Source organism: Notolabrus celidotus, chromosome 14, assembly GCF_009762535.1.
Source record: "Notolabrus celidotus isolate fNotCel1 chromosome 14, fNotCel1.pri, whole genome shotgun sequence".
NCBI lineage: Eukaryota > Metazoa > Chordata > Actinopteri > Labriformes > Labridae > Notolabrus > Notolabrus celidotus.
Genome location: NC_048285.1, coordinates 10324125 through 10433568, shown reverse-complemented (window position 1 = coordinate 10433568; position 109444 = coordinate 10324125). Strand labels below are relative to the sequence as shown.

At 39.1% G+C, this 109444-nt stretch overlaps 3 protein-coding genes and 1 long non-coding RNA gene across 4 annotated transcripts; 1 reads left to right on the top strand and 3 right to left on the bottom strand.

The window, feature by feature from the left end:
• Positions 1–5913: 5913 nt before the first annotated feature.
• On the bottom strand, positions 5914–19050 carry slc6a4a (solute carrier family 6 member 4a). Its single transcript, XM_034701142.1, has 14 exons — positions 18864–19050; positions 16130–16983; positions 14921–15055; positions 14187–14409; positions 12761–12899; positions 12218–12352; positions 11998–12101; positions 11746–11873; positions 11546–11658; positions 10700–10831; positions 10157–10256; positions 9241–9341; positions 8897–9064; positions 5914–7532 (listed from the first exon to the last, which is right to left on the bottom strand). The coding sequence occupies exons 2-14, from the start codon at positions 16599–16601 to the stop codon at positions 7458–7460; spliced, it is 2025 nt and encodes a 674-aa protein (XP_034557033.1). The 5' UTR covers positions 16602–16983; positions 18864–19050; the 3' UTR covers positions 5914–7457.
• An 8627-nt stretch (positions 19051–27677) lies between these two features.
• blmh (bleomycin hydrolase) lies at positions 27678–48362 on the bottom strand. Its single transcript, XM_034701318.1, has 12 exons — positions 48218–48362; positions 45332–45529; positions 45128–45237; positions 43560–43701; positions 43353–43441; positions 43162–43254; positions 35646–35801; positions 35398–35556; positions 35221–35288; positions 33481–33598; positions 33122–33188; positions 27678–27984 (listed from the first exon to the last, which is right to left on the bottom strand). Exons 1-12 carry the CDS (start codon positions 48225–48227, stop codon positions 27836–27838), a joined length of 1359 nt encoding a protein of 452 aa, XP_034557209.1. The 5' UTR covers positions 48228–48362; the 3' UTR covers positions 27678–27835.
• A 3403-nt stretch (positions 48363–51765) lies between these two features.
• rap1gap2a (RAP1 GTPase activating protein 2a) lies at positions 51766–92060 on the bottom strand. Its single transcript, XM_034701029.1, has 22 exons — positions 91325–92060; positions 74855–74939; positions 68209–68244; positions 64050–64082; positions 63613–63834; positions 63408–63511; positions 62159–62237; positions 60920–60973; positions 59471–59554; positions 59163–59263; positions 58640–58769; positions 58142–58297; positions 57803–57874; positions 56775–56861; positions 56511–56651; positions 55312–55461; positions 54889–55001; positions 54631–54720; positions 54332–54452; positions 53365–53431; positions 53069–53145; positions 51766–52293 (listed from the first exon to the last, which is right to left on the bottom strand). The coding sequence occupies exons 1-22, from the start codon at positions 91450–91452 to the stop codon at positions 52285–52287; spliced, it is 2139 nt and encodes a 712-aa protein (XP_034556920.1). The 5' UTR covers positions 91453–92060; the 3' UTR covers positions 51766–52284.
• On the top strand, positions 60542–76994 carry LOC117825278. Its single transcript, XR_004633825.1, has 3 exons — positions 60542–60639; positions 76467–76511; positions 76840–76994. It is a non-coding gene; the product is annotated as an uncharacterized LOC117825278 (long non-coding RNA).
• Positions 92061–109444: the final 17384 nt, after the last annotated feature.

Genomic DNA, 109444 nt, shown 5'->3' with positions numbered 1-109444 from the left:
GATTATTGCACTTAAAACATTACAGCTAGCTGTTCCCAACTATACTGAGGCAAAATAGTGGGCTGTATTAACTGATGAGTCATAATCTAAAGTCTGTGAGGTAAAGAGTTAAGCAGCGTGCTGGAAACAAATCCTGTCAAAATGATTGCTGGGGGCTTCCTCGTTGTAGCTCATTCCCATCTTTTCCCCCCTATACCCTCCTCAGTTGTGCCTCCTCCAGTGCTCTGCTCATCATAAAAAAAGAGCACTCACATTGCTGCTTACCATAAGCATGGCTCACATGACAAGCAGCAGTACAGTACAGTAACAGTAGAAAACTTAGAGTTGTTGTTTGGACATGACTGAGAAATTTGTTACAGACTTGTGCATCCAGGAGCTAATTAGTGTTCAGTATCTGATTCAACCTCTAAGCCTTCTTTTTGTGGAACTCTGATCCCTACAGTGGTTAGAAATGTCAAACTAAGCTACTTCAGATCATGATACACCCATCACCAACAGGGGGGATATTGTGCCTTTAAAAATCACCTTTTGCTGGAGACCAGGATCTTGGTTGATATTGTTTTAATCACAGATGGATGGTCTTATAAAAAGATGGAAGAATAAGAATACGATGTTATGTATTAGATTTGGTTTGATCCAATTATTTATTAATTTTTCCTGACTGTGTAGAGGTTGAGTTTTTTTTATGTATAACTGATACAGGTTTCAAATATGACAGTGAAGGTGGAGTGTTTGGGTTGTAATAAGTGGGATGATAAAGTAAGATGCAGCTAACACAAGCTTTACATGTACAATACAGGTATTTATTAAAAAGTCAATTTACAGCAAAAGACATTGCATGCATTTCCGCCAAATGATGCTATTTCTATCGCATCAAATATGATCAAGTTAAATTAATTCACATGCACCACATTGCTGCGTCAGAAAGTTTTCCACCTTCCTCTTAATTTTGTCATAATTCATTTAGATCCGCCTGCTCATTTGTATGTGTCTTTGCATTGTTACTTCAGCAGAACTGGTCTTCTATACATGGGACACAATGTGGATTCATATTTGGAGCCAGCCACATGAAACCTCAGGAGAAACTACAATATTAGCCAAATACTTAAAAGCTTTATTAGGCTGCTTCATTCAGTTCATTCTATACATATTGTTGACCTAGCCTAAGTTTTTACACAACATACAAACATACGTATTTATTTATTTTTTTTCTCAAGTGGTTGACATTTAAATAAACAAAAAATTAGTATTTTGTTGTATTTTCTCTTATTTTTTAAGTGGAATGCCATTCTAAAGCCTTTATGGCCATCTGTCATGAAAATCCAACAGATCAAGTAACTCTTAGTGTATTTAAGCAACATCTATATGAACCACTAACACGTAAGAAGCGAGCAATGGAGAAAAGAGTGTGTGTTTCAGAGAGAAAAAAAGGGCCTCCTCTGCAAAGATAAGAATGTATTCTCCCTTCGTGCAAAATGAGTTCATAAGGGGAGTGAGAGACAGTCATTGCTTGAAGACAAGGTTTCTGTGTGATAACGGGCAGGAGCGACATATTGGGCGGAAAAAAGGGTTTCATTTCCTGTTCTTCAGAGGCAGTGGCAGTATCAAGAGATCAGCAGAAAGGCTGAGGAGAGAGAAAAAAAAATGCAGGGATGGAGAGGAAAGACGGAGCAAGTTAGGGAGGTAAATGCCAGGATTTTCTGTCAGAAAAACAAAGTGACCATCTGGATTGCTTCCAAAAAGTAATCAAATACAGACCTGCAGGAAGACTGACAAAAAGAGTTCAAATATGTAGATATGAAAGTCAGGTTCTTTCTGGGAAGTGGAGTCAAAGTGAGCAGTGAAGCACCAGGGTAATGGTAAATGAACCTTTACTTATACTGCGTTTGTCTTCCTGACCACTCAAAGCGCTTTTAAACTACTACTCACACTCACCCATTCACACCACATTCACCACACTGATGACAGAGGATGATAGTAAGGGACCATCAGTATTAACTAACATTAGTCATATGCACTCACAGACCGCTGACAATGCCAATAGGAGCAGTTTTAGAGTTCAGCATCTTTCCAAAGACAGCATATGACAGCAGGAGCTGGAGTTAAACCACCAACCCTTTGATTGAAAGACATCTGACTGTACCACTGAGACACCACCACCCAGATACTGAGACCCACAGACACAAAGAAACAGATGTGCATACAAAAACACAGAGCTCAGGGTGCCAAAATAAATATAAGAGAGAAAAATAAAAGAGGATATGAGAGCTGGAGAAAAAGGGATGAAATGAGATGGAGGTCTTGATAGTGAGACTAGCTGGCTGGCAACTAGGCAGATGCTGAGATGGCAGGTGCACCAAAGGTGCAAGGATACTCTGGCTGTGCTATGCTGTTTAATATAGATCTGCCATGATAAGGCAAGACAGAGAACACAGGGTGTGTCCATCAGTCAGGGTAAGGGAGCTCAAAGGAAATTGACACAATAAAGCACACAAACCTATATAAGATGCACGTCTCACAAAACAACTTTCTACACAACTGAATTTAAATATGCACACACAGCTGTGCACTTCCATAGAGCAGAGTAAATTAAGATGAAGCAGCTGGGAGGCCAACTTTCATGTGCTGTAATCGTTTCACCCAGACATCAGCATGGCTGACCTGCATACAGCATTTCTCTTGCAATCAGATGTTGTCTAAATTCAACCAGGAAGATGGAAAAGTTTGAGTAAATGCTTTGTTTCATGCAGAAATAGACGTGTCTTTTAATCTGTTAATTGTCAACTATTGGGGTTAATTTTTTTAATGAACTTTAAATGAAGTTTTGTTTTAAAATGATCATCAAGATTTTAACTTATCTTATAAATGTAGCTTTCTCTAACATTATCACGTTTGCATTACCTGATTTCCCTGCAGGAATGCAGCACGGTGGAAGTAGACAAATACGCTCAGGTGGGGAGTAGCCTATGTATTTGTTGCAAATTACTTTTCTCCAAAGGTGGCTCTCGTTAGCCAAAATGGTCCTCTGGAGAGACATTTGGGAGCAAAAAGATCTGGTTCTTGCTTAGCAAAATGATCTAGAGCATTAGAAATAATTCCTATCACCAGAAACATCAACAATGTAGTTAGTTTACCGAAGAAAGAGCAAGAATCCAAACCCTGCTCTTACATGGTGAGATGGATTGCAGACGACTTGAGCAAAAGCATACAGCCTTGGTAGATTTGCAGTAATCTGTCGCTCTTTATGGATATAATGTTTGGATGTTTTACTGGACTTGGATTGTGGGATCCTTTTTGTAGCAATGGTGGGGGATCTCAGCTGTGATGGCTAACACAGTCACTCACACTAGCCACATTTTGTTCGTTGAATTTTCTTTATATATACATATATTTTTATTGTAATTTTCTCAAAAGGCATCTGAAATGAACTAAATTCAATGTAACAATGGCGACTTGGCAGAGTCAATGGCAGGGTTGTTTGCTCATTGGTCCATTTGTGAAACCATTTTCCTTTGGGGGCTGGTGATTGAAGACACTGCTAACCCAACAGAGCTAAGCACAGTGGAGTTGTGATCAGAATTAGCAATGTGGCTGCGCATAAAAAATGTTTTTCCTGCATATAAAAATGAAAGGTGGCTGCCTCAGCCCTATTTCCTACCGTCCCCAACCCTTGCTAGCATTGATGGTTGTTTTCATGAGGAACACTGTTTTTGAAGGTGTCCGTCAAGATGCTGTCAAATGAGCCTCCGAGTAAGAAAATTTGAACGTTTCTTGCAGGGTAAATCTGTGTGTTTTCACTACAGGCAAATACATCCATACCTATAAATGTGTCCAAAAATTTTAATGTAATACGCATGTCTGCACTCATGATCATATTCAATTATATTAGTTTGTGCGTTTCATTCTCCCTGCTCATCTCTCTATCTATCCCCAACAAAGGCAGAGTGTAAAGTGAACCTCATATTAGTTGTGTGTGTACATTGTGTAATTCATAATTCTGTAAGGTGAGAGAGGACAGTTTGGTTGAGGAGGTGAGACTCTGTCTTTTAGCAGCATCAGCAGACCAGCATGTGAACGACGACACTTAAAATCTTGTAGAATGTGAAATTTGACATTCAACCATATATTTATATGGAGCTCCTCTGGTTACATTTTAGAAGAAAAAAAAAATTATTGTCAATCATGGCCATGCAGAGACTGTTCATTGCTGCTTTAATTGCCTTTAAAACATATACACTTAGGTTTAAACTATCCGTGTTATGGGCTATGTAGATGTAGAACAGAATACGATATAAGATAGTTTTTTTGTCTTTGTACTAAATAGTTTGGTGACTTGTTAATCATACATACTGTAGTGAAGCATCCAGCTTTTACCAACATTGCACATGCGCACATGGTAACTCATTTGTGGCAATGGATTACTATTTTGCAGTTTTACTTTGAAATATATGGGTAATTTCAGGACAAACTGATACATAAAAATACACAAAATTAGAATAAATTAAGTGTCTGATACTCAAAGTTTCAGCATGAAAATGTCACGAGTCGAATTTTAGTTTAGTTTTTTCCCTGTGTTTCATGCCTTGGTTTGTCCCGTGTTTATTCTGTATTAGTTTGTCTCCCGTGTGTTTAGTGATCCATGTCTCTTGTTGTACTTTCTTGTGTTTCTTAGTCTTGCCTTGTGTTCTTTGTTTTATTCTGTAGATCTGATCCCTGTGTTTCCAGTTTGGTTACTTCCTGTCCTTGTGTGTTTCCCTTCTTTTTGATTACCCTCATTAGTTTCACCTGTGTCCTGCGTTCCCCACCTGTGTTGATCACTCTGTATTGAGTTCCTCTGTTTCCCATGTCCTGTGTTGGCTCATTGTACGTCTCTCTTGTGTTCTGTGTGTAAGTCTTAATGCGTTTCTAGTGTTTTCTTTTAAATTCAGTTTATTGGACATTTAAGTACGTTTTTTTGAACATTATTATGTCTTATTATTATATAATCATAATATATAATATAATTGGCATCAGTTCTAAAGCTGATTAAACTCGTGTTTGGATGTTCAACAGGTTGTACTTCCATATGTAATATCTATGTCAAATGGCTAACAAACACTTCTCTGCCCAAAACAACAGTCTTATTCAACTTTCTTACCAAAACCTACATTTTTCTTTTTCTTAGCGTAACATTTGAAAGCATCATAATGACATTTTAACCCTCCTGTGATGTTCTGGGTCAAATTGACCCATTTTAAAGTTAAGAAATGTATTAAAAAATTGTTAAAAGTATTATTTCGCATTTCTAATGTCACAGTGGTTGAAAGGCTAGTGGTATTCAGGGGTTCCTTCCATCTTAGGTAATATATGCTTTCCAAACCAATTAAATACAGCATCAAAATCTGGGCAGCATGTGACAGGAGAGGTGTCTCGTGTTAATTTATCAACATCACTTCATAAAAAAAAAAGAATTCTAAATGTAAAATAAAATAAACAAAAATCTAAGTCGTGTAAAACTATTGTATTTATATTTAGGGTTTTCCAATGTACATTAAAACAAGTTTTAACATGAATTTCATTAAAAAGAACGAGTGAGTTATCCTCATTGAACCATGATCTGTGAGAATTAAAGAACACCATTGCACTAAATATTATTTTAAATGGTTAGTAATGGAGCTAATAATGAGATTTAAAAAAAATTACTGTGATTTTTGGAGTTCTGACACTTTTGGATCATTAAATATGCCCCGGGTCAAGTTGACCCAGGAACATTATTGCTGTCTCTAAGAAACAAACATAACAGGAGGGTTAAATAACTTCCCCTAATTGTCAGCTACTGACCCAGCCTTGAAAACATCATAAATGAAATCTTATGTCACCTTGATAATGAAACTTACCTGAAGAATGACTAAAATAAACAAATAGATAAAGGCATTTGTTTCCTCATATTTCTTTATTATCTGTCATTTTCAATATATTTGTTTATCTGTATTCTATACAGGTGTATTTCTCAATACATTCTTTTACAGAGGTACATAGATCTTACATAAGCTGAGAGGTGCAAGAGAGAGAAAGAGGCAAGAAGAAGTTTACATCCTTCATGATATATTTTGGCAGTTAACAAGACAACAGAAGATCACATTTAACACCCATACACACACACATACACACACCCATACACACAGACAGACACACATTTGAGGTACAGTTTACACCTGCCACAGCATGCACACATAAAAGGGGCTGAACACCTCTAATCCTTTTTTGGACCATCACTCGTGTGTGCACACTTATCAAGGTTCACCCTCAAGCCTGCACAAGAGCTAAACGCAAACACATTCACACATCGATGGAGAGAAGAGACAGGTATTCACAAGATATATTACACCAATACCAGACTGACTAGTCAATACACATGTAGATGTACAGTACTTGCCATGTTTAACCCCTGCTCCTACAAACACACAGACACACACATTCTTGCACAGGCACATTTGCATACACATACAAACACACCACCTTTTGGTAGACAGCAAAGAGCAGTTCTGCTGATTTCATACATCCCATCAATGTTGTTGATCCTCACTTGGTCTCTATTACTGTCTGTTATCTTCTGACAACAGATGCAGCATTTCATTGTGATAGGACAGGGAATATCAGCACAATTTCATGGTTTGTCAAATGATCATGAGGGGCAGTGATACAAATGAACACACCTCATATTGCAGTTATGGAATGAATACACTAAATACTTGGTCAAATCTGTCTGTGACCAATTTCACACTAGACATTATAACAGTCTTTCTGTCATGCACACATACAGGAACACACATGTCGTTTTCATACAGTTCTTCACAGTGTAAGAAACTCATTGCAAATCCACCATTCGTTCAAGATGCCATCAAATAAACACAGGCTGACAGTGAACACAATATATCAACAACTGTAATATTAACGCATCTAATGAAATATAAACAGAACAGATATCTTATATTTGGTTTTGGTAAGAGATGTAAAAGGATACCTGAATTTTGCTACATTTAAGAATGCATAAATTACCAGCATAATATGAATATACAGCCATTAAGTGTGAGAGGGATTACAGTGTAACTATATGGCCTTCTCAAAATGATTTCATGTGAAGAATCCCCAGTTTGTCTTTATGGGCATACATTGTTTATGAGAAAGACTTGAAGAGGATGATAACGATACTGAAATAATGTGACATCAGTGAACTGAGAGGAGCCAAAAGAACAAAACTGAACAAATCCTACAATAATGCTGTAGCCTGGCCCCAGCTAACTTCTCCTTTATTTCTACATCCCTGTATGAGACAGCAAAAAACAAGTGGAAAAGATTTAAAGAGGCATTAAAAAGAGACAGTGAAAGGGAGCCCCCTTGTTAGGTAGTGTTGCAGTTTTTCCAGAGGAGGGCACTGTATGTAGCTTGAACGGCACTTTCTGTTGGTCTGCGTTTGGTCAAACTGCATTGGTGACAATGAAGTTTCTGTGTTGTTCAGTGCTGGGCTCTGGAGTGATACCCTTTAACAGGCGCTGTGAAGGAGAGGAATTAGAAAGAGGTTAACTTACAGGAAAGTGAGTAAATTAAACTGGTATATTAAAAAGGATGAAACCATAAAGAAGTAAACATATTAATACAAGTGCAAACAGTGACAAATAGTAGTCACATAGTCATAATTAACAAATAAAACCATAAAATAATCATAAAGAGAAGCTCAAGCCAGTAATCAATGTTTTGTATTTTTGGGCTTGAATGGTCTATGTCGTTATTTATCCAATGTTGGTTGCAATTTTTTTTGTTGATCAATCTTTTCCATAAGTTCTGTCTAGATCTTAACACACCTAACTTAATCAAAACACCATTGGCAAATTATGCCAATGGTGAAAAATAATTGTGGCTACCCCTTACAGCAAGTTTATAGCAATTGTACAGATGGCAACACATAATCCAGCCTTTGTAAAGCCAATCTTTGATGTCATTTAACCTTCTGTCAACCCCTGACAAGGGTATTATGAAATAATAATGATGATTATAATGATGGACACATTTTGGATTTGTAAATATTATCCAGCAGATACATCTTCTACTATCCTTCTCACCACTATAATTTCTCTCTCTCTCTCTCTCTCTCTCTCTCTCTCTCTCTCTCTCTCTCTCTCTCTCTCCCCCCCCATCCCTCTTTCCAACCTCAACTCGGTCTCAGCAGATGTGTGTCTAACATGAGTCTGGTTCTGCTCGAGGTTTCTGCCTGTTAGCAGGAAGTTTGTCCTTGCCACTTGTACGTGCTCTGCTCAAAGTGCATTAGGATGAGATCAGAGTCCTGTCTGTAAGATGTGACTGGATCTTATCCTGTATGGTGTTGGGTCTTTGTTAATAATATAACATAGAGTATGGTCTAGACCTGCTATGTTTGTAAAGCGTCTTGAGATAACGTTTGTTGTGATTTGGTGCTACATGAATAAAGATTGATTGATTGGTTTGTTATAAGGAGCACACAGGAGACACACCTAAATAAATGAAGAGGAAGACATGGGTATATGTGACTCAAAAAGCACCAAATATGATACAGAGACATCTGAATTGGTCACTTGAAGTATATTTATATTAATGCTGACTTGAAAACTGTAGATTTTGATGCAGGGTCATCGTATGATGCGGATACACTTGTCTTTGGCTTGTGCCAGTTCCTTAAGTCATGTACTCATTGAAGAGAGTGGATCTTGACAGCATAAATAGGTAACCGCATGTTCTTGGAGAGGTGTCAGTGGGGTAGTAAGGAATAAGGATATGGTAAGAAGGAACAAGACCAAGGAACAGACCTTGTGGGTTATCATGTAAGAAATACATTTGCCATTGAATGTGAAGACGAAAAAGGAAGAAGAAGAAAATACTGTACCTGTTTGAATGTACCCTTGGCATTTAGCAAGTGGAAAACCATATAAGCAGGCACACAGATGAATGAAGAAACACCAATGCAGTAGCCCAGGACGGTGGTCCATGGTGGGTAGTGGTAGTGGAACAACCTGACCTCTGGAGGGAAGGCCAGGAAACTGATGATGATGAACTGGAAACGGGTTTAGAAAAAAAAAAAAACAGAAGTCAGATATAAGAAGGATGAAACAAAAGTAGCTACTGTATCTTCTTGTGTTTGCTCTCCAATTGCTCCTTCCATTGTTTGATATAAAACTGAGCCTTCTTCTAAGTATATCCACACATGTGAATACTGTAGATGAGCCTCACCAGGAGAAAGCAGGGGCAGATGGCCACCCAGCAGATTCTCCAGAAATAACCCGGGGAGAAACCGATCATGGCGTGGACGTCATTACAGAAGCGATTGGTACCTGGGAAACACACACAGGCACTCAGAATCATTGTATAATTTTCTTCTCATGTTTAAAGTCTGTGCATCAAAGTATTGACAAGCAAGGACCACACCATCAACAGGATGTAATCTGACAATGATTTATTGATTTGATTGGAACAGTGATTCTGAATTTGACGTTGAACTTTCTTGCTGTTACTGGTTTAGGAAAGCTTATTAGGGAATCCGCCGTAGCTCCTGGGCACCATGAAGCCCCCCTCAAGAGACCTTTGTATATTAGGACAGATTCAAATTGGAAGAAACAGGGAGGGAGGGCGGGGTGCTGAATCTGAGAATGAAGGGGAGCAAAGAGGTAGGTTTGAATTTATAAGAGAGCTCCCTCTGTCTCTATCCCTCTTTTAAAGACCCAACTTGGTCTAACATGAGTCTGGTTCTGCTCAAGGTTTCTGCCTGTTTAAAGGAAGTTTTCTTCACCACTGTAACTAGCTAAATACTGCAATGGTGCAATGCTTATGGTGGATTAAGGTGGGGTAAGACTGAGTCTTACCCTGCCTTGGTGTTGGGTCTCTGTTCATAATTTGACATAGAGTGGTCTAGACCTCCTATGTTTGTAAAAGCATCTTGAGATAAAGTTTGTTGTGATTTGGCGCTATACAAATTAAGATTGATTGATTGATTGATTGATTGATTGATTGATTGATTGATTGAAGAAGCGTGGTTTAGGTGTGGTCCTACTTCTGGAACTTTGCTATATATCATCACTTGTGTCAACAATTCCAAATAGGTTTTGGTTGTTGTATTTATTGAAATTTCCAACAACAAATACAAACTTACCATAAAACCAAGAGACGGCAATGACTTCTAGCAAAACCACGGTTATGACAGCAGGGCCTGTAGCATACTCCTCAAAGAGCTTTACAACAAACGCTCCTCCCTGACACAGGAGACGGGTACAAAGGAGACATTTCTGTGAAGCTTTACACTAATACTTGTACATAAAATCTGATATCTATATCTTTTAAAAATAAATATTTGGGAAATGTGTTGTGATGGCTTAATGAATGGAGCTGCATCTTGGTCATAATTGTAATGTGGGTTGGAGGTGTACAGATTACAACTCAAAGATTCCAGATAATTGTAAACTGTGCACCATCACATTACCTGAAAATACAATAGGACATTTGAAATACTTTCAAACAATGTGAACTACTCATTCTTTTCTGTACTTATGATATTAAGAAATATCATGGACAAACAGTTGAGGCTAAAATAAATATTTCTTATGACAGCTATTTGGATATCGGATTCAGGTGGGGTAAATTATTGGTTTATCCTTGTGTTTGATGTTACATTCATGACTGATTTTGTTCCACTTACATATGTGAGTGTGGAGAGAGCCCCCAGATAGCAGACACACACCAGGCCAAAGACAAACCACTCTCGCCTCTTAACCAGGACGTGAGGGAACTCATCCAGCATAGCCGTGATCACACCCTCCAACCCTGCAAACTGAATAGAGGAAGACACCTTGGGAGTCACCGAGAAAGAAAGAACTTCTAAAGAGAGCAGAAAAAAAGAGGTAGGGGGTGAAGAAACGGCTCTGTAACAACACATAGGGTAAATAAATCTTAAAGTTATTGAGATGTGTTGAATCAGCACTTTGATCTAAAGGGTCCAGCAGCAGAGGGACTTCTGATAATCAGAGCACAATGATGAATAGCAAGTGTAAGGGCCTCGCGTATTACAACCTTTGCACAATGAAATAAAAATGAAGAGACTAAATGTTAAGCGGATCTATAATGAATCAGAGCACACAGACATGTTTTTCAGTAATAACCTCAGTGCTTAAATGAAGGAGCATAGCTGCCTCAATGCTGATTCTACAATGATTATCGGTGTTTGATAAGAGCCTTACGAGTCTCTCCAGCTGGCTTCCTCAGAGCAGATAAATACTGGCTTAGGGAGACAAGATCACCACACAGTAGTGATATGAAAGCCCCATCATATTGTTTTCTTTGTCTTTAATCAAAAATAACAGCGAGGAAAAATAAAACCCCTCATGTCGCAACATGGGCATTAGCCTATACAGCAAGGCAAAAATGAAACCTCTGTTTCTGGGTTTCAAATAGCACATGAGGGCTAAGCTGGGCAACAAGAAGGAGAGACACTCAGTCAACACAACATTCTCATGGGTGACACTGAAAGAGTAATCAGCAAACTTACCGTGCTATCCAGACCCAACATTATGATCATGAGGAAGAAGATGATGGAGAAGAAAGTTGCAGCTGGCATGTTTGCTATGGCTTCTGCATAAATGATAAACAGCAGACTTGGACCTAGGGAGAAAAAAGAGTTGATATTAAAGAATGTTTCAGGTCAATCCTGTGTAATTAAAAACACTAAGATGTTGCTGGCTGTCTCACCGGCATCTTTGGCAACAGCATCCACATCCTGCTGCCTCATCTCAGCCATGTAGCCCAGCACAGTAAATATAACAAAGCCAGACAGGAAGCTAGTCAGACAGTTCACAGAGCTCGTGACCAAAGCGTCTCTGAGATGGAGAAAGCAGAGGTCAAAGGACAGACAAGAGGACAGAGTTAAGCAGGATGTCTGGAGCAAACATCACTTGGCTGTAGTGTAGTTTTTAGACTTGTATGTGGAAGAAAGATTCTTACTTGTAGCAGTTGTTATGAAAGGGGTTGTAGCTGGCGAAGGCAAGGAGTACACCGAAACCCGGACCCAGAGAGAAGAAGATCTGAGCTGCTGCATCTATCCATACCTTAGAAAGTGGCAAAGATAGATGATGGGAAATGGTGTATAAGAAGACAAGTTGTGTGATAGCAGCATAAACAGGAAAACCAAAGAAGCCTTGTCAGATCACATCAACTGGCTTACCGTGGTGCTGAGCAGTTTCTCCCAATCAGGCTTGAGATAGAAGACAACGCCCCTCCAGGCTCCTGGCAAAGTGGCTCCACGGATGAGCAACACCACTAGGACCAGGTAGGGAAAGGTTGCAGTCACCCAAACCACCTATTAATGGAAAAGAATCCACTTTTCTGTCAGTCAACTCTTACAGTGTGTGCAGTGAGTCAAATCAACTGTTACTCAGTCATATCATTTCTGCATATCTTCCTGGTGCTGAAAACTTACTATGTCACATCAATTTGTATAAACTACGTAGATTTTTCTGCAGCCAAACTCAAACACTAAAAGCATTCCTGGCCTTTTAGGGTCTAGTTGTCAAGGTTTCACGCAGCAATCATTCTAACTTTAAGCCCATCTAACCCACTGCTCCACCCATCATGATGAATGATACTGAGAGGGAAGAAATAGATAACAACATTTTCACCCTTTCTCTGTCTCTCTGGCTCAAAAAATCATCTCTCAATCTAACCTAACTGAGCAGCTATAATAAACCTGCAGGCCCCTTTCATTTACCTTTCCAGACGTCTTGACTCCTTTCCAGATGCTGAAGTAGACAATGGTGAAGATGAAGAGCAAGCAGAGGGCCAGCTGCCAGCTTACAGAGCCCAGTTGGTGCAGACCTGGGGAGCGATGGACCTGTAACACCTGACGACTGGAGGTAGAAAAAGAGGTGGGGTGGATGTTGGTATTGGTTTTGTAAATTTGAGGAGGGAGACAAATAAGAATAATGTGATCAGGAAAAGAGGAGATATTGCATATACGTTGAAGACATAAAGGGTGAAAGGAGAAAGGGAGTGGAAATACAGGAAGCTGAAGGAAATTGGAGAGGGAACTAGAGGGAGGCCAAACGGAAAGAGAAGAATGTGGAGAAAATAGGAAGTGATAGAGAGGATAAGAAGTGAAAATACAAAAATAGGGTGGATCGGGATGTTTTTTAAACTTGGAAAGCCAACATGGAAGTGCAGGCAGCTGATAAAGAAAGGGACACCAAGAACTTAAGGATGTGTGAGGGGAAATATGGAATCTGAACTCTTTGACTTCACACACACAGATGTACATAAATCGTACATACAGTTCATTAAAATGGACAGAGTGTGGTTAAAAACATACACAGAGGCCTCGACTGACATAACAGCAATTTTACTTAATCAGAGTTTACGCAAACCCAAGTAAAACAGCACTACAGGGCAAGAAAAGAATGAGGCTTAATTAACAGGGAGGATAACATCTGGTCACAGGTTAAGCACACAGAGCTTGCATTAGAAAACAGAGATGTGATTTATGTTGAAAACAGGAAATTCAGGCGCCAGACTAAGTTGAGGAATTTGTGTCTTTTAAACCTGTATTAGGAAAAGTCAGCTCGGGATAAAGTGAATTTGTCTCAGCGGACAGGCACAGAACAGTCCAGGGAGAGAACGATAAGACAGGAACAGAATAATAAAAACATGTCCACAGAGATTGTTATTTTAAGATTACATAGAAAAGTTGGCTGACTTGAGTGGATTACAATGGATAGAGCCTACAAAAGATTACAAAAAGAGTCAAAAAAAAAAGTAAGTTGAAATGTTATGTCAGTACTGATGTGTTTTGGTAATGACATTTCAATTTTAAGGCAACTTTTAGTCAGTTATTGCAATTCTCTCTTAGGACATGCCACATGTCATTCTTAAATTGATTTTGATTTGAAGCTTGATCAAAAAAGGCAACTGGACTTGGAAAAACTGAATTTCATTTTGCATTGAAACCTTTATACCTTTATGAAACTCTCCTGCCATGATACTACCTGTTGTGCATGTGAATCTTTAGGTAAGAGGTTGATAAATCTGTCAAGGGGTCTACAAAACCACAATCAACCCTATAACAGGGAGTCACCCTCCCTTTCTTCACTTGAAGCCTCCTTCCTGTAGCTTTCTCCACATATGACTTACATGCAACTTACGTATAGAACTCCTCCGCGGGGGAGGTGGAGGAGTTGGACCAAGACACATTGTGGTCGGTGGACATGTAGCGGTTACAGTTTTCCGTGTTCCAGCTGTTGGTACAAGTGGTCCAGGGTAGGGTGGGCCGGAAGGATGATAGTAAGTAGTACAAGGCCCAGGCCATGATGGTGTTGTAGTAGAAGGCTATGTAGAGGGCTATGATGCAGATGGCAAAGCCAATACCTAAATAATACAAATTATGATTAGCACTTTATGAGAAGTCACAAAACAGCTTGAATTATTTTTTATAAACTCTCCATCTACTTTTCATTCAGAAAAGATGTAAGTAGTCATCCCTCCTTAGATCTTCAGTGGTTATTCTAGTCAATTTGAGTTGCAGTCGGTTGAGTGGCTGGCATTTCTGAACAACAACAATTTACATACTATCATGTTTCTCAGCATTTGGCATTTGGCATGGAAATGTGACAATTTCCATAACAGAGAGCCAGAGCATCCTGCTAGATGTACAAGAACCTGGGGATACTCTTCAAGGGAACCGTACTGAGGGGACAAGAGGGTCAAATAAGCTGTCTGTCAGACTCTGACAACTTGACCATATCTGTCTTTTCTTTTTGTTCTCTTACTGACAATTTTCCTGATAGTAAATGCGAGTCTCATTTTCTTTTCTTACATGTTTTTTAACCTAAGCTGTTTCCACATTCCACATTATTTTCCTTTTCACTCGTTCTGTTACCTTTGAAGATAGGACAGATGTGTTTCCAAATGGAGATGCAGCCACTGCGGTGGAACTGGCCTAGAGCAAGCTCCATGTAGAAGAGAGGGACACCTCCAAACACTGCCATCAACAGGTAGGGCAGCAAAAAGGCACCTGGGTCGGGGTACGATAATGAAAAGAAATGACAAGGATAAGAGAGCAGGATTAAGAATTGGGAACAGGAATGGAGAAAGAAGAAAAGTAAGAAGAGCAGGGTAGGAAAACAGGAGGGAATTAAGTGGTGGTGCAGAAATCATTAGAATAAACATAGCATTATAGAGGAACTATGATGGTTATGACACTCATGCTGGCTTTGGGTTTGCTAAATAGTATAAAAATGATTGGAGGATAATAAGAAGAACAAATATTGAGGTACAGAGAAACAGAAGATACCCAGCCTGATCATTTGACTACAACCTGATGTGCAGAGTACGATATCTCTCCATTTCTTTCTTTCTAATTATCAACGTATCTTACGCGCATATGTGTATTTCTGTATGTGGCTGGGTAGGTGTGTGTCTTATGCCTTTGTGACATGAACGCAGAGATAAGGGTTGATTGAGCAGCTGCCTGAGAGACAGGTTATTAAGCAAGAAGAAAGAGTCTGAAGGCCTTCTCATAAAAAGCACAATTAATACTGTTGCCTCTATCAAATGTCTCTCGGTCCCCATCTCAACCTCGCTCTGTGAGACACACACAGAACACAGGAAATTGCAAAGATTTTATTATTGCAAATCCAATAAAACTGGAAAGAGTGGCCTTGTTTGCTGTTAGGTGAGGATACTGTAGCAACAGAGTGCAGGCCACGCAGACTTTGAGAAAACATAATCTTGCTTATATAAGCCGCCTTTTGTGACTAAGATTGCCCAAGGAAAAAGAATTGGAAACGTGAGTAAACCAAGTATTTCTAAGACAAGAAGGTTAACTGTAGGTCAATAGTTTTATATGAATACGTTTGTTTTGCATAAATGATTATTTAGAAGAGATTTTAGCCGACCACATCCATTTTGATTGGAAAAGGTTTGGTTACTAAGATGTTAATTATAATGTTTATTTTAAGCACATAACAGTAAAAATCACATCAAGCAAGGCCTGTTCACCAAAACATGGGATCTCCAGCGTGCTGATCCCCAATCACCCCCTAAGAATCTCACAACTCCCACTCTCAAACAAGCATTTCCTCCTCACCTCCTCCATTTTGGTAGCAGATGTAAGGAAAGCGCCAGACATTTCCCAGATCCACCGCATAGCCAATCACAGAGAGCAAGAAGTCCATCTTTTTGCTCCAGGTTTCTCTGGGTCTCTCCAAACTTGTTTGTTGGACAACCAGAGTCCGAAAGCCTCCCTGCGGCACAGAGGACCCGGTGGCCTCTCCGGGCCCAGAGGCTGTACCTCCAGAGCATGCTGCAGTCCCTGGTCCATCTTTGGGACTTTGAGGAGTGCCGAAGCCATTGGACACATGCTGTCCAGAGCTGGAAGTCAGGTCCTTGGGTTTTCCGTCTACGAGACCATCAGCCAGAGTCAGTTTACCATTTTCCTGCTGCGTCCCTTCCTCCTCCCCCTCCACCTCCTCTCTCTCCTTTTCCCTTTCTCCCCCATTCTCCCCATTCTCCCTCGTCAGCATGCTTGTCATCATCATGTCTTTTGTCTTCTTGTGCATGTGTTAATGTTAGTGTTGGCTAGGCAGTTAGGGATTGAGAGAGGTTCTCAGTGACAGTGAAGGGAATGTGGCACTGTTGTCTGGTAAGGTGCCCATCAGTGGAACAGCAAAGAAACAGTACAGTGTTCATGCAAGACAAATTTGGCTAAATGAGGTTGCCCGGGGGCTACAATGAGCGGAGGTGTGTGTATATATTAGTGGACTAAAATGCAAATAAATGCATGTTGAGCAAGAAGGAATCGGAGCAGGCAACTTGGAAAGACAGAGCCGGGTAGAGGAAGGAGAGATATGTTTGAACAGGATGTAGCCAGCAGGACAGTTAGAGGAATCTTGAATCTTCTCCACAAACTGCTTCTCCTCTGAAACACAGAGACCGTGCAAACTGCAACACACAAAAGAAAAAAATCTGTTATTCAGTTCCAGATTACTGAACACATGATACATAATATGTACAGCTACACACTTTCTTTCTCAATGCCAATAGAGAGGTTCTTAACAACAGAAAATAATGACAGTTTTGAAAGACAGTGTCAAGAGTACAAATTGAGAGGGTTTTGCGGCGACACGCCATTTACTTTGCTTTTCCTTGTGTTTCTCGTTTCACGCTATCTCTCAGTTGCGTAACCTGTTTTGCTTATCTCTTCAAAGCTGTGTAACGGGAGGGCTTGGATGATGTGTTCGAGCACCAGCAACATTTTTTTAAGGCAGGAATTACGAGAGAAAACATAAAAAAAAAAAAAAATCAGACAGAAGTAAAGCATGGAAAGATTGTGCAACAGGTTTTACCTTTTATTTTTCCCTTTTTTCCTTTTTTTGTGTGTTTGTATGTCACTCAGAATCAGAAGACAAATATACATTATTCAATCCAAACAAATAGTAAAAACAAAGCACACTACAATTTAATTTAGATATTAGAAAATATTAAAAATGCACAATTTTCATCATATTTTAATGTTTTTAATACTTTTTTTTCCAGACATTAAGATGCATCGTAAAATCTTTGAATAGTAGAAGTAACTTTATGTGTGTCGTCTTTATTTCTTAACTAAACGCTATTCAGTATTTATGGACTTTACTTTGAAAAATTGTAAATCTACATCAGTATCACCATGAGTTCAATATGTGATGCAGTTTATGTGAAGACTAATGACTATGTAGCTTCTGCCTGTTTTATCCACAGCTGCTTAACCACACTTAACTTCATTTTAAGTTGGAAGGCAACAATGACGACCGATGAATGATTACAATATGGTGTATATTTATATTTTCTAACTCTAATATTGTCATCCTTCAATTTTGCACCCATTTCACGTATTATTTGATTAAGATACTACAACAGTATTACGTCAAACTGGTAGAGCGAGATAATTGTTCATTAGGGTTTTTTTTTTGCAGTGTACATAAAATAAACAATTTAGGCTGCAGTATAGGATTATTTATTGTTCACCAAATGCCACTTATCTTCATTTTAACACCACACAACAATCACTCCACAGTAACATCTGGTGGCTATGCAAATATATGGTCCTGTCAGGTACCTAGGGGGAAATGCAAAAATGGCTAAACTTTCTCAACAAACAGTTTTTATTAAATATAACATTTTTACTTTCAACTGACAGAAATCACAAGTTCTTCGTCACATCCATGACTTACAAGTATAATAAGTTATTTTAGATCACTAAAGAACTTTTTTAAGTTCTTTTGGAAACTTAAACTTCATTGGACCTGACTAGTATCAATTTAAAGGTAACGACAACTACAAAAAAATCTCTCAAAAATTAAATAAAACTTACTGAAAATGTTAATTTCTTAACTTTGCTTTCATATGTAAAAAAATGAATCTACTTTGCATGTGAAAACATACTTAATCACTGTCTGAAAGCATTTAGGAGGAAGCAGCAAAACAAATTCATATTAAGTTTGATTTCTGTAATTTCCATCTTCTGTTGTCAAAAAAAAAAGCTTGGATTGATTGAGAAATAATTATTTCTTTGTGGGTTCCACTGAAAAGTACAACTGAGAAAAAGAAAGTAAAATATGAACATCACAATTTAAGTGAAGATATTCCTCATGAGAACACGCAAGATATATTCAAATGATAATGACAAAAATGTAGACCGTCTTCTTTGCCTTCTCTTCTTTTAGTGCTTTCTGCTTTAAATTAGGACAAATCATAAATCACCACTTTTAGGTGTAATATGCTAAAACTAAAAAGGAAAGGAATCAATGATACACCAGCCAAACTCAAGCTCCATACATTACCTTTGGAGATGGTAAAAGAGAAAAAGTAGAACTTGTTCTGGATAAAAGATCAACAAAAAGCAGCAGCAGCATCAACCTCTATCATAAACTTAAAGAATCCTGTGGAGATGAAAAAACTTGCCAGAGAAACAGCCTTCACTGGCACATGAGGACCCTGTGTTTGTCCATTGAGCTCTCGAACCTCTCTCATTTCTCTCTCCCTCACTCTCTTTCCCCCCCTAGTTGTCCCTCTCTCTCTGACTTACAACCACACACACTTCCACACATGCCTTGTTAGGAGACACGCAGCTGCGCAGGCATATGCAGAGATGGGCGCACGGTTGCATGCACTCAGGCGAAGAGTGAAGAAGAAACATAATGCAAGCACAAACAAGTGGACTTAGTTCTTGGTTTAATGCATACAATGAAAACACAAACAGGGATGATGAATTGTAACAAAGTACGGTCATGGAAGAACTCTCATCAAAGCACATAATAATACTCACACACTGCAGACAGCAGAAGTCCTACTTAGGGCTCTGTGTCAGGGTGCCACTGGCTACTGTCTTGTCTTGTATATGGATGGAAACATGCACTGTCACAAATGTCGACACACATATAACACTACCTGGTAAAGCTTGCTTCATCCAACACTCATCTTAAAAATTCATACTCTTATTAGCCCAACTGTTTCTCTTATAGTTTTTTTTATATGTCTCCGTAAGTACTTTTTGGAAGTAATAAATGTTATTTCAAAGAAACAAGCTTCATCAGAAACTGAACTTGCTGCTGGTGTTTCTGCAAAACGAAGTGTCAGTCTCTTGACTCATCTGCCTACTGCAGTCAGTGCAAGGTTGAGGGATTACTGGGCACCTCCCTGGTTGGATTGCATGTAGGCAGTGTAACTTTTAACTGTACTCCCACGGTTATTGCTGCAGATCGAGCATTTTTCCTGATTAAGTAAAGGTTTAACCTGTAAGAGTTAAACATGCTGCACATGATCAAACCACTTCAATGTGCAATAGTTCTTCAGAGAAGGTTTGGTATAACCCATACTCAGCTATGAAGAAACAATGACATGCAAAAACTCATTGTTGTTTGACTTCAGTTCATATTTCACGGGAAAAGGCAGACACATAAGTCCAGGAGGTCACAAGCACAAATACGTGTACACTTTTTAAACACATACTCTTATTATAATAACAACATTTGTAATAACACAGTTGAGTTAAAGCAGTCCTCATGACCATTTATGACATTAGGAAAATCAACTGTATTTTATGCTTTGATTATGACTTCCTACCTTACTGAATCAAATGTGCCTTTGTGTCTGGGGATTCATAAGTGATCTAAAAGGGAGCCTGCTCAGTCTGCTTTTACAACTTATTTTTTCTTGACCCAACCCAAACATTTTGAAGGCAGTTTTTGTGGCTAAGTGCCTTTCATGTGGACAGTGGGACCTGGGGTCGAACCGGGACTTCCAATAGAGAGACAACGGACCCTACCACTGAGCCTCAGCCGACCCACACAAGCCAAAGTGTATGTCAATAAATCAATCAATCTTTATTTATATAGCACCAAATCACAACAAGTGTTATCCCAAGAAGCTTTGCAAACAGAGCAGGTCTAGACCGTACTCTATGTTACATTATTAACAAGGACCCAACATCAAGACTGGATAAGATCCAGTCCCATCTTACAGACAGGACTCTGTCTTATCTCTGTGTGTGTATGTGTGTGTGGTTGGATTGGCAGAAAGGCCTGATAGTGTCAGACTTTTATACTCAGGTTTCTCCAACAGTTTTTGTTTTCAGTGTTGTTCATTCTGTGCGCCTCCTTCCAAAGTGTCTGTCTATTCAATAATGCTACTAAATTGCTTATCGTTAATATCGGCTAATTAATTGTACTCGCTCCACAAACCCTCTGTCCGTTTGTCTGTTCAGTGTATCTGTCTGTTGGTTGCCATTACAAAAATATCCAGTAACAAACCATGAAATCAAAACCATGAGCAGCTTTCCTAACTACCTAACTGGACGAGGCAAGACAATGAAATAGCTCTTGCTAGATCATGAAGCATGTTTTGTTTTACACATTAATAGAAGGCCGTCTAAACTACAGTATATAACTGCTCGCTTCCCTGTTTTCTATCATGCTACACAAGTGTTAGGTATAGTTTCAAGCTCACCTTACATCATGACAAGTTGGACCCTGGCGACTTAAAATAAATAGTGCAGATAGACATTACAGGGAAACCTGTTAAAAGCATTACATATTGAAATCCTCTACCCTGCTGCCACATCTGCACAAACAACAATAAAGTACTCCGTGGAACTTGTTATTTTTGAACACGAAACTACTCCAGGGGAGAAAACTTTTGCTGTTCAGCAGTTGCACAAGACTTTGGAAATGTGGAAAATGTCAATGCGGGTATTATTAAATTATGGCACTTGAGAAAATATGCCTCTTGACCCATTCATGGACCCTAGACAACTATGAAACGCTCAAACATTAGTCACTTTCAGACAGTGGTCGTCTTTACCACAACTCAGAAACATGTGGTCTACTGAATACGGGACTTTCTACTATTCTGCTCCTTTGTGTGTTTTCACTGCTATTCAACCCCAAGATATGCAATATGTTTTGTCATCTATACACCAAAATTTGACCAAAACAATATTACAGAGCTTACGCAACTTCATCAACTCATGCCTCAAGGATCTGGAGTATGACTGTCTTATTGAAGACCTGAAATATGGGCATCTAACAGCTCGCTGTCATTGCCCTTGATGGCCCATTATGAGCTTTTGATATCAGCATGGGGCAATATTTATCAGGTTTTATACATAAAATTGATGTTAGGTGACTATCTAGTGGAAAAGTGGTTAAGATGCTGAGCATACTAAGATCACAACATAAAATTTGCTTTGATTAAGGAAAATAGATTCCATGGAAAATCATAGACACCACTCTTAAGACTGTTGTACCATTACAGTGCCAGCATGCCGAAAGCCTGGTTTATACTTCTACACCATAGGTATGTGTAGCCATTCTCAGAAGCCTACGCATGTAGCCTGATGTGCACCTCCACCACGCGGGTCGCAAGCCCTGTGATTGTTTGCTGGTCGGCATTGTATTTCCTGCATTGACAGCACTTCCAGAATCGCCCACATCGGTTGTACATCGACCATACATTTAATCTCCTTTGGCGTCTCCTCTCTATTCTACCATGTTATAATTACTGTATGACAAACAGCAACATGTATCAGCTCTGAATAAACATGATACGTTCGAAATCGCTGTGAAAAAGTAAACAGAAAACGTAGTGGAACACGAAACAGGTGACCACACTGCCCTCAAGCATTAGCATTGTTGTGCGACATGGAAAAATCATCGCACAAGTATGTAGTGCTCATATGTGTGCCGGCTACTGCTGCGTAGAGTCAACGCAGAAGTATAAACCAGGCTTTAGGGGTCTGATGTATCACCTGAAGTCAATATGTCATACAAACAAACAGCAGAAAACATCTTATTGGTATTTGGTGTGAGATAATATTGAAATGAACTATTCTATTATCTTTGGCATAAAGTCAGGTGCATCAGAGTAAGGCTAACCTTATGGCTTTATAGTCATGAAATGCACATTTCCTCAACTAAGTTATTATTATTTCTTTATCAGAAAGATATTTCCACTTTTATCTTTAAACATTAATACCTAATTTTATTGTTTGAGTAATTATAACAGGTACAGGCTATTTCCTGTCAGTTTTTCTTCTCTCCACTAGTTTACTAGGGTGCTAAAAAAAATACATCTTTTACATGCAATTCTGCTATCTCCTATTTCAAAAGTGGCAGAGGCATGACTTGTGGCTGGGATATGGTTACAGATTTTTGTGTTAATTATTTGAAGATTTCTTGGTAGTTATGTCCACATTTACAGCAGTAAGGCTGTACAGTGGAAGTAAGCAATGGGTGCCCAACCATTACATAGTTCAACGTGGTATGTAATCAGCATCTGAAAGAAATAGCCACATATATACAGAGACAAAAAAAGTCTGGTTATAACTGTTAAATCATGACAACACATCACTTATCATAGTGCCAGCCTTGATCCGTTCCTCAGTCATTGCTGATGCATTGTAGTGGTTGTGATCATGAAGATGAGTCATGATGAGTCTGCGTAGGGATTATGTTTTAAATGACAGCCATTCTAAGTTAATTATAACACAAAATATCACAAATGGAATTACTAATCCCTGAACTGTACATTTTTACTCCGTCAAAAAGTCATGCATTATATCTGCTCTAATATCAAAAGCCAGTAGGTTATGGAAATAACTCTTATGATGAAAATGGTTGAGATGAAAAGCCACAAACAGAAATCCAACTCAAGCTAAGCTAAGTCAGAAAAAAACAAAACCTTGTACTTGTTAATCACACCTGGTGTCATTAGACCCATGTCTACACACATGCATGAAATATGTCTATCTCAGACACATGGCATCGCAGCTACACATTCATATCTGGGTCTTATTGGAGTGAACTGTAATCGCAAATTATGAACCTGCTAAATTTAAAGAAGGTTAAAAGAGAGGCAATGTGGTCTTACCTTGATGTTCACACAACAGTCTGTATTGTCCAAGAAGTATCTGGTCATCTGGTGTCCAAGACGCTGCCTGTCAACGCAGTCTAAACCCAATCACACAAATCACACATGCCTGGGCTTACAGCAGGCCATATTCTTGCTTTGCCTGGCTTAAGACACAAACACACATACTCAAGCATGCAGGCTCCCACTCACACACATGCCCTCACTCAAACAAACGCACACTCACATGAAAAGCTTTAGCAAAGGATCCTTGCTCCTAATCCAGGACTCATTGATGCATATTTATAAGAGGGCCAGAGAGGAAAAACAGAGCAATGCAGATGAATAGATCAAATCATAAAACGTAGAGGAAGAAAAAGGCATGGGGAAATGTATGAGTTTTGGAGTATGTGTGTATGTGTGAGCACGAGGGAGAGATTATTTCTATATCAGTCTGTCTGTGTCCTGGACTAACTAACCCATTTACAGCCACCTGTAACCTACTGGGCTGGAAGGCATAGTGCCAGATACAGTAGTTTCGTCAGTCTACTAAGCCTTCATTATGCATGTGTGTGTGCGTGAGTGTTTGTGTGTGTGTGAGTGAGTGTGTGGTTGAGGAGAGACATGTAAGAGACAAAAAAGGAGGCTGTCAGGGCTGGATGGCTGTAGGGAGTAGAGACAGACCAAACTGCCCTGCTGACGATACATTTTGTGTCTTTTTTTCTTTCCGTCTCACCCAAACACACACACACACATACATACACACACGAACACACACACACACACACACACACACACACACACACACACACACACACACACACACACACACACACACACAGCGTGAAGTCCCTCCTTCTTGTTAAAAGCCACCCTGTGTTCATGTGCAGCGTCATTCCAATCAGTATCAACTGAAGTACTAGGTTAATCCTCATTGCAACACACAAATCCTCACACACAAGCAGGAACACACAAACACAACAGAAAAGCGGAGGGGGGAAAACAATGAAGGGCATAGTGTGTAATGAACACTTGTGGTTTGAAGTGGTCTAATTACTCCTGTCAAACAAACAGATGGACACGGAAACAATGATGAGTACTGTCAACAGTACTGGGCAGCAAGACATATAAGACAGGTTCATATCAATCTTTCTTTATTCTTCATCCTGTAACTTTAAACACCCACCTGAAGCCCTGATAGGATGCTGCTATGTAGACTTTAAAAACTGGAAGCCACACTGTTGAAATATGCAATGTGCAGGTTTACTATGCTACCAGAAGTTGAATGAATCTGAGTCAAGCATTCATTATTCAATCTGGAAGCGATTACCTGTAGTCACAGACTTTTGGAAGTTCCTCTGAGCACATACATCAAACAACAAATATTTCAACATTTAATTGTATGTCTTTTTTTAAATCCCTCACCAAAACCGCCCAGAACTTCTGCCTCACAATTGAGAATACTACTCTGTCTCTATCACCCCACCTTGTTGTAACTTTAAATACCAACCTCACATTTCAACAGCATGTCACTCACATCACCAGAGCTGCCTTCTTTCACCTAAGGCGTTTTTCAACCACAGGAACTTTACCCTGGAACTAGGAACTTCACCCCTGTCGTCCACAATAACATCACACACATCTGTGATTCACTTGATTTCTCTTTCTTAAATCTGTTTTTATTTGTTCTATCTTTTTTGTGGGTTTGTGTACTTTAAAAAATAGAAGCTTGATTTAGCAGCTTGTAACAGTAGTCCTCTCTCGGTTTTAAAAGCAATCCTGTAAACCGGAGACCTTCAGCTGAACGTAACGGTGTTTGTGGAGTTTACACAGCTGTTGAAACATAGAGGGAGTTCCTGGGAATGCAAACTAGTTTTGATTTTTATTAAGATTTCGAAATATCCTCATCAGAAAACAAAGCTTGACTCCACCCACTACTCTCCTTTTCTGCTGCAGAAACCCTGATCCATGCATTTATTACATCCAGAATCAACTACTGTAACAGCATTCTATATGGTTCATCATCAAAAGTCCTCGATAAACTCCTCAATAAAGTATATTATTCAGAATTCAGCTGCCCGTCTACTCACTCACTCCTGCTCGCATGATCACATCACCCCTGTCCTCCAAAACCTCCACTGGCTACAAGTTCTCCATCCCATTCAGTTCAAAGTCCGTCCTCTAACTTTCCAAGTCCTCCATAACCTGGCCCCTTTCTATCTCACTGACGTGCTTCCCCCTCACACATTTGTGCACTGAACTGCACACATTCAAACCCCAGCTCAAAACTTACCATAGTATTTTGAAAAGCACTATATAAATAAAATGTATTATTATTCTTACTATCTTAGTATTCATGAAGGCTATTTACCATACATACATTCCAGTGTCAAGCACAGAGACATCCTTCTGAACAACATCCTCTTGAAAGGACCAAACTTAAATAATGCATTAGTTCTCATCTCTGCAGGTAGTCTGTCGCGGTATTGACAGATGTGCAACAGATGTTCTACTGTTTAACATTCTGTGAGGGTCATTTTGACTTCTGTACTTTGAAGATAACTCCACAAAATCAGCGACTGAGTACCAAAGGACAGCACAGATATTTTTTAACAGCCCCTCATCAGCCGGGGTCAGTCATGGCTTGAGATGAGAAGCCCAAGAGAGAGAAATAGATCAAGGTACAAGTGCTGTTACGAAGGATACTTATGTGGTTAATGGACTTCCCTCTTTCCCCAATGAAGATGAGCAATTGTTCTCTTGAAACTAACAAGGAAGTTGTTAGCTGAGTCAAGATCATGTCATATGTTACTCTGCCGTCACGAGGCAGGCAGCCTAGGCCTCAAAGGAGACCTACAGATGGACATCTCCTTCTGCATGTCTGGTAAAGAAAAGCTGATCACTTTAAGAGACATTCTTTCAATGGTTCTACAATTTTGGCCAAGGCACTTGTGAGAGACATCTCCAAAGAAGAGTGGGACTCCTCCATTCGTATTTCTATCTGCCACAGTACACAGAGAAACATGTGTTTTTGGGTGCATTGACTGAATCATCTGTAGCTTACATGAGGGTGGTTGATACGGAAGGACAGTCATGTTGGGTTAATTCATGGGGGAGTCCTTCATTTCGAGCTGTCTGTTTACAATATTTGTGGGTATGTGTATGCATTTGTGGATCAATTCACACATATTTGCGGATCTATGTACACAGTTGTTAATCTTCGTGTGCATTTGTGGATCATTTTACAATTACAAATAGTTTTGCAACAATCATTTTTAGAGGGTTGCAAACATGTTCAGAATGTTTTAATTAGACATTTATAGAAGGTCTTAATGACACATTTTTAGAAGGGTCAAGGGAAATATTTCTAGAGGGTTATAAGGAAACATTTTTAGAATATATTAATAAGGAAACATTTTTAGAAGGTTCCAAGGAAATTTTTAAAGATGTTTTACACCCTAAATCAGGCTAAATCAGGGGTGAGGGTGCCTTCTCGGCAGGGGCCCTACAGTGTGGAACGAGCCGCCCCCTTGTGTTTGATTGTCCTGAACCCTACCAACTATTAAATACCACCTTAAAATGTAGTTTCACTTCTTGGCTTTTCACCCAACATGAGAGTTAGGTGGTCTCTGTTATTTTATTTCATTTTTTAAACAGCGTTTCTTTTTCTTTAATTATTTTTTAAAGTGTCTTATGTGTTTTATTGATTATTTTATTATTATTTGTAATAGTGATCTATCTTCTGTGTGTTTTAACTTATTTTACCTCACGGTGCAGCACATTGTTAAACCTAATTTTTAAATGTGCTTTATAAATATAGTGGATTGGATTGGATTATCTTGGCAACAGAGATTGCAGACCTGACAAGGCATACAATTTATGAGGAGTTTCTATTTTCTAAAAATAATACAATTGTTCAGTTTCAACATTTGATATGTTGTCTTTGCACTATTTTCAATTAAATACATATAAATTTAGATTTATTGCTCATATATCCAAAGTCTCCCACCCTCACTCAGACATTAATGCTGAATGGACCCTTCTTGTTCTGACAACTAAACTGAAGATGTTAAGCGGTTGTGACTCAGCTGTCCCACTGACTGCAGTTACACTCCTTAATCCTGTCTGATTTTGATGCAATGAACCCAGATCAACTGTGATGCCAAATGCAGCGCCTTACATTTACTTCACCTTCCTGGAAAGTATGGATTTAAATGAGGCTGTGTACATAGACAGAGAAACACATGAAGTCCAGTAAAAAAGAAAACAAAATCTTTATTATTTTATCTAGAAGAACAGGCTTGTTTGGAAGGATGTGGGGAGTAATAATTAGAGAAGTAAAAGCAGCCAAGGAACAGGGCGGAGTTGAATAGACCCGGGGTTGGGGCTTAAATCTTCATTTCTGTAGTTATGCAAGGGCTCCCATTGGATCCCAAGCAGGAAGTACAACTGGCTCCTGTTGCATCACTTCAAGGACATCGGGGGTTAGGTACTTTTTGTCTACGACCACCTCATACACGTACTCGGAGAACCAGTCGTCCGTCATAATCAGGTAACCTGTAAAGACAGAGCAGATAATCAAATTAAGATAGATTGTGATTAATAGGAAACTGAAACCAAACTTTGTTTATGTTTTTGACCCTGGGTGTGAGCTGGACTGTAGGTTTTTGGTTGAATATCTGGGTACCCTGGGTCATGACTTAGTAGACAGGCAAAATGAGTAATGATCAAGGAGCACTTGAACCTCTCTATTTAGAACTGGGTCCAGATGACAACCAGTTCTAACAAGTTTGAGCCACTGACACAATTTGTCTTAATACTTAACGGTTCCCTTATCAACTTAGACACAAGCTCAGCCTTGAGAATTGAAATGTGTATGTGATTTCCTGTACTTCCGGAGCCAGCCTCAAGCAGACACTCGATGAACTGCGGTTTTTAAAACTTCTGCATTGGCTTCAAATCTTGCAGCCGGAGGTTGCCACTTGGCGGGAACACTGCAGCTGTTGGCTAGGAGGCTCAAAGTCCACCTCTTTACCTCACACTAGCTAGACAGCAGTTAGGTTGACTTCAGCATATCCAACATGGCACCCGTCGCATTAGGCTTCAAAGTAGGGCTTCAGAAACAGATAGGTGAAGTCACGGGTACTACATTAATTATTTATACAGTCTATGCTTAGACCTTGTGCCTTGCAAAACAGATGACGTCATGTATCGCAAAGGCAGTCAGAGCAAATGAAAAACAAGGAGAAATCAAGGCGGACAGGAGACAAAACCGAACAGCAGTTTGGTGAAACGATGAAGAGTCCTCTGGAATGTCCTAGTTTATTTTTTAAATACAATGGCAAAATATACTCAGAAAATATCTCTTTAATGAAAACATGAAGGCATTTGCAAGAGTGTTTTCAAGCAGGACTACCATTAAGAAGGAAAAATGGTTTATTCAAAATTTCTCTCTTGAATATAGTCCTCTCAGGAATTGAGGAAAGACATGTCAACCTATTAGTGTACATAAAACCTTAAAATCGCCAACAATCCTCTCAGAGCAGAATAGTAGAATAACATTTGTGCTTATTTACACCATTTATTTCTTCTCTTTACTGCTTGGAATAAATACATTGAAAAATCAAATAAATTGTCAGTGTAAACATATGTTAATAGCCTCAAAGTGCTCTGGATCACTAAAAGTTGCGTAGGGACAGAAGGGTGGATGGAGAGAAAGGGACCCCACCCCTCATGGCTTCTATTTGCTCACCCTGCTGCGCTGAATGTGTTTAACGCATCTGCCATCACCTCCCGACGCCCACCCTGATAAAAGCAAACAATGTCTGCCGCTCTCTGCATCTTTGTGTATGTAGTCATACAAGGTCAATGTAGCTGAATCCTGGGTGATTATAAAAGTGTACCCTCATTTCTCATTGTGGGATTAAACTAACACTGTTAAAGATGAAATGGTACTATAGCTCAAGCTACAAAATAAACACATATTTGAAATGAACGCCTGTGTGAAAGCCTGGGAGTGAGATTTCCTCTCAAATATCAACAAAACCGACACATGTAGGAAGCTGGATAAGAACTTGCATCCCTGACAGACACAAGTTACATTTGACTCTTATTTCATAATGTCCCTTCACTCTTCTCCTTCTCTGCATCTCTTCGTTCCCCTTCTCATGTTTTCAGAGTTAGGTAAATGAAAGCATTGCTCCTGCTGCCAAGCCGACTTATCAAAGACGTCAGGGGAACCACAAGAACGTGCCACAATTCAAAACAATGTGCCAGGGATGGCGTGCCTATTGTGTATATGTGTTCTTCCAAGTACGCAAATCTTAAATGGCACAATGCCTGGTTCTCACTGTGGTATCCGTCTGTGTGTTGATGTAAGCCTTCCTGGAACTCGCGTGTTGGGTGGCATGTTTTGTGTGTATGTGTGTGAATGAATGTTGGGTGTCATTATTTGTTTTTAGGGATAGGCTTACTGTCCTGTCCTCAGAACAGATGGATGTACTGTAGGCTAGAAGAATGAATAGCAGCCCTCTTGCTTTCCCCCTTAAGGAGGAATCCCGAACGTGGGTCTATCACAGGACAACATGAATCCTGATGTTTGTAGAAAGTACATTTTTAAAGGAAAGTACAAAGAAAGAAAAACTACACCTCTGTGTCTAGGTCCATATTAACTTTGTAAAGCAATTCATACCAGCATCTTGATTTGGGAATCAAATGAATGCAATGAAACATACTTTATGACGTTGACTTTGAGATTTACTGTTCAGATAAATGCTGCTCTGCTACAGCAGTGTGGTCTGACACCATGACTAAAACCTGGTTTTTACTTCTGCATGCATGCAATGGCAACTCCAAGTGTAGTGTGATAAATCAGAGCTGATGAAGATGTCTGATTACAGTGTAGTAGGGATGTCATCAATTAATCCAGTATCGATTAACTGATTGTTAAGAACTTGCTCAAACACATTTTTCGTTTTGATTTTCTATCACGTGGAACAAACATCATGTGGTCTTATATTTCGTTCAGCTTTTAGTGAGGCGTTTTACGTTTAAAGTATGTTTTGATGTGAATCAGCTGGTTAGAGGTATTGCATTCGGCATTGTTTTTTTAAATGGAAAACGTCCATGTTTTTTTTCCAAATGATTAATCGATAATTGATCGGTAACATTTCCAAAGATTGATCACGGAAAATACTTGAAATTTATATTCCTACAGTGTCGCATTCTCCAAAATATTACTTTGCCAGCTTTTGTGATGCGATTGCCTACTGACATTCGTCTTATTAGCTGCACTCGTATGCTTAGCTTGTAGGTAGCAGCTCACATATTCTTACTGTTTATATCTTCTGACTTGTCAACAGAGCTGTCAGGGAGAGTAGTAGCAAAAGCTGTGGTGTAACTTTAGGCTGCCAGAAGGGACAAAAAAGGCTGACCTCCTCCAGTCGATTGGTTGATTAGTTGGTTCCTGAGCTCTCGTCGGGCCAAATCTCGTTAGTCGGAAAATCGCACGTATTGCTTACATAGGACAGAAGAGCTTAATCCATTATTCGCAGGAATGGGAGGGAGACATTTTATTTTAAATAATAAGAAGGTTGAGTGTAAACATTGCTCAGGGTAAAGGATAAACATGAGCGATGTTTGTTTCTCAGTTTGTCTGCAGTAGGATGGTTTGTCTGTTTCGTGCTTAAAGCTTGATTGGCTTAAAGTATGAACCTGTATGAAGTGGAATATTTCAACATGCTTGGTCTTCTAACATTATAACATTAGCATCATTGTCGACAGCTGGTTGCGAAGGTCAGTGCTCAGATTTCAACCTTATTTTTCATTTCAAAGTAAAATATTGATTTATTTTAACTTTGACTTTTAAACTGTGAAATATGAAATCTGCATTTTCTACTTTGGTTATTAATCACTGATTCCAGAGTGATACCCCGTAGTTATTAACACTGATTCATTAATTTCATTATAAACATCAGTAATCATTATAATTATTATTCACCAGTTCAATTAATAACAACCGAATAACAACAAAACTAAGTATGGCCTTTGTTGTGGGGCTCTTCAAGAATAATGATGAATATAACATCATGAAGGAGATATCAAACCTTTCTAAACCCTTAAAACACATCTTACTTCCTCCCTCAGCTTCACAACTATTACCACTTTCTTTTTCTTTTCTTTCCAAATCATCTCTTCACCTCCTTTCTCATTGCCTTCATTCCTGTGTCTGCTCTTCCATTTCTCCTGCATGCTCTCGTGTCCTTTCCTCAGCTTTTGTAAAACAAACAAAGCCCCCAGATTCCCAAGTGCACACCACTTCCTGAACTTTTGTTCTCATACACATTATTAATGTGGCTGCAGACAAAGCTGGGAGGCCTTGGCCTTTCCTATCTGCTGGTGTTTGTGGAATAAGAGAAGCTTGGAATACATTTAAGTAAGGGCTTTTCAAATGTTTTCCCAACAGTCACTTTGGTTAGCGGGCTAATGCAAATATTGTGAGTATGTCTGTGTCACTCACAGTGCACAGGCTGACCTGTGTGTGTGTGTGTGTGTGTGTGTGTGTGTGTGTGTGTGTGTGTGTGTGTGTGTGTGTGTGTGTGTGTGTGTGTGTGTGTGTGTGTGTGTGTGTGTGTGTGTGTTTTGCCGGGCAATGAATGGCTGACCTGAAATAAGCCTCTTACACATTGCAATAACGTAACAGCGCTGGAACGGAGTCCCGCCATCACTACGCCTTTGTACTTACAACACTCAAACCTGAAACGGTGTAATGATGACGTCCTAGTGTGGTTTATTAACACACGGTGGGAGCGTCACACAGCCCTGTCGTGCTCTGCCAGCTCCAAGGCTATACGTTGCCACCTTTTTCCCTCCATACCGCCTCAGTCACTACCTCTAAGGGAGGATCAGAGGTGGAACGACTTTGCTCCACCATGACGCCTCTTACTTTACAAACTGCAGACAGGGTGCAAATATTCCAGGTGCAGGCAACCGTTTCACACTAATCTCAGCTAGCTATGCCTTAGAGGCAACAATCAAGTTAAAGGAGGGACTGGGTGTTCAAAATTCATTTTCGGTTATTTTCACAATATAGATAAAACTATAAATGTGTTGTGCAAAGAAGTTAAAGTTTATCACACATGCAGTGCACTTGTTTCTTTGCAGCAGTGCCTTTATCCCCTCTACTGACATGTATTCAGGCAGTGAGTAAAAGAAAGGCTTACAACACCTTAACCGTACGGAAGACCAACCACATGTTCTGACAGAATGGAAAGGGAACAAAGTTAGATCCTTGTCTGACTCTTATTGTCCACACTGCGCATGTTGTTCTCTTTCTGTGAGGATGCAAAGTCACATCTGATTGTAATCTGCAACACGGAGCACAGCAAAGCTCCCTTCTGTTGCTGGTATTCTCCACTGGGCCCACCTTCTTTCACCGTCTTCCTTTAGTCCACTACAATAATGAGTGATTTGCAATCTGAATGAATCCACCTGAATGCAGCTGTAGGCTACACTGTGGTGTGTTTGGTTTAGCTAAAGCAAAGAGGACAGAATCACCATCTTAAATAGTTGTAATCATAATTTCAAAACTGACACGTCTATAGTATTAACATATAAATGCACATATGCAATTAAATGTGCTTTATATTTAAACCACAGAGTAATAGACTAAAACAAAAGTTTCATAATGTGTTACCTTTGTTCCCACGATCATCTCCCCAGGAGTTTTCCACCCTCCACTTCTCGTAGCCGTCTTTCCCGTCCTGAAGGAGAGAAACACACAACATGATTGGGAGATAAGAGTGAGAAGCCGAGAATGGAGGAAGGAGAGTGTCCCGACAGCTGGGGTTACTTATGAGGGGGGAAATTGACATCACTACGAAAAACTGAAGCTGATTAAAGCAGCATAAACACGTAGCGAGGCTTTGATACATAACACCCTGGAAAGCTCTGAGTGTGTGTGTTCCTGTTGGTTTGCTTGTATATGAGCTGTAGATTTGAAATTAGATAAGTGAGCTGTCCCACACCTGAACTGTGTGTTTTGTTTGACGGTACCTTGTCTGTGACAGCAGTGAGAATCATGGCGTGGGTCATGAGGGAGTCTCCATAGATCAGTCGCTCTGCCTTGGAGAGGTTCTTCACAGAGATTCCAAACACAAGCTCATGGTTGAACCTGCAAATGCAAACAAATCACACTGAATACAGAGTTGGAACTTTGATATATGTGTCGTAAAATTCAGTGTATAAAACACCCCGCTATATAAGTATAAGTCCATTTACAATTTACCATTTATTAACACTTTCCTAGTCTGTCTGACAACTCAAAGCGCTTTTACACACTACTTGTCACATTTACCCATTCATACCCATTCACTCACTGATCGTAGAGGCTGCTATTTAGTGAGGAACCATCAGTATTAGCTAATCTCATTCGTACACATTCACTAACCGCTGAACAACAGCGAGCGCAATTTGGGGTTCAATGTCTTCGGCACTTCGGCATGTGACCGCAAGAGCTGGGATCGAACCGCCAACCTTCCGATTGATAGACGACTGACTCTACCCACTGAGCCACAGCAGTCCCAATTGCAAGGCAGACCAGTCTAGTGGCCTCACTTTTTACTCACTGCTTTTCTCCCTCATTAGGTTATCAAACATTTACAGAAAACGGTGGTAGAATATCGAGTGAATGAATCTTGGTCCTGGTTTGATTAAAAAGACTTTTCAATTTAAGACAAGAGACCAGCAGAGGGGGTCGATTTGAGTCTCATCAAGTTGGTCGAGGGCAGTGGGTCAGTTCCTATTAATGCAGCTGTAGCTGTGTTCAACTACTGTACAGGTAGCTGGCAGGGTGGTGATAACAGATGGAACTAGAAAGAGCTTTACGTCTACATAGAAACTGTGTTCCTGCTTGAAGACTTTCTTTGCATTTAGCGACATGCAGTTTAAACCCTTTTTCTCTGCGTCTCATATTCCGGATTACATGGTAACATTTCTCTGCGAAGATAGCAGGAGGATTGTGACATCTACAAAAAGCCACAGTCAAAATCTCAGATGTCTGGTATTCTGCATGTGCTAACAGCTTCTCTCTTTTTCACATGTTGTTGAGCAGGACTGTAGAAAGAAGGCTGCATTATGCACATCAGCCTCCTTCCAATTATGATCTGTCGGCACCAGCAAGGATCTGTCTGGAAGCATCTCTGTTACGGCCGATCTTCCAGACTTATGGCACCAAGCTGGTTTGGTTCAGTGTGCAAATTAATGCCTGGCGCCAGCAACGCAGACAGAGATGCTTCCGAACCTGCAGGGCAGAGATAAGCATCTTTCCCCTACGGAGAGACTGACACCTTATAAAGGGAGATAACGGCTGCTGTTGCGATGTGAACCTTGCATTACTGGCACAGATAAGACTTGTGTGCCAGATATTAGCCGGCTGTGTGGTAATAACATTTGAAATAATGAATTCATTACTTATTTTATTTATTTTTTCTTTAAGTTCCATTTCACTTCTCAGAGATAAAAACTGAAATCATGGTTGCTGTTTTTCAGCTGCACACCAGCGTCTTTACAGGCGTCAGCAGAGAGAGAGAGGATATTATTTACAAGTTAATCAATACAGGGTGGCATTATTTTTGAGTGACATAAAAAAGTCAATAATATATTTTGTCCCTGACTAGATGTGACGTATGGAAAATCCTGAATCAATATGATGCCTTACCTTCACAGTTACGATACACAATACACTCATTTCAAAGAGGGCACAACAAACCCCAGATGTTTCTAAATAATACTCACACATTCAAGTCATTAATGCCCAGCTTGCCATGGAAATGTTTTCCGACATCACAACCAAACCACACTGCCTAAGAAAAAAAGAAAACACAGCAGGCATGTAAGATTTATTAGGTCCAAACGTGCAGACGCAGTCAAATGTTATTGTCTCTACACTTGTGTCTGTTTTCCAAAACCTACCTCCCCCTCCTTGATGGAATCAGCCGCGGCCTTTTTAAGCAGCTGGATGGGCTGATTGTTATACAGAGTGCTGCGGCCACCAACCATGTTACCTAGAAACTCAACACTGTACAGCTTCCCGTAGGGGTTTTGGGGTCTAGGGTCGTTCACAAGGCAGATCTTAAAAAAGGAAGAAAGAAACTGAGGTTTCAAACAGTGTTCAATGGCAAGCTATACAGCATATGTGATGTGTTAAATGGTTCTCATACTTTGTCCTGAATGTTGTATAAGGGCTTGACGTGCTCTCTGTAAAACTCCTGAGGGGTGAGGGGTCCCATGCGATGGAAGTTCTTGTCCTTGTCTCTGTACTCCCAACAGATAGTTTCAGGAGGGCTGCCAAGACACACGCTGGCTACCCGGAACACCTGCACAACAAAATGAAAACATCAACATTTGTAACAAAGTGATGGCATGTGAGCTGTCCATGTTTGAGTTGAACTCATATTTCACATTTTAAGTTGGTAATTCATTCTAATCAGGTGTGCAGAAAATAAATGTAGCAAAAAGGTGAATTGGAAAAAGCAATTGAAAACATCAGAGGTGTAGTGGTCACATAGGTTGGCGATTCAATCCCAGCCCCTTCACATGAAACTTGCTGTTACCTATGTTGCGACAGGCCGAGGCTTATACGTTCATACCTGATCAAAGAACTCACTGCTGTGCCTCGTGTTCTCATCTAACTAACAATGTTTGTCCTTGTATCAACTCATCAGTCAGTGTGTGCATCTCTATCAACACCCCCACCCCCGATTTCCCTCCCTTTCGCCTCTCCGCAACACAACTCAACCGTCCACCTTTTTAACATCCTTCCATTTCCCCATTTACACACCACACCCTCCCCCGCCCCCCTCTCCACATGTGGCTTCCTGTGGCGCTGAAGTTCAGACTGGGTTTGTGTGTGCAGAATCGGGTTGTTTAGGCTGTCTGTCTATCTGGCTGTTATATTGGAATTGGAATTTCCCACTTTTGCTTTTCACCCCTCCCTACTGCCGGACCTGGCTGATGAGTTTCCTCTCAAAAGGCAGCTGAGAAGGTGTTGAGATATTGAGATGAAGCACAGCGTCATGTTGGTGGCTGAAATACATTAAGCCACACAGAGAGCACTTCAGTGAGTAATGATCAGACTATAAAGATTAATGGTGAGACGTCACACTTTTACTGCCTTGGATGTCACTAAGGCTACATTTACAACAGACTACATTAAACTTCTTTTATTGATTGCAGCTTCTGGTGTATAGAAAAATAAAACTTTGTCAAGCTTTATATTGAGCTGACAGAAGCATTCTTTTTCACTCTGCCTGGAGAAATAGAGCAGCCATGGCAGCAGTTTTTCATGCTAAGTCAACACATTGAATGCCACTTCATAAAGATTACATTCTTGGTTCCCGGTTTGTAAAAACTGAGCCTCATGAGTCCAGTATTCTTGGCCCACACATTTCTAGCACATAGAAAAATAAGAGATTTAAGTTAGGGTTACAAAAACACAGTGGCCCCTGCTTCATCACAAAAAAAGTTTACATTCACAAAAGTACAGACACATAAAAATACACATGTCAAGTAGTCAAAGGCATTAGTTGAACTCTTAACCCACCTAAAACATTTTCTTACAGGATCATAATAAAAATTCTTCCACCATTCTGTTTATTTTTAAGACTGTTAATTACCAGTATGACTAAAATGATGTCCCCATTTAAAACAATGTAGTCCTAAAAGAAAAAAAGAAGCAGACAAGAAACTAACTAACAGAAAATGTCATTGCTGGTTGCTGTATTTGATAAGCTAATCACATTTAGATTTCAATTTATTAAAATTTTGGGTAATTTAATTGTTTTTTAATTGTATTTTACACCCATAATATAATAAAATAAATAAATACAAATGATAAAATGAATAATAAATAATATATTAAAAAATACAAAAAATAAAATTATTATTATTTGCAAGTTATTATTGTTTTTATTATTAATTCCATACAAGTCACTTTGTCTTCATGTCATCAGTATCTAACGGAAGATCCACCTTAGGTCTCAATGCTGTGACAAAGCACAGAGTGTGTTATGCTCCTTATGTTTCATAGCATCTGTGCTCCATTGTTGACGTGATGACATCACTTTGAATTGTTAAAAATGACAAAAATGACAAAAATGAACCTATCCCCTGGAGTTAGGATTGATAGTAACACACCTAAGTGTTTGCCAAAGGCAGTGAACAAGAGTGCATTAGGATAGCACCTCGGTTTCCTAGAAAGTGGTGGTGCTGGGTTAGCAGGAGGCCTTAGTTAATCCATGTACTACCTGTGTGGTCCACATTATTCTATTTGTAAGAAATATAAATGTAATAATTATTGAAAAAAATAATGTCTTATCAATGTACATAAGGGTTATGATTTAAGAATTAATTGTATAATAATCATTGGTATTGTGATTTTGATGTGTCCAATGACTATAATCAAAACCACAATGTGTAAACGGGTTATTAAGGCCCAAATACTGCAGAGATGTTAGGGTCTGCAGGTGGCTGGAATCCCGCTCAAGGCAAACTTAGGCAGAACATATGCCTTGTTTGTACTCTGTGGTCAATTTATAACTCTTGTCCAAAAACTGGACTTGTGAGTGTAAGCAAATGACACCATACAAACAGTTTGGATAAAAATGAGCGAGGTTTTGATTAAACTTCCATGTTTTGTAAACACGCAACACATGTGGTCATTGTTAAATTCTAACAATAGTGAAAAGAAATTCAGAATGTGAGTGGACATCTCGGATTTGGCAAAGCTGTCGCTGCGACCCTCAATGGTGACATGTACTGAGGGAAGCCCCCCTCACACTGATCAACAAATCCACTGCGCCCATGGCCAGCAGCACTGACCCTCAGAGACTGTTCCTTCCTGATTCTGATGGCTGTCTCATAAATTAATGTCCAAAAAGCCGCTCTCCTTGCATTCAGAGCCAAGACCAGAACCGCACATGGTGTTTCTGATTCCATGACGCAATGGAGCATGGAAGGTCTACAGTTGTGGTGTGAGGGATACCATCTGTGTGCACTCATGTGTTTGAAGAACTGTATGGCCATGTACAGTGTGTGTGTGTGTGTGTGTGTGTGCGTGTGCGTGTGCGTGTGTGTGTGTTGCCTCTACTCAAGTGAAAGTAGAGAAACAAGGACACACATTAGATACAGAATGAAACAAAAGACTGACTTTGAAACTGAAACTTTTGCAGTGTATGGATTCGGTCATCCTGAAAGCTTCTATATGAGAAACTTAAGTGCTGTATGAAATAACTGCAGGTCCAAGTTAAAAGGAGGTAGTTTTCTGATGCAGAGGTATGACATTCATTTGATTTGCCAGGTTTTAACCGATGTGGCTAACCAGAGTTAACGAAAAGAATTAAATGAGAACATGCACAGGGATCCATTTAAACCAGGTACACCATAGGTACAGTGAGTGGAAGCAGAGATGTTGGCCCCGTTGCCTGTCATGGGAGAGTGAGGGGGTCTGATGTGATGAAGTGCAGGGTATAATAACATCTGCCAGGTAAGGAGGATGGATAGCATCACTTCCACACATGCAAACTAGGACTGACACTTTGATCTTGAGAAACACATGTGCACAGAAAGATGAAATGATTGTGAACATGCAAAGGAAGCTAGTTCTGCTCATTGTGAGGATCCAAGGAAAAAAATATGGATGGTGTAAAGTGAGTGGGTTGTTATAGCAGAGGAACCCCTTTAAAGTTCAGACAGATCCCTTCCACTTCCCTTCAGGGTTATGCTCAGCCTCTCGGTACATCATCTCTTACGTAGAGTTATGAAACAACAGCAGACAATTTCGAGTCTTGTGGATCAGGACTCCATGTGGGTCAGTTGCTCAGTAGATGGGATTAAAGGACATTTCTTAGACTGACTTTGGTAATTCTGTTTACCAGACCATTTTTAATCATCTTTTTTTGTTTGTTTCCTGATAATAAACAAATTATTCAATCACAAAAAGGGAAAGAAATCATCCTCAACTGAATATAACAAATTCATTATTCACTTTATAATAAAATCACACAAATTCTCAAGTTGAAGAGCATGGCTGGCACTAATTCACTTATACAGTTTCAATTTTAATAATACAGATGTTAATATTTGTACCAAGTGGCAACCTCCAGTCTCAAAATATGAAGCCTGTGCGGAAGTGTTATAAACTGAAGTTCAACAAGCGTCCACTTGAGGCTGGCTGCAGAAACACCGCAAACCACTTCACACCAATTCAAAAAAGACGATCTTTGCAGAAGAAATAAATAAGTTTACAGCCTGGTTAAAAAAAACGGCTTCGGTCTGAAGAGCTTATTTATCTATCGGCACACACTGGGGGTTAGTTATTTTTATAACGTAACACTTCAGAAGATATTAAGAGTACAAGTTTTGCCCATTCAAGGACATGACTTGACTGACAGGAGGGAACACTGTAGCTGTTTGCCAGGAGGCTCAAAACCTGCCTCTGTACCTCACACTAGTTCGCCCGCAGTTAGGTTGAGTTCAGTATTTCAATATGGTTCCCACCGATGATTGGTTTTAAAGCAGCGCTCAGGGGGACGTCACGATCCGTAGCTATTCAATACTGTCAGTTATATACATTTTGTCCTGAAGGAAAATTTAATTCAGGTGAAAAAACGCATTTGGCATTGTTTTTGACATGGTAAACGTTTATGTTTTTTTAAATGATTAATTGATAATTGATCGTTAACATTTCCAATGATCCACCACGGAATATACTTGAAATTTACATCCCTAATACAAATACAAAAAAATATTGTTGTCATCCTGTTAGACATTAATATTTTTATTTTAGTTTTCAATATACAGCTGCTCTCTGTTTAGTCTTATTTAATTTCAGTTGATGAATTAGAATATGCATGTTGGTCATTTTAAGATCAAAAGCAAACTGAAAATAATACTCTTGCAGCTCGACTGTCCATGTGTTGGGTGTTCTTTTGACCAAGTCCTCAATTACTACTTGGCTTTGACAGAGTGGCGTTTCACAAAACAAACCAATTCCAGGTGGACAAACAGAGACAATGACAACCCTCCACCCTCCGCTCTGTCGTGCTGTGCGGTGGGAACAGTCTTTACTGTTGCACAACATGTGTTTGTGTGTGGGTGGTGATGGCTGGGCATCCATGAAGGCACATTGAGATGCAAGCGACTGTTTAAACAAGCAGCTATCCAGCAGCAACCAAGCAATCAGCTCACAACAAAGGCTGTTGAACCGGAGCCCTTCTCTGTGTGAAGCATATCAATGGGAGGCTGATTGACTGACTGTATGTGCAAACACACAGGAAACAGAAATAAGGCTTCTCATGTGGCCGACAGAGCGCTACCTTTCCAAGCCACTAAGAACACATTGTCTGCATGTGACTGGATGTCACTGCATGCATGTTCCAAACGTAATACATTTGCCTACAATGAAGGAGCTTGTTCACCTTTTCATTCATGTTTTGGAGTTTAATTTATTTTCAATAAGTTCTGTCTAAAACTAAAAGCCTATCTATGCACTATAGTGTCACCTGTTTGACTAATAAACTTGTATATCAAATAAAGTTATTCTGATATTAAATCATAAACTGTATTTTTTTAATCAAAAATAACTTTTTAGAGAGTGATAATTAAAGCATCATGACAGAGATTTTCATAGAGCTAATCCCTTGTATGAAGATGGTACGTAGATTCATACCAATATGTGCCTCTCAGAAGAATATCAACAACCTTAACTCAAGACTTGAGCCAGGCAGCTGGACCCTGAACCTTGTACCTTGACCTGAGCAGTTCATTTGACAACTCGAAAACAAACACTCTGACTTTGGCATCACTACAAAAAGATTTCATGTTGCCATTCCCAGTGATTTATTATTCAATAGCCCCCTCTTCTGGTCAAAGGAGAACTGTGCTACAACACTGAAAAAAGGACATGTACAGTCTTTGCAGTCAGATACGACTGCTCTGCCATATCTTAAAATACTTGCCAAGTGTACAATGATTTTTGTGTCATTGTTGTAAATCAATGATGTTTGTTGTCGAGCTGGAAATTAAAATAGTGATTTTTCAGTCTTTCCTATTTACAAGCAATAAAAGGGAAAAAATAAAAGAAACGCCTCTCGATACAAAACATGTCATTCTTACTCTATCAGGGACTATATACATCTTAATGATCCTAAAAGATTTCATTACCTTAACACCTCTTTGACAGAGATACAAGGAGTGCCAGTTGGCCTAACAGTTTACACAAACATCCGATATAGAGGATGTAGTCCTGGTTGCAGCAGTGGCTGGTTCAACTCCCCGGCCACAACCCTTTGCTGCATGTCTTCCCCCACCCTCTGCTCCACACATTTCCTGTCTCTCTATAGTTGTTCTATCAATAAAAGGCAAGAGTGTCCAAAAATAACCCCAAAAAAGCCAAACAAACAAAAAAAAACGAGAATGACATTGTTGTTTTGGATTGTATAAGACTTTAGTGGTGTAACTTTGAAAGTTGCCTCAAGTTGTTGAAGTCTGTACTGGTCTGTACTGATACAGGGTAACTGGACTCTGTTAATACCGCACTCCTCTGTCATGTGATCACTCAAAGCACTTGTACATTACATATCACATTCACCCCTCTACACCTCATGATGGCAGATGCTGCTATGTGAGGAGCACATTAGTGTTAACTAATCCCATTCACACATCAATAGCACAGCACCGGGGGCAGTTTTTGGAGTCAATTGTCTTGCAAAAGGACACTTTGCCACGTGGATAAGAGACCTGGGATCAAACCCTGAGAGACAACAGACTCGAGCCACAGCCGCCCCCTAGTGTGCCTTTTCATTTTTTATATTTGAACCATAAATAATATCTTATTGTTTTACAAATGATGGCAAACCCTGCGGCAGTTGACCATTTAGGGATAAATCTGACTTCCTAACTTCCTCTGAAATCCATCAAGACTGATTTAATGAAACTAATGTAAAGATTGAAAAAGGGTAGCAGCTTTTAAAAATGAAACATCTAAGATGCATGTTGTCTCTCTTTGTATTCACAGCTGAAGGCTCTGATGATTACATGAATGGTCAACATGACTGAAAACTACCCCCAGTAGCTGGGACATGTCTCACCTGTAATAATTCAAGGAAGTAAGAGGTTCCCAAAGTGTGGGTCGGGACCCTCTTGGGGGATGTGAGACACAAATGGGGGGTCACGAGATTTCTTCCAGAATGCTTTTTTTAAATCTAAAAATAGTACTTTTATCCCATTAAAGTAAAAAAATATTAACAAAAATAGTAGCTAAACTTGCAATAAAAACCTTGAAAATAGAAAATGTATTGAGTCTTCTGCATTTCTTTTTGCCAGATGACTCCTAAGTTTAGGGTAAGTAAACAGTTAATGATCAAAAGCATCAGTAGCAGAAGGTTAATTCATAAAGGAACAGGAAACACAGCCTCATGCTCATATAGGTAGGCTCATTTCCTGCAGACCAGCTAAATGAAGCCACATTAAATCACTTTGAGGGACAGTGGGGGTCCCGAGTCTTTGGCACCTATGTTTTGGGGGTTGTGGGCTGAAAGGTTTGGGAACCCCAGCTCTAGTGAACAGAGGTCCCACTTCTGTGTGCTTTAAAAGGCTCTTGATCATCTCTGACACACGGCGTGGTGAACAGGTCACTGACTCTATGCCAAACAATTGAATGTGAGGTTTCAGTCTCACCTCCTCTATCATGGTGTCTATGGCATCAAACAGCTCGGCTTTAGTTGCATCACTGGCCACCATGTTCCTCAGTCTTAGGCAGTATTCCCTCAGCTGCAACATAAATCAACAATAGTGTTACCTCATTACATACATTTTCCTTTTATGTGTGAGCTTGGTGAGTTTGAATAGAAGGAAATGCGTTAACGTACCTTATGGTTAAGAATGTCATTCATTCTTCGAGAGGCCTCCGAACTGTGTGACTCTGGAAAGCACTTCTTTGGAATGACTCCATACTTTTCTGAACAAAGATTGACATATTTAGAGTGAGTAACCGCTCCACTATTTGGTGACCAAATATCTGTATCTGCACGAACTAATGGGTTTACGGGCAGTCATTCAGCATGAGGACAACTAACCGATGAGGTTGGCCAGCATGTCCCACTGTCCTCCGTCATTGGTTGGATTCGAGAGTAGGAACTGGACCAGGCGTCCATCTACTGGCTCCTTCCTTTGTGCCGTCTCCACACAGGCATGGAGGTAGTAGTAGCACCGCTCGATCTGTAGAAAACAAACTTAAACTAAATACAGAAATATGGACAGTGCAAAGAAACTGAAAGTGACTTCATACAGAATAATTTCTGTATGTTGGAGTATACAGAAGTGTAAACTTGATTTGGGCTTATATTTCCCTTGAAATCAAAATAGTATGTCTAAGTGTTTCAGCAGGGCCCATTCATTTGAAGAGTTATTCATGTTCCGGGTTGGAAACTGGTGCCCGGGAACTACCCTGGAACTAGAATTTAAACATACGGCGGCCTCTCTGCACACTCAGCTGACACACATGATGCATAGACACAGCTGAGCAGCCATCGCCGGCAGAGTGGCATGTGTGTGGTGGCTGTCAGCCTCGTAGTGCTACGTCCAGTACGGGTCTCCAGGCAGGTGTGGAAATGTTTCCACCCCTGATAGGCGGTGCGATGTACGTGTTTTAGGGATGGACCGAAAATGCAATGGTAGGGGAGACCGGGGAAAGTTGTAACATTTGTGTCTATAACTTTGAGCTCTTTTAACCCAGTGTGTTCAAACTGCTATACAAACAAGCTTCAAGTGTCTGCTAATAAATGGCCTTGAAAATGCCTGTGCAACACAAACAGAAAATGCATGGCTTAATCTCAAATCCAAGGAGTGAAATGTTACAACTGTCCCCGGTCTCCCTACTAATTTGGCATAATAATTTATTTCAGTGTCACAAGTTTTGTAATTAACTATGAAAATGTTGTTGTGTGTTGAATTTGTAAACTTTTTTGCTTTAACATATCAATTGAAAATGTTTTTCTTGACTTGCCTTTTAATTTCATAGTGTGTGATGAAGAATAAAGCGATTGCAGCAGTCAGAACTCTACATTGCTTTTATTTGATGCCCAGGGCTGTAAAAGGGTGTATATCTTTTTATCACGTCTTTATCTATAACCAGCTGTATGTCTGTGGCTGCCCTGACTTGTCAATGAGGGGATCAGTATCACATTCTTGCAATACTTTTGATTTTTCTGCCACTTTCCTTGCATTTCTTCTCAATTTAAAATTCCCCTTCATTAAAAAAAGAAAGGAAAAGAAACCTCTCTCTACTTATACATCTGTGGGAAAAAACAGAAGGCCTGTGAGAGACTGAGATCAAACATTTAGCTTTGTGTCACTGTGACGTCAACAGTAGAAGAGCTCTGACAACACCACACAAAGAGGGTTTTAGGTGGACAATAATGGTATAGTAGTACACTATAGTACAATAACACAGTAGCAGTGCACATACTGCTACGGCACAAGCACACACACACACACACTGTGTATTGACTGCAAAAGAACAACAACAGCATGCAACACTATACAACCTCAAAAAAGAAGATTCAGATGAAATCAATCTACACTGGAAGGAGATCAAACATAAAGTAGACCATGAAGAGTGAATAACCATGAGGAAGAGTCTTACCTTGTCCCAGAAAAACAGATACGACTGACTAAACTCAAACTCCTCTATGTTAAACCTTTTCATGAAGGGAAGTCGCATGACGTTGAGGCATGAGAAGATCCAACATCTCCCTGGTGAAAACAAAGATGATAAGAACAATCCTGAGTGGTTTGCAGGTAACATTTGTTTATAAAGACAGAACAAGTTGCATTGTTTGTTTCTTACCTGAGTTTTTCTGGTTGGTAATGGGCTTGCCCTCAGTGGGAATGGAGTGCTGAAAAATATGCACTGTATCCTGGACAGTCTGCCGGTGCAGACAGACCTCCAACGGGTCGATGCAGGTCGATACATTCTGGGCCAACAGGTAGCGTGGCTCAGCCCGCAGCCGCTTGAGGAAGGTGGCTACCTTCTCCGTACTCAGACCTTGAGAAAAAGAAAGCATGAGACAAAAGAAAACAGGAAAAAGAGATGGATGAAATACAGAAAGAAGGAAGTGCATGATTCATAGTAGAACAATGTTGACTGAAGACTTAATATAGCAAGACTTTCCCAGCTAGACAGTGAGGTTGCTGACTAAACATTAAATACGAGAAATTTCCTCCCATCTAAATGACCATGACTCATGTGTAGACTTTAGAGTTACAGACTTCCTCCTTCCCTTGTATGAGCACTTGGCTGGAAAACACCAGTTTAAGAAATAACATGACAGCACATCCTTTACATTTCCCCATTTTCACAATAGGAAGAATATAATAAGGTCATTAAACACTGGTGGAGAATGAAAGAGACCATCTAGAGTGCTTTCTAGTTGTGCTGTAAGTGATCCTGGAGAGCTGAGGGCCAACCCGACCTCACTGGTGTCCATTCATTTAGCTCCCTGTGTGATAAGAACACTCTTGAAAGCTTTACTAGTCTCCCTGGACATGCTTTTAGTGTATAAACCAGGAAGGCCTCTCAGATCCTCCAGCTCCTCTCTTTAAGCTGTTCCTCAGAGCAGAACAAAAACATTTGGTGACGCTGCTTTCAGCCACTACGCTCCTAAACTATGGAACAGCCTGCTGGAGGATCTGAGAGGAGCTGACGGAGATATTGAGACTTTTAAACGTAAACTAAAAACGGAGTTATTCAGTCTGGCTTTTATGTAGGGCTTAACAATTGTATTACTTACCTTTTAATGTAACATGGATTTAAATGTTTCTTTATTATTCTATTTTTCAAAATGTATTTATTCATTCATTTATTTTATTTATCTACTCAGTTTTATTGATATTTTTAGCCTTAGTTTTATTTTAAACTCTTATGCTTACCCCTTTTTAAATCTATTTATTTTAACTATTTGTATTCTTTATTTTGATGCTTTTACTTATTTTAATTACACATTTTATTGCTGGTGTGCATTAGTCTCTAATTTATTTGATGTTATTTTTATTATTATTTTCCCCTTATATGTCTTGCCATTGTTTTATTTCTGCTTCTTTCTTGTTTTTCAATCGCTGTAAAGCACTTTGGGTTGCATTTGATTTGTATGAAAGGTGCTATATAAATAAAGCTTGATTAATTGATTGATTGACTGACTGATTGATTGATTTGTTGATTGGTTGATTGGACAGGCAGACGAGGGATGAAAACAAACCTTGACTGAATCAAACTTGCACTGATGTGTGTTTGTAATTATGTTGAATAGGTTTACAGAGCTGTTAAACTCTGACAGGAACATTTCCTAGTCATGCATGCTACCTGGACTTTAACCTCCTCTTAGCTGTGCTCTCTTTTCCATCCACACAAAGTTGGGATGCAAATTAGGACAGAGCCACCGACTACAAACTCACATTCCAAGCATATTGTCATACAGAAACAGAACAGAGACCAAGTTACAGAACATTTCAAGAGAGTACCGGTGGGCACTCCTTTGCCAATGTAACTTTTTTTTTGGCTTGGGCACCAACTATTTAGATTCCTATTCAGTCAGGAATGTAGTTTGTCAAGTCATTCAACAAGTGGAGCCCTGAATGATGGGCCCAGGCATCCCAGTGGTTTTGTATGGCGAGGGGCCAAGCACGGGCAGCCAGGGTACATTTACACACCAGGGATTATTCAGTGGCTTTATATTAGATAAGCACTCCACTATGCCCTTCATGACAGTTACAGGACAGGGGAGCTGATGATAAATATAAAGTTCAAAGGTCAGAATATTGTGGTACTATTACGGTTCGTATTTTCAATGTACCTCACAAAAATAAACAGAAATACACGTCTCAGAAAAAAAATTGACTTACAAAACGAAACAATATTGATCAGCCCTAACACAATTTCAAGATTCAAGAAAGCTTTATTGCCAAAGTGAGCTCGCACACACAAGGAAGTTGACGTGGTGAATGGAACACTGGAAGGTTAGGACAATATAAATATAGAAACCTAAACACAATCCAAAAATTCAAAATAAAGATACTATCTGTACAAAGAAAGGTTTAGAAGTACTTTTACAGACATGAAATAAGTTAAATTAGCCTAAGCCAGAGTGCACATGTAGAAGATGAATATAATAATAAAGTATGTTATGGAATAAATTACAATATTGCACATGGTTATGAGGTATTGCACCGGAAATCAAAGTATTACACATGTATGTGATATACCACAGGATTCTTTAGTGTTTTATAGTATGATTGTTCATGAGGATTTAGACTGTTGAAACTAAACGTTAATCATTAAAGAGGTGAAAGCGTTAAAGTGATAAAACTGCTCTGATGAACCGAAACTATCACTGAGACTTTGACAGCTTCATTCATTACAAGCTAACGGTAGCACAAGCTAACATTTCCGGGCTCTTGTTGTTCCAATTACTGGTCGTCTTTATCTGTATTTGACTCAAGGGTGGGTTTCAGGACCTCTTTCACAGTCTGTCAGTAATATCTGTCACCGTTACCGGCAGAGATAAAACGAAAGTAAAGTCTTGCTATCAAGCTGCCATTAAACGCAACTAATGCTAACTTAGCAAGTGGACGTTAGCTGTTAGCTGTCCAGCTGTTAAACAGGCTGATCAAAGCTAGCGGAGACACAAACACTCACAGCAGACACAGATGAAGAAGATGACCTGAGTAATAAACTTACCGTTCTCCATGGTTTAAAAATGTCGAGGAACGTTGTCTGTGTTCCCGAAAAGTCTCTGTCTCTTTGTTTCTTTTATTCACCCACAGTCATTCAGTGGGTGCGCACAAGGTGCGCTGGTTTATCTCCTGACGGACTGGTTCTGACGTAGCGGCGGGGCGGAGTTCCAAGCTCACTGGATCAGGGGTTCCCAAAGTGTGGGTCGGGACCCTCTGGGGGGTCGCGAGATGTCTTCTAGAATGTTTTTTTTTTTGAGTTATCTAAAAACATTTATTATGTAAGGGATAATGTATGGTTAGCAGGTTTTTATGGGAAAAATAAACTGGACAGGGTGAGACAAGACACTGACGCGAAGCGGAGGGGCCTTGACCACCCTGAAGGACTGGACATGTGGACAGGCTCTGTAGAACCATGAAGCGGCCTGTGGTCCAGGATGCCACACAGGCCGGTCATTTTCAGTTTCTTTATAAGTCCACCTTTGTATTTCTGGTTCAAAGGGAAGGCGCAGAACAAATACTCATCAGTTTGGTAAAGTAGGCTTACTAAGCTGATTAGATATACATTTAAAACAAACACTGGTCCTAAATAGGCTATAAGGAAAGCTTTTAAATAATTAATGAGGTACCTCTAATGTGTTATGCAGCTAAAATAGCAAGTTTGAAAGCAAGTTTTTATTGTATGTAAAAAATGTTTGGTCCTTAGCTTGAACATATATTAATTAGCATGCCACGGTTTGGAAATACGTTTTTTTTCTTATTTCAAGTGCAGAAGTACCTGTTGGTTAAGTGCATAATAAGACTTTAATTCACAAGTGAGCAATTTATTAATGTTTTCAAAGTCTTTCTAAAAAAATTGTTTAAAAGTGTAGCCAGGCTGAGGATAAGAGAGTTAAACCAACACTATGTTACCTGACTGCCCTGCTTACAGTAATCACATTTTTGAAGAAAAAAAAATGTCACAAGATGAGAAGGCTCAATTTATACATCTTCTTAGAATTTAAATTCTATGATAGTTTATTATGTTAGTCTTTTGGTTGACAGCACAACGAGGGATAGTGGAGGATAGAGAAGGAGATACGGAGAAAGAACAGGATGGCGTTAGGAGAGAGAGCAAAAACCAGGTGAGAAAGTGGACAGGTATTTAAGGCTATTGAATTATTTTGCAAAGACAGTTTCTGTTTGGCACGCATTCATTGCAGTGAGACGAGTTTTGTCACCTGAGAATGAGTCACAAGTTCTTTGTATACTAATATGAACAATGCTAAGCAGTCTCCTTTCATAGTTGACTTCTGTCAGTGTCAACTCAACCTCTAGCTGTTGTCTGCCAAAGCACGTTTTTGTGTTTTGGAGGTGTGGCTATGGAAGGAGGAGAGGCTTTTTTTTCGGTTGGATCATTTCAAAATCTAGCTCACTCATGCTGCTTTCTCCAAATATCTTACACCAGCTTTTAAGTACAACATACAGTAAGTGTAGCAGCAGAATCATCTGAAGTTAGTAAGAGTATTGGAATGTTTTGGGAATTTGACTGTAGAGGTACAACAATAACAGGCAGGCAAACTAATGTGAAGGTATTGGGGTAAAAAGAATTAAAAAAAACTCTTTTCTGAAATCTTTGAGTCTTCTCTGAAATTTAAAAAGAAATGACAAATGAATGACACAAAATACAACATTTTATTTTAGAATAAATTCCTAATGGCACAGCACATAGCCAAATATACATATACATGTTTTAACATCTTTAAATTAATATATCTTCTTTCATCAAATTACCATTTTAATTACTTTACTTTGCAAATACATTTTTACATGATATCAATGAAAAAGAAACAAAAATAAGTTGAATAAATAAATAAAAACAGAGAGAAAGCTACAGGAATTTTACCTGCAACAAAAACTAAATATCTTCATATCTTAACATCCTGTCTTTGTATGATATCTGTCAGTGCTTGCCTTGCTTGAGGTAAGCACTGGTATTGGATAACTCAGCACACATTTGATTTCAGTCAATGAATGGGCAACACTTTTTTTTTAATCCGCCACTTATAATGCATCATGAGGACATTAAAAAGCCTTAAAAAACATTTATAAGTCTTTATAACAGCCAGTATAAGTGATTATAAGCATTCATAACACTGATGGCAATGATCATGAAGTGTTATAAGATGTGTACATATTGTCTTTTGAAAGTATGATTTATGATGCATTGTACCTTCATGCAAAACAAACAAGTGTCTTTTAAATCTTTATATTCTTATAGCACTTCATAAACATTTCTATAAGTTGTTATGAATGCTTATAATCACTGATACGGGTTGTTCTAAAGCTTATAAATGAATTTATAAGGCTTTATTAATGTGCTTATGATGTATTATAAGTAGTGGGCTCATACAAAGTGTTACCAAAGAATGTTCTTTGCAAGAAACTCAACAGATTCTGGAAGAGTTCAAAGTTACCTAGATTACAAAGCACAGTTTCTTGGATAAACTTAAATCCTCAGACTTGATCCTCTATTAAGTCATCCTCTGTACATCAGGAATGGTTCTCATCACACTATGAGCACATGAATATTCATACAAAGACTTACAGGTTTGTGTGTTTGGTCACATAGGACAATCACTTGTGTCTCCTGTAGCTTTTTCTTGAGTAGCTCTCTCTGGCTTTGTGCTGCTTACTCCAGTATGGAATAGTGGACTACTAGAGCTGACTTTTTGTCTCATGGTGCTTTTAAGTAACTAGTTTTGCGATATCCTACCACAGACTTGTTTGATTATAACCAATAGAGTGTACAGTCAAAGCTACAAAAGGCAAGAGTTTCACATTCAACTTTTCTTTTTACTTAAGATGATTCAGAGTTTAATTCAGCCTGAAGCACTGTGTGTATTTAAGTCAGCGTTATCAGCTCCCATGCTGAGAAACTTTAAACCATGGAGGCATTCCTGTTCAAAAGTTTCACTAGACACAAAAGCAGACACACCAAATTGGCAAGCTTCAGTGGGAGGTATCGGACGGTGAAATGTTTGCACATGCATGCATGCATGTGCATCTGTATTTTTAGCATGTGGTGGTTGATCGGCTACGAACAACTGTGCTGTAACCAGATCCAGAGGATACTTACCCCACATAATAAGGGGGGCAGACAGACTAAGAGAGATTGACAGGAAAGCCATAAAGTGTTGAAAAGGGCTTTGATAGATTGTAAGGCGCAACTTTGGCTAAAATAAGCGTATGGCAAATTGTTTTGGCAGTGTTTCCTATAAACTAAGTCTCTCTACCAAAGCACAGGAATTTTAAGTAACCCTCAAAGAAACAGAAATGCTGTTATAGGTATCAAGTGAATTGCAGCAATGTTGTGTTTAAAGTGCAGCAGCAGCTAGCAAAATTACAAAAACATCTAAAAAAAAAAGTTCCTTAAAAAGGCCTTTTTATGCAAAGAACAAGCTCAGATCCGTGAGAACTGGGACTCCCACTGGTGTCGCCTCTGTAGGTCACATTTCTGCAAATCTGAAAACCATTTTTTTTTCTTGAAAAAAGGAACCATTGCCAGACAAAACATTCAAATGCAAAGGCAACAGGGATTATCCTGGCATTTAATGATTCCTTAAGATGTCATTTCCACTGAACAATCAGCAGTCAGATTAAGATTAACAGTTCAAAGTCTCATGATAGCATTCTTTGACATTGTTGTGTCTTTCTGTTTTACAACAAGCTTGAGAAAGAACTGAGGCAGAGTCTAGCTTGGCCCACACTCACAGTATCACACCATGGTAGTACTTCCATGTGTAAAAGTTGAAGCAGCTACTTAATGATGGCAAAGTATGGGCTATTTGTTTGCAGCTAAAGGTCTGTCAAAAATAAAGCCAACATTTCTGCTTCTTTTCTTACTAAACAGCCACTGTAAGGCTTTGTCAGTTGGTTTCTAGTGTGTGGGGGCTCTTGCACTTTGTAATCATGTCAGGTATCCTTGGTTTAATGAAGTGGGTCTACAGTCTTAATGGAGTTGCTGTTGTGATACCGTTTTTGCAGTTCCATCTGTCAGGGCTGTCCTTTTGTTGAGCGAGTCTCTCCACAAAATTACTCAGACTGAAAGAGATGGAAAGTCACACCATTGGAGACCATTACAAGGAGAGTATTCAACATTTCAAAAACATTATAATGATCCAGACATAATGTGTCGAGACAAACTGGGGACCTGCTCTTATTTCTGCTCTTGCTGTGTTAATTCTATTAAGTCATGTGTCAGGAATTTCCACAGGGGTTTAGCTGCAGACCTCCACTGTGAGGCCATTTCCACAGAAGACCACCACTGTGAGTAAGAATACCCAGCTGCAGCCACCTCACTGCCCTCAGCACAAATAGGAAGGAAGTTGAACTACCACCTATAGGGGCTGGTTTGTTGTCAGAAAAGACACTGCCACAAATGTGAAGTCATGTCTGCTTTGCAGTGTTTAAACAATAAAAGACGGCACATGGAGCAACACTTAGACTTCCACCAATAACTTTTGATGAACTTTAGTTGTATGTATTTATTTTTTAACAAGCCTTTCTAATGATATATCTAACAAATCTATGGAAAGGAGTTCTTGAATATTTCACCTCTACCGTGTAATTAGAAGTGTCTTTCTGTTTTTGTCCTTGTTCTTTGTTATTCGAGTGCACTTTTGACCTCACAGTGGAGTTGGCCTGACAGTGGAGGTCTGAAACCAAACTGACTTCAATAGTTTGCTTTTTTCAAAGTTAAGACCTTGTGTTTCTATGACTAATGTCAGTGTAACTCTAATAATAACTTTATGACAAGAAACACGTTTTGTAAGAGTAATAATAGAAATGCCAACCAGATGGGGTTTATAATACTTACAGCTGTAGACGAGTGACTCATTTTGTCAAATCTGAACTTCAGGTTTGACCTTGGTGAAGTCTTACTCCTACCATCTGCTGAATACAGAAAGAACATGCTAACTTTGAAAGCCCTTAGACAGACAGACAGACAGACAGACAGACAGACAGACAGACAGACAGACAGACAGACAGACAGACAAGTGTGTACATAGATTCTTTATAGATGTTAAACAGATAACATTGATCATCTCTGTGTGTCTGAGTATAAAACTACATGTCTACCTGTTGGACTGTGAGACAAGATTACAAGCGTACCTGATCCGTGGCTTTCCACACTGAGGGATGGACTAAAGGCAGAAGACGCTATACACTGATGACTGGCCTGGGGAACAGAGGGAGTTGAAGGAATTTTAAATGAAGGGATAGTTACTGAGGAAGCTTGGAGTAACAAGGCTGTGATAATGGATGTACAACATTCAGTTGACCCAAATATAAAAGCTAAACTTGGTAGTTTCAAGTCAATACGAAAAGTATTTGCTAGTGTGAATGTAAACATATTGATTTTTGTATAGCTAAGGCCAGCAGCTGGTAAGCTTAGCCTACCATAGAGACTAGAAATGTCCAGCCCAGCTCTGTCCAAAGGTAACAACCCCACCCCCCACCCCCACCCGGCACCTTTAGAGCTTACTTATTAATTAACGTGTTTGTTTTAGATTTTGGTCGTACAGTGCAACTTGCAGGTTAAACTTTTTATAACATTAATACACAACTTTGTCTAGAAATAGCTGCTGAGAAAGTTAAAATTTCTTTTAAAGACAAGTGTACAAATTTAGTGAAAAAAAGTGGTTGTTTCCAGTTCTGCTAGTTAAAACTACTTTATTTTTCAACATTACGACATGTTATGTCACATTGGGAACCCAAGCTCTATTTAAAAGCTTAAGGCCTGTTGTATGCAGATGAATAAACTTTTTTCTTCCTTAATGGTGAACATTATCTAAACCAGTGGGACTCCTATATGCTATGTAGTTGACTTTTTTGACTATAGAAGCTACTGTGATGTATTAATTCATGAATTTCATTGAATTAAAACAAAAAGATGAATTAACATTGATTGATTGGGGTCTCCAACCTGCAAGTTGAACTGAAACTGGTGTTGGCTACTACCAGATCAAGTATCCAAGCATTACTTTAACTGGTCCCGATGGCAATAGATGACTTGGCAAATAACTTTGCAATTCTTTGTTCATTTTGATCAAATTAACTTTCAGTGAGTTTTACTCACTGTCTCCAGCTCTTCTAGAGCTTCCATTTCTCCCGTGGTGCTGCTGAAGCTACTGGTGCTGGATGAAGAACGGGAGATGTTCGGTCTCCCACTGCTGTACTCTTTCAGCTTGATGAATGGCCTGTTGAAAAAGCAGAGGGAACTGAATTGTTGAGTAACTGGAAATCAAGATGCTCCATAACGACTCTGAAAAAAGAACCTGGATAAAATGTATGGTTTTACAATCACAAACTTCATGCATGATTGTCATCTTTTCGTAACACATGGGTTTTGCTTTGGTAGACTTTGTAGAGTATTACCCCTCTTTGATCTCAGGTGAACTGGGATTCGATGATGTCTCCGACCTCACTTCTTGGGTTAGTAGGCAGATATCGGATGGCTTTTGGTCACTGCAGATAGAAGAAACACATGAATGATAACAGCAACATAATGAATTCCACATTTAATTAAGATATAAATAAAACATATTTGTAATGTTGGTATCCATGGCGCAACATCTTTATAATACTGACAAGGAGATAGAGGGACATTCAAAAAATGTAGAACCAAACAAACACCTGCGTGAGTGTTTGTCTGATGGGGTGTCTGTGCTGGAGTGGAGACGAGGGAAGAGTCCAGAGCGCCGTTTCACCGGGCTCTTCAGAGGAGACTTTGCTGACAACACAGGAGGCTGGAGAATACAGGTGATTAGATAAGGTTTTAAAAGAATGTGACGAAACCTACATAAACTAATTCAATTATTATCAAGTCATTCATTCTTTAAAAATTTACATGGCTCTGTTGATGACAGAAGCTTTTCTCTGTTTACTGTACAGGAAATGTTCAGTGACTTGAATGACAACAAATGTGTCCTTTTCCTTTCTTTTTAATACTATTAACATTAAAACACATTAAGGTAAAAGTGCAAGATAAAAAGGTAAAACACCCTTTTATTCTGTCTGAGCCACAATGCTTCCCTTCAACAACACCCTTTTACTCACAATGAAGGTGCTCTTTGTGCACTCACTGGTGCTCTGTGGCAGTCCTCCTCCACTCACACTAGCTGGAACCCCACCCCCCACCCCCGAGCTCCGGTGGCGGTGAGACCCAACCATGGTCTCCATGGAGTGACTCCTGACACGCATAGCTCTCTGGAGTAGGAGGAAAGGAGAAAATGAGTGGATGAGGACGGGGATTGTATAGGTAAAGGGAAGGAAGAGGATGGAAATACCAGAAGACAAAATATATTTAAAAGTTAAAGTGAGGGCAGCATTGCAGTTTAAATACTGCATACATCTGGCTGTATGAGATACATTTTTATAGATGCTTTTCATGAAGACAACCACCAGAGGGTGCTTTTTTTTTGTCAAGAGATGAGGCCAAGTAAGCTGAAGTGGATGAATGAACATACTATTGTAATAGGCCTTATGAATGTAATGCATCTGTGTGTATTGATGACATTAACAACAAGATCTGTAACATTTTACAAATTAATTTTACCCTGCAACTTGAAATGCAACACATTAATATGCCATTTAAATGTTTGTCATTGTAATTCTTGTAAATCTGGTGCAGATATAATACTAAGACTTAAGCTTGAAAATAGAAACACAAACAAAATCATATGAAAGAATGTTTATTAGTTCTGTAGAGTGATGATTCTCTGTTGAATTCACAGTAATGCATTCATGCAATACATTGTGACAGCTAGGACAGCAATGAAAACAGCGCCTCCCGGGACCGACAGCATAAAGTGCAAATCAACTGTCCATAATGCCTGTAAAAAGTAAGAATGCCAATTGGTTATGAGTTACACAAACATCAATCACATGGGCACTCACAGATGAAAAAGATGGTCCTGTTAACATAACCCTTCTTCTTTGGAGAAAAGAGTGTGAGATGTAATGAGTGAAAAAGAAAGCTGAGTAGTAAAAGTAAGGAAGAAGTAAGGTCCATATGAAAAGGCCCCATTCTACAAAAGTACATTCATCTTCAAACACACACATATACACACACACACAAACACACACACAGAGGTGTATGCAGCGTACACAAAACTATGTATTGAGTGAAGCAGCAGTGAAAATGGTAAACCTGTGACATGCAAGTGTAAAACACCTTTTTGAGCCTGGATATTGGTGATTAAAGAAATATCAAAATGCAATGGTAAAGATGACATCGTGTCCCAGTTCATGTTCACCTTGAAGGACTCCAGCAGACCCCCATGTCCTCCATTCTCCAGCTTGTCCTCCTCCCCTGCCAGGCCCAGACCCAATGCTGCCTGGCTCTGTCTGTGAAGCTCATCATGAAGGTTGTCGAGCAGCGCAGCTCGTGTTCGCCCCTTTAACCATTTTACAAACACAGAGCTCATGTCAGCAAACATCTAGCTTGTGTTCAAAGTGATCACGAAGGAAGCTAAACAGTGAGATAACACATTTATGCTCTGGGTGTGGTGGTGTTTCACCTCTAGTTTGGCAAATTTATCGGACTTGTAGCAGGCATTTTCAGCATTGATCAGCTTTGTCAGGAGAAAGTCTCGAAACTCAGGACCCTAGAGAGAAAGGAGAGAAAAGAGGTAGGTTTCAATGATGGTTCAGAAGGGTGGGGAATTTTGACAGCTTGACTATGTTTTATTTTGTGTTTTTGGCATAATGTTTGTTAAATAGATGGCCATTTTGTTTCTCCTCTGTATGCATGTTTTTTTATTCATTGAGAGGATCTGTTTTAACTTTTTAGTTTGGCTTTGTTTTGTTATGATGTATATGTAAGTGTGTACGACCATGTTTTGGCCCGGTGCTTATTCTTGTGCTAATGGGGATCCTAATAAAGAAAGACAGAGATAATAATTTCTTGTTCCTCATCTTGTGTACACAAGATAATTATAATAATAATTACTTGTTCACATGTTTTTGTCTTTAGCACACACATTTATAAGCAATGTTGTGCGAGAACGCATTCACTGAACATGCTCATATTTTGGTGAATGCTGAACTTACTCTCAATTTGCAACCCAAGAACAAGAACATGAGTTTAGTTCACTCAGGATAATTACCTTGAAAGCTGATGACTTGTGCCCATGAGATAAAAGTTGTCTTCAGGGGCTTTGTGTTAAATCAACTACTTTTTTCAAGTATATACTAAATGATTGGCTGGTACATCCTGCATCAGTTTTAAATGTCAAATTCAAATACACAAACCCAGAAAACAAATGAAAAGAAAAACACTGCAAATCCAAACATCACAATGGAAGAGTCTTGGAGTATTTGTTTCGGACTTTTGCATTGATTGATTTGTATTCCTTCTGAACTTACTGCCTGTATATACTGCACATTTTAGAGAACTATTTTTATTAGTCCTTAAGTCCAAGCTATGTCTTGTGTCTTTTGTATTAACATCTAAAAGTCAAGATGAGAGTTGTTCAGAATTTGCAAAGTCAGGGTCATCAGGCACGAGACCAAACTACAGCCAATAAATCATTCCTCAGTCTCTCACCTTCCTAAAGACAGCTGGGTTGGGGAGAGGGGGTCCAAATGGAGGCACATCCTCTCTTGCTGCAACAGACACCTGTTGAGATAAAACAAATTAAAGTCACAGCAGGGATGACGAAACAAAGTCCAGGAAAAACTTGAAAAAAAGTTGTGATGACTGAGTAATCATATTTTTATTGTGATAATATTGATGTGTGTATGAGCACAATTTCTAGTCGATACCCAACCAAAAGGCAGTTTGGCCGTGTTTAAGGCTCTTAAGTTTTTCCATGTTATTTACTCAAATGCAATTGCATCTTAAAGTAGGATTCGTGTCATTTCACCACACAGGCCTTCTTTGTACCTTGTATGTTGTGTGATCTGTGCAGGGATTCTCGACCAGTATCAGCACGTAAGCATGAAGGAAGTTTGAGGCAATCATGTCTGGAACAAAAGGTGTGGATTCTTCCTGGAAGACTGCAGCCACTATGTCGTTTCCTATGTGCCTTTTTCTCTGGAGCTTAAAAAGCAGAGGGGAAGAGATTTGTTAGTTGGTTAATAGATTTCGTTTCAGGGTTGTGGTTTTGCAGTTTAGAGGGTCCATTAAAACAAGAGCAGTGTGACACATTGAGTACGCAAAGCACATTTTAATTACTGAGGGGATTTTTAGTTGGTTCAGGACTAATACTTAAATGTGAATGACTTTTTTGCTAAAGCTAACATTACAGTAATGCAGCTGATACCACCAAACACATTGTTGATGACCATGTCTGGCTAGTTTAATATTGAAACCAAAGGATGCTTACTTTGCTTTTCAATCCATTATGCCCACAGTGTAAGAATAGTAAAGCTTGTATTGTACCTGCTGGACATCTCCCTCAGTGAAGGGAAGCTTGGTTGACACGTGGAACATAATCTCTCTCCGTCTGAACACAGTGTAGACAGACTCAGACCCGGTCTGTCCGTGGGACACATCCAGCCCACCTCGAAACCTGCCACATAATCAAAGTGCAAGTGTCATGTTGTTAGAGTGTCCTCTATGGCTTACAGAAATAAGATATGTTTGGATGTCATTCATGTACCAGCTCAATGAAATGTTTTGTCAAACTTTTAGCACATTGATGCACAGCTCTGAAACATGCAAAGCAGTTAATCCCATCACATGCTGAGACTGATAGAGCAAGACAAACACCCCAGAGGTTCATCAATCCCATAACTGTTTTTTTTATTGCACTTTAATGGCATCCTTCATTTATTTCATGTGGATCTTTTTATCATGTTCCCTTTTCACTGTGAATTTGAGTCTGCCTCTTCTCTTTCCAATTGATATAGCAGTTAACTCTGTTTCTACTCAGTTATTCAATCACATTTACTGCCACTCTTACCCTTTAAAGTCTTGCAGCTCGATATTGTCACCCAGCAAACTGAGAAACTCTTTGAAAGCCGGCGTCTCCTCATTGTTCCCGAACAACTCTTCCTCTGATGTCTGAAAGGAAGAGACCCATAATTCGCAGAGGTCAGAAAACAGAGCAAAACAAACAAGAAGTACGACTGCGTTTCTATTCCTGTGAAGCACTTTGTATAAGAGGAGTACAAAAATACTCAAAAATATTATTATTAATAATATTATCACAGTATACATACTATTATGGTGTATGCAAGGTAAACTGACAAGATGAACTAAATCACTCGCCTGTCCAAACTTCTGGTAGACGACTCCAAACTTGAATGTGTTGTTCACCTCATGTTCATCATAGGCAACTACCAACTGGGATCCCTGCACAGGTACAAAAAAGATGATTTATTACCGTTATATCTTACCCTAACTTTTAAAAAACCTCTTCTTCTTGCAGTGTTAAAAATGTGTTTCGTTTCCTTGACATGTTCGGAGAAGATTATCTTTAGAAATATGTTGCATAATGTGACATGTAACAAACAGAAAGCCTCTCAGTGATGGCAGTGATCTTGCAGACTGAGACACAGATGGTTTTACTTTCCTTTCCTGAGGCACAGGCTTGAAGCATGCTCTACAACACTGCTGCACAGAGCACATAGGGACAGGAACGGGTCCCTTGTAGCCATTTTAGGAAGCTGTTAACTTCTTGTGTAATCAATCTTTTTTTATGAATTCACTAACTAAAAAGGGCAGATTGTAAAGAGGTAAAGGGTTTATAACTCATGTTGTACACTTTTTGTTTGTGTGTGTGAAATGAGGATACATATGTCTGTCGAGGAGAAAAGCATTTGCAAAGTTACAGGTTAACGTTTTGTTGCAAGGTTCTTTTCTCAACACTCACTTCAAGTGGAAAACACAGGTGCAGTGGAAAAATGCAGTGATCATGGAATTTATGTTTGCCGGCCTCCCAAAGTGCAATGCAAAAATATTTACAAAAAGTGTGAAAGAAAGTAAAATTACTTTTTACAAAATTCACCAAAATAACCAACAAGGCAAGAGTTCCACAGTAACTCTTAAGTCCACATGAAAAAGAAATGGCAGTACTGACAAACACACACTGTTACCTTCAATGCAACCAAAACAAGACTATAACTAAAGAGCCCAAAGAAGCCCTTTTTTTGAACCCTCTAGCCCCTCCCAATAATTAAGGCATTTTCAACTTTAAACTGTAATATATTTCACAATGATCTTTTAAACATTTTAGCTGGCATTTCATTCAAACCCAAACCACATATTTTAGAACAAAAATTACAACACAACCAAAAGTTAAAATTTGAGAAACCATGTGACCACTTTTGCCCGCCATATCCGCCTATTTACTCTGCGGAAATGATGCGCTCTGTTGGTTCTTGTTGTAAAACACGCGTGGGAATTTGACGGAGAGCGTATGCAAAGCACCGTAGCGGGTAAGTGAACCAGACGCTGTGTAAATATGTTACTCATGTTTCAGATAAAAATAAGAGCTGTACAAGTGTGCACTCTATGAAACGAAGAGGGACAACAGGATACTGTTGTTGTTTACTGGATGAATTGAGACACTGGCGGAGAGGGGGGAGTTTGATTTGCATGTGCGTCGGTGTGTGTGCGTTTGTGTCAGAGGGTGCCGCTCCGTCACAGTTCAACATTTGTGGGAGACCTGTGTCATCTTGGATGAATATATAAAATGTGAGTTTTGACCAAACTTACTCTTGGGTAAAGCGCTGGGTTGAACTTCAGCCCTGTGGCATCGTCACACAGAAGCTGAAATAAACAAAATCAGACCATTACTATCATTTGAGAAACATGTACACTGCCAGTCAAAAGTTTGGACACACCTTCTCATTCAATGGTTTTTATTTATTTTAATTATTTTGAAAATTGTAGATTAATACTGAAGACATCAAAACTATGAAATAATATGGTTTTGCCATAATATGGATTATAACACTATAGTCAAAATAGGGCTGTCCATTGTGTGCTAACCCTACCTCTGAGCAACACAACCAATGGTCTCAAACACATTATGAAGGCATTTAATTCTACAAATTAACTTGTGGCAAGGCTCATATTCATTAGAAACCTTTCAGGAGACCACTTCATGAAGCAGACTGAGAGAATACCAAGAGTGTGCAAAGCTGTCATGAGGGTAAAAGGGGGCTACTTTAATGAATCTAAAATATAAAACACATTCTGGTTTGTTTCACATTTTTTGATTAATTAAATAATTCCATATATGTTCTTTCATAGTTTTGGTGTCTTTTGTATTAATCTACAGTGTTTAAAATAAATAAAAACCCTTTAATAAGAAAGTGTTTCCAAACTCTTGACTGGTAGTGTATATACACTGGAAAATGTACACACTAAGGTACGAAGTTATGTCATATGGTACATAGGCTTACTTATAAATGTAATATGAGTTACAACTGTATTTGCAATTATAATAATTTGGCTTTGTAAACACTTTAGTGACCCATCATTCTTGGTAACATCTTTATCTAAGTCTGCCTGCAATGAGTGATTACCACTGCTCTAGGAGTAAAGATAAAAGGGAGGTGGTTATGACTATTTCATTTTTAATGTTCTTCTGTTTCTACTTTGGAAGGAAGTCAAAGGTATCCTGTTTCAGTGGCTGCAAGGATCAGCCTATTTAAGACTCCAATCATTAAAATTACCCCAACACAGCTCCCAGAAAAAATCCCAATGTCTGTCTTTATTAACTAAGAGACCAAGAGTTTTGACGTAACAATTTTTTAATATTTATAATAAATTAAACTATTACTTCTTGCTTCTTCTTATACGCTTGTTATCTAAGATAAGAGCTGGCTTCCTTATATCAAATCATGCACTCTCAGCTGCCATGCTTGATGTTGTTCTCTTACTTGGGGAATGTAGTGATTCTTATCAATTCCTATTTTTACACCTTGTGTACTTGCATCTGTGGCTTACCTTGGCAATCTGGGGAACACTGGGCAGTTGGCTGATGCCTGCTAAAGAGATCCTTTCATGGACTGTTTTCACCCTTGACCTACATTTGAAGAGAAAAGAGGGTTATGCTTTGATTGTTCACAAATTAAACTCTGATTTGTTCATATGCATTAAGGTGAAGTAGGGACCATCTCAACACACACACACACACACACACACACACACACACACACACACACACACACACACACACACACACACACACACACACACAAAATAAAAAAAGAGGGCAGTAATAAGCAATGTGATGTGTGATATTTGCAGGTTTTTTTTGGCATTATCAGTGTCGACTGTCAAAGATTGTGATTAGCCATCACCTGGCTGCCGTCCCTGATGCAGCACCCATGATGGCATATCAAAAACAACATTACTCCATTGTTTTTCTTGCCTGTTGGTGAGAATGTCACCAACTGTGATAATTGCAAGAAAGCTGTGCATGACAGCAGCACCATTCTGTTCAGAGTAAGAAATAACAAAGATAACACCTACATACAATAAATGAGAAATACATAAGAGAGGGAGGGGGGCTGGCCTTAACTTAAACTGAACTGTCTATGAATAAGCGTGTCCACCACTTTCAACAAGACTGAACCTTCCCACATCTCTGAAAGAAGAAGCAATGGATTACCATTCAATTTGTTTTTAGTTTATATCCCCCATATGATACTCCTGCTGACATCCTTTAATATATGTATGGTTAATGACCAATTATAGTAAAAACGAATATTGTTATATCAGCAGATGTTGTATTTTGTGTTACTATCCAGTGTTAAAACATTTACACCCTTTACTAAGATGAACATTAAACCTGTAAAAATAGGAATTCAATCTAAAGCTTAGCATTGTTATTGTACATGTAAGCATTATGATGTTAGCATTTGGTTCACAGTACCTCTGTATAAACTAAAGCCTCAGAGATCGCTAGCCGACTCTATAGTCTTGATATAATTAGTGGTTTGACAAATCTTGTTCCAGGCCAAACAAGACCCATATATGTTTTTTTTGATGCCTGCTAATACCTGGAACAAGAAGAAAAACTAATTGAAAAACTTGAGAACAGAAAAACAATAGATCTCTCAGACATTCACTGCCTGGAAAAAAGATAAACAATCATTCAAGAAGGGTAAACCACAGATGTTAATGATCATTTCAGACATACTTCCATTAAAATAAGATACGGTTGCAAAGAGTGCAATGTTTGCTCATTTACCTAAGCATAATACGTAGAAACTCCTGTGCCTCAGCCTCTTCGTGTTTCAGTGACATGATGAGGTTCCCTATGCTGCTACCAGTGCAGAAGAAGTTCATGTGTTCCTGGAGTGTAGAAAAGAGGACGTATAAGACAGTGAATGTAGGTCACACACAATTTAAGACTTAATACATGGCTCAACGGACATTAATATAGGCCCACAAACCTTGCCTAGAAAATGTTTGCGATAAGCTAGAGCTGTGCTGTTACTCTCCAGGCGGTAACCGTGGCCCCCACCAGGACTCATGCCTTCTCCTTCATCCTCCTCTCCAGAGAAACTAGACTCTGAGGAGGAGGGGGTCCCTGCTGGTGCCTCCACATCCTCAATCCAGTAACCCCCAAACTGTGGAAGGATTACCTGGGGGTATGGGCCACCTTTCTCCAGAACCTTTAACATGAGGGCCCAAGGGAGGCAGGAAAAATAATAATGAAGGACGACAACTCTGGAAAACACATCTTCATGAATGATCCTTACCAAAGAAAACTTTGAGTGTATAATGATCAAAAGTTAAAAAATATGTCAACTTTAGTGTACTATCTTTTGTTGTCATAGCAAATGGTTACTCTTAAGATTGTAAATATATGTTAGTAAAAATGACTCACATCCTCTATTCGTGGGTAGGGGATATAATCATCCTGTAAAACAGAAGATGTACTCAAAGTTAAAAAGACAAAATGTAAATGGACTCAAAGACTTTCACCACAATGGTAGTTGTAAGCACAGCCACACAAACACATACAGAAAATTAACACAACTTATTATGTGCCATATGGAGAGTTGGGCAATGACGCAACAGCCAAAAATGCAGAGTCATCAACAAAAATCAATAAGGACACGTCACTCTTGATGACGCCATAGCAGTTTTGATTCAGTAGCCTCTCTGGGACAGAGCTGTTATGATCCTATAATTTATCAGTTTGCAAACGTAGCACAGTTCCAGTGTCTGACCTCTAAATAATGCTGAGGGCTGTCTGCAGTGCCAAGAGAACGGTGCTACTGAAAAAACGGCCATCATTTGTATTCTGTAACAGCAGGGGTCAGGACTCTGGCAGCCCAGACAGGATCAATTAACAGTTGGAGTTTGTTCTACTGAAAATCAATCAGATCAGAAGGATATTGATTTGTACTTTAAAAGCCCTGAAAATGTGAAAAGTATTCACAGAAGTGTTGAGAATGGCTAACAGATGAGACGAGACCAACCACAGAGCAAATCAGGAATGCAGTATGTGGTAGTGTTGAAAGGTATCATGCAGAGAGATGGACTCGATAACAGAAACTGATGAGATGTGTATCAGTGTGTCTTGTGTCTTGTCACACCTTCCATCTTTTGGTCTCCTCAGCTTTGGGAACCTTATAAGTGTCCGTATGCAGCATGAGGATGGAAAAGCACAAGGGTCAAAAAAGAAAATTCTACTTTTATTTGTGAATTTAAAAAAAAAACTGTGCTGGAACATGGTATTCTCATTTCAGACCATGTTGTCTCTAGGTAACAAACCAGTGAGTCATACTAAATCACTTTCTTCAGCATGTACACACAGACACAGTCATAAACGGACAGACACGCTTTCCCATAAGTAAGATATATGCTTAATCATCCTTGCTCTTTGAATCAAGCTCCCAGATATGCAAATTCCTTCCTCCTTCTTTTAGCCTTTTCTTGGACATGTCACCCTGACAATGACTGAGTTTCCTCTGTTTGCAGCGTTTTGGATAAATATGCCAGTATAAAAAGCCAACCAGGTAGAAAAAGTGTAAATGCCAATTAGAGTTCAGAACCAGTGAAAAGGTGTGTTGATATGACTCAGCATATGAGGAAAATAAGGCATCAGAAGATATCATGAGTCAGCCTTGTTTAATTTTGTATTTATTTCATTTTGAGATATACCTGTTATATTTTGTCATCTACTATTCCCTTTCTTTTTCGCTCACCTCCTGCCTTTGTGTATTTTCCTGCCTCTAAAGATTAGTCCCATTTTATATTTTTTCACCTATATCTTCTACGGAAGCCGACAAGGGCTGACGATCTGCAACAGTCTGAATAACCTTCATTGTGAGAAACGCGCTGTAAAAGCACAAACGAAGCAACTTAAAAAACACATGCATAAGTCCAACACCAATTGCAACACTGCTCTTAAAAAAATGTGCTGCAAAATGCCAATACTGCTCTATTAAGAGCACACATATACACAAACAATGCAAAGTCAAAAACACTACAAAGCAGGAAAACAGCTGCAAGGGCACTAAGTGAAACAGCTTTATTGTTGCTGAGAAGAGCAGACACTGAACTTGTTGTTTGGATGGGAAAACTTTAATATGACATCAGGGACTAATGTAAAATTCACTGTGGCTAGAAGAGTCTGACTTAAAGACTCTGACTCAGGTCTCTGAGGTGAAGACTTGGTGTGGATGACAGGTTTAATATTCTCTTCACCTCAGAGACCTGAGTTGAGGTTCTGTGAGGCTGCTCCAGGATGCTCGGAGCTTGCGCTAACAGCTTTCTGTCCATCAGAAACTATTCCCCATAAAGTTGAATGGGTTTCATTTACATGCTTATACTAAGGTGGTATTATATGATCGTCTTTTAGCACAGTGGACATGAAGACACGGTTGTCACACACGCTGCGCTCTAATGGCGTTAATCATTCATAACCTTAATTCTGTCTTTAATAACTGTTAATTCAGTGTCTGCTTCTGTGCCCCATGGATTAAAAAGCTGTTGATTTAGTAAGTGCCCCTGCAGGCCTGGAGCACCTTTGTTAAAAAAAGTTGGATTTAATGTTTGTTCATCTCAATTGTTTTCTGCTTTTGAGTATTTTTGACTTTGCATTGTTTGTGCATTTCCAACGTGATGTTTGTTTTGGACTTTTGCATGTCTTTTTAAGTTTGCGTCATTTCTGTATTTGCAACACTTCTGAAAATGGCGATTGTTTGGGCTGTTGCCGATATTCTGCCTTTTTCGGCCACCACAGACTCCATAAGTCGAGGTCCGACCATAAACAGGATTATAGCTTGATCCAGCAGACGTAGGCTGTCGTGACCCATCAGCCTGGAAAATCTATCATTTTATTGAGTGTAGTGTGTCTTAGTGAATGACAATCAAGGCATCTGGGACGCTTCATGTCTTGACCTGCAGGCAGAAGGTCTAACATGTTTGATTTTTCGCCTTGCCTTCTATGATTTGTTCTGTGTCGTCGGTGCAGTTGATCTATAAGAGCAAAGTGTGGTGTGGCACAGCAACCGGAGAATGATGAAGCTGGTGCCATGATATTTCATGTGTCGTTGAGGGGCTACAACGACAGACTGAAGAAAGCATAATATTTGTAATAAATAGCAGATGCACTTCAGCAACCCAGTGAGTAACTGCTAGTTTTATTTCTGGGTCTCGTCTGGCCGAGCCCAGTCAGCCCGCCCTCCCACAGTGTCATCAAATTGGTCGTTGATGATTGGTCGGATACCACTGTGCAGTCGGTCATGTCTGTTGGTTCAGATGTGACACAAATGTATGGCTCTGTGATCGCCTGATCTAACACAGAGAGCATTGTAACATATGCAAAGATTGTGGTCTAACCTCTGAGTAATGAGACACAGGTGAGACTAATGCAGTGTGTATTGGGTCTTTGTATTTTTCCACTCTGTGACAATTTGTTTCATCTAAACAACCCATGCTTCCTGTGGATTATTCTTGTGGGTCTTCTTGCTTTTTTCCGCTATATGTTGGACTTGCGGTTTCCTTTATGTAGTATTTTTTACCTTATGGACTCTGTTCCATTGTAAATCTTTTTTTTTAACATGTTTTGGGAATGAATATTTACTGCATTTGGGTCCTCGCCTTTGTGCACTTGTCGAATGTGACAGCAGATTTCTGAATATAAATAAAACTAATGTAATTTCGTAATCACAAATAGAACAGCACACACGGATACGGATTCCAACAAATGAAACCTGATAAGTGTACACATGAAAACACACACACACGCACACACACACTTCTCAGTTAAGTCTGCAGGTGTGCATCAGCCTAAGTGCATATCGACTGAGCAGCATGAGGAAGTCATTATAAACAATATCGAAGTTATCAAGATGCTCCTGTGAAGCTTTTCTTTTCAATCATAGACAGAGACAAAGATGAAGAGAGGAGGTGTGTAAGGGTTAATTTAGAAGAGGGAGAAGAAAGGAGAGGAAATAAGAGATTGATACCAAAAATGTCACAATCATCAGCATCATCCACAATACAATACTGAAGCACACTTTATCAGCTGAGTTTTGAAATTGAAGATTGTGATGACGGGGCTCTAGAGAGCAAGTTGATGTAAGCTGATATTTTTGAATACACAGGTGCACAGATTTATTGTATATGTGCGACTCTTCATTGCATCAGTCTGCACTGACTGACTTGTCAAACTCTCCCACATTCCCAATAACTCCTTCACATTAATCATTTCTTGATTTAAAAAAAAGGTTATTTTGGGAGAAGAAGGGTATTTAGAATTATATAAAACAGCAGATAAACATTTAGATCCCAGCAGCAGGAGACTGTATGTGTGATTAATTCCAGTGAAATTGCAGTACCCATGTATATGAATTCATTGTTAACAGACTTGTTCTTATAGAACAATTATGATTCAAACTAGAAGCTTTACATGAACTAAATTGAAGGAAATTGGAGAGACAGAACAGAGGAAATAGAATAGAACTGGTCAAATCAGGATGGGAAATAAGAACAACAAAGAAGAAACAGATTCACATCATTCAAATTCTTACCTGCATCCTCTCCAGCATATCAAAGAACTCTGCAGACTGAAACAGACAAAAAAAGTTAATCAAAAAAATGTTTAAAAAGTCTAAAAAACTACTGAAATTACATTTTTATGGCCCCATTATCAACAAATGCATTTTTTACAGTCATCAACCTTGAGCTGGCTTTACTTCTTCCAGTTTCTGAATTTGAAGGTCTCACATAGGCAGACTGCTGTTGACTGCAGCAGATCTTGCTGACCAAAATAATCTCCCCCACAGTATAAAATTAGCTGTGTCAAGAGGGCAGAGCAAGGGAGAGACTTTCCTAACAGCCTCTCATACCCACATGAACATGAACATGAACCGGTTTCTTGGAAAGTAGGAAAAGCAGAACCAGACATAAGGTACATCCTTGAATGCATTCATACATCCTGGTCCCCAGGGCTTCCAGCTTTACAAAATTAACAAGCTATTAGAGCAATTATGATCTACATGGTTTGTGGTCTTTGTGCTCATTTCTACACACGCTTACATCCAGTATCTGAGCAAATGAACAATAAGTAGCATCAAACTAAAAACAATGGAAACAAGCACAAAATTGTCACAAACACGTGGCACCTAAAATGAATACAACAAAAAGTTTCAAAACAGTGATTACATGACGTCTAAGATAAATTTCAATTCTATTCAATTCTATGTTTGTTGTATGCCAGGCTCTGCAAAGTGTAACTACTGTATGTACCAGCAGTCAAAAACTGTAAGTCAGCATTGTGACTTGTATTGCTGTCATTCCCTTTTATGTGCTGCAACCCAAAAAAGTGCTGTAACTAAACCTCAACATACGCAGAGCAACAACAATCACATCTGTTAAGAAGACACTGTTGGAAGCCATCATGCATACTCAGCCTTCAGCCAACTGCATGGTTACAGGGATAATACAGAGAGATACTGAGCTGTGACGTCACTCAAGAGTGACGTCAAAGTTTAGACCATCAGTGTGTGAGGTGAGATTGTTGTCAGCACCTTGCTAGTTGCAGCCTTTTGGATATTTCGGTTCAGTTTTTTTCCAGTATCACACCTAAGGTTTTTGCTAGCTGTCTAACTTCCTGTGGTTGGGAGGAGGTGTTGGATTTGTAAAAGTGATGTTCAGCTGATGAGTCATTGATCCAAGAAGGCTGAATCTGTTAATACATTTCCAACTTTCTTCTTGTGATCTTCTTCTTCACTTCATGCATGTTCACTTGACATTAACCAATACGCTAGTAGTCATGTAGTTGATTGGAGGCTTGTATCTTTGTGCTTTTTATTTTATTTTTTACTCAGTAACACATGCTATGCAACATCTAATTAAGCTAAAATACCTCCTGCAGGAAACACTAAAGTACAAGTACTTATTTTAAAAACTACTCAAAGTACAAAAAACTACTAACTTAAATAAATGTATTCAGATACTTTCTAACCTGGCACCTATTCCTTTAGGTTCATGAGCATTACCATCTACATATTGTACAAAAATTACACACACAAGGACAATGGCTTCCCAATCTTATCTTGCTCTCTTTTTTTTTTATTAAAGGCATATCAGAGCACTTGACTTTATCTATAATACCAATTTAAGCTTGGATAACAAAATTGAATGGGAATACCTTACATATGCTACCTGACTTTCTTTCATTTCACATCCTTTTGTTTCTTATTAGTCCTACTAAGTCGAACATATCTTGCAAAGGTCAGGCTCTTCTTAATATATCCAAAGGTCACTTGTTGTTTCAAGTTGGTTATATGCAACAAAAACCCTGACACAGTAACACACAGTCATTTTCCCACCTTAAACAGACAGTTTGTTCAGAAACTCATCTCTCTTCCAACAACACGACTCCTTTTCTGGGTCATAAGGTGACGTGAGCCATATGGATGGGCAAACACGCTTGCATCTTTATAGTAGCAAACTGACATAACTTGAACACTGACTGATATTTCTGTACTTACTTTTCTACATCGGTCGATACTGTTTGGCTTGGTTCCTAGGTTATGAAATATTGTTGTGAAATACTGTACTTGTAGGAGTGACTCTGCTGTTTACAAGCATGCCAATTCAGTCACACACTATTTCCGGAGATACATAACCTGCATCAACTAGTCAAGTATTCCATTACATTTTAAGCACATGGAAAAATAAGCTGTAAAACAGGACCATCAAGGAATAGAGGGAGTCTTAATGCAGAGAAAATGTTGCTCCTCTTCTAGCTTTTTCAAACTGAGCACATTGCTGCAGAGTTCAGTAGACAGAACTGCATGATAAGAGAAACAAATACAACACAGGGGTTGTATTTGCACAAAAATCAGCAAGCTAATACCTAGAAGTAACTGGTAATCACAACAAAAGTGAACAAAAACACTAACATATACTGTTGTTTTGTGTGTCAAAATGCAGACTTACCCTCCCACAGCTGCTAAGACATCTGTGCCCTCTGTCTCTGTCTCTGTCTGTGTCTCTGTCTCCCTCTTACCTTCTTTCTACATGTCGCATTTTCCTTTTAATGGCTAATGCTTGAACAGGAAAGTCTAGTCAGGCTGCAAACTGAATCATACGTGAAGACAGAACAGGTCATTCCAGTGTGCTTGTGTCTACAGACACACAAACGAACACAAACAATCACACACACGCACAAATGCACACAATACATTGGCCACATGGACCAAGCACTTTTACATTTTGATTTGCTGTGTCAGCACTAAGTAATTTAACGATTTACCCTTAACCCATCAAACCTGGACCCATTTCTCTTAAAAAGAAAATTATAGGACTGTGTTTTGACTGTTTATTTATACAGCGCTTATAGTCTTCTGACCATGGGCTTTGTTAGACCCTTTTTAGGGGTGCTAAAGCATCCAACATTTTATCCAAGCACCCCTGAAATAAATGAGTACAGGGGCATAAGCACAACCAGATTATTTTCATTAAGCATATTTTTTAAAATATGTTAATTTTATATTCTAGATATCAATTGTATTAAATTGTAGTAAATCAATGATTTTTAAGGTTAAACAGCTTTGGGACTAAGTGATTTCCTCAAGGACACCTTGGCATGTGGACAGCAGGACCTGGTATAATACCCTTGACCTTCCAAATGAGAGACAACCGACTGGTACTGAGTCACAGCCACCCCTGAGGTCTCTGTCTGAGAGCATCAGACCGATTTAAAAGACCACATGAAACACATTTTTTTACTTTGTCCAAAATGACAAAAGTGATCTGTAATGTGGAGCAGCTCTGCCCAGGAGGTCAGGTTGCTGTAGGTAAGGACATTGCCAAGCTTCAGCAGCCTGTGAGTATGATAGGTGAGTGTGCCATGTTTCCTCTGACAGCAAAGTCCTCCCTAAGGCTCTATGATGGGATGACCTTACGTGGCTTTATTTGGCCCATTTCTCTAGTTTGGGGTTAATATAGGTTACATTGGGCAGTTATGGTAAATTCATTCCTCACTTGTAAATAAATCCGCTCTTTTTGTCAAAATATTTTTTCTGGTTTGTTATACAACACAAAAATGTGCAAACTGGATAAAAATAAAAAGACTGCCTCATATCATGGAGGTCCTGAGCAACAGACTGTTGTAGAAAATTTGATAAAATGCATAGTGAAAAAAAAGTGAAAAACCTCTATCATCAGCATAATGTTTGAACGATTATCAGTATTTGAGGCTTTTAGGCTTAATGATATTTGGAACATATTAGAAACTATTTATTTCATATTATGAAAGAAGTGAAGCAAAGATGCACATCACATTTCTCAGAGAATGGCGGTTGCATTGATTTTGCAGATTGTGGCAACAGCCATATTGGTCACATTTCACAGGCCAGTGTGTAACCTGATCTACGTGAACGTGATGTTGCATAAGGGGCATGGTGACCCCTCTGTGAATAGAATAAGGCTAGTTGCAGCCTCTGCATCCTTTGTTTCAGTAGATTGTTGACACCCCATAGTTAAGAGTTACTGTGGCAGATCAGCCATGCATCAACAAGGCCTAGCATTATGATTTGCCATAACAGGTAAAAGCACCACCTCTACAACATTACAGGGTACTTGTACCTTGCAACAAATGCATCAAGGAGGTCTAACCTCCCATTACTGTGTTGTGCTCCTTCACAAATTGTGGCCTGTTGACTTCCACAAATGCTTTGTCTGATTTGTTCCAGCGCCAAGCTTTGTATTGAGGTTCAATTGTACAGCAGGATTCAATCAGGGATTAGTCTTCATTCCACTTGACGATGGCCACGCTTTTCTCTTTCTCCACCCTGGCATTAACAGATCCCTCTGCCCCTCTTGGCAAGACTTTTCTTGTCTTCAATGTGACAACCAGGCAAGTAGTTTCTATGAAGTGTTCCTAAAGTAGATCTGTCGTTAAAGAAGCTTGAGCACCAGGAATACTGAAAAAAACCGAGTTGTCTGCAAATACTTTGTAGTTTTGGCTTGACAGAAGACAGAGTATCGTGGAGGATACCAGAGGAAGAACAGGGTCTTCAAATTTTAGATGCCCTGGGATAAGCTTAGCTTTGCAGTGACATGATGAGTTATGGGCTGTGTGTTCCTCTGCAGGACAGCATTTGCTCATCAATAGAATTGTGCTCCTCTGAGGTGATATCCAGGCATTGTTTGCAAAACATCTCAGGGCATGCGCATAAAATCTGCCACAGATGGAAAAGATAACTGATATCTTCAGGCTTTCTGTTGTATTTCTTTCATTAATTTTTATTTCCACAGGATAAAATGTTTTTCCTTTTGTCATGGCATGACCACTCTTTTAGTCAATAACCTCTTTCATTATCCCTATGATCCTCTACTCATCTATTTGCTATTCCCCCATGTGCTTCTTTAGCAGATTTAATGATGATGGCTTCGTTGAAGGTGACTGCAGAAAGTGGCTTTCCTGCAAAAGCTTTCATCTATTTCTTGTACATCAAGCTGCTAATCTGCCTCCCTGCAAAATGAATTCTCTCTTTTATTATGCTGCAGGAAGAAAGCAAGTACTTCAGCTGTTAAACAAGTGAATTACAGTGTGAAGAAGAATCTAATTTATCAATCCCCAAGGGGACATTTAGTTTTTACACTCTGGTGTTGAATCTATACCCACATAGGCTGAGCTACACACATATGCAGAAACAGGATCTTATGGGCACGCACTAATGGAGAGATGTCAAAGTGAGGGGGTGGATGAACGCCTAAAGCTGTTAAGGGTTCAGTGCATGGTTTAAAGGCACTTTGGCAGTGCCTGGGAAAGTAAACTGGCACCTTTCCAGCTACCAGCCCAATTTCTAAACTTTGTCTGTCCAGCTCCCTTTAGACTCAGATACTTCCACACCAAAGAATTACTCTCCCACCTGGGAAACGTCTCCCACATGACAGGCGGAGAGACTCTTCTCTAAACTAATGAGGACATCCGTCTTGAAAAATGAATGTTGGAACATACAGCCTCATAAGTTATAAAGAGCTTCCCCAAAAGGTGCTGCAAAATGTTCCATTATATATCATATCACTACAGATTTCAGACAGACAAAAGAGAGGAGGATGTGATAATTTGTCTTCATATTGAGTTTGTTTTGGCTCTGATGTTTCGTGAAATATTTTAAATTGTCTGAGCTTCAGCTTTGGCCAAAGTCTCCTGTGATTACAATTTCTTCTAGGATACTGTTACGTCAGACTTCCATTAGATCTGTCTCCAATCCACTGCGGTCTGGAGCGGTGCTCTCTCGCGCTCAACACCCACCGGCTGCGTTTTCAGAACGCAGCACTGAGCAGTACCGCTTGACAGCTGGAGTCAAGAGACCTAGCATTTTCTGCAGTAATCACTGAATCAATCCGAAACCTCTCCTCATCCATGTTGTCTTTATTGGCCTCCTAAAACCTCTGATCTGTTAACTCCAGGCCTGGCTCTGCATCATCTGCACTGACTGACTGTCATCTAACTGTCCCTCCTTCCCAATAACTCCTTCACATTAATAATTTCTTGATTTAAAAAAAAAAGGTTATTTTGGGAGAGGAAGGGTATTTAGAATTATATTAAACAGCAGATAAACATTTAGTTCCCACAACGGTTTGTTGTTGTGGTTAAGTGAAATACGATCTAGCGATAACAGAGTGTTTTATTCTGAAAAGTAACCAGATGTTTTTATTTTGTTTTGACTTCCTGTCCCACTCAATCTGCTCTGTTGAGATTTATGCGTTGTGCTCCAGCATCTGTCACAAATAGAGGTCTTACATATCTGATCTGGAGGTCTCAGGCATGCCGGATCAGAGACGCAGCCGGAATGCAACAGAGCGAATCCAGTTGAAGTAAACACATCAACTAGAATAGAAACCATCCAACTTCAGGGCTGTGACGGATCAGAGACGGACCGGACACGAATACGTTGGAATTTGGCCAATAGCCGGGATAACCTTTAAAACCTTCCTCTTCAATGACTGGTCATGACCCAGCCTGACACCACAGGATAAATCTAAATTATTTTTCTCTTTTGTAAGTTGAGACACTGCAGTTTTTTTTACTATCTGTGAGCTGCCTAGTGTCTGAAGTAACTTCTCAATAAGCAACATCAAAATCTTTAAAAATATATTATTCCCATGAATTAAATAAAGAACATATTGCATGAACAATAAGTTTGATTGTCTTACCTTCATGCTGGGCGGTGCAGTGCGGGGGGGTGATGGGGGACATTCTCCCAAAGGGACACTGGATATGGTGAGCAGCTCCTGCTTCCTGGAGAGAAAAGACATAAGTTAATTTATTGATTTTCATCTCTACAAGAGTTTACAGTTAAGTTAAAAATCATCTGTCCTCATCATGTACAGTTACACTTCAACAGAAATAAGTTCAGGCTAAAGCATTGTCCTTTCCTCATGTAAGTTTGTTGATAAAGGGACATATTCTACTGTTTCTCTGTGATGTTCAACAGGATCACATCATGTTACAGAAATCTCGCCATTTTAACACAAACAGACTAGCAAATATAATTTTTCACTCAGTATTGCTTTCCCTTTCTTGTTCACAAAGTAGTTTAGACTCGGAGCCATCACCTAAAAATATACAGTTTTGACTTTTAACGTAGCTACTTCAGAGTTTCACAATGAAACCGAGTGGCTGTTGAAAAGACTTTATGAGGTATCACAGGGCTCTCTGCTGTTTTAATATGCGCTGAGGAGTCCTAGGGGTTATCAAGGAGACTAAAAGACAAGTCCTTTGGGAGAAGAAAGTCTCTTCTCCTCTTTCATGTTGCTTCTCTGCAAAGCACTCTGAAGCACGAGTGCACATTAATGATCCCTGATGTAAAAGGTTGAGCTGTCACTGGGAGACAATTTGTTGGGTGTACAGTGCAGCCATCTCATCTTGAAACCATATACTTTGAAAGTCTATTAATCGTATGCATTCAACCATAATCTGCATTTTAAACTGTGGGAATCCATAACTGGTCATTTCAGATATAATTTTGACATGAGTTTCATTTTTAGTGGATGTACAATCAAAATCCTCAGTTTTCATTAGCTAAAACAAAAACAACTCTTCTCTTTTCCTTTTGGTGTCTTTGTCAAGTGGACAGGAGCAGTAAAAACACTCATTAGCACCAAGAATGGAAATGTGAAACAGTCAACTTGAAAGAGCAAAGGGGCTTACAAATGAAGAGGAGAGCATGAGAGATAGGAACAAACTGATTGTAACCCTTTTCCCTGACAAATTGAATCACAACAGCTTTTAAAAATTGACTTTCATAGGCACAAAACTTTTTTTCAAGACTCAAAGGCAAACCAATCAAATAAAGAAGACCACCAACCACCAGATTCTCAGTTTGGCCGAACTTAAATTCCTCTTCAATCCTTGATTAAAACTGTCTTGAAGACACAATTTTCACACACTTAGCCTTTGCAGATCCCATTCTCAGTCTGTGTACATACAGTAGCAGTATGCTAGCTCACAGCATTATAGAGTATATGATGTTTGAAGACAGTGGGCTGCAACAAACAACTATTCTGACACTCAGCTAGTCATCAGTTATTGGGATGGTTAACTGACTAACTGGATCATGAATGGCAGCATAACTTAAGAGCTCTTATTTGGCCATCAGCTTTAAAATTCAACATAACTCTTAAATTCAAAACATGCCATTCAAATCTTTATTCATGAGAGTAATGAGGCTTTAAACATAATTTGTGTTAATGTAAGATGGATGATTCTGTTTTAATGTGTAACGTGGTAACTATAGTAACACGGTTGTTTGCTCTATTGTTCCAGAGGTGAGGATGAAAAGGACATAGAAAGAGAAGGAAAGCTTTTAAGGTAAGTTGCTGAAAGTATAAAAATCTATGCGGTCATGTTAGACTTAGGCTTTAGACTTTAGACTTTATTGTCCCCTTGGGGAAATTCTTTTTCACAGCACCTTCTGCTGGTTGATCACTTGTCGGCCAAGAGGTGTGTCTCTTTAAATATAGTTGATGCAATGAATTGTGGGTCGTTTTTCTTCTCTCCTTTCATAAAGAAAGGTCCAGTGTATCCTGTGCTAAAGATGATAATAAAGGAAGTAATGAAGCTCCTTTCAGTATCACTTGGAACATTTGAACAGCTCTTTATATGACTGATACTTAAACATGTTTGGGTCATTTTACAGTTGGAACCCTCTTAACCTAAAAGGACTATTCGACTGCAGCTAGCATTCCCTGTGGGAGGGGCTACATGCAGTCTTAAGTGATTATGAAGTCATCAAATGGTGCAATAGTATTGCAGCCCCTCATCTGTTGAAATATATTAAAATGTTACATTTAACACTTCAGAAAATGTGTTTCTTACCAATATTCACATTCAAAAATATCAAGACTGAAGCTCTACTGAGACTACAGTAGGTGGAGTCACTCACTCTCATGGCAATTTTAGGTTATGTAGGAATCAGGTGTCTGACCATGCGTCCATTGTGCTTTTGTAAGTTTGTACACATTTTTGTTTGAAAGTTATTATTTTTTAGTCAATTTGCCAGATACCATGTCTCCTAGTTCACTTTGTGTATGTGGGGTGCTAGTTGAGTTCAGCTTGTGGAGCAGGTTCCACATGCACAAAGGCTTTAGTCCTGATTGCACTGGTTGCAGGATTGAGTCTGGGTCCCAACATGATTTGGTGCCTACCATCGGCCACTCTTTCGTCCCAGATTTCCTTTCGGCCCTAATTTCATTTCTCTCTCAAGCTGTCCTTTCACAAAGCCCCCAAAATACATTTAAAATAATAAAGAACAGATAGAAGTTCGTAAGTAAATCTATCACCTAAATTTAGAGGAGAAACGTGTTCATTTATATATCATGTATTTATTTGTTTGTTCAACAGGAACAATAGGAGTAGGATTCTAATTCAGCCTAATGGATGTATGAATGATTTATGTTAGCTCCTGTACTTAATCTATTTTGTTTGAATATAATTGGCAATCGATTGATTTATTTTTATTCTTTGTACAGAAAGTCATCCATCCTGTGTTTATATGTGCACACCAGCTAGAGATTCAGTGTTTTAGCACATGTTCAGACAAATTTACTGTGAGGTTTGGTTTCAACTTTTGCATATGTTGCACCCATGAAACAGACTCGGTCTTCTGTTTGGCAACTTTATGCAGTGTGTTTTTTTTTACTATCTTTCAAAAAGACCATCGGGCAATTGCAAACCGCAAATATCTTCTCCACAAATACAATGACTGATGACGTCACCTCTGCCTACAGGCTGATTAGGTCACACTACTCTCAAAGTAATGTAAATAACATGTAATAATAGTTTTTTATGAGAATGTGATGTTACGGCCTCATTAATACAAATATGTCTAGCTAGCAACACATACACTATGAATTGCCATGTATTTAAATTGAGGAATAGACGCAGAATTTGTTAAAAGGAAACAAACTTTTTAGAACCAAGCAGCTGATGGTATACTTTTCATTTAGATAGATCTTTAAGGATTCTGAAAATGAATCATAAAAATATGTGCCATATTAAGATGTATTTGGGATTACAATGTACGTTTTCTTAGCATTTCCAGGCAATCATATTAAAAATCTTGCACTTTAAGCCACTTTTTAAATTCTAAGATACTTCCTGTTGTCTCCAGATTTCACTGAATTATATGATACCATCCGGGGTAGGGTAACAAAGGTATGGGGCAAAATAGAGATGGACATTACACTACATAAGAACTTTAAAGTAGAGTAGGATCATGTTATGATTCCTTCATTTGTGGTGGAGAAGATGCTCCTGGGTTTAACTCAAACCACTGGCCCTAAGGAAGCACAAACAATACATGGCAGAAATTTTCAAAGAAAGCCAAGGGCATTGGCTGACTCACAATTACGTTATTTCAATTTCTGGTAAATGCTGGCTGTGAGGGAACATGCTGCAGCTGTGGGGCTCTGGTCAGCTTTCTTTGAATGGGCACTCAGCCAAAAACAGTGAAGCCATCTCTGAAAAATGTGTTCATTTATTCTCTGGTACCAAAAACTGTGTGTGTTAGTGTTAGTGTGTGTGGACAAATGAATGTAAAGATTTTAGCACATCTCTGTAATTTCATGTATTGATTTCTCTCTTTGGACATGACTATGGCAGCACGACATCAGGCCCGAGCTCAGATTCAGAGAGAGAATGTGTGAGAAAGAGAGAAAAAGTGAACAACACCATTACACACTGCCACATGATAGACTGATACAGGAAGAGGAGATTAGAGAATGAAAACAGGAAATCAGGGTGATGGTGTGAGGGAGGATAAAAATAAAGAACAGAGGGAAAACAAAGAAAGGTCAAGGAGAGGATGAACTGCTGGTCTCAGATATGGAGCCACTCTCCAAGGGGCTAACTACTCGAGCCTGTTTCCAGTTGTGCTTCACATTTGTTATGAAACTCAATAAGGAGCCTGATCCTCATGCCAATTGGCCAATTACACAACTGATGGTTTCTCTAATAGAGTTAATAGAAAAGTAATTGGAGACAGAGAAAGGGAGAAAGACAAGACTTGTGAAGAGATGGAGAGCATTGAGGGCAGAACACCGAAGACGGCGTACAAGGGGAGGATGGGGTCAATCAACACTGATGTTACTGAAGTAGACAGAGTATAAAGAACCATGACATCCATCACAATCATCTGTAATATGTAGATAAGACATGACATGTACAGCTCTAACAAGCTGTTTGGGCTGATGTTACAGGAGGCAGGTGATGCTTGTTGCTTTAAATGAAGTTAATCAAGTAAAAGTATCAATATATCTCACTGAAGACATAAGAAAGGCTGTCACTTAAGTTTGATGTAGATGAGTAAGCCAGAAGAATTTCAAGAATGTAGATAAGCCGTTCTCCATGTTACAAAGAAAATAGTTGTGGTGTAATGGTATGAATAATGTAAACTCATTAAATCGGATATCATTCACAGTGTCGATACTCTGTGAATGTTATTACGTGAATTATTGTCGTTTTTTCCTTTTGAAGATTTCCCCCTGTACAGTCTGCTACGATTCTTTCTTTCATAAAAGATGTAAAGTCTGCTAAACATATAGATGTTACAAAAGGATGTGAGTCAGTCAGCAGTACAATAGAGGAGCACAGGTATTCAACACGTGTAAATATGTGGAGAGGTCAAGAGTGCAGTGATCATCAGGCAGCTCTAGTCTGAGTAAATGGTAAATGGACTTATACTTATAGAGCGATTTCCTCGTCTTTTGAACCGCTCAATTACACATCACATGCACCCATTCACACTGCATTCAAACACTGACAGCAGAGGCTGCTATCATATAATATTTAATCCCATTGATACACATTCACTAACCGCTGACTTTGTGGCCATGAGCAATTGAGGGTTCAGTGTCTTGCCCCATGACACTTTGGAGCTAGGATCAAACCACCAACCTTCTGATCGAAAGACCGCCAACTCAGTGACCACCGACCACTGAGCCACAGCCGCCCACAGAGTCCAAGGATGCGTCCCATGGGACCGCCAGGCTCTCCACCCTCTCTGTTACTGATATGAACCAATACAAAGCTGACAGCAGGCAGGAGATAAGACTGTCAGGCCAGAAAACTTGGTCCACTTTTACTATCAATAACAGAGAGAGGAACAGGCAGACAGATAGTAAGGGGGTGATACGGAGTAGCAGGGCAGTTTGTCTCTGAGAGAGACATCACTACTTCAAATATATACATGTGTGCACGAAATGGTTTGTGGAAGACCTGCCAAGTTTAGAGGAAAGAAAGCAGACATGCTTTTCATTTAAGGTTCCTTCTGACAGAGGGAAAGAAACTGTGGACTTTGAACTAGTGCGTCTCTGTGGAGGAAGGTTTTGTTGTAGGAAAAAACACAAAGATCATCCTCTTCAAACATTTTAGAAGAAATACAGAACAGAATTTCGTTTTTTTAAATATCTATAACAGGTTTTGAGTTTTGATTCAAACTTTTCATATTAAATGGACTCAGTTTGTTTTAATTGTAGGTCAAATTTGCTTCAACTATATTTTCTAATAACAAATCATACAGGGCTTCTGGTTATGGTAGTTTATTGGCTACTATAGTCTCTGTGAAGTTATCATGATTCCATGTAATAAGGCTGCAGTAGAAGACATAAGAAAGGCAATGAGTGATTGTACTGAACAAGTCTTGTAGGGCGAGAAACATATTTCAAGCGCCAAATTACAAGAGCCCCAACTATGGAGTCTAAAAATAAAATTCTACATGTAGGACAAGCTCTTGGACTTGAATACCAGATCATGAGTGAACAACCCGAGATGAGTAAATGACTGTCAGAGGTGACCAGGTAGAGAATTAATGCACTATCTTGTTCTGAAAAAATAATTCCAGGATTACTGGACACTGCAACTCTATAGTCTTTAGTCGTTGTTCAGAGGGCACACCAACCCGACTGATGAGGGACACCAAGGCATCACTGAATACCCTTATAATGAAGTTTTCAACTGCAAGGACAAGCAGGCAGTCATGGCTGCTAAAAAAAAACAGCAAGTAAGGCTCTGTTCAGACTTGGCAACAGGAATACACCAACTGAGGAAAAAATCTGACCTGACCTGTCAAGAACTCCCCAACCGAGGGATCAGACACAGAGTGAGTCACCCAACAGGACTGCTGGTAACACATAAAAAAACCCATCCACACGTTCAACATCTCAGCCTAAGTGCAGGAATTTATGAAGAAGATTCAGGAGGATACAATTGGGTGTTCAATACAAAAGGACACTTAAATACATGACTGCAAATCTATATAGCCAGGGTTTTGAACACTTTGGATGCTATTTTGGTCGCAATGTTCTGTCACATATATGCATATCTTTGCACATGTAGACATGTTTACACACGTAAACACATACACTACGAAATATACATGGTTATATTTGCTACCGAGCCAGATGGCATCAGCCAAGCATCCAACACCACTATCAGGAATCAGGGAGTTGTTGTTTTCTACAGGATGGATTCTTCAACTCCTGCATAAAACACATTGAAAAGACTGTTTCTTTTTTCATCTCCGCATCATCCCAAAAACTGGTTGGATTAAGCTTTTCCCTTTTATCAGGCTCCTCAAATAAGTCTCAAAAGACTTTCAGCTTGGTCCAAAATGCTGCAATGTGTCTGCCTGTTACATGGAAAGTTTAAATGTTGCCAAGTGCTTTGCTCAAGATGGATTAAAGTTGGATCACTGGAGATGATATAAAAGAGAGTACAATTTAGACCTGCTCTTATTATAAAGTATGTCAAATGTAGGATTAATTAACAGAACAACAGTATCATTCTTTCTACAACAAGCCAGATGGATTATGACAAAAAAATCTCTGTTTAATAATTTACAAAACATAACTCTCATTTCTCCCATTGTTTTTCCCCCTAAATTTCAAACTATAGTGCTAATTACTTTTATCTCCACGGATGACCTCTGCCCTCCTTTCCTCTGTCAATTACTGCTGTAATTAATCTCTGTTATACCTAAAGGACATGAGTTAACGTCTGACCTCTGAAAGCAAATAGTCCCACATCGGGAAAGACAGAGTATGTGTGTGATTTCGTTCTTGCTAAAGAAAGCAGATTTGTTATCCATGAGTGTGTATCTCTGAGTTACGCCAGTCTTCAGTTGCTGTAACTGACACTGACACTATAGATGCATGCTGTTAACACTGAATGCAAAAGCTAGAAAAGGTTATGATACTGCTTTTGTCTGCATTGTTTTTGTCATGCTGTTTTAATGATGGGAAGAAATCTCTGATAGATGTTTACCTGGCATTGATTCCTAACAGCAGGGAGACTAATATATGCCCTGGGCTGAATCAGGTCTGTTCCCTGGTCTGTGTTTGTGTGTTATGCAGTTGACTGCACTTTATTTGACTGAACGTGCAGTGCTGATAAATGTACTGTTAGCTAGGTATAGTGCATAGATACAGATAAACATCCTCCATCATGGCATAATGTAAATGAAACACAATGTAGTTTTATCTCATTGAAAACAGTAATGGTTGGTACAAAAGGTGTCAAATCAATGCTCTTTGGAATAACTTTGTGTTTTAATCTGATTATGGCTTCAGGGCCGGTTTCCAAACACACAAAGGCTTTGGCACAGTGCTGCATTGCAGAGAAAATTGTGGTTGCCTGGCATCACCACGTACTCCGTCATAAGACTGGAAATATGATAAATCCTCCTTAATCCAGTCTTCTTTCTGGACAGGTACTTCATCTTTATCAGTGCCCAATCACACCCAAAATCACTGGCTTGATTCAGAAGGTAAAAAAAGAAAAAAGTGGAGTTTATCATCTTTTATATGACATAGAATACATCTCTTTTCAGCCAACTCCACCTCTTCAGGCTAGCTGATAACTGCACCAGAGTAAAAAGGTCCTAAAGAAGAGCTAAAAGATATGGAGTCAGAGAGTAAGAGCAAAAGAATGAATGAATGCCACACATTGATGAAAGAGAGAGGACTGCAGCAGTGTGAAACAAAAAGAAAAACATCCAGGAACTATAAATGCTCTGTTAATCTACGGTGCTGAACTGGGTGAGTCTTCCTGTCTTGGGTGGGACTCTGGACAGTTGCTAGTGACTATACCATCTCACCCTTTATAACCAAAGATAAGACTGACTGACACGGACTACCCCTGCTGCTACTTACTCAAAATAAGCTAAAGGGACAGAATAACAGAAAAGAGTTTAAACAGGAGTATTGAGGCTAGAGAGAAAAACTAGGCAGAGAAGGGAGGATGGAAATAGAAAAGAGACAGATAATAAAAAACTGGCAGAAAGAGAAGGGTTCTATTTGCCGCTGGAAGATGGCAAAGACGACACAATGGGGAAAAAATGTAATATAGATTAATATAATAAATATAAAAACACATATAGAAAGTATGAACACCACAAATAAAGTTAGTAGTGCAAAGTTATCTAATGCAGGTTTGTCTGAATGGATAAAAATGTTCTTAGTCTTGTATCACCTTCATACAGAGTAACACTATGGACCCCTGAAATTAAGTCTTTAAGCACAAAATACAACCATAATAAACATTACTGCAACCAATTATTGGGATCCATTTTTGAGACCTACTGTGACCTAACTGGTTATTTGAGGGAGGAAATGTGGGAGTCAGGGGCCTTACACCGTATCAGCATGTCACATTCTGAACAAATGAATCTCACTTTGGTGATTAAGTAAAAAGCAGCCATGATATTAGGCACGTTAGCATATTTTATGTTTGCAGCCATCAAGTGGATATTCAAGACTCTCTAAATCATGTAAGCTGGGACAACAGAAAATTCAAGACATAGAAGACATATTTTCCAACTTATAATGAAAATCTTCTCAGTCTGAAATGCCTGGGTCAGAATGGAAATATAGATAGATAGATAGATAGATAGATAGATAGATAGATAGATAGATAGATAGATAGATTGATTTGTGGTGTGTACTTCATTTGTGATTGTGCATTTGAAGTTTTCACTTTGATTAGTTCTTATTAAATTAAACTAGAATAATTTGCAGTCATGCGACAAGAACTCCAGATATGCCTTGTATGTAGGCGTGTATGGGTGTGTGTCTGTTTCATTTAGCTTTCGTGGGCTGCTGCCTGACTGTTGTCAGAGCACAGCTGACTCTGTGTATCAGAGGAAGGGGGTTTCGCTGTGACCAGCTGTTAGTGTATTTTGCTCACAGTGGTTCAGTTGCAGACTCTTTAACTATCGTTTGGCTACTGCTGCTAAATTGCTGTTAATTTTAGTTAATAACCATAGACCTTTCTAGAGTCCCTGAGCTCCCTTGTCTCGTAGGTTCCCCTGAGTCGCAGCCATAGACGGTCTGCTGCTGTAGACATGTAAGACTCCAGCTGCTACAAGTACAAGTATTATCTGTCTCACAACTATCACCTCTCTTAATCTCATCTATCCCTCTTTCCAACCCCAACATGGTCGAGGCAGATGTCTGTTTAACATGAGTCTTGTATGCTTGAGGTTTCTGCCTGTTTAAGGAAGTTTGTCCTTGCCTCTGTCACTTGCTAAATGCTGCAAAGTGATCTACTCATGGTTGATGATTAAAATGAGATCAGACTGGTTCTTATCCTGTCTTGATGTTGGATATTTGTTAATAATATAACATTGAGTACTGTCTACACCTGCTCTGTTTGTAAGGCATCTTTGGATAACATTTGTTGTGATTTGGCGCTATATAGATTAAGATTGATTGATTGATTGATTGTGGGCCACCATTTCAAAATTTGTAGATATTCTGATGACATGTTTGTTTTAACAGAGCTGCTTCTCCATTACTTTGCATATTTGTTAGAAACTAATAGAAATGTTCTAACTTGCGCATCCTCTTTCAAGGTAGCTGGCTCTCAGTTTGTTTCAAAACGCATTTTTTCATTGTCAGAGCTTACAAAGCTTGTCAAAGTCTTGTATCAAGGCCTTTCAAACGGATGAGTGTTTGATGAAATGTTCACAAAAGGGACAGCAAGTGTTGAGACACTTGCATGTCAAACAATCAATCTTCTCGAAATGGAAATAAGATATCAAGGCAGTTTAAAACACAAAAGAAAACAAAAAACAGTCTGGCAACTTTGCCAATCACACAAACAATAATAACAAGACAGAAAATTAGAAACAACAGCTGGAAAGATTCCAGAATACCATTAGAGTACCAGATTCCAAGTGAGCTAATGTGTATTATCCCAGAGTAAAAACAGGCTAAAGCGTTGTGTTATAAAGTGCTGATGGTTGTCTGTGTTGAGACTCAGTCTGGTACCAGAGTATCAATCCAGAGAACTAGAGTATCAATTCAGAATATCACTCCAGACAATGAAAACATTTAGCAATTGTCTTTCCTGGAAGCTACTCTGTCAAGAGTCTGACTCACCCTAGCTACGGCCTGTTGTGACACAGACCATCCTTATCATGCTGCCTGTGTAAAGATTCCCATTCTAGATGACAAGATGAAAATGTTTAACAAGAAACATAGAGAGACAAATATTGAGACAACACTGACATTTTTATAGGATAAAAACTCACAGCAGCAGCTGAGCACAGCGCTCTAAAATCAATACACATGTCCTTAGTTTTAAGCTTGATTTAGCAAGTACTTCTCACACCTAGGCACAGGGTCCTCCTCCGCAAGCCGGTGATGTTATTTCACCTTCTCAGAGAAGGCTGACTAATAACCAAATCAACAGCACTTTTTACGATGTGTCTTGAGTTGTGATCATCATTTTGACAGCTGCTCTTAAAAATCAGTATCTATGTGCAGTAGAAAGTGAAGAAGACTTCATGGACATTAGGTGATGATGTCTACAGAGTCCCTATGACCTGCTGGTTTTATAGTTCATTAAAGAATGTAGCTGTATGCACCTCACATAGAGGTTATTGGAAATGTATGTATTTATGATACCATGCAGTCTGGTGAAATGATGTTAATTAATTGATCACTTGGTATTGGTATGCAGACTGAGTTTAGCTATCATTAAATCTATCAATAATACAAATGTTTTTCATGTAAAAACATTGGATGGAAGGATTCCTTCCACTCCTACATCTGTACTTTACTGATGATAGACTTGTTTGCTCATAAAGCTAGGCTCTTCATGACTGGAATCTGGAAACAGCTGTCTTCTAATCTCACCTGTAAATATAATGTATATCATATTCCAATCACTGGTAGATATGACACTAATGTTGATGTTCTCATTGTAACAGTAAGCATTATAAGCATTCCAATATAAAAACCTCTCGCCTCTCACTCTGCTCGCATATCACTCTGGTAAGCCCCTCCCACCAAAATGATGCATAAAACATGCATGCTAACTGTTGTCGCTGCACAATTTCTGTTCCATTCAGCATATGTCAGACTCAGAGGGCACAAACACTGACAGCTGATCAATATAAGTTCAAAAATGTTACAAAGTTTTAACTACTTTGTGTCACATAGTGACTGTGCTCTCAGCACCACTATGTAAAGACGATGATACAAGTGAGAGAGAGTGGAGTGAATGGGATGAGAGCTGTGGACAAAATGTCACGTAAAAGCTGCATGCTCCGTCCAGGTCGATCTGCTCTGTTTAGCTGACACATGCTGAAATGGAGCTCTATCTTAAAACTTAAAACTCGTCATATAGCTTTAGCAGAGTGAAGAGATGCTCCACGAAGGGATCTTAGAAGAGACAGATCCAGATCAGGAGTGCATGGCACTCATAGAATCAAGGGGTTAGGAGGTGAGTAAAGCAGACTGGAACAAGACCATTGTGTTCGTATATGTTTCTATAAAATATCTTGAATTCAGGAACCTGTTTACCTCTACATTCACATGCATGAAACAACCTTGTAAACTAGTAAACTACATCTGGACTGTCTCCCTTTGTATGCCAGTGGATCAGTTTTCATCCTGAAGCACTCAATTAAGTTCTTGTAAACTTCAAACCTTAAATTTATGGAGAAGGCCATTCCTTCTGTTCTGCCATTTCTGATCCAACTCACGATTCTAAACACAAAGTATCGCCTTTGGGCCGTTATGATCATAAAAACTGTAATGAACTTCTGCAACAATTGTTAAACCAATGTATGTCAATATGAGTTGGTAATAAAAGCTAGAGAGAGACAATAAAGTATGAGAACAAAGCCCCATGATGTGATATTAGGTCTCTGGAATACTCTGTTGCTTAATTTTAATATCTTAAACACGCCCACTCTCTCTTTAATGTAACCATAAGTTCATTGGTGCTTGTTTGGAAAAACTACTCCAATGCAACAGATTCATAATTGGGATGGGACAGACAAGTCTAACACGAGCACACACAAAAGACAAAACAGATCTGGAGATAAATGAGCTATGGAGGACACTACTGTATGAAGGGGGACATTGCAGATACAAGCAGCAGACTTCGTTTTAGCTGAATTGATGGCGAATACAGAGTGAAGAGAAAGATTACCCTTTGTGTTAGTATGTGTACTTGGGTTTCTTGTTGGCAAAAGCCCCAAATATGGAGGCAGAATTGGACAGTCAGTTGTACAAATCTCCACAGCTCAGTCAGATGGTCTACAACCCAAACTTAATCTTTCTCTGGGAGTCTGAGAAATATTACCAATCACAATGTAGTTACAATGTTGGGCTCTTATGCATTAATAGAATAATGCTTCTTTAAATGGATTCCAAATCTTAATTCAAACCCAACCTAACTTGGGTATGTAGTGGGAAATATGTTGCAGATGTTCCCTGCATCTGTTGTTCAGGCCCAAATGCAAAATCAATTGTACCTTTGGCTCCAAAGGTGCCCTTTATTTGATGTAGTCAATGGCCCACATGACCTACACGCTATATCAGCCAAGATTTTAAGCCTCTGCCGCCTTGTGAAAGTGTCACAGATGAGGAAAGAATTGGCTGACTCCTTTATTATTCCGCCTTTATTCGAGCTAGAGTACACAGCGATGCATTTTAGTGCTGTCAGGGGATTAAATAATAATCAAAATAATTACAGGCTCTGTGTTCACTTGAATGACAGTAATCACAAATTTTGTGAGAAGCTCAACATCACATGAACACAAAGTCAGTTTGCATACGTGGACTATTTCTACTTAATTATGTCCCCAGTTTTGAGTATGCTCTTTTCTTCATTTTAGTGTTGAACCTTTATCTTCCTCAGCACTCCCTACCACAGTTTAGTTCGGCCAAAGTTTCTTAGTTTCTTAGTTTTCACAGCTGGTTTGACAGAAGAGGATTTGTTGTCAGTGTTGTAGTTTGTAGGAATGATCAAAAAGAAAGTGGTACCAAATGACATTGGCAGCTTTAACAAACCTTTTCAACCGCTAAAAGAGTCAAGCTATATTAAGAGGAAAGGTCACACTTCAGTTAATGCAGTTAAGTGAGGGACATACCAGAGGACGTCTGTGTATTTATATATAGAGCATGTGTGCAGATCCTATTCACAATAAGTACAGAAGGAGTGGAGAGACAGATGGATAGACCACTTGTGATAAGTTCTTGGATGTGTGCAAAGATAAAACCATCCAAGCGATCTCATATGTTGTGCCATGTTTCCACATTAACAAAGCTGCTGTGGACAGTTGTATGATCAGTGATGTTTGATGTCTGAGTGTAATTAATCTGTTGACTTTTTCTGAGATTAATGAATCGACATTAATGTGTTATGTTGACAGCCTTAATCTTTTGCGATGATGGCACTGCCGGCACTAGTATAGCGCTCAGCTGTCTTGGTTAATATAACATAAAGACTGAGGAGTTTATCTTTTCAGCTTACATCTATGTTCATTATAGATTGAGAATCCACACAAAATGTAAGGAAAATTGTCTTCAAGGGGGGGGGGGGGGGGGGGGGGGGGATGAAATAGACTGCCATAAGTGGTACTGAGAGATGGTGGTGGTATATAAAAGCAAAAGCAAACTCAAGACCTACCTTTTTAGTCTTGCTTTTAACTGAGTTTTATTCTTAAAACAGTTTCATTTATTTATTTATCATCTAGTTCAAATTGTAGTCACTTTTTTTTTTTTTTTATAAATTTTAAGTATAGCATCTTATTTTCTTTTAATGGTTTAATATTTTAGAGTTTTATTATCTTACAAATGTATTTTATTTTGGTGATTTTAAATTCTTGTGTTAAGTTTTAACATCTTATTTTACCTCCCGTGTTTCTTCATTAAGATATCATAAGAGCGTTTCCTCAGTTCGTTCAGCAACTTATTTTTTACTTGTATTTATTTATTTTATTTTAATAGTTTTTAATGCTATTGTTGCATATATTGTGTTCTTCACCTTAGGATTGTACAAAGAGAGCACAGTTTACCAAAGTCAGATTCCTTGTGTGTTCAAGCATACCTGGCCAATAAAGCTGATTCTGATTCTGAGGATTGTGGGTGGGTTTTGGGTCGGGGCTGGGTTGGGATTAGGATGGGGGGGTCTTTTTATTTTTTATTTTTTTGTACAGCACTTTGTGTTACAATATCATAGTATGAAAAGTGCTTTAGAAATAAAGTCGGATTGATTGATTGATTGATATGTCTAAAAGGATGAGTATTTCATCTACAAAGCAAGATTGTCGGCAATCAGGCCAGGGTCATTATGTGATGGAGCAACAGAAAGGATAGCTGTTGAATATTGTTGTAGCAAAGTATACTGATTGGCTTGTTGTGATTTTACCCAAGCCATAACATTCCAAATTAACTTCAACAATACAAAGCCAGAAAGTGAAAGACATTGAAGGGTGTGTGGATTTCTAAGCATGTTTGTGTATTGGATATCAGTGTGACACTGCAGCACTAGGCCATTCAAAGATAATCATAGCCTTCAAGCATTGCTGAATTGGTCTACTTACGCCCTTCCAATAGCAGCGGTAGTGAGATGGTAACACAATGCACAGGAAGCTTACCTTTAAATACAATGATAATGTTTTCTTACACAACTAAAAAAAATCAGGGTAAGGATATTTTTTCTTAACCAGTTGTGCTTTTTAGAGGTGCACACTTAAATATGCATTTACTATGAATCTCTTAAGAAACTGGCTGTTATGCAATAAACCTGCAGCCAAATGTCCAAAGGTTGTGTTGGCAGTTGCCACATATAAGGGGGTATATTTTACTCTTAATAAAACAAAAACCTATGCACAAACACACACACACATGCACGAAAGCATGCACATATTACACAGTAACAGTAATTGTGAGTGATCCTCAAGACTCCACTTTAACTTATTGTTCCTGCTGTTGTTAGCCAGGAGGAGGCTTGGATGGGGAAACATTTGGCAGTCCTAACCCAGCTAAACACTTAAACTATTTGTTAGCAGGTATTCCCTTGGGTCTTGTTGTTACAAGGAAATGCACTGAAATCTGCCTTTAGGTGTTTTTGATGAGGATATTGTTGCAACAGTGCTTGCGGGCCCATCTGTCTTTATATCATTTTGCCTTAAGGTCATTGGCACATAAAGCTGTCAAGAGTTTTCCAAAAATAAAACGGTTCTTGCTTTCTTTGAAGCCTTCATAACTCTTAATAAGTAATTAAAAGACTTCCTTAATACTGTATTTAAAGCTGGGTTGTGGAAAGGAAAGCATGTGATTGTGTTCTTTTCTCTTCTGCTTTTGGATGCGGCTCACAGGTTTCCGTCTCAGCCGATTCACGAACCCATGAACACGCATGCTGTACTTATGCATCAGCATTACAGACATCAACAGGTGTTAATTGATGCTTTTCTGAACAGCATAACCTGTTATGATCTTTACATTGAAAGACACAAATAGTGGAAGAATACTGCTTTTTCCTCTTTGTTTGCCACTTCTATCTCTTATGCCACAACTCTGCTTTTGTCCTCTCAGTGCCTCTCCATTTCTCCAAAGCACATACATTTCTGTTCACCCTCAGTCCTTTATGCCTATCTATTTATTCTACACGGAAGTATACTAACAAAAGGGGCCTTTTATAAAACTGGATATGCAGATTAAATAAACAAATGTCCTCACCCCTGGGAAATAATGAAAACATTGCAACCTAATAAAAGTCTCTCATTCTCACTTGGACACTTTACTGCACACTCTGCTTGTATGCAAACATTATATGCCCAGCATGCCAGCATCATCAGACCACATAAGAGGAAAAACTCCACCAACCCTTCACTCTCCTCTCTCTCTCTCTCCTTTTCCTTGGCTTTTCGAGACTTGTGCAGGAGTCCAATCAGGATCACAGCGGCCCGAATGCCAGCTTTTTTGTTGTGGAACCGCCCCCTGGTCTGAGACATGCTGGGCACTTCTTCTGGTGCCAGAAGGGGTTCAGGTGACAACTGGTCCAAGGTCAGGCCGTTTCCAGGCTGCAGGACCTGCTTGGTTGTGGCTTTGCGAGGATCCAGCTTGAGCAGTTAAAGTCCCAATCTTAGATCTGGATGCTGTCTGGTTTAGAGACAGCTAGCTAGTTTCTGCCAAAGTACCTGTTTGATTTAAGGTCCTGGGTTGTTCGTTTAGTCTCTCTGTCAGAGGTTGTGATATAGATCTTATTGTAATCCAAAAGTTAAGATTAATGAGACACTTATAGTCAGACAGGTTGTCAGATCCAATAAAATCTCTGCTGTTCTTGGCGATGAGATCAATAAGCATTTCTTGTAATCCCCAAGGTCCAGAGTTGCACAGCTGTAGTCCAGCTCAAGGTGAACTTCTATCTGCATTGTGTGCCTTTGCAGAGAATCTGTGCATTGCAGCTCCATAACACATCAGGCTTCATGACGACAGGATAAAGGGATGCGCTGCAGGCTGCCTTGCAGGAACACACACAGTGATACTGCATCTCTCGTTCTCTATCTACCTTCCAACCTCTCCCTCCTTCTCTGACATGCTCTGCTTCTTCTTCCTCAGTGTCTGTTGCTGCTCTGCTACCTCTATTCTCACTGCTGAGCCCCTCCCTGCTCTGCCTTATAGGCTGGAGCTTTTCCAAAGACCGCCTCTCTCTCCACCTCCTTCTCTGCTGTGTGCCCCCCTTTATCTCTCCCTGCCCTTGTTTTTACCTTGTTAACAATTTTAAATTAATCTCCCTGACCTCGTTCTATCTATGCTTGGATTCATGATTTCACAGCCACACCTTCCTATTCTGTCTGACAAACACACACTGTGTGAGATCTTAATTCAAGCAGCCTACTGCTCGTGTGCACTTCCAAGGACACTGGAACTGAAGTGTTATTCTAAGAAATGAAACATGATTACGTGAGACCATGTGAAAAAAAAATACTTGCCCTCTTGTGCACACATACACACAAGTGAACACGTTACACAATTTTCCACACTGCATCTTTTTATTCTGCTGTTGTTACCTTGATTTTTTATTCTTTCACTTATAAACTGACAGCAAGCATCTTGTTATTTTCACAGACATACAGTCCATCTTACATCTGAACCACAGCCAGTTTTCTATTGAGTTACAGCTCAGTAAACAGAGATAAGTCTTTTTCCCAGAACATGTTGATCTAAAGTGTTTGTTTCCATCTTGCCACCTTCTATTTTTTCCCCTCTGTTTGTGGCTTAAACAACTAAGTGGTTGATTCATTCATTAAGAGCTAAGGGTTGAAAAATCTGATGAATGGTGACCTTAATACTAGAAGCTTTGGCTTTCTAGTATCTTTACCCGGTTTTTACTTCAACCAGTCTAGTTCATCATTTGCCCATCACTCTATTTTCCCTTCAGCTTTCTCGCCATACGCTGGATAAGAAGATTTGTGTGACCCCAATGTCTGTCCTGTTATACTTAACTTACATTCAAGCATAAAGACTCAAATCTAGAGTTTCTTATTGCTAGCGACCTCTTTTGTTGGCCTTTTTTTGTATCATTTAAGTTTTGAACGGATTAGAAGAACACAATGTAACACGTTGCTTGGTAAAATGTAGCTTCGTCTTTAAAGTGTGTTTTCTGATATTTATTGTAAGCTGCCATGTTATCGCTCCAGCTTCATAAGAGCCAGATGTGGTGTAGTGTTAGTCATATCGTATTACTCTAAACAAAGACACATTTCAGATCTTCAATTGGGAAACTATTGGATGTAAATGTATACTATTTGTCTTAAAATCTTACCAGATAATTGAACAAGATGATTTTCATTAAAGGTAAATAAAGAACAACAACATTGATGACAAAAATCGTACATGCCAGAGAGCATAGTAGAATGTAGATAGACAAGGACAAGGGCATCAAATATAAAAATACATCACAAAAGCAAAAAAATTAAGATGTGGTAATAGATAACATGTCAGTAATCATGTAACACTAGCCAAGGAGGAATTGAGCAAGGATAACAGCAACAACAGGCACAACAATTAACTGGAAGGTCTCGTTTCTCTCCTCATGCATTGCTCTTCCTGTGAGTGATCAGCACTATGGCAACCAGACAGCTGCTAGAGGATCTGCCTAAAGGACCCCAAGGCTATATTCCCTTGACGACTGCCTGAGAAAGGCTCAGTAGACTTTTGGTTCCTGCCCTCGGTAGATTATCCGACGAAATCCAGCAGTTTATGGTTCTGATTGAAAAAATATGGATCATTGTACCACTCGCTCAAAACCACCTGAGAATCCATCCAACACCTGAGTTGAATCAAACAAGCTGGACTGTCACATGTCCCGAGAGATGGCCTTTAAAAAAACAACTGCACACAAACACACACATAGACACACACAGTGTCATTCCACTAGGGTTCTAGCGTGCGTCATCAAGGCGATGGGAGATAAAACCCCTCTATATGTTCACTGTCAGACACACAAACTCTACTCACTCACTTGTATTCCCCCCTCATCTCTCTTTCTCACTCTCTCTCACACACACCCACAGGTGTGACATTTTTCTCATGTGAGAAATTGAGGTTTACCAGCAGCACTGAGCTTGAGTAAACACTTAAAGCAGATATGGTTTTGTTCAGTGTACTACGGACGTAAAAAGAGATTGGTGTTGAAATATTCACAGGACAACGTGACTGATGAAATGTATTTCAGAAAGCACCAGCACTTATTCTGGAGAATCACTTCATTTTGCTAAAAGTTCCTTCCAAACTTGTCTGGGGTCAGGAGTCCTCATTTTATGCATGCCCTCCAATGACTCATCGAGACTCAGCTTTTTCATAATTTGCATTCGTCATATTTTCTCTATTCAAGCAAGTGCACTTTTAACCCGTCTTAAAAGCACATTGAGCTTGTCTTGGAAAAAAACATTTCAGATTTGCTGGAAGATCAAATCTTTTTCATTAATTAATTAATTAATTAATTAATTAATTAATTCATTCATTCATTCATTCATTCATTCATTCATTCATTCATTTATCTATTTATTTATTTAAGTTGTTAGTGGTACTTTATGCACTTTATCACCCCCCTCCACCTCCCCCATATACATATTTGTCTCAATATTGGCATGCTGTGTTGTCACTTGACAGCTTCTCAAGTGTCTCTTAAAACATTCAATGCAACCTATCTTTGCAGCTCTTCTGCAGCCTTATATGCAAAAACTACTCTCTGACCTGCCTCAAAGGAGACTATAAATACATACATACAAGATTATAACGGTCAAAAATTATATCAGTCCAGATAAGAAGCCTAGACTTGATACTCACACAAACGCACACACAGCCTTATGTACACACTAAATGCTTGACCAAACAGCAGGCCCGCTGGAGAAAATGACCTTCACAACTGCTGCTGAGTAACTATCCCCCCCATCACATGCACTTTCACACCCACCCCCCCTTCTCTTGCTTTCCTCTCAGTCCCTTTTTTTCCCAACCCTCCATGCGCTATACTGGCATAAAAATAGAAAGACAGCTCATCATGACACTTGTATGTGAAATCCCTTTTCAGCTATCCATATCTAGTGCGGGGATGTGTGTGAGTGTCTGCAGTTGTATGCTACATAAAAAGCGGCAACCTGCAGAGGGGCCATACAAGAGCAAGTGGCACATTTATTAAAGAAATAACAAGGTCAAAATTAAAATGTCAAATGTGCTGTGACTAAGAGACACACTCTTAATGCCAAGTTATGAAATAAATAAAACAATACAAGGAAATGTGAACTTCCTCAATCACAGTATATAAGTTAGAACCCTGCTCAGTATCTATATGCATTTACAATATGATCCCATTCTGAATTGAGTTGATTGAAGAGAAAGACAATTATCCCTGATATGTCGAGGCAGATGGCTGTCTAACATGAGTCTGGTTCTGCTTGAGGTTTCTGCCTGTTAAAGGAAGTTTGTCCTTGCCACTGTAACTTGCTAAAAGCTGCAAAGTGCTCTGCTCATGGTGGATTAAGATAAACTCAGACTGACTCCTATCTGTGAAAGGGACTGGATCTTATCCTGTCTTGATGTTGGGTCTTTTTTAATAATTTAACATAGAGGTCTGGACCTGCTCTTTTTGTAAGAGGCCTTGAGAGAACATTTGTTGTGATTTGGCGCTATATAAATAAAGGTTGATTGATTGATTTTTGCTCTGTGATTTCTTATGTGATTTATCCTTTGTTGGGATTATATGAAACTGACATTATATGTCTTAAACGAGAGTGAAAGTTTCATATTCACTCTATTTATATTGTTGGTTGCATGATTATTGTGCTTTCTATCTCTCCAGACTAAGTAAGATGTAGCCTCTTAGACTACCCATTGCAACAACAAGTGAACTGTCTGATAGAGAATTTTCCCAGACCCATTTGACAGCTGTTAAGTTTAAAAGCTTCACAAATCACTGTCGCACCGTATCATCAACAGTGAAGCAAACAAACAGAGAGTAGTGGATTATTGGTTTGAGAGTTTTACTGCTGCATGCTTTCTGTTCCTCTTATGCCAAGGTAACAGGAGTGAGTTATTACGCTGTACTGAGGGAGGGAAATTGCTGTTATTCAAGTTAATGTCCACATAACAAACAATTCCACATTGACATAGATGAGCGTGTACCTAGATACAGTATGAGACAGTATATCATACTAAGTGACATGAGAAGCAGTGAGTTCAGCTCAGTGGTGTTTGGTGTACACAACACAACCTTAATTGGCAGCATTAAATGCAAAATTATGACTATTATGTACAGCACAGGAAGTTAATCTGATTTTCATGATTAACAAGAAACGCATTATTATTGGACTGAAATTGGACAGAATAGGAAAAGTGCTATAGATGTATTAATAATGCCTCAGTGGATTTCTGCTCAATCTTCATGGTTCAAATTAACAATAATATATAAATAAATAAACATTCAGTGACCTATATTTCCTTGGCTTCGTAAAGTCAGCATGAAAGCATGTTGATGTCCCAGACCTCTAAGGGGTTGTGTTTTAAGGGAGCCTAAAGCCATAGTCATATTCAAATAATGAAAAATTAGATGTATGGTGTATTCAGGAAATCATTTTATTATGATATTTTGCTAGACATAAAGTTGGCAGCACTGCAAATTAGCGAACGGATATACACAACTAGCTCATTTGTTCTATGTTCTCTGAGTGGCCTCACACTGACCTCAACGTCCTATGGGTTCCTCTTTATTTTTATCCATTCTTTTTTCCCGTGAGACAATTTTATCCTTGAAATGTTGTTTTGATAAAACCTTTTAATAAGGCAGTACTTAATCACAACCCTTGGTGTATAGGTAAATACAGAGTTCAGTTGTTAATCAAATGTGTGCCATGTAACGGCCATTTATTGAAGTAGCATTAGAATTGATGATAACTGTAGTTGATTAGTCTTTCTTTATAAGGCCGTACTACAGGAGCTGCCGTCTTATTTATTCTCTTAATTGACTCCTAAAGTTGCCAGTGGCTGTAATCTTTGGTCCCATTGGAAAAAGTTTTTTGTGATTCCTCTGACTCACTCTGTTTTTGGTAAACGTGCTTTTAATGTTTTTGCTCCTTCATCATGGTCTGAGCTTCAAGGTCACCTAAAACTGGATTATTTTACTCGATTGGAGGATTTTAAAACTAGAATAAATGGTCATCTGGTCAGCTTGTGCACATGTTTCAGAGCCTAACACTGCTAATTTATAAATGTATGTAATAGTTACTTATTACTATATGTTTTGCCTTGTTCTCAATGTGAAACGTTTTATGCTGTTGTCTTGACAAGGAATCCCTTGTTAAAGAAACTTTGTATCTTAATGGAACTATCTATCTTTGTCTATCTATCTATCTATCTATCTATCTATCTATCTGTCTATCTGTCTGTCTGTCTGTCTGTCTGTCTGTCTGTCTATCTATCTATCTATCTATCTATCTATCTATCTATCTATCTATCTATCTATCTGTCTATCTGTCTATCTGTCTATCTATCTATCTATCTATCTATCTATCTATCTATCTATCTATCTATCTATCTATCTATCTATCTATCTATCTATCTATCTGTCTATCTGTCTGTCTGTCTGTCTGTCTGTCTATACTCTGGCATAAGAGGCCAACATTCATAGGTGTAGGACACCAAAGAAGAATTTCTCTGAAGTGAACCACACTACACTTTTTCTCGTCTAATCAATTGGAGTCATTTCACTTGTGGTCCTCCTCAGCACGCCCCTTTAATAATTAGGCATCACACGCTGCATCCCTCTGACTCTCTCTGAGCTATTGTAAAACCCTCATACCCCTGGAGTACAGACTCACATTACACTAAAGTGCATAAGAAATCAAAGAGTGTGTGTATGTGTGTGATTCTACATGTAACCCACTGAGCCCAGGGCCTCGCTGAGTCAGCAAAACAAGACACCATGTGTTATTGAGGAGGCGACAGATGGAGAAGGAGGAGAGAAGAGGGACAGAGAGGATAGGAGTTTTACAACAGTCATTTGCACACCTTCATGTACACATTGGTCCAACCGTAAAGGGCGAGAATAAGAATATCACAAGCTAATTAAAGCTCATCTGTTGTTAAAGGCTGTAGGTTAGATGGTTAGATGCTACAACACAGTGAAGATGAAGCTGTATCTCATGTTTCTGAGTCTGGAAGAGTCTGGAAATCTGATTTGTCATTTTGCTACATTTGAATGCAGAACTGAAGATTGTCAATACTGTACTGTATATCCCTGGTCTGCTCTTACATCAATAATCTGATGATCTGATCAGATTATTAGATAAGGTAATAAAGCTTTTTTAGTCTTTTTTCCTCTGCCATGTTTGCTACTGTTGTTCATCCAAGGACCCTTACAGCTTTTCCCCTCTACTGTTGCTGAAAGGGTTACAGCTAGCAGCCACTTTGTGTTAACTGCAACATGTCAGAATAAGGTTATTCAACAAGCTGTTAAACTGCTGCTGGCTGCTCTATCTCAACCATAAATAGGCTGTGGCTGTGTAAACATTTTAATTTGAGTTTAAGGCTCAAATGTTGTGTAAGTTCTGAGCTTTACAAGTCGTTATTTCAAGGAAAGGATGCTTTGATATAAAAGCAGTGACTTTGCTTTTTTCTCCAACTGAGCGTTTATGTGCATGGACAACACACTTGAAAGATTTGTAAGCCACATGAGAGATGAGTCAGTGTAGACATCAAGTTCTGCAATATATAGAGGTTGTTGTCATGGTCAATGCAGAGGGGATGGAGACAGAGCAGTCTATACTTTCTCAGAGGTAGTGAGATTACACAAGGTTTGACCCAGCACGTTGGGCTGGCATGGCCTTGAGCCGTGATAACAGTAATCACGTAACCACGCACACATAACCACATGTCAAGCTGGGCTGCATTATTAGTAAGTTATGACACATAAATACATAAATGTACACATACACGCACACACACACACACACACACACACACACACACACACACACACACACACACACACACACACACACACACACACACACACACACACACACACACACACACGTCCATAATAGGAGGAAATAGCAAAAAATATGTCTCTGCAAGTGTTTTTTGTGTGTGTATTTGCATGCATACATTGGTGCATGCATACATGGGTGCATGTGTGTATTGACCAGTGAGCAATCCCGTTAGACTCAAACAATTCAGAGCAACAAGATTATTGTTTATTACAAAAACATTTTCATAAACACAACCCGGCATGCACGCACGCACGCACGCCGAGCGCGCACGTGCACACACACACACACACAACATGAAAGCTATTTCAAACTGCTTTCTCACCATAGGAGCATCAAGAGTGTCTGATGGATTATCCCTTCAGAAGCTCGATTGTTGTCTGGTCTCCAGATAAGCTGAAGCACAGAAAATCCAGACTGCCAATTCACCATGCCATGGAGTTTTCATTGAGGAGACAGTACAAAATGTATAACAGCTCCATATCATAGATTAATTTTCACTAACCATTATAAAGAAGCAATAAAGGAAGTGCAATAGCTACAAAGATGTGAATATTAGAATTAGAAATAACGAAAACAACAGTGTGATTGTCTTCTTTACCACAATTTAGACTGATACGTTCCTAATACTTCAAATTGACGTTTTTCACACAAAGTTGAACTTTGAAGCCAGTTTCTTATTTTGTAATGAACATAAAATGGAACAGAATAGAATACACGTTATTGTCCTCAATGTAGAAAATTGTATTTGGCTTCACAAGAAAATCCCACAATGATCAAACAAGATGACATTATAAAAACAAGAAATTAAGAGTGAAATGAAATGTGAAACAGGATGCTTATTACTCATTACAGCAACAAATGTTTCCTCTACCTGCACTGACAATAGTATGGGAAAAATGCTCACTATCTCTCATTTTCCATGAATTAGGTGACAAGACTGACATAACGCCTATGTCTGACGCGAATGTCCGTAGCCTACCGATTTAGCATGCTAACCGAAACCAACATTTTAGCCACATTGTTTATCAATGTAAGGCCAACAGAAACTAAAGTTTTTACCTCACCTTACGGTATATGGTGTCAACAAGCAGAGGCAAAATGTGACGGAACTCCTTTCATTCATTGATTTACGTAACGTGTGATAGCTTTGCTTTTGGTGTTGCGGATGTAAGTTAAAGTTAATAACTGTCGTCAAGGAGTGGTTGAAGGGTTATGACCAATCAAAATCAAGCATCCTACACAGCCAGAAGATCAGTAAGAAAGGCAGGTAATAAGTTATTATAATGTTGTGTTGAATTTCTTTGAACTAAAAACCAAGTGTTCGACTTATTGCAAATTGAATCTAGTGTTTTGTGATTAAATGATTTCTGGAGCTTCTGCTGCATAGGAGCCAGAAAAAGTCCAGATCTAAAACTTTCCATCAAATTGCAAACTTTCAATTGTAAATAAAGGGGAAAGTTGCTTTTAAGACTGGTACTAATCCTTTTATACAACTCCCTACAGGATAGTTTTTCAAAATTCAAAATATCAACAATTCTTGGGCGGAATAATACAAAAAAAAACTTGCAAAGAGCAAGAAAAGGAGACAAAAAAGACAGTGACATGAATGGATTACATGAAATATACAACACTGACAAAATCATGTAAAATATAACCTTGGAGAATAACAGACATAAGGAAACATGGAACAAATGAAGAAGTGAGAGTTAGTGATGAATTGAAAATGTAAGATGAACAACAAAGGAACATGAGCAGGAGATGATGGAAGAGATCAAGAAGACGGGGTGAAATAATGAGATGTAGGATACATATCTATTCCTATTGTGAGCGCTGATTACTCTGTCAAATCAGAGATGGTCCTTTGTTAATCACAAACCACATGGCCTTGACTAGCCATCGTCTCCCTTCTGTCATTTTTTTGTCACAGAAATGCCATCAGATAATTATTTTTGAACACTGAGGGCTATTTGCAGCATGACTGTTTATCTTTTTTGTGATTCGATGGCAAATTGGCCTTCAGCGAAATTCTGCCTCTATTTCTTTCTTACAGATGAGTTCTGTGAAAAAAAAATAAGTCTATTCTGTTTTTTTCTGTTTTGTTGTCTGATCAATAATAAAGCAATGAAACTTTCCTCCACAGATTTTTTTTTTCATGCAAATTATTTCTATTCTGGTCTTTTGTTATGGACGGGTTCCATTGTTGCTCCCACTCTACTTCTGTGTTGTGCTTTACTTGGTTCAAAAACACGTAAGCAGACTATAGATGGAATACTACATACTATACTATATAAAGACTATTAAACACATAACTATATGCAGACTATATATTTGTGTATGTATGTCACTCACCCTGTCTCTCTGTGTGTAATTGTGGGCTATAAAACATGGTTGTGGTGTCAGTGAAGTCACCCATGGCACCTACTCGTTTCTGAAGTGGAGTGTTGAAACCTCTCAACAGCGGTCACCATAGTGGAAAAGCTGACTCAACCTGACTTTCAGTCGACCAAGCAAGAGGCAAAGCAGTGGAGTTGACGCTGGCTTCAGCCTCCATGCTAATAGCTAAGCTATCAGCGCCCCTCATTAAAAAAAAAGTTCACCACCCTCCAGTGAGCTATTCAGACCAAGGCATGTTTGTACCAGGCTGTAAACATGTTTATTTTTGCTGTAAAGATTGACTCTGTAACCCTGTACGGCATCACACTGCAATCTGTCAGATACCATGGAGACAGGCGGTAATTTACTGCTAGCTTATGTCCCAGCGTTTGTGTTCAAAACAGTAACAGCAGTAATTGCACACCATAATTTACAACATCCTCCTGCTGATGGTTTCCAACAGCAACACTGCCAAGCCTTGCTGGTTTTATACAAGACTTGCAGAAATGCAATACAAAATGACAAAGTGCATATGAGATGCACTGGATACATTGTCCAGTTCCAACAGAATCACGTATGTTTGGATGGTTAACAACTGGAGTCACAATGATTTGTATTTTGATAGTTTGTGATCAAATTCTGAACAATTTCTGAAAAGAGAAGCTGAGAGCACAGGTTTATGTGAGTAGGGTGTGTACGTAGTAGTGAGTGGGGCATGGATTTCTATAGCACAGAGGAATAAGATTAAATTAATTGGTAATTTTAATTTGTACGCCCCATAATTAACTATTAAGGGGCAGACATTAATGCACATTGTAACCTGAGGACTGTGATGAATGATTTAGATTCTCAATAAAACTCAGAATTTACTGGTTTTGCAAATATGTTGATTTGTATCTTTCAACACTGATGTATGTGTAACTGCAGGATATCTTTCTCAAAGAAAGTCAGTGAAGGCTGAAGAGAAAAGACATTCACAGAATAAGAACAGTTACATCCTTTTGCCTTCTATCTGTCTCACCTCCTACGTCCCCGTGGATATGGATGTGCATGTAGGTGGGAGAGCATGCAACTGTGCCTGGGTGAATGCAGAAGTGAATGTATGCGTGCTGTTTACCTGCTCTTCACAGCTTGCCGCTCAGGGAGCCCTCTGCCTGTAAGGGTCTGCTTTATGAGCCCTTAACAGCCAGCACTCAGTCCAGATGGTGCACTTATCAGCTAGTCTACTCCGTGAGTGTGTGCACCATCAGGCTGGCTGCAACAAGTAAATATTTGTTGAAAGCTAGGAGGTAGTTGGTTGTCTGGGGGACTTAAGAATAACAAGATACGTGCTTAACAAGCAGAGCACACACAGAGGGACACTGGTGGCAACACACATATTGGGGGTCAGGGGAAAAGTACGAGGAAAGCAGACTTGGAGAAGGCTGAAGGCCAAACAGATCATTTAATTTAAGACTAAAAAAAAAGAAGAACTCGTAGCACACAAACAAAGAATGGGGGAACATTGCATAAGTAAAGACTGATCCGCACATGGTGGAGAATAATCTCAACTGTTTTAACATTGATGATTTTCAGCCAAATGTTTCTTCAAGTAGTCAATAGTGACAAATATTGTAAATACATCAACAGCTGGACAGAAAAAAAGAGTCCAAATGAGTGTTGAATTTTACTCTGTATCTGCTTTTGTTTTAACCACGACTGAAACAATTTTGCTGCATTAACAAAATCTGTTTGCATAGGTCAGCTTTGATATTGTGATCAAAAGAGAGAAAACAAGAGTTGGTTTAAGCAGTAAGCATGGAGCTTAATGACATACTGTCAAAGTGATTCAGTCTGCATTGTTGACAGAATCATTTAGTTAGTGTCGAACAGGAAACAGACACTGTACATTTCTTGCAATGTATTGTTTTCCATAAAGTTTGTTCCTTTTGCTACAGTTAGTTTAATCAATTAAATGTTGTTATTTTGGTGCATTTCTTGCCTTTTATTGCTAAAGCAGCTGAAGAGAGAAAGGGAATGTGGGGAGTAGAGAGTGGGGGAAGACATGCAGCAAATAGTCATGACGAGGGGTTGAACAAGAAACTGCTGCAATGTGACTATAGCTTCTGTACATGGGGCACATGCTCTATCTGCAAGGTCAACAGCATCCCTTTAATAAAATGTTCCCCCAAAATTCATCAGCCATCAACAAAACCAACAAATCCATTATTTTTCATATTTCCCCTGAATTTAGAAGCTTGTTGAAGTCTCTCTCCTCAAAAGTTACATCATTTTTAACCTTACAGGAGCTCCTGTCCCAACCCAACAACAGCCTTCTAATCATTCTGAACAGAGCTTCCTTTCCTTAATATAAGTCAAGTGGCAACCTCCGACCGCAAAAATTGAAGCCAAGTCTTAAAAACTGCAGTTCATTCAGTGTCCGCTTGAGGCTGGCTCCGGAAGTACTGGAAACCACATACATACAAATTCAAAAAAGCCGATCTTTACAGCAGAAATAAACACGTTTACAGCCTGGCACAAAAGACGAGTGTAGTCTGGATGGCACACACTGTACGGGGGGTGAGTTTTTCATAACGCAGCAAATTCGAAGATATTAAAGGTGACATATCACGCTTTTTTCATCAATATATATTGGTCTAAGAGGTCCCCAAAACATGTCTTTAAAGTTTATGCTCAAAAAAACACTGAAATCAGATTTTGGCATGCCTGAAAAGCCCTCTTCTTCAGCCCTCCTCAGAACAGTCTGTTTTCCCTCTGACCACGCCCCCTCAGAAAGTGGATGTGCCCTCGGGTAGACGTGTGTCTTGGTACACAGCTTCAGCTACTAACATGTAGCTATGTGGCTATGCTAACTAGCGCTAGCACTTAGCTATGATAAATAAAATTCATCCACTAGATCTTGAAATCTGCAGACGTGGGGAGTAAAACAGACCTCTGCCAGAAAGGCAGCAGGACCTTTCTGAACCATTGGTCACAGATTTAGTGTTTCTTGTTGTTTTAGTTGTCAGTATGTCGACGTGTGTCTTGGTACACAGCTACCGCTACGACATGTAGCTATGTGGCTATGCTAACTAGCGCTAGCTCTTTTCCATGAAGTAAAAATTATCCACTAGGTCTTCAAATCTGCAGACGTGGGGAGTAAAACCGACCTTTGTGTTTATTAAGACAGCGTACAACTAGTATGCCTCCCTCCTAAGCTCCTTGTTAGCACACGTGTGTGCAGGGAATGAAAAACGGAGGAGGAGTTGAGTTGTATTTGATACAGTCTATGGGCTGAACAAGCTCCAAGCTCTGACTCCGTGACAGACCGGATATTGTTGTGACGTAACAAAAACATGGAAGTCTGAAACGGCTCGTTTCACACACATTTACAGAAAGGTGCAGAAATCAGAACAGGGGCAGAATGGATTACTTTCATTCTCGGGGGGTCTGTAGACATGCCAGGGACACATATTTCAGAGATTTTGCATGATATGCCACCTTTAAGATTATGAGTTTTCCATTACGAGAGGGACAGCTGACTTGATTGACAGACGGGAACACTGTAGCTGTTGGCAAAGAGGCTCAAAGCCCGCCTCTTTTTGTCACACTCGACAGCAGTTATGATGAGTTCAGCATTTTAAATATGGTTCCCGCCGATGATTGGCCTCAAAACAGCGCTTCAGAAACAGATGGGTGCCGTAATGGATACTGCTTGCATTATTTATACAGTCTAAGGTTTAAGTCTGTAAATCAGTAAAATGTCATATATATAGCACTTTTAAAACATTAGAAAACACAAGCAAAGAAAATATATTGCTTTGTTTGTTTAAATGACTTCAATTAGATAAGAATAAATCCATAAGAATAAAATTATTTCTACTGTGTAAAAGGATGAATGGAAAGCTTCCTTCTTGACAGAGGTTTCTAAGTCTACATATTATTGTTGTTGTCATGTTACATTACCATTACTCTGCCCCCTTTGTATCTCACACATTTCCTTCTGCATACACACACAGTTTAAAGATCAATGTGGGAACACTCTGTGGTTGCTACAAGCACCCGAGTCAGATTTCCCTTCAGTGGTTATGTTTGATGCACTGACAATGAAGTTACTGCTGAAAGGCGAGACAACCAGGGCCTATCACCATGGTAATGAACCAAAGTGGACCATCCCAGTTTTTGTTGCCATGGGAACATCCTTGGCTCCCTATAGGATGCTACCTACAGTATGGTGGAAAAAACAACACACTTTTCTGGAAACCTTTGACAACATGGCTCAAGGTATCACATTAGGAGGGATTTTTTTTTAAAGGTATATGATAATTAATAACCAGAATAGTATTGAACATGGATCTGCAAAACAAATAGATAAATAAATAAATAAATAATAATAATATTGATAAAAAATATAAATAAAATGATATCACAGTACTAGAGATTACACAGAATATTTATGATAATTTTCCTTGAATTTATTCTTATTGAATCAGTGTAAATGAAGTATGCACTGGTTTATATAATGGATAGAGGCCTTGTAAAGCTGTTCCAATTCCAGTTTCAACAGGTAGTCATGTTAACAGGTGGATCATAGCTTGCAAATTCAGCATGCTTTGAAATAGAAAAATTGCTCCCTCTAGTGACCCCTTTTCTGTACTTCAGTTATTTTCTCTCTTCTGATGTATCCCTCTAAGTATTTTGTGACACATACTTTAGCTCCCTCTTGTGGACGTATCAGAAAAAGAGAGGAAATGTGTGCTCCAGCCTATAACAGAGATAGTGCTAAGACTGAACACAGGGTTATATGAGAGCTTTTTTGAATAATGCAAATATGTTCCCAAGGCTATTATCAGCTTCTATTTGAATAAGTCCAGCTGCACTTTCAGATACTTTCTGAACAAATATGTCAAGTATAAAAAAATGCTCGCATAACTCATGAATAGAATAGCCTAGAATAGCCTTTATTTGTCATTGTCAGGTGTACAATGAAATTAGAAGCGCTTCTCCTGAAGGTGCATGAGATACATACTAATAAGATAAAAACAGGTAGAAAATATGTATAAAAGTCAATATAAATACAGTAATAATATAAAACATATGTCAAATATATACAGTCAGGTGAAGAGAAGAGGTATTTGGGTTTAGGATATTATTGGGTTTAGGATATTGCACATTATATGAACAGTTTTCACATGTATAGATGTCCAGTTGTTCTTCATAGACATTGTATGCGTTTGAGGAGAGGATGTTGCACTTCCTCTCTTGATGCTCTCAAGGATGGGTGGAGTTCCACACATCCACATCTCATATTGTTACTAATACCTTGTGGTCTTGGTTTCTCTACCTCTTTCTCACACATACTTCTGCAGCCACCAAGAGGCAAACAATGACACACAAGAGAAAAGGTTCTCTAATTTTTCATTATCTGAAAATATAAAAGGGTAAATGAACTGGATGAATTCAGCACCATTCTTTGGTCTTCTGAACACTAAGTGTTTTTACACCACATGTCACATTCACTCTTTCAACACACACTCACACTGTTGGCAGAGGCTGCTGTGTTAATTGTTGGGCTGCCCATCAGTACAAATCCAACATTCACTCACACTTATACCGTTGGCATTCTTAAAGAGACCTTTAGGGATAAAACCATATTACAAGACGGCCTTTCGATAAAAATATATTTTCAGCTGTAATTTAAAAAAAGATACTGATGCAGCTTGCCTAAGATCCTCAGTCGTGGAGCCTGAACAGCAAATGCTCACTCACCCTTAGATTTTAAGTTTGTTACAGGAACTTCAAGGAGGTTCCTGCCTGAGGATCTGAGGCTGTGCCCGGGCTAGTAGGGTGACAGCAAATGACATACATATTCAGGGGCAAGGCCGTGAAGTGCTTTAAAAGTGATAAGTAAAACCTTAAAATCTATTCTGGGCATCCAGTGTAATGTCATTAAAACAGGAGTAATATGTTCTCTCTTCTTGGTTTTGGTTAAAAGTCTTGCTGCTGAATTTTATATCAGGTAGCAGATTGTTTCTGTATACACTGCATCAACAAATGAGCCTAATAAACACAATACAATAAAGCCAACAGCTCATTACAGCTGTGTGCAGCCTCCCTGTGGCTAACCCTTCTACATTTTAAAGCAAAGTCTTGAGCTTTAATAAGCCATCACCTAAAGTAAACATTAAGCAGCACAAATTCATTTGTAATGTTTTTTTCAGTAAGAGTCAACACTATGGATGTCACCTACAATATACAAGGTGCGCCAGGAGACAGTGTAAATGTTAGACTATGGAAATAGCAGCTCTCCTTTATTCTTTACCTTGATGCTGGCAGACAGATTACATCTACACATAGCCACCAACACCTAGGCTTCATAACTGAAAGGTCACAGGAGTTTTTTCTTCGTCTAGAGAACCTGCCTTATCATCCATTTGCTCTTTCTCTATGATGGCTCTTTCATTTCAAGAATTCCCATCCCTGTCACTCTTCCTGCCTGTCTCTCTACACAACACTCAGATAGATAAATGTCAGTTATTCCCACACTTATGATAGGACACAAAGGAAAATACTTCGGAGGGCACTTACATAGTCCCAAAAATAATCTATAGAAAACAAATATTGAAAGTAAAAAGGTAAAAGATGTGCTGACGTGCTTCTGATTACAGATCAGCACTGACCAGCATTATAAGTGCAGAGCAGAGCGAAGCAGCTGGCTGCAGAGTGTCTCTCCCTCTCTATGTCACGCACACGCACACGCACGCACACACACACACACACACACACACACAAACACACACACACACACACACACACACACACACACACACACACACACACACACACACACACACACACACACACACACACACACACACACACGCGCGCACATGTTAATGACAGAGAGTATTAGACGCACTCTGTCAGTCATCTGTGGTTAAGCCTGAGAGAAAAAAACTTGTCATTTGTTCCGGATATTACAGTGTAGAAATCTACCTGGAGTCATTATTAAGTGATACAAATAGTAGCACATGTTGTACACTGAGAACCAGCAGCTCTACTAATATCATTCTGGACTTTGTGTATATCCCATTTCACAAACCAAAGCTAATATGTATGAGGCTGTGAAGAACAATGTTGACTGAAGAGCTTTATGACCAGAGCCATCAAATTTCCTGAGAAAAATCATACAACACACTGCAAAAAAACCCAAGTGCACTCTTTCTCTTATCCACCCTGGGTTGTAATCGCTTTATTTTTCACTCTTACACCTTACTTACTTATTTCAGATACTTAATCTTCCACCTCTCCTGCAGCATTTACAATATAGGGTAACACTTTACAATAATGGTACAGTTTTTTAGAGAATTAAAGCTTAATTCATGTTGAATAATGCATGACGCTATTAATTCCTGTTGTTCACCATGAAGTAATGATCATGTCACTATGACTTCATGTAATGACAACGTGTTTAATACATCATTAGTTAAGGTATGTTAACTGAGAGTTACTTCATACATCAATTCATGTAAAACCAAATCTGCTGGACACAAGTTTTTTTTAGGACCATACATCTAAATAGTGTCTCAGATGATATTTTAATGCTTAATATTTTAGTTTGTTCTCAAAAATATGAAGCTTTAAAATATCATCTGAGATGTTATTATCATGTATCGTCCTGAAAAAGCTCTTATGTACAGCAAATTTGGTCATACATGAATTGATGAATTGTTCATGGTGAACAACAGGAATTAATAGTGCACCCATTATTAAATCATAAAGAAAATCATTATGAATCCTGCATTACTCCAACATGAATTAAACATTAATTCATTAAAGAGTTGTACCGTTGTTGTAAAGTGTTACTTCTCCTGGGGTCCACCAACATATATTTACATTTCTTAAATTACACGTTGGACTCAACAGTAAAAATAATCATTAAAAACCCTGTCCACTACAAAATGTGGCTTTCAGTTATACTTTCATCACTATATATTATAGTATCATGGCTTGTATGATCCATATAAACAATGTACTAATATACTAATAACCCAAACACACAAAAAGCCTGAAAAGCTCCTCCATTTTGCTCTTAATACAT

Excerpts from the sequence above, each read along its gene's own strand:
- slc6a4a (XM_034701142.1), bottom strand. The coding sequence starts at position 16,601 with ATGCACAAGAAGACAAAAGACATGATGATGACAAGCATGCTGACGAGG. Across the intron at positions 12,353-12,760 it reads GAGTCAAGACGTCTGGAAAG|GTGGTTTGGGTGACTGCAAC; the intron begins GTAAATGAAAGG and ends TTCCATTAATAG. Across the intron at positions 10,832-11,545 it reads TGTTGGGTCTGGATAGCACG|TTTGCAGGGTTGGAGGGTGT; the intron begins GTAAGTTTGCTG and ends TCCTCTATTCAG.
- blmh (XM_034701318.1), bottom strand. Across the intron at positions 43,442-43,559 it reads CATGCTGGCCAACCTCATCG|AAAAGTATGGAGTCATTCCA; the intron begins GTTAGTTGTCCT and ends ATCTTTGTTCAG. Across the intron at positions 43,255-43,352 it reads ATGACATTCTTAACCATAAG|CTGAGGGAATACTGCCTAAG; the intron begins GTACGTTAACGC and ends TTTATGTTGCAG.
- rap1gap2a (XM_034701029.1), bottom strand. The coding sequence starts at position 91,452 with ATGTCTCAGACCAGGGGGCGGTTCCACAACAAAAAAGCTGGCATTCGG. Across the intron at positions 59,555-60,919 it reads ACCCAGCGCTTTACCCAAGA|GGATCCCAGTTGGTAGTTGC; the intron begins GTAAGTTTGGTC and ends GTACCTGTGCAG. Across the intron at positions 53,146-53,364 it reads TGTGGAAAGCCACGGATCAG|CAGATGGTAGGAGTAAGACT; the intron begins GTACGCTTGTAA and ends TTCTGTATTCAG.